The sequence below is a fragment of the Diplotaxodon limnothrissa genome, linkage group LG1 (assembly GCF_057381915.1).
Source record: "Diplotaxodon limnothrissa isolate DT_005_m linkage group LG1, D_limnothrissa_male_GT1.1, whole genome shotgun sequence".
NCBI classification, from domain to species: domain Eukaryota; kingdom Metazoa; phylum Chordata; class Actinopteri; order Cichliformes; family Cichlidae; genus Diplotaxodon; species Diplotaxodon limnothrissa.
The window spans coordinates 17,509,156-17,653,334 of NC_140596.1; the positions used below are offsets into that span (position 1 = coordinate 17,509,156).

The 144,179-nt window shown below is 38.5% G+C and overlaps 4 protein-coding genes across 7 annotated transcripts; 3 read left to right on the forward strand and 1 right to left on the reverse strand.

Moving 5' to 3' along the window:
• The first annotated feature begins 4,298 nt into the window (after positions 1-4,298).
• On the forward strand, positions 4,299-60,156 carry spon1a (spondin 1a). Its single transcript, XM_085354021.1, has 16 exons — positions 4,299-4,530; positions 5,485-5,591; positions 9,902-10,035; positions 19,633-19,706; positions 20,092-20,214; positions 23,829-23,977; positions 42,045-42,109; positions 49,285-49,486; positions 51,535-51,675; positions 52,609-52,684; positions 52,790-52,972; positions 54,409-54,579; positions 54,691-54,858; positions 58,851-59,015; positions 59,642-59,908; positions 59,993-60,156. Exons 1-16 carry the CDS (start codon positions 4,299-4,301, stop codon positions 60,154-60,156), a joined length of 2,421 nt encoding a protein of 806 aa, XP_085210147.1.
• Positions 60,157-72,077: 11,921 nt separating this feature from the next.
• Positions 72,078-73,532, reverse strand: LOC146639621 (uncharacterized). Its single transcript, XM_085354032.1, has 5 exons — positions 73,340-73,532; positions 72,722-72,783; positions 72,583-72,645; positions 72,439-72,498; positions 72,078-72,356 (listed from the first exon to the last, which is right to left on the reverse strand). The coding sequence occupies exons 1-5, from the start codon at positions 73,530-73,532 to the stop codon at positions 72,129-72,131; spliced, it is 606 nt and encodes a 201-aa protein (XP_085210158.1). The 3' UTR covers positions 72,078-72,128.
• Positions 73,533-88,685: 15,153 nt separating this feature from the next.
• On the forward strand, positions 88,686-108,113 carry syt9a (synaptotagmin IXa). Its single transcript, XM_085354044.1, has 7 exons — positions 88,686-88,833; positions 96,724-97,219; positions 97,847-98,402; positions 103,219-103,339; positions 103,437-103,608; positions 103,860-103,989; positions 108,045-108,113. Exons 1-7 carry the CDS (start codon positions 88,686-88,688, stop codon positions 108,111-108,113), a joined length of 1,692 nt encoding a protein of 563 aa, XP_085210170.1.
• A 14,033-nt stretch (positions 108,114-122,146) lies between these two features.
• Positions 122,147-135,233, forward strand: ppfibp2a (PPFIA binding protein 2a). 4 transcript variants are annotated; one of them, XM_085372423.1, is made up of 21 exons: positions 122,147-122,249; positions 123,117-123,248; positions 124,832-125,128; positions 125,417-125,509; positions 126,706-126,817; positions 127,011-127,043; positions 128,416-128,477; positions 129,111-129,189; positions 129,341-129,465; positions 129,591-129,658; positions 129,741-129,801; positions 130,033-130,171; positions 131,086-131,209; positions 132,297-132,425; positions 132,702-132,852; positions 133,049-133,160; positions 133,430-133,518; positions 133,693-133,815; positions 134,257-134,382; positions 134,495-134,683; positions 134,771-135,233. In XM_085372423.1, exons 1-21 carry the CDS (start codon positions 122,241-122,243, stop codon positions 134,990-134,992), a joined length of 2,475 nt encoding a protein of 824 aa, XP_085228549.1. In that variant the 5' UTR covers positions 122,147-122,240; the 3' UTR covers positions 134,993-135,233. The 4 variants fall into 4 exon arrangements, with proteins under 4 accessions (XP_085228549.1, XP_085228708.1, XP_085228627.1 ...); XM_085372501.1 differs by lacking the exon at positions 122,147-122,249 and adding an exon at positions 122,976-123,037 and having other exon boundaries at positions 123,131-123,248; XM_085372660.1 differs by lacking the exon at positions 122,147-122,249 and adding an exon at positions 122,981-123,037.
• The last annotated feature ends 8,946 nt before the right edge of the window (positions 135,234-144,179 follow it).

Genomic DNA, 144,179 nt, shown 5'->3' on the forward strand with positions numbered 1-144,179 from the left:
CGATGAAAGTGTTTACTGATGCCATAGTGGAAATGAGTGGTAGACTTGTTTTCCTATGGACTTGAAAAATGACAAATGCCTTACATATTGCCCAAGTAAAAAAATTTCTTGTATGTCAAAAAAAAAAGGAAAAAAATAGATAAGCCAAAATGGCAGCTTTAAATGACAGCCAGAAAAGATAGGATCTGTTTTTTTCAGACCAGCTGTTAGAAAACTGTCCTAAGATTTGATGCCTTAGATGTGGCAGTTGATGAAACCACTTCACAAGCAACCAGCAGACCATGGCGTCACTTTAGAGGAAACCACGCAGTGGGTGTCTAGACCAACAGCAACACTCTTGTGTGCTGATAACACCACATCCACACGCCACATGTGTTCTGTTCAACAGATCGAATGATTTTAACTTGAAGTCATGAATCCTTAAAAACTATCCCCTTTCTTCTTTGCCCATATTAGGCCTTTCCAATAAATCATGTGCACAACTGTGATCAGTCAAAATTATTTGTTTTTTTACATTTCTCTTCACATAGTTCTGTCCATCCAACATGTAGACTAGACAAATGTTGTGTTATTTCATTTACTTTTGTGCCATCCAACTGAACACAAATTTAGTAATACAAGAAAAAGTAATGACATCTGTTCTTGTCCAAAAATTGTTACCAAGAACAAAGGCCGTTTTCAACATTTCTATATTTTGCATCACTAGTTGCACACCGACATACCTGTTAGTAACTTGCTAGTAGCACATTCACAGTTTCCTGCTGTTGCTTTTGAATGACTGGCTCTCTTGAAGCTTTTTGTGGCTAAGTGTCCCACTCAAGGGCAACTAAAGAATAACTGCTGAAGGTCTGACAGTTCATTACTCATTCAATTTCATCACTCGGCTTCTATTAACTCGTGTGGTTATTTAAGGCATAACATCCCTGGTCTGATTAAAAGCTACATGTACTTTATAAAACAAAAACACAAAGAGATTTGCTTTAGAGACTAGAAAAGCCAGACTGCAAACCAAAATAAAAGTCACCTATATAGAAATCCATATTCAACAAGTCCAGACTCTTTGTTGACTCACAATTAGGGGGGTTATGACCCCCCCCCAAATAATCAGACTGACCAATATAACCCCCCCAATAAAATGATGAATTATCTTTCATAAATAGGCTGTTGGTTTTCTTTACTCATTTCAGGTATTACCAGCAAAATAGCTGCATGTTTAATCATCTGGGAATTTACCCAGATGTATTTATTTACTTAGACAGAGATCTTGACCCCCCCCCCCCCAATGTTCAGCACAAAGTTCCGCCGATGTCTGGCCCTTCAGTTGATCCATCTACTGTCCATTGAAGCCACATTGGAAATGGTCTCAGTGGAAGAGTGGCTGTCAATACCCCATTCTTAAGGAAAGCAAGCAGGGAGAAAAGGCAGAGATATTACACAAGAAGTAAATATCTGTGAAAAGGGGTTATACAGAGTAATGAATCCAAAAAATTGTGTTTACAGCCATCTGTAAAACACAGTAGAGGCTTAGTCATGGCTTGGGGTGATTCACCTTGTCTTTGGGGATCTTGTCAAACTTGATAGAATCATAAACATAGTAAAGTATCTCATGTGATATCATGCAATACCATCTATAAAGCATCTGATTGGTAACTGCTTTATTTTTCAGCATGACAGTGATCCCAAACATACTGCAGAAAAAGTACTGAACAGAAAAACACACAATAGAACACTGTCAGTCATGGGCTGGTCTCCCCAAAGCCCGCATCTAAATATTACTGAAGCATCATAGGATCATATAGGATAGGATTATCTTGACAGAGAGCAGAATAAAAGCCAGCCAACATCCAAAGAAGAGCTTTGAATGTCCTTCAAGAATTCCGACAAACTATTTCTGAAGACTACTTAAATATAATAAAAGAACCCTTGCCTAAGAGAGTTCAAGATATGTTGAAGAACAAAGGTGGTCATACAAAATATTGTTTTTCAAGCTCACTGGAATTGTAAAAACAATGTCTTTGCCTTATATACTATATTTTTATGTATGTTTGCAGATGTTTACCTATTTTCAATATTCTTAGCAAAATATAAAGAAATTAGGGGCGACTCAAGACCTTTGCAAACTACTGTACAGTTGTGTGCCAAGTGCAAAGATTTGAATTGCATGAACAGATGGGATGTAATGATTGTGCAAATCGTGTTCTCATCCACATTAAATTTTGTAAAAGGCAGTGAATAACCTTGGCTCTGAAAGTAAGGAAGAGATTCTGCTCAGCAGGGCAACGAGACAAAATGCTTTCATCACACCTGCTGGTTTACTGTTCTGCTATCTAAACTCTGTTCCTTTCCTTCCCCATCATCCATCCATCAACACAGCAGTAAATGCACAGAGCATAGCCACTCTCCATTTGTCAGTGCCTATCAGAAACGGTTGCATGCCCATTACATGCCTGCTGACCCCTCTGAAGTCTAAAATAAACTCTGGGGTGTTGCAAGAAAAATGTCACAAATGATAAAATATAGCCTATACCACCCGAGAAAGATTAAGAAGCAAAGAAACAGAGGGATTACATCAAGTCTTCACTTTTTATCATCCAGTGGTGTCATTGTCATGTTTTTATTTCAAAGCCTGAGAACTGCCTGAAACAGATATGCTTTGGATGAAAAAAAGGCACAGGAGCAAAAAGGGCAGAAAAGAAGGTGAAGAAGATAACAAGAGACGGAGGCAGTAAGTTATCAGAAGAAAATATTTTATTTCTCAGCCTGTTATTGAGACACATGAGGTCAAAATACAACAAACCAGAAGATGGATTAAAAAATTATAAGCTATGTGTCTATGTTTTTCAGACTAGCACTCATTTCAGTGTTTCTTTTTTTCTGTTTTTCTTCAGGAAATGGCAGAGAAAACCCAGAACTAAAGCAGTGAAGCGCTTCTGCGGTTGAGGATTTGTTTTCGGAGGTATTAAATGCTTAACCAATAAATCAATAGAAGAATACCTGTAAATGATTACCATAGCAGTTCTGCACTGACTTTAAGCTTATTCATTTGAACTAAAAGTGTAAAAAGTGAGCAGGAGTATGGATATAGCAAGTAAAAATAAAAGAATACAGACAAAAGAAACAGCTGAGTTTCAATCAGAATTAACAAATCAGTCTGGTATTCAATACAAACCTGTAGTCCAATGTACTTTATCCTAAGAATTGCAAGAAAACTGGATATGTAGAGCACTACAATTTTGTGTAGGAACATTTTGCTGTTGTGTAATTAATTAAAAATATTGTTGTGGTGGGTTTGAGCAAAACACTAAATGACTGTAGTCTGTACCAAATGGTGGCCAAACTAAATGACCAACTGCCATCTCAACAGACAGCTCCATGGGTTTTACATATTTATGTATCTATGTAGTAAGTATAGGGTCACTCTGTCCTGCTATCAAAAATTAATCGTTGTCTATGTGGAGCTAACAGGTTACGGCACTACAGCTGGGTTGCTTCTGCTTGGTGAATGTTTTTCAGATGTTACTGGGGGATCAATAGAGAGAAGTGCTGAAAAGATCTATATCTATTCTTGTTTTGCTTATAATGACAGTGTGGGGTTTTGTCCCAAGCATTAAAAAAGGCAAACGTACAAACATTATAATTTTTTATCATTTAACTTTTGTGTTGCAAGAAAATAGAGAGCAATGCAATTACAGAGAAGCTATTTGTGACTAAAGTTTTTCTTTCTTTCTTTCCAAATTAGTCACCTTGACAACCGTGAAGCATGCTTTGTTATTTCCTTTGTCTGTGTCACGGTGCACATGTCTTTCTTAAGACACTTAAGTGATGCCACACGCACACACGCAGTCGTCGCACGAGAGTTCAGTCCAACTATGTTAAATGCGTTTCCTCTGCGTAAACGTTCAATGACAAGAATTAGTTTTTTTTTTGGTTTTTTTTCTCTTGTTTTGCGTTCATCACTCACTCGGTTTGTAAATAGCTGTGCCCCTGGAGACAGCTACACAGCGCTCATTCTGCGCTTGGCTTTCCCCCCGGACCCCTGCTACCCTGTTCACTTTAACCAGCTTCACGCGGTGTGCCGTTCTTGTAGAGCGAGCGCAGAGCACATCCCAGTCAGTCTTCACTTCTCCTCTCTCCCGTTCACTCCGGGATGGAGCTGTCCTCCTAGCGCAGCAGAAGTGTACTTCAGCAGTTGGCAACTTGGTTTGACGTTAAGGAGAAGCTGAAGCAAACGTCAGTTCTTCTTCTGACAAGATTTCTTTCACCTCCGCGCATTAACTTGGCTGTCGCAAATCTGCAAAATGACAGCAACCGGACTACATCCACGCTTTGTGCTCCTGCTTTGCTTCATCTCTACCGCGGCGTGCAATACGTTTGCATTCACCGAGGAGCCTTCTGACAGAGGCGGGAGGGCGGACGGGTATTGTAGTCGGGTATTACGGGCTCAGAGCAATAGGAAAGAGGGCAACAGCGAGTTTCGGCTCCGGGTAGAAGGAGACCCGGAGAGCTATCACCCAGGGAGCACATACAGAGGTTGGTGTTAGCGATATACGCGTAGTACGCTGCTTTCCATTGTGCCTGTGCATTGCCTCTAAGCCACAGTCAGCAGACTATGCAAACTTAAGATAAGTTTCTGCACAATCTACTTTTGATGCGGGGCGAGCGCTAAGATGATTACGCACAATCGCAATAAGCAGACGTGTATTTTAACTACTAAAAGATTAACGAGAGATCATTTTAAATCTGATTTGAACATCTGTGAGCAAATAGAGTGCCTAAAATAGTTTTGTATGATCAAAATTTTAAGAAGGCTTTTTTCTGAGAAAGCTAAATCCCTCTATGAACTCTTGCGTGCTTTTGGTGTTGTGTTCCATACTTAACAAGTTTCTTGAAAGCCAGCCCCGGATTTCTCTCTCTCTCTCTTTTCCTAAAAGGAAAGTTTTTGGGTGCAGTAAATGGGCATGTGCCATCTGCTCTGTGATTTCTAGTCTCCTGCCCTTCTGGTTCCGACAATGTGTTGCGCTGCAGTTGGATCATTGCTGCCTGCTTTAATTCCAACTACTTTTTGTTTAGCAATCAAAATGACAACTGCATTATTTTAAATGTTTGAATGATTTAGCTTCAGTTTAAATCAGTATTTGTTAATATCTAAAGACACCAATTAAGTTGCCGAGTACAGCAACTACAGTTTTCTGCAGTAACTCAACGTTCTTTAATGTTGTGACTGATTGTAAAAATGGGCAGAAATTCCATCCTAAACATAATCTGGCTAATTTGACAATCTGAGAAAGGCAATGTGCAAATTACATTAACTTTAGCTTGTCCTTTATATATTTGAGCTTAAAATATATAGTATTATTTATACATACAACACTACTCAAGCAGGTATTTTAACCCACTTTAATCAGGTATTTGGAAGAAGAACTGTAGTTAAGCTGCTCCCTGTCAGGTGATGTTGTCTTCTAATATTTTTTTGTTTCCATGTAGTGACTGTGACTGCAGCCAGCCCCTCCTACTTCAGAGGGTTCACCCTTATTGCCATGAAGGATGGTGCAGAAGGTGACAAAGACGAGGACTATGCTGGGAATTTTCAGGTATGGTAACAGCCAACACATATGGCTGTGTGTTATGGATTAGAAATTTCTCACTGATTAATAACCCATCCCCTTATTTGTCTAACATGTTTATTTTTTAAATTGGGACACAGCAAATTTTAAATTAATACTAGCCAGCATATTTCGCCACGCCTGCACTCTTCATACCATCCTTCATCTAGCATAACAACTGTGCATGACATGAGTGGAGAGACAGATATTTTCCTTAGACAGCCCTCCTGTCTTCACATGTGTCAAAGTGTGATTATTCTCACCTCACCTCCTCTAAAAGGCTTGATATAGCATGTGAAAGGAGCCTACTCTCAGCACATCTTCCCTTGAGCTATGCTTTGCTTTGACTGCTGGAAGGTGTGTGTAGAGTTTGAGAAGCCATCTATTCAAAAAGTAGGCATGTATGTATGTACTGTACAACAAAGTAGATGAGAGGGTAATTAACCTTTTATACAAGAAGGTCCAGCTGGAGTACTGTAGGGAGGAGGAAGAGAACAGAGAGGGGCCAAGAGTGTGAAAGACAAAAAGAGAAGGCAAGGCAACTGGTGCTGCTATGCACATGTGATAATGGCCAAATAATTGTAATGCAGCGTGATCAGACAAGTGGTAGGGAAAAGACATGATAGTTAATGAAATTTCATGTGTATTTCCAATAATTTGTATGCAGTCTGTGTTACTACTATACAAAGGAACTACACTATAAGGTGATAAAATTTATCCATCCATCCATTCTATTCTGTTTATCCTTATCAGGTTTGTGTGTGTGTGTGTGTATGTTTGTGTGTGTGTGTGTGTGTGTATGTTTGTGTGTGTGTGTGTACAGTTAGGATGGCAGTTTAAAAAATGTCTAGGATTTAAAGATTGCATAAGATGACACAAAGGATTTGGAAAGAACTCAGCAAGAAAATAACTGATTTTAGCTTCATAAATATTTCATAAAAATCCTAGATTATAGTTAATAAGGCGTATAATAAAGCCATTATATCACATTAATATACTATAATAATAAAGAAAAACCCATTTCAGTCTTAGTCATAGCCAAATCCATATTCCTGTTGAGAACTTTTAACAGCATGTCTGGCTTTCTCCTGTTTAGCCTCCTGCAAATGTGTTCATTTTAACTGTTTCTTACATAAAAATCCACTATTTTACTAAACCTTTACGGTTCAAAGAGAGGTTCACACAGCAGTGCACAGGCTGCTCTGATCACAGTTACTGCAATGCTGTGGCACTCTTTGTGAACCTAAGCCTTGATTATGACAGGACATAAAGACAGGAACACATTGTTTTTGTCCTGTCTGCACCTCACAACTCATTACCCAGCATCAACACCACCAAGGTTCTTTTTTCTCTCGTATTTGTTGTTGCAGTTGATTTCATGACGTTTTTCTTTAATGCCAGCCTCGAGTGCGTCCCTCAGACATATGCCGGAGTGTGGCTTGGAGTGACGGGGCGCTAAACGTCAGGAGTTAATATAGGAGAGACTGCATCATTTAAATGACACTCACATCCCTCAGCACATGAATGGGTGCTGAGTGGACAGAGAATAATAGATAAAATGGATAGATGTTTGATCATTGCCTTTTAGATGTTCGCTTTAGAAGTAAAAAGAGCAGATGTGTCAGTACTGTGACCTGCTGCTTTTGATTGGACTCCTGCCGGGTTTTTTAGAAGTTTAAGGTCTCTTTCACGGCTGCAGATGATCACCTGTCTTTCCAAGCAGTCTGTGACAGAGCAGTAAAAATAAACTGCTGTCTAAAGAGATATGTCTCTATCATCACCTGCTCAGTCAGTCTTTCATACTTTATGTCTCTTATGTCAGAAACCTATATACACATACGCGCGCACAGACACACTATTGCTCCTTTGTGAAAGAGCTCTGGGTGGACCAGCCCCAAGGAATTGAAGGAAAAGAAAGAAAAAAAGGAAGCTGCAACAGAGGCTTTAGGCTTTATTTAACATACAGCTCATTTGAAATCTGCTGGTGTGCCCCATCTCAGCCGTCTTAGGACAGCTCCCGACTTGATGAAAAGCACTTTTATTGAGCTCTCTGGGGAGGTCAGCTGCCACTGTGTGTCTGTGTGTGTTTTTTTGGCAAGAGTGTACACCAGCAGGGAATGCTGGCGATGTCTGATGAGACATTACTTCTCAGCAGGGTGAGATAATAGGACAAGAAAAGGCAAATTGTCATGTGGCTGTGTGGCTATATGTGGGCTGGAATTGTCAGGATGTGTTTTGAAATTTCTGTGGCGGTTGTGCCATTTGCAGCTACTTTTCTGCAGCCCCTATGTTATTTTAGATTGTTGCTGAATGATGTTTGGCTCTGACCAGGGCATAGCATAGAACCAAGCACTTTCTTTGACACAAAACTCTTGCATAAACTCAGAAAACGCAACTCGAGTCTTCCAGTGGAATGTCCCGTTTTGTTAGTTTTCCTAACAGCCATTGTCAAGCTATTGGCAGAAGATCTGAAAACGAGGGAGTAAAAAAACAGGATCATAGGTTGTCTTGCAGCAAATTAGTCGCTTCTTTTTGCAGATGGTGTTCAATGCAGTCCCATGTGACTTCTCTGCTTTTAACATGTGGTGTAGTCCATTCAGGGCAGCCCAGAATGCCTGTTAGAAACCATGGGAACATGGAGGGGAGGGGGTGTGTAATCTTTCAGATCACGATCGGCTGCATACACATGGATGGCATGCACACACACAAAGCTCCCGGACTCCCCTTCTGACTCTCCGTCTAACTCTTAACACACTCTCTCACACACAATTTCAAAGGGAACTCATTCATAACGTGGAATGACAAAGGAAATTCTCCGCTGACAGCTTTATGGAGTGAGAAAGTTCCCTGCCTTTACTGCCCGGATGTCACTTCCTATCAAACAGATCCTTGGTCTCAGCGGTTGTGCTCTCTCATGCAGCCAACTCAACTAATTTTCTGTCCCACAGTTAAAATCATTCAGGTGCTTAATATCTCAGGTGTGGAGCTGAGTAAAGAGGGGAGCACGGATTTGGACTCTTCAGCCTAATTCAAGTCTGGGGACTTTTTTTAAATGACCTGAAGACATCAGAAGCGAAAGCTAAAGTGACTGCATCCCGCCTGTGCCCCACGTCATGCAGTGCCTCTGCTTCGGCCAAGAAACCTCACCTGGTGTGCATAGCTTTTATGAGCTCGGTTGGCTTACCCACAGGGATGTTCACACTGTGCTTTGATGCCAGAAAAAATTCTAGAATCAAGGTTGAGACTTGCAGTGGCCAACATTTGCCTGCTAGTCGTACAGCCAGGCGAGCCAACATGAGCTTGGCTGACATGATAGATAGTGACCCCCCTCTATTCAGGGAGGAGAAGCCCCCCCGGTGGTGGAGCCTTCAATAGCTTATTACTTTAACCAAAACTGCTGATTCGTTTCAACTGTCACAAGCATCTCTCCGCTCAGTAAAATAGATTGTTCTACTGCTTCTGTTTACCAGAAAATATATAAATATGCAGCACAGTCGGTAGGTTTGGCATCCTGATGCCACTTTATTATAAACAGCACCTGCTCACAACATCTTCTATAAATAGCTCTTGCATAGTTTGTAGCCACGATTTGTCCTGTTGTAAGAGAACAAAAATTGTTTAGGCACATCAGACATGTATATCAAGCCATTAAGCTCCCACATTACCACCCTTGGGAGATAGCTTTGAGCATGTCTATGTTTTTTAAGTGTTCCTTTTCTCTTTAATCCAAACACGTCAGCCTTAGAGCATTTTTCCATGATATCTGTAGCTTTTCCTTAAATATCTTTTAATATCTTCTCTGTGGAAGAAGGTTTTGCTCCTTTTTTGTGTTTTGACGCTATCATGGAACCCACAAAGGCTATCTATGTATCTATCTAAAAATGCAGTCCCCAAGATTAAAAACCTATTTTTAAGAGAGTCTTGGGCCAACATCTAGCACAGGTTTAAACCACGGACCCTCAACAACAGTAACCACTCAGCCAACATGCTGTTAAACTCATTACAGTAACTATTAAAGCTGGAAATGTGTTCTCTAATAACTAAAGCGTGTTTAAAGACCAGATAACTGATGGTGTAAGACTAACACGATTCACTGAATTGACTCATGTTTACAAAAAAAGTGTGTTTAATCTCAGTTCAGCTGTTAATTATGTTTGTGAGATCATGATACGACAAAATGTATCTGTGCGATCCAGCATCAAGAGAAGAAAATTACCTGCAAGTGTTTCCAATTCTTGTCTGATGCATTTATACTCATTACTGATCTCTTTGTGTGTTTGTGTGTCGATGCTTTACAGATAATTGATGAAGAGGAAACACAGTTTATGACCAACTGCCCCCCTGCAGTGACAGAGAGCACTCCTCGCAGAAGGACCAGTATCCAGGTGTTTTGGACTGCACCCCCTAGTGGCTCCGGTTGTGTTTTTCTCAAGTATGTATACAGCAACGGCTGGTCAGCCTGCTTAGCAGAGTCAAGCCCTCAGCTCAAACAATGAAAACAATATTCAAATTTAGTCTACATATCCAGCCTTCTGTCAAAAATACGGGTAATTGCAGGTTATCCTCCAGATGTATTACTCATGTGAAACTGATTCATGTAAGCTGAAGCTAGGCTGATCACGTTTAGGCTGCAAAGCAGAATTGGTCCCAACTACAGTTTAAATATGTACCTGGAACAAGAAACTCACCGTTGAGGCAGGCAGACATAATGCTTCGTTATTGTATTGTCACAAGGAACTTTGCAATAATTAAAAAAATGCAGAGCAGCACCTTTATAAACAGCACAGTGTGTGCTTTCTCTCCTGTGTGTACACACTTACACTCACACCCCCACAACACCGCAACCATCGCAAACAGAATCCAAATCTGACACTCTGTAACTGTCTGTACTTACTGTGCTTTGCCTGACTTAATATAGCTTTATAAATATCTTCAGATATTTAAATAAGATATTTTTTACCAACACTCTTGCTCTCTCTTAATTTCAAGTCCACATCTAATGAATTAATATTTATACAAGTATACTAAGTGAAATGTAGCCTCAAGTCTCAAGTAAGCAGCTTTTCGATTTTAAATAGATTATTTAGAACTAGGATTTTTAAAAGAGATTGATTTAGTGCAATGACTTTAGTTTAATTTTTTAACTAAATCCTTTCATTTGGCTTGATAAACTAAATATTACCTTCAGTAGTTTTATACCTGATATGCACCACTCATTTCTTGCTGTTGTAAGTGCTCTGGGCTTACTTGAACACAGAAGACTAGTCATGTTAAGCTGAGGACACATCATGACAGAAATCCATTTATTAATCCTGTACTTCACTGCGGGGAAATAATGAGAGTGCATGAAGTGGAAAGGCACTGAGGGTCTGTGCGGTTCACGAAGGCTTCTGATAAATGCATTATTTAACAGTTTGTATGTTCTTTCTCTGGTGTGTGATCTACATCTATCATTGTTTATTTACAAGGGAGATAATGGTTGAATTGTATTTGGTACTTAATAGATAAAGGAAACAGTTTAAAGTGTGACAGAGTGCACAGCCTTGAAAGAGATACTTAAAAGTGCAGAGATGTCGCTGCACTATCAGCACATAGACAATGCGGAAAGGAGAGAGTAAGAAGCTTACTGTTCAGAACACATGTCTGTGAAAATCATAATTACAGGCTGGCAGTGGGTATTTGTCTCTGCTCTTCACCCTGACTGCAGTAATGATGACAAGGTTTTTGCATATGCCACTCTGCTCGAATGCAGCAACTGTCCTAGTACAGTCTTATTGATATAAAAAGTGAAACTCTGTAAAAATTTTATGTGAAAGTCCCTGCACAAAAACCTCTTAGAGGGAGATACATTGCTGTTCACTGGTGGTTATTATATTGCACAACTTCCAGTAAAACGTTTGTGCATAAACAGGCACATACGGCATAATCACTGAACAGCAGAAAACAACATAACAATGTGAGATACCTTCCTATCTTAGATTAGCTTAGAGTAGACAAGTTTCATTACCAATGCAGGTATAGGGTAAATATTTGTTTTTCATTTTCTCCATATCAGGGAAGGTAGCTGCCTTTCAATAATGCTGTTGGTAAAATGTCATCTTTAAAAAAACAAACAAACAAGCAGACAAATAAAAAACATCTGGTCATGAACCTACAAGTGTGTGCACAAGTCTGTCTCATAGAAACTGACTCACATGTACCAGGAAATCCTGCTCCTCGTGAGTGGTTTGCTACAGTATAATTGATGGTCAGTTGCTGTCTTTTAGATGGAAAGTCTGAGCTTGGTGGTTTGGGTTTCTCAAAGGTTGATCCGTGATGATAGGGTTAGGCAAGGATGCTCATTTACCTCCTGAACTCAGAGCATTCATTTAAAAAATCTTACCATTTATTTTTAGCCTTCTCATAAGCTCAAATCAAAACCAAACTTTCCTTTGCTGGGTTTCTGTTGGTGTCTCACTCTTGTTTAACTAAAAATGATAGTATACAGAAGCGATGCAAAGATATATAGGCCTTGCAGAGTGCTATGAGCCTATTAGCAAATATAATGACCGTTATTAATGAAAGTGGCTGCTTAAAATAAGAAGCTGCTATATACGTGTTACAGTGTTCAAGAGAGAAATAATCATTTAATACGTTTTTTATTTATTTATTCCCTTGAGCTTAAGGGAATAATTGCTACTAGCCATCGTAATTCAAACCTAGTTAGACACCAAAAAGGTTTTAAAAAATGTCAGAATCTGAGAAAGAGTTGATTTTCTTCTCAGTCCTCTATTATTACTTTGGTGTATTATTATTCCTTGATTGGAAATAGAACATAAGAGACTACAAAGGGCTCGATAAATATAAACCTGTAAAAACCCATACCCATAAGTATCTAGTGACACAAAGTACTCTAGTCACAGTGGTATTATCAGACTGTAGTTCCACACAACCTGATTGGGTTCCACGGAAGCTATAACTAAATTCACTCCATATGTTGCTGTCACCACTGAATTTGCTACTATCTTGTCTCTTTCCATTTGTTGGTGCGAGATGTTTTATTTGTAATTTCCCTCTGGCATGCTATATGGATAGTAGTGTGGTATGTTTTGATGAGCTGTCTGAGTATATCAGTGATCTGGTGAATGTCACAACCACATGCAGCTGTCAGAGTGTGTTTAGCTCCATCAGTTAGATGACGCAGCAGATAAAGGATGCTTTGAGAACACTGGAAGCAGTCCTACAGAAATTAAATGTAAATACATTTGTCTTGGAGTGGATTTATGTTTAGGCATCTTGTGAGTTCTTCTTGCAACTGAGAATATGGATCTTCATTAATTTCATCTTTTTGTTGTAGCAGGAGCTGGTTGTAGCCCTAAAACAGTAGTCTCTGCTGCCCCCCCCCCCCCCCCCCTTTTTTTTTTTTTTTTTTACCTTTGCTTCTCTCTTTCTCACTGTCTTTCCTTTTTCTTTTTGTTAATCTCTCAGACTTACACTACCCGGAGACAGACACTCGTACACACACACACATTCAAATCAGTGCACTTTTGTGGTGATTGGGATCGGCGGTGGTGTGGATCCAGCAAAGTAAGATAGAATTTAAATTGGATGTTAAATAAGCATTACTCGGCCTGATTGTCTAGCCAGTCCAGGAAAGTGGGTGAGCAGTGAGGCAGAGTTTGCTCGTCTGTCTCTTGGAGATATGTGGAATTGGGGTGAGATTGAATTAAAGTGTGAACAATTAGAGAAGTGCTGGTGGTGTCACTTACCTTGAATCAGTTCATCTGTGTTATATGAGAGGCTATTTTGGCAGTAAAATCATACCTTCTTTCAAATACCATTTTAATCTTACATCAAGCAGGGATGTGAGGGAAGTGAGTACTCTCATGTGTAATATGATCTTATTGTCAGAGGTTCCCAAATTGTCTAACTTCTCAGTATTTGCCAAATTTTTAAGTTAGCAAACAGGATATTTTGATTAGAAATAAAAAAAGAAAGTACAAACTCAGTGCAACAAGAGTTAAGGGACCTGTGATCGCTGACGCAAGCTAGAAGACCTTTGATCATCGGAACAGAATCACAGACATGATTTCTAATGAACCTAACTACTGGAAACGAGAAAGGACAGGGGGAAAGATCGATGGCTAACTAAATAAAGGTTTTGGAAAACATTTCCAGCAATAATCTGGAGATATAGATTGAACCACTGTAACATTATTTGAAGTTGCAGGATGTCCTCAAAGACGTGCTTCAGAGTTAGTAAAAAGGTAATCAGCGGAAATTTAGGTTTCTGTGACAACCTGGACAATGTGAAGGAGACTGCATCCAGTCAGCCCCTATGGATTATGTCCAAGAAAAAAAATCCTTTTTCTCTTCTCTTGTTCTCTTCAGCACAGCACTGAAAGATTGGTGGAATTTGGTCAGGATTACTACTGTGAATGCATAGCCCTGATGGCTGGATGAAAGCGCTAAGCCAGTGTGGGTTTGTGGATGCAAGAGTGTTGAGGACACAACATTTATAGAGAGCACAATGCATGTCTGTGGAAATAACAAAACACTGGCTGACAAGATGCCTCCCAGCCCCTAGAAGCCTGGCAAAAGAGGAATATCCCAGCATGATAACAATATGAAGCTTCTTCTTATTCTTTTGGCTGCTTCCTTTAGGGGTTGCCACAGCTGGTTGCCTGCCTCCATCTCCCCCTATCCCTTCTGTCACACAAACACACTTCATGTCCTCTTTCACTACATCCATGGATATTTTCTTTGGTCTTCTTTTTTTTCTTCTGCCTAGAAGCTTCATCTTCAACAACCTTTGCCAGTATATTCACTATCCTTACACATATCTCTACCAAACCATCTCAGCCTTGCCTCTAACCTTTTCTCCAAACATTTCAACCTTAGCTGTTCCTCTGATTTCGATTTCTTATTTCCCTGCCACCTCCAGTTCTGCTTCATGGCTTTCTGTTACTACCATCATCTCCAAACATCATCACATCATCGCAGGTGTCAGTATAATCACGTAAATCTTCACTTTCACTCTTGCTGCTATCCTTTGGTCACAGATTACCCCTGATACTCATTCCCACCTACTCCACCCTGCCTGCAATGCTTTAGTTCACATCTCTTAGCCACTGTCTGTTGCTTAGGATGGTTTGATCCTATCTACCTTCAGTACCTCTACTCCTTGCAGCTTCATGGTTATACCTTTCTCGCTCTCTTTCACACAAATTCTGTCTTGCATCTACTGACTTTCATCCCACTTCTTTCCAGAACATGTACCCAACTCCAGGCGCTCTAGATGCCTCCTGCTCTTTACTCTAACTATAGATCACAGTGTCATCTGAGAATACCATAGTTCATTGCTGCTTGACCTCACCTGTCAGCTTGTCCATTACCACTGCAAACAAGAAGGGGCCTAGAGCAGATCCCTGATGTAATCTATCCCCATCTTTAATTTATCTGACGCGCCAACCACTCCTACCTTGCTGTTTTCATATATGTCTGGCACCACCCTTGTATACTTGCTTGCTGATCCTGACTTCCTCATTCAATACTATATAGAGTTCCTCTCTTGACACCCTATTATATGCTTTCTCTAGATCCACAAAAGCACCATGTAGGTCTTTCTTACTTTCTCTGTTCTTCTCCATCAACACTCTGCTCTTTTTTGACATAAACCCATACTTCTGCTCACTGATCATCACCTCTCTTTTTAATCATGCTTCAATAACTCTTTCCCGTATCTTCATGGTATGGCTCATCAGCTTTATTCCTCTGTAGTTAAAATAGCTCCACACATCACCCTTGTTCTTGAAAACGAGCAAAGTCCTTTCAGTTTTTCAGGCATCCTCTCACTCTCCAAGACACCAATTTCCCCAAACTGCAGAGGAATGAATTTTGCTCCATCAAAGAAAACAATGGCGGCTGTGATTTTGATATAGTGGATCTAAACTGTTTTCATTTATACAAGTGTAAGTAGCTTACTGTAAAACTTGCAATAATGTAATTACTGTATAATATCGAAACATTTGGCATTTAGATGATAGAAGCATACAGTAATGTCAGTTGCATATTGTACACAGTGACACTCCGGGCAGGATGTCCACCAGGACGAACAGGCGACTAAATCTACCCATTTACACTCCAGAGGTTTATTATATCCCATATAACGTCTCCCCCCCATTCTGTAGAGGGGCACCGTTGCGAGCAGCGGCAGTGTCCACAAGGACCAGAGTTACTTGACTTCACTGTCGAACACCTTGTCCGGCGCTCAGACTGTTCCTGCAGCTGTGGCTTCCGCTGGGCCACTATCCAGGCTAGCGACTCAACTGGCAGGGCTGGTCGTGGTTCTGCCGTGCCACGGCTCAGGTTTCAGCACCACTGTGACAGAAATAGAGGACCCACACACACAGCCTTACACGTTGTCAGGTGTTTTATGTCTAACTGATCCTGACACACTTTGCTGCAGCTTTTCAGCTGCCTTCTCCGGCTTCACACACCACACAGCTCCATTCAGGTCCTGGCAATCTACTTAGGAAAGGCATAACCAGGTAATGAAGAACAGCTGTGGGGGTCAGCCTACCCTCACACCACACCCTGAACCCACTGCTTCACCCCTCCTGTGCAGCTGAGCCACAAACCACACCCTGCCACAATAGGCTTTATGTCAGCGAGATTAGATGGCATACAGCATGTGGAATCATCTAATTGCGTGATGTCAAAAATGAGAATTTTCTGCCTAATTGACATTTCACGTGGTGGAGAATGGTAGCCTGTTGGAAGCCTTAATTCAAAAGTATTTCAACTACAGTCAGGCTTCTATGGCTCACCAACTCTTGAAATAAAAGACTGGATCTACTCAGTGGCACTGTTCATAATATGTTGAAAAGATAAATGGGGGGGAATCCCAAAATTCACCATGTTTTGTTAACATTAAGGAGCAGATACACTTTTTTTAATCAATAACAGCTGTAAGCCTTCCAGACACTGAAGTTGATTTTTTGTTTGTTTTTTTTTTTTTTGGCAGGTAGTTAAAATGGGTGGAATTGGTGGAAAGGTATTTTTTGTTACTTGCAAACGGTCTTATCCAGAGGTGTGGACTCGAGTCACATGACTTGGACTCGAGTCAGACTCGAGTCATTAATTTTATGACTTTAGACTTGACTTGAAAAAATGTTCTAAGACTTGTGACTTGACTTGGACTTTTACACCAATGACTTGGGACTTGAATTGGACTTGAACCGGTTTACTTGAAAAGACTTGATATTTTACCCCAAATACAAAATTTAACATGCATATTATATAGAGATTGAAAATGTGACGTCATTCACGGGTAGAACCGCAAAGGATTCTGGGAACTCGTGGCAAGCGGTACTAGCGCACGCAGGCTTTCAATTAAAATCAGTTATACAGCGATAAAAAGAAACACAAGAAGCCGTTGTATTATTAACTGCAATAGCCGGTCGCATGACAGCCACGGGAAGCCGACGGGTAAAGAGATCGGTTGTTATCGGATTACCTCGTTGAAGAGAAATTGTTCGAGCCATGTTTCCGAAGTAACAAAGAGGCGACGGGTGGCCTGGATTGCAGCCATTCAAAGGTCAAATATAACGTCCCAGAACCCTCCAGCTCACAGGTTAGTCTGCTCCAAGCATTTACACAAAGGTCAGTGTTTTTTAGTAGTTAATACGTCACTTTCATAACATAACTGGTGATATAGGTTACAAGCATGTCTGGCGCTGAACAGAAATTGTCGCGCTATGCTCCTTTATTTATTGTGCATAAATAGTAAATTGTCCTGACACAATATTGCGTTTCGCCTCTGTTATTATGGTACATTGACAAAAACATATACTTTTATTCACAGGATAAAACAGGTTTTTTGTATCACTAATTGCCCAGTACGATTACAGCATACAGTATTATTGTCACTGCTACATTTCTGTGATGCTACCAGAAATTATTTCCACTACTAATTAATTACCGTTGAGCTCAAAGGTCCTATTAATAAACGGTTAACGAATGTGTATTTATGACGACGATTTGTGAGACTGGTAAACTTATGATACGTACGATGGTCTTTACTTTCTACACGGTGCATTTCAAGGTCCTGCACCCATCCATCGGTAAACTGTACCTGGGCTTGTTGCAGTGACCGGAAGTTACTAAACTTCATGAGTGTATGCACTCACTCCAAGAACCGTATAATTATAAATATGCATATAAATATGCTACGATGAGATAGCTGACTTCATCTAACTAGCAAATGTTGTCCAGGCTACGTTGGTGATACAGTTTTTTTAATGTGTATGATATTTTTGTCATGCGATTTTAAAGCTGGTCCTACAACCGCATCCAAGAATAACATGCAGCTTATCTCAGAACTGTCGGTGAAAATTATTCTTGGAGCTAAGTTTAATTGAGCTGCATTTTAAAGAGGTGCAATTTCACAATTTGTGTATATTTTCTAAGTTCACTATTTTGTCATGTGTTGAGAAAAACACAGATTTTAAAATGACATGGTCTAACATTTACATTTAGCATAACTGCAACATTATTTTTTCGTTGTTTTTTTTTTAAAGACTCGAAAGGACTTGAAATTCAAAGTTTCAGACTTGTGACTTGACTCGGACTTTTACACCAGTGACTTGAGACTCGACTCTGACTTGCCTGACATTACTTGAGACTTGACTTGAGACTTGAGGATAAAGACTTGAGACTTACTTGAGACTTGCAAAACAATGACTTGGTCCCACCTCTGGTCTTATCCTTCAAACTATACAGTATTCTCAGTCACTTACAGAATGTCATTATTGTACACACAGAGATAACTGGATGTGTTAAAGTCCCAGCATTTATCAAATTCTTGATCTTCCACCTAATCTGCAGGATTACCTGCATTGAACATCTTGGTTTTAAATGGATATTCACAGTGATCATCTCTTTGTTTCTCCAGTTTTGTAGAAAACTAATATTTGGCTATTTAACAATATAAATATAGACTTTGGAATTTATTGTATATTGCTGTTATCCACTGATATAGACTTTGCATTTGCCATTGAAGTGGTCATTCATGCTTTTTTTAAATTTATGTGAGAGGTGCATGTGGACATATCAGCAGTGAGATGTGCAGCTCTGTGTAAAAACACAATAAATATATAAGATTTCACACCCTGTAGGCTAATGCACATTTCCTGTTGTTTTTGGGATTAGCTCAGCTCAATAGAGGATGCTGCTGCTCAGCGTAGCATAGCATCCAAACTGTCCAGCTGGAAGGGGCCCACCTGGATCAGATGTTACCCCTGGACTTGCATCCAGTATCTCATTGTTGGGGTTTATCCCCGTGGAAACCTTCCTGCAACCATGGCTGGTGTAAATGGCTGGTGTTTGTGAGGAAGTTAGGTCCCCGTTGGCTTGTTTTCTGTTGTTGCTTCTCAAGTCTGTTGGCATCTGAAAAGGTCTCTTTGTGGCTAATTTACATGTCAAGGCCCCACATAGACATATGCTTCTTCACTACTGAATGAAATAAGCCTCTGAAACAGCTCAATCTAGAAAAACCTCCCCATTGCAGACCTCACATTTGGTGGGCATTACTTTTGGCCTGTCATTCATTCTTTATTGACATAGTGCATAGCCAGCTGTACTGTACCAGGCATTTTGGTGAACTACCTTAGGAACTTTTGTCGAACTTTAACCTTTATTACTGAGGCACACTTTTTGGTTTATTGTAGTTTAATGCATTAAATAACTTGAAAAACATTCTTTTAATTTCCTGAGTTCTAATAACTGCTTTCAGGAAGATACTGAAAAACAGAGAAATAGGTCTATGAATAACTCTACAACTATTTGCTCTGCCATGACAAACAGCTCAGACTAGTATTGTTATTAAAAAATACATAAATAAATAACATTTCCTCATTTTGTCCTGTCTTGGTATTTTCTTTTTGTAATTTGCACTCTTACTTTTTCCTCACTTTACACTTGCACGTTGTGTTCCCCTCAACAAACTTTGCTTCTCACAGTTCCCCTCTTTTCTTGTTAATCTATTTAGGGCTAGCATTGTGCAGAAAAGGATAATCTATTTCCAGGATGAAGGCTTACTCACCAAGAAACTGTGTGAGAAAGGTAGGTTCCTTATAACGCTTTGGATAAAAAGTATTACTATCAAAATGATGCTTTATTTTTGCTCCCAATTGACAACCTTTTATTTTTTTCTATCCTTTTACTCAATTTTTTCGTTCGCAATTTTTACATTTCACTTTGTCATGCACTGATGCGAATGATTGTGAGTACGACGCCCCGGGGGTTGCATGGCAATGGATGCCACACTGAGTGGCGAATCAAAAGAACAGTGCTGTACACCTTTTCTCCCTGTTCTTCCTTTTGGCTCACCGCTTTCTTAACCATCACTCTCTTATATGACAGGCACCCATCTCTTCTGCTCCTTATTCTAATCAGTAATCTTACTCTGTGTGATCTTTTTTTTTTTTCTCCCATCACTTCTGTACAGAATCCCTGTATGGAGATACTACTGATAAACCATTGCTTGACTGTTGTGCCTGTGGAACGGCAAAGTACAGAGTCACCTTCTATGGGAACTGGTCAGAGAAGATTCACCCCAAAGACTATCCCCGTAAGCACAATTTTTCAGTTCTTCATGTCATCTCATGTCTTATACATACTGCATGAATTAAGGAATTGTCACTAAAGAAACTAAACCTGTAGTAATGTGATTTTGCTAACACGCATTGTGGGCATAGCCATAATTTTAATTTAAATTAGCATTGATTCTTCTGTGGTTATAAATTCTTACTATGAACATTTAATTCTGCTTTGATAACATCAAACGTAAAACCACAGTGCCTTCTTACAAAACAGGTGTTTGTCTTCTGATTTGTTGAAAGACTGTTCTAAAATAATGGATTGGAACTAAGAGTCACATAAAAGGTTGGATATCAGTGGGAAAATAGACTGTATGAAAAAATTATGTAGGGACGTAGGACATAGCCAGTTCTGGCTACCTACTACCTTGAGCACCATGAAGGCAACTGTCGTTGTGATTTGATGCCAAATAAATTAAACAGAATTTATCCGAATTGCTAATAAACTACTAGGATTTAATTAAACAAAAGTGAAGTAAGAAAGAAATTGTTATGGAGGATTGAACAACATGCAGAAAGCATTCTGGAAGTTTGAGAATTGTAACACTGGAGTAGGGATTGACTTCTTTTTGGTGCCTGCCTCAGTAGGCAGTTTTTGGTACTTCTGCAAACCACCAAAATATACACAATTTAGTGCTTGTTGTGGTTTACCCAGGGAAAGGATGGCTGCATGATTCACTGTGACAGTGGTTGTTTAACTGTGGAGCAACCAGATGACCAGGGTAAAAAAATATGGAATGAATCTAAGGCTACGTCCACACGTACCCGGGTGTTTTTGAAAACGCAAATTTTTCTATGCGTTTGCACCTTTCGACCACACGTAAACGCCGTTTTTGGTCACTGAAAAGATTTTTAAAAACTCCAGCCAGGGTGGATATTTTTGAAAACTCTGTTTTTGCATTTACGTGTGGACGAGAAAAACAGACAAAACGCAGCGTCAGAGGTGTGTGCATTTTTTGACTCACACTGTGTGCCACGTTATTGTTTCGGTGCAATGAATTTCTACAATACTGTTACTGTTAATTGTACTCTCTGCAGTGTTTAAATGCTTACATATACACACAGTTACTGTCCCTCCACACGTACGACTCGGTTCTGCTTCTATGCCCCAGCTTTGTTTACTTTTTCCCACCGAGGCTTCTAGACTTCTGATTGGCCAACATTTCTGCACAGTTAGGAATATATCGCCACCTGTTGCTTTGGCATGTTCCTAGCAGAGTTTTCCTTCATTTCTGCCTTTACGTGTGGACGGGATTATTTTTTAAAACGAAAACGGAAAATCTTTGTTTTCAAAAATACCCGTGTACGTGTGGACGTAGCCTAAGTTGAATAGGAGTTGTGTATGGGAAAAGGATAAACAAGAATTTGTTGATACTCTTATTGGGAAAAATGTGTTTCCCTGACCAGTTAGTGAGTGGTTGCAAGTGGTTGCTTCCAAAGTTTGCATAGAAGATGCACATTGCCTGTAAACAGTTGCCAACTTCATTTAAATGCTTTCTAGCTTTTAATGTAGGACATGCCAAAAACAATGTGAAAACCACTGCATACCCCTTAATGGCAACACCATTCCCTGGTCATTTGGCTGTATAACAAACACACTAAAAAAATGTTCAGGAATGGTTTGTGTAAGATAATGAAGCATTTAAGATAAAACTTAAATAACTAGCCCAAATAAACACCCTAAACTTATAAAGAATAGCTAACTCACTCTCACATTTGACCAAAACAGCAACTCTACAGTGTGGATGATTTAGCTCTGTGGTTTAGGCGCTGGTTATAGGCCTGAGTAATGATGTGAGTATTGAGCTATTTTACTGTGGTTGGGTGCACTGCATATAACCTTGAGACTCACAATCAGGATGTGAATGGACTTTAAGATTACACTGGCTCTCTTGTTTAAATCAGGCTCTTGCCATTCAGATCAATATGCCGATTAGAGTGGAATAAGATAAACCCTGAGATCGAAAAGCGAGCTAATTCACTGTTTTATAGAAGGAGTAGCTATATGAGAGTCACTGTCACACAAATTTATGAAGACACACACAAACACATACACATACACGCACACACCTCACAGATAGATCAATTGTTAAAAGGATAGGGCAAGCTGTGTGGCTTCTATTTCTTTCCCTTGCTACAGATTGATTCGTCCTTGCACAAAGTTATTTCCTTGGTAAGTAGTTGAAATATCTCTGCACATATTGTACTACACAATATTATTCACTGACTACACCACAGAAAGGATATAGTATGATTTTGCTCTTCTGTAGTAGAAATACATTTTTTGCTACTCGAGATCTGCTTTTGAGCCACATTTCACTCTCCTATTCTTAACTATGTTTCCTTTAACTGGAGAAGCCATACACTGCTGTTCTGACTGAATTTTAGTGTAAAACAGGCCAACAGGAGATTTTTTTTAACTACGTGACATGATAACCTTGACAGTTCTATTTTCTTTTTCCCCCTTTGTCCCCATTATATGTCATACAGACAAGTGCAGCTATTTAGTTCAAGTGATGGCAGTTCCCTTGGACACAGAGCGTAGACACCTGCCCTAGAAAGATTGATAGAATTAATATATAAGATATTAAGATAAAAGAATAAAAAAGAACAGCATTCCTCCATCAAACTTAAACAAAATATATTAAACAATTATGTCTTTCATTTTTTATCTTGTTTGTCTTCTTTTCCCTTGGACTAAATATTAATTTTCTTTGTAAGATTTCACAAGCCTGTGCATTCACAGCGACAAAAATTGTTTCTTTTTACATTAGATAAAGTAAAGTTTTTCAACACCACAACTACACTGTCCTAAATTCATCTTCTATGAATCCAAACATCCAGACTAATTTAACTGCCTTATAGTATGTCCCAGATAAATATACGACTTGCCACTTGACTGCTATTGAACTATTTTCCATCATATGTGGGTGAGAATATCATGTTTAAAATGAACAAAAACTTTACAAAAACCTCTGGCATTAACTCATTTTTTTTGCAGCATTGTATTTTCATTTGCAATTTAACTTTGAAAAAAATAATAATTATATATATATATATATATATATATATATATATATATATATATATATATATATATATATATTGTATGTATAATAAGGGTATAATAAGGCTTTTAGTCACAAGCTCATGGTGCTTTATAGGTTTAACCAGGGGTATACAAACATTATTATACTTTCTGATTGGTAGAGCAGAGTGTCCTTTCAATACTGGTTCATAATAAGATCCTAGTAGGCAAGGTGATAATAAGATAGGATGGGGGATAATATAAGAATGTGAAAACATGAAACACCAAGAGCTTGAGTTAGATTATTGTGATCCCACAGTAAGATAGTAAGGACAAAAAATGACCTGTAGTCACGAGGAGCCTATCGATCCTAGATAAACTACAGTATTCTATATATTGTTATGCTTTACATAATAGTGGAGGTTGAGGTGTGATGTCTACTGCTGCATTCTTGGTTTGATTGCCGGTGTGGGATCAGTAATGGAATGATGCAGAGGGCATTTTAGGAAAAAGGGTGAGATGGCCAATTAAAATAAGTTTTATTGTTTGGCTTTACAGGTCGTGCCAATCATTGGTCAGCAATAATTGGTGCCTCCCACTCTAAGAACTATGTCCTGTGGGAATATGGGGGCTTTGCCAGTGAAGGTGTCAAACAAGTGGCTGAGCTGGGTTCACCAGTTAAAATGGAGGAGGAGATCAGGCAGAAGGTAAGATACTCCAGTTGAGATGACTGTATTATACATGTGGTAAAAAGCATTTAAATTTGTATTAATAAGATATGCAGTCGGGATATTTACCAAGTAAATGGGTCGATTGTGGCTCAAGAGTTGGGAGTTCGTCTTGTAATCGGAAGGTTGCCGGTTCGAGCCCCGGCTCAGACAGTCTCGGTCGTTGTGTCCTTGGGCAAGACACTTCACCTACCGCCTACTGGTGTTGGCCAGAGGGGCCGATGGCGCAATATGGCAGCCTCGCTTCTGTCAGTCTGCCCCAGGGCAGCTGTGGCTACAACTGTAGCTTGCCTTCACCAGTGTATGAATGTGAGAGTGAATGAATAGTGTTATTGTAAAGTGCTTTGATGGGTCCCGAAAAACGCTATATAAATGCAATCCATTATTATTATTATAAGTAAATGAACTTATTTCTAAGAATGTTTTTCCTTGACGAAAACTGGTAAAAAAAAAAGGGGGGGGAGGAAAAATGAATTGTGCAACACCACAGGAACCTTAGTGGATGTTCCAGGGAAGGCACACCTGAGTGCGGTATACGATGAATTGCTTTGACATTGTTGTCCAGATCATTTAGTGCTTTCAGGCATCTTTGCTATTCTTAGCCTGCCTCTACTACCACATTTAACCAGTACACAGCATCAGGAGCAGTACCGCTGCTGGGAACCGGTTTAGACGTTAGAAGCTTAGAAGATATTTTCCCAGGTGTTTCATGAAATTTGGATCAATTATACCTCTAAAAAGTGCAGCCGCATCAGTTAATCTTTGATCACAACATGGGGTTTGAGACAACTCAGGAAGTGCTTTGAAGGCAAAAGGAGGAACCTGTTGTTTTTCATCAAGACAGTTAATTAGTAGCTGATTTCAGTTAGGTTGGACTATGTCTCTCTATGTGTATCCGAAGGATGTTTCTTTTATTTTAACTTTATAACTGTCTTTTACAGCATCTGATTTTCTTTCCAATGAAGTCTGAACTTTTTATACAGTCTTTGTACTTGTCATGTTCTTCCTGCTTCCTTGGACTATAATCTCTGGTACTTCCACAAATAGCATGTTATAACTTTTTTTTTTCTACCTCCGCGTTGCTGTCTCTCTGTCTCAAAATTACCCATGCAGGCGTCTTACCAGGCATATGGTCCCGTTGAGCGCTTCCTGCTAGCTAATTTTGAAGACCTGGTGTTGCAGCAGATAATGAGGGCATAGTTTGAGTAAGGGGGTCTCCATGTCATTTCTACCTTCCCACAGCTATTGCAACACACTCTATTATTCTTTTCTCTCTGCCTGGATCATTAGACAAGTTTCTTCCATGGTTAGAGGTGAAAGTGAAATTGGGTTTGGATTTGACTGACAAATAGAAAATGTTTTCTAGAAAATACAAATTTGATTTAATTTAAACTGGCTTTCCTCGTATTATGTCTGGAGAACATGAAACAGAAATTCTTCACAAATGTAATCAAACTGTGAAAGAGAACCCCCTTTTCTTTAGATGATTTACATTGCTGGACTGGACGCTATATTTTTTTCAGCAAACAATAATATGTGGCAGAGCACGCAAAAACCTGGCGAACAACATTTTAATTTTTTTTTTTTGCTTTGTAATGTTTCTTTAGGTTTTGAAACTTAAAGATTAACATTTGCAAATGTAAATGATTAAACTTCTGATTTAAAAAAAACAAAACAAAGCAAAAAATCCCCCCTCCAACAGACTTAGAAGAATCCAGTGATAAATCACAATCCACGCATTATTGCCAATGGCTATACATGGAACAGTTGCCAACATCACTAAAGGGGGAGACTTTCTCTCGTGCCTTGCCTGGTCAACCCTCCCTTAGCAGTTTGGCTGTCTGACCCTGGGTTTCCCACTCGCAGCCGAGAAGTTTTTTTGCATTTTATTCAGCAAGCTACATTTTTGGGACACGGTTTTGAGAGATTTTGCAGACAGTGAAGTTAAGATAACAAACACTGGGAATATTGCAAAGTCTAGTTGTTCTTGATGGTGTCTTGCTTGGTTGTTTTTGTGAGCACCCAGGACTGCAGCGAATGATTGTACTGTAGTAAATGAGGTACTTTTTCTCACCAATAACAATCATATCATCACCGAGTGTGGCTTGGCTTGTGCAGTTTATTTTATCTCAAGAAGGTATTGAGAGCTACCCCTTGTTTACAATTATGTTGCCTAACAGCTGCATAATGACTCAGTAGTAAAGTGGAATTGGCACATGATTGCAGGATGATGGTTACACTGGCAATCAGTATAAACCTGATTGGTCTCATACTAGTGAGATGCATGCTGTTATTCATTGCCCGACATGATGGAAAAGTAGTGAATAATCAACCTTTTTCAGTCATCTGTACATGGCTTAATTAGCATCATTTACAGAATTGTGTAGGTAGGTATGATGGTTCTGTAAATAGGTCATTTTCCCTCACGAGGCTCATGCGTTATCCCCGTTTGTTGAAAACGGGTTTAGTCTGATGAACAGAAACTAAAAAACATGTTTTGTGCAATCACCTCACATGTCCACCGTATCCAGTTTTCTACAAATAATAAAACACAGAAAGTCAGTCGATGCCTTTTAAGTACGGAGGCTCGGTGAAGGAGACTCCCTCTTTTGAGCAGTGTAACGCGGCTTGGTAAACGCTGACGCAAACAGAAAGCTGATTCGCTTTTGTGTCAGGTGAGGCGTCAAGGGGGAGCAGCTAGCGATGAATGCAAAATTGATATTCATAGTCAGGCTTCACTCCAGCCAAGGGATGCACTGATCTGAGTGTTCATAGAAAGTTTCATTTGCAGAGCCAAGCAGTTATGCAGACCACGCGAACACACACACACACACACACACACACACACACACACACACACACACACACACACACACACAGAAAACCCCCCAAAAAACATTTCTACAGACAGTCTTTTTTTATCTTGCCTCTGTCAGTTCAGACTATGATGACTTTATTTTATATTCAACTTTGCCACCCTTTCAGACCTACAACAAGGGTTTGCTCTACAATGTGTCTTGCTGCTCCTGCTCCTCAGATAGGTGGCGAAAAATATTTGACATCTCATATCCTCTGGGATTAGCTACATCTTTAAAATTGGAATTTCAGTATAGTACACCTCTACCGATAACGGCACCAATGTTTAGTATTGGATTTTCTTTTTAGAAGAAGAATGATAAAATATATTGATGTGACATGCACAGGTGGCTATATTTACCTTATCCATCTCCACTAGCTTTCTGCTTGTCTTGCATAATTAACAAGCAGTTCCATATAAAACTGTCTTTAAAAAGTCTGCCAGAGACTTTTTAAATGAACCCTTCAGCCTCATATCATCTATGTAGCTTGTGCCATACAACTAAACGAATTAAACTAAAATGACAAAGGTTACTGTAATTACTCATTTAAGGATTTATATATTGAAATAATTGCCATAAACTTACATTTTTCAGTGGTTTAAAAGGTCTTTTGGTCCAATGTCAAATAAAAGGACACATGTCTTAAGACATATGTAAAGTAGCTTTAGTAGGTGAGATGCAGATTGTAAAGCAGGACCGAACACTTTTTTTCTTTTATAAAAAAAGGCTTTCGGACAGTAAACAGATGTGCATACTGTTCCATATGTCATATACAAATGCGATTATCAGAGGACTTGGCAGCACCGGGATGCAGCCAGAGTTCATTGTTGTTGTCCCTCCTTTCATGTTTGAGGTGATTTGTATATGCATTCAATCATTATAGACGCGCAGTGTGTCACTAATGAGAAGTTTAATGAGACTCTCTCCAGGACAAGCGGCCAGGGCCAAGGCCTTAGACGGATTATGAAATCTTCTATTTCCTTTCACAGCATGGGGTGTTTTTCATTATTGCACAGTACAGACGCTTACGGAATTCTCTATTATCGTGAGCTCTGCAGCTGTGTCATAGAGTGGCGATAACACCACTCGGGCTAGAGCCAGAAAGAGACATTACAGATTAATGACAGGAAATGCAGATCTGTATAAACAGATGCACCTGTTGCCCTTAAAATATTGCCTTTTTTTTTTTTTTTGCACTTTTATTTTTTTTAATTTTGTTTGTAAAAGTGACTGAGATCCCCTCTAAATTCCATTTTGAATGTCAGAGCTTAATGTATGAAATTTCTCAGCTGGATTCATTCAGTTGGTAAAGCTGTTACCCTGATTGCTGCTTGCATTTTATTACTGTCAAATTGTCTTGCTGATGGAAGCTAAAGGTAGGATTAGAGCTGACTAGGAGAACAACAGGTATTATGGGAAAAAAAATGTTAGCTTGTTTTTAATGTTTTCCTCCTTCTGATCCCCCTTTGTGTGCTCCTAACAAGAATTCAAATGATAATTCTTCAGTTAAGTTGTTGTCAGAACAGTAAGGTCTGCCATCTGTAAGTGGGAGGCCTGTAGTTAGGAGCGTGGGAAGAGAATAATAGATATGCAGGTTTCTTTGGGTCCTTGACTCAGTCTGAATGAGCAGGTGTGTATGTGTGTTTCTGCTTGTATACAGAGAATTACCTCAAAACCACTCTTCAGTGCATTGAAATCTTTATTCCCTGTGGTTTTTGCTATACTTTAATTACCTGTCTTGGTAGTATTGACCAAACACAAACCCCACTGGTTAAAAAAAAAAAAAAAAACAAAGCAAAAAAAAAAAAAAAAAAAGAAGAACGACCGAAAAGAAAAAACAAAAAACAAAAACAAAATCAAGCACTGATTTGAAGTACCATTTTTAGAATTTATTAATGAAAGGTATCATAAGAATTGGTTCTGGTGACATTCCTACTTTTCATCTAGTCTTTGATGAGAAGAATAAAGTAATGTTCTGTTATCTTCGATTTCTATTAGTGTTTTTTCTTTATGAGGAATCGATGCTGTTTTGTTGTTTTCATTTTTCGTTTTATATAGCTGGATTTTGTTTTCTTTAACCAACAACTCCACTAATGCAATAATTTGCACAGGAACAGCTACAGAAACCTGAAAAGTATCTGGACAAATGTGTGCACGGCTGAGCGTGAAATACACATCAGGAGCACATCATGAAACCAGAATTACAAAAGCATACAAATTTGTATTCACATTTTCATCATGAGTGGATGCATTTATTTTTTTTACTTATTTTCTTATACTGAAGGTTTTCTGATGTAATTAAAGAGTCATGTAATTGAGTATTAGTGTTTTACTGGGTGTAAAAGGAAAACCTGCAAACACTTACATTACTTAAAAAATATTTGACCACCTGTATAGATGCATCAATGAAATTTTATTTATTTTTATTGTGTGTTCCATGACATCGTGTACTTCACAATTGCTGAAAACACACACTCTTTGTTTTAATGACTGTTGACATGATTGCATGTGTGGAAATGTGTTTATGAGATTCATACAGTAGGCACTCTCCTTGTATATTTTATGAAGTCAATGACACAGAAAGACAAGTGGCTTACTAAAAGGGGTCAAGTTGTGCAGGTGCTGGGGGTTTTAAATTCTGTTTGAATTCACGGTGGTTCAGATTTTTACACTCGAGTGCTTCTGAGCTAAATCTTTCTCAACCATGTTATAATATAATGAAGCACTGAAAGGGGAAACTCACTGTCTTAAAGGAGGCCATGTCCTAGACTGTTGCCAGATGAGGATCTTCCAATTTTTTGGTTGGATAAACAATTTCATACATGTCTAAATAGCTATGTATTATCTTAAGTACTGTTGTATTAATATATTAGTACACTACAATTGCCACAAGTTGCATGCTTGTTTTTCCCCCTCCCGTTTTGTGGCTTTAATGATTGTACTAAACTCCAGTATACCGTTTTTGTACTTCTTGTGTGTCTGTGCTTGCATGCTGGTGCACGAGTTCAGGTTTGCCACAACGGGATAGCAATTAGCTCTAAAGGGGCCTCCAACAGAGTGAAGTCTTGACCCTAACTCTGTATCCAGCCTTGCCAAGCCGTGTTGGACGGTGCCAAACCTCAGTGGGTGAAAGAGCATGCAGAAATTCCTAACACTTCACTACCCACTACCACAGTACCAACCCCCTTGGCTTTTTCTTCACATTTTGTCTTCTGGGTAGTATATATATATATATATATATATATATATATATATATATATGAACAAAAACAAACAAACGAATAAAAAAACCCTCGACTTTAGGAATGAATTATTCTTTAATTTCAGCTGGCATTTTTTTCTTGGCCTGTCAAGCCCAGCAGAGATATTCCTGTTTGAGAAAACAAAGCTCTCAAAAATCTTAATGCGGGCTTTGGCTCCCAGAACTGTTATTATGATTCCCACAATCGAACAGTACAGCCAGAGGCAGGCACATTTTAAAATTTGGTGGGGTAAAAGTAAGCCAGTGTGTGCTTTGTGTATGTGTCTCTCTGTGTGCATTTGACTGCACACAGAAATGCATTTTTATATTAACAGGTTATAACAGCGAGACGTATTCATACAGATATGTTTTTATATGTCCTCCATTTGTGTGTGTGTGTGTGTGTGTGTGTGTGTGTGTGTGTGTGTGTGTGTGTGTGGCCCTAATGTTGAGTTAACTGGCATTGGGTGTAACTGGCTGACTCACATTTCAGGGCTGCCTACACAAGGATAAGAGGTGGATTATTCTGGAATCTCACACATCTTGGCCAGAGGCAGCTTTGATAAAGCCATCCCAATACCAAGTCCCATAGAGAGGACTAGGCAGAGCTGTAGTCCCTCATGTGAATGTTTCAAGGCATTCAAAGACTGCTTATTTTCCCTGTGTGTCTTGTTTGGATGTGCCAGAACTTTCCTGTGAATGTTTGTCAGTTCCTCGGAGTGCGAGATGACACAGTTTAGGGAAGTTAAAATTAAAATTTATGCTAAACATTGAGATGCTTTGACTTAGTGCTCAGTTTGTTGTCTCTAAGGGTTAGCGTTCTCCCTTTTATCAGGGAGAAACATAATCAAAGCTATTAATACCTCCCTTGTGTTTCATGTGTTTATCTGTTTATATGCATGTGTGCTTTTGAGCTTGTTTGTTTGTGAAGTCAACTTCAGATTTCCTAGTTGACGTGGCACTGCCTGTGTGTGAGTAGTCTGCTGTTAAGTGTCCAGACTGCTACATCTTGCAGATCTAGAACAAAGTATAAGGAATTGGCAAAGCGGCATAGAGGGATTGGGAAATGGTTTGAGAAAGTATGTTTAAATTAAGCATGCACTCAGTAACAGAATAGTGTACATGGTTAATGAGACATATGCATGGGACTATATGCCTTTCACATGCTCACACACATGCTTACTCAACTGCAAAAGGCTGTATTACTCAGTGTAGTTTTCCTTCCCATCTGCTGGGAACTGAAGCTATTCTAATTTACTGTACATGGTAACATTTGATGTAACAAATTAAACAAAAAATACTGGTAAAAATAGTTTTTTTTGCTGGTTAATCATGGTAACATATTGTGAAGTTACAGTACAACCTGCATGCAGTATTTTCCATTACAAAGTCTGAACTTACCTTTGAATTATAGAATGGAAGCGTCTCTAATTTTTTTAAAGATGGTCATGAGATGAAGGCCAACTAAATAAATAAATCATCTTTAGAAATTTGTGTAATCGTTTATTCATGAGGTGCCGCGATAAATCTGTTTTCAGTAATAGCTCTTACCTGTTATGTTGTCCCCGTGAAAATGAGACCATGGGTCTGAGGCCCACTATTCACCTCAATCTCCATATCATTTGGCAGATTGGGGACTACGGGTATGTCTTCACAGGCATGGGTTAAACAGATCAAACAGAGAAATACTGACTGACAGCTAAGGACCTAGCAAACCATTAAGACACTACCATGAAGCCTCTGTTGCAGAGTACGTTGTGATTGTACGCCACTAAATTCATCCATAGAAAGATTTAGCTGGCGAGGTTATTGCATTATTACATTGCTGGTAAAACAAACAGCTGCTGTGGGCATTAGTGAAATATAATGAAAGGAAAAACTGTGTCTAAACATGAAGAGGCACAGAGAGTCACAGTTACATTCTAGCTGATGTGTGGCAGCAGCCATTCAGCTGCTATCAGCTAATTTCAGAACACATGAGATAAATCCACGCATTTTTAGGCAACAAATGAACCTGTAAGCTGCATTATTTGTTTTCAAATCTTAAAAAAAAAAACACTAAAAATGTGGGACGTTTACAAATTACACCTCCAACGGATGCTTCTGTCCTGCAACATTCAGTGATAGAAGCTGCGTTCGGTAATAATAGAGCACACTGTGTGAGTATATTTATAATGGTTTAGTACCAGGTTTCGAGATAAAAATCGAACCGTGTGAGAGGGAAAAGAGGAATAGATAGCTTTATCTTTCATCATCACTATCATTAGTCTACAGTTGCTTCGTATGAAAGTCAGGGAGACAGCCATGATTTATTGTCTAGAAACACTGTTTTTGTACCACTAGAGCTTTTTTTTTAAAAAATCCTGGGTTTATTGTTTATTCATTTACTTTTAATGCAGTGTCTTTCATTTATAATGTATTATTTCCTCAAATGCATTAAAAAGCTCATTACTCTCTGTGTGTGTGCGTGGGTGTGTGTGTGTGTGTGTGTCTGTGTGTGTGTTTCACACGAACAAAACACTCTTATGATTCTTCACTGCCTTTAGAGAGAACTAACAAACACATGATATTAATTTTATCTGCTTGGGTCAGCTTCTTCTTGCATTGAAGATTTTAGAGGCAGTAAAACTGTCTGGTCATTGTATCAGAACTGGTAAATGTTTAATTTCATGTATGTGTGTTAAAGCTGCCTTATAATAACTTTCTTGCATGTAAAGATTAACGGGGACAGTGGTGTCCGCATAGATAGTTGTGTTCTTTGTTTGTGCACTGCAGCTGAGCTCAGTTGCCGCACATGTTGTAAAATAGCTATGCAATGTTATACAATATATGCAGCACAGAGATATAGCTCTGACAGTATTTATGCTAAGTTATGTTTTGCCTTTAGCATGTGTGTCCCCCTTGCTTAGTTAATGTCTCTTGTGAGTTCCAGACTGAATTATGCATTCTGATTCATAGCTGTTTGTAGAGTCAGTAATGATTTAAAGGTATCTAATTTTGTATGGATGGCGATGCATGGCTGGATTATATCTGGTTTTAATATTACTAACATTTGGTAGTTTTATGATTATCACATACTCTGCAGTGCAGTACATCTAACCACAGTGGCCACTGACCTCCTTAGAGAGCACGAATTCTGAAAGTAAGAATGAAAGTTAGTAAAATGGAAGAAAAAGCATAGAGAGCAGAGACACCCTAAACTGGGTCATCAAAGGCAGTTACCTCAATTCATCTCTAATAATATACCCTAGCCCTGGGCCCAGGTTTGCTGGAGTAGCCTGTATGATGGCTCAGGTTGCTTGATGAATGAGTGTGCCAGGCAGCACTATAGCCTTCCAGACTGTGCTGCAAGGCTCAGAGATTGCCACTGAGGACAACCATGGTCAGCAAATCAATTCATAGCTCTCTAGAGAAGTAGTGAGTGCTTGCAAACCCATCTGCCTTTAGCATGGATGATTCACTTGTCACCACATTTTCCCCATAGCCTGTGGGATGTTCTCCTGTCCTGTTTTGAGCAAGATTGGTGTGACTGAAGTGACTTCACCTATGCAATATCTGAGCTGCAGCCTATTCTGCAGGGCAGGATATGGGAATGTCAGTGGAGATTTAATTAACACCTAAAGGCTGCGTAAGCCTTTACGCTATGCGCTGATAACAGCCAGCTTGCATCCCATTGGAATTTCGAAGCAATTTTTTTATGTCTATTAATAGTTTGGAGTACGTGCTGGGACAGACAGATCAGAGATTCCTGAGCAGAACTTTGATTACAACATCAGACATGCTCGTATCTCACCCGGGGAAAAGACTGCTTTAGACCAAGTGGGGCTTTGGCTCAGAGGCAGAAAACAGCTCTTAATTCTACATAATTGTACTGTCCTAGGGAATAGTTTGGCCATTTTAAATACAGAAGGGATATTCTGGCATCTCTTCATTAAGAATAATCCTTCTGACCCACATCTTATTACCAAGAGCATTATGCAATAATCAAACAATGTTGGAAGTTCTGTATAATAATAATAATAATAATAATAATAATAATAATAATAATAATTCATTGAAAGTATATTGAAGTACATCTGAAATTGCAGGCGTGTAGACAAATTATAAGTTAACACAATAGTTATTTAGAGTCTTCAATGTCAGGTCAGGTTAGCGGTGGCAAAGCATATGAATGACTAATCTGCATAATTCTGCACACACAGGAAATATGTTTTTTTCTTATGGTAATAATATTGAGGTGCATGGTAATTAGCACTAATGATGTTTTTAGCATGGTGATTATATGAGCGTCTGCTGAGGCTGAGCTTCCTGAGGGATCTGAAAAGAAGCTTTATTGTCACAGCTTTGTCTTCCTGCTATTGCATTGAGTGAGAAATTGGTTCCCTCCCTTGTGTTAGCATAGCCACTAGGAAGTGGCATTAGCCATTAGTACAACACCAACTCCAAAAATGTGAGTAAAATGATTTGCAGATCTCATAAAACCATGTTTTATTCATAATTAAGCATATAAAAAATATCAGATGTTTAAAATGAGAAAATGTGACAGTTAATTTTTTTTAAAAAAGAATTTGATGAATTTGATTGCATCAGGATTCCAGCTGCTCAACAGTCCTCTGTCGTCCTTGTCATATTTTTCATTTCATGATGTACCAAATGTTTTCAGCTGGTCAAAGGTCTCAATAACAGGCAGTTCAGCACCCAGGCAGTCTTGCTGTTAAAACAGAGGAAGTATAAGGTTGAGCATAGTCTCCCTGAAATATGGAAGGTGAGAGCATGTGTTTTAAAACCTATATATACCTTCCACCACCGATAGTGCTTTTACAGATGTGCAACCTGCCAATTCAATAGGCACTAATGTAGCCCCATACTATCAGAGGTGAAGGCTATCTCTGAACTGAGTGTTCCTCACCTCTTTGATCCACCTGTTACACAGTGGCCATGTTTTCTAAAAGAATTTCAAGTTTTGTTTGTCTGACTAAAGAACAGTTTCAAACATTGCCTTAGTCCACTTTAAATGTTCACTGTTTCTGGATCATGTTCCCATGTTCACTTGTTTGCATGATACAGCTTTAACCTGCAATTGCCGATGGCACGGTGAACTGTGTTCCCGTCTTGATTGCGTGATTTAAAATCTATGGATATGTACAGAGGCAAAATTACAAAAGTGGTGTTATTGTCCAAGAAATTTTGTATCTTATGGTACAGACATACAAAAACATGCAGAGAAAGTAACAGAACAATTGCTCTGGTCTTGTTTCTGGTGCAGATTTTGCCAACACAATGGACTATTTCATTTCATTTTTGTGACCAGATCATGAAAAAAAAATAGTGAATCAGTATGTCCTAGGGGCACTGGTCATCATACAATACCATATAATCCACCTTTCTTTGAAGGTTTACTTCCAGCTAGACAGAAACCCCCCAAAAAGATCCAGAACTCAGTGGAGGAATTACATATCGCAGCTAGCCTGGCAATGCCTTTGGCTACCCTGGGAGGAAATGGAGAACATTGCTGTAAAGCCTTCTTAACCTAAATGAAGTAAACAGTCTTTCTCTAACTGTGACAAATACATTCTTGTATACGTAACTAAACCAAATACAAATATGTACATTGCCTTATGTGTTTCCAGTTGTTGGAGATGTTTTCTGATTTGGTCTCTTCACCATAATCCACATATTAAGTTGTCATTCCGTTTATATATCTAACATTAAATAACTATTTCTGTTTTACCATCCATGTACAACACAGCTGTGTGTGAAGGTTAACTTAATGTGAAACAAATGTGAAGTCATTTTGAAATTAACCTGAGCATATTTTTGTGTTGTATATTCAGTAAAAAAGGAACAAACAAAAAACCCCAAAACAAACAATAACAACATCATAATATCCTAAAGTTGCGTAACTTTTTTTTCCTCAGATTTAGTCTTTTATGTGTTTTTGTTACTCTCTGTAAATGTTGAGTGTTTGAGTTACATTATCATCACTATCATGACTGAAAAAGCGATGCAGATTTAGGACAGGTTTGCGATTGTTCATTTTGCTGCATTAAAGCGTGTAAACAAATGTATGTTTGCCATTCCAGCCACATTCATATGAAACCATTACAAATGTCAGTAGGGCATGCAGCCAATATTAAACCATATTAACACTGTGACTCTGTTGCTAACCATTTCTTATTTGCAATGATGCCATTTTAAATGTCGTTTCTTGCCTAACAGGGAATTACAAATGCTAAATCAAGCAGCACAAATGAATGTTCACTGCGCTTGTCAGGGCTGGATGGAAATCATTCATGCAATATGAATCTTTTCCCTCCAAGATGAGAGAGTATGTCATCTGCACTGCATGATGTGTCTTCTCTAATGGATACAAATACTACTCTGTTATGAAAAGGACTTCAGAGGGTTTTTTTTTGTTTTGTTTTTTTTACAGTATTACAGTATTTGAATGCAAACAATATTTAAAATAACATGTTTATGCTAGCGTAGAATGCAACAGCTGCAGGTCTGTTTGAGTGTCTTTCTCCTTCTCTTCCTTTCTTTGTGTGTCAATGTTATATATTTGAAATATTAAACAGTAATATCTGTTAATTATATTAGTAAACAAAACAAATATGACAATACTATAAATAATCTATTGGTGTTGATTGTGTGTTAGCAGATGCTTTCTCTTTTCCCGACTCACCATAATGACTCTTTTAGCATCTTCATCTGAAACCCTCCATGTTTTCATGTTCATGGTGCCTGAATGACATACTTCTTTATGAGCTCTTATTCTTAATTAGAACTTTTATTGCTTTTTGGGGGGCAATAAACCATATTTAAGCTTTAAAATTAGGCCACTCAAATTTGTGTATGGTGCCAATTTGTAAGGCACCTAATAATTTGTATTACCCATATAAAACCATGTGAAGAACTGCCCCGTGTCTGCTGCCTTGTGTGACTGTTGGAGAAGGAGCAGTGTGACCTTAAAGGTGAAAAATTTTACAGGAGAAAATTACTGAGAGTCAGATCAGAGAATCAAAGATTGTACACAACTAGTAAATTCATCTTTGTGAATAAAAACATTGCCTAACCTGAAGAACAGCTGAAGAAAAGCCACCCTGCACAGTTGTCTTGGTAATGAAGTTAAAGGAAAGATCCGATGGTTGCCCTTTTGTCCAATAGGGAACCATGCACAACTTGGATATTACCTCGCTGAGGCAGCACTTAAAGACTATACCTTCAGCTCGCTGTGAGCCAATTTCATGGCTGATCTCCTCAGTGTGAGGGAGTGCGACAGGTCAGTTCTATCCCAGCAGGAAAGGCTTGACCCAGTGGCTTTCGACGACTCTGTCAATGGGATCCATTCCAGTGATGATTCTTTTTAACAGGGTCAAGAGAAAAATCCAATGCAAATGAAAGATTTATTATTTATTCATGCATGTCCTTGCTATTGCACATTTTTGATTTCCCGAAATAATTACAATGTTTTTGACCAAAAGACTGCACGTTCACCTCAAGTATGACCTCTATCCGGGTTTAATCGAGGAATAATTCATGAGATTTTGAATACAGTTGTGTTTTTAATTTGACTGAATTTTTGTTAGTAGGTTGTGAAACAATCAACAAAATACCAAACTATTACATTTTCAAGCCTAATCTCACATTCTGTCACTTTTCTGTCAGAAAAAACAGTTTTTATATCAGAAGAGTCTGATCATCAGCAGTAATAAGTCAATCTGCTACACTCATGCGTAACCGTAACATAATTAGAAAAAAAGACACTCTAGACTTGATAAACATGAGCAAAAAAATCATTATCTGAACTATTTTCAAATGCTTAAGACCATGAAAGAAATGTTTACATTTATATAAGAAATATAAAACACTTCTTTTTCCTTTTTCATATTTCCAAATCCCATTTGACAAAGTCACATGATTAGGTAATTATTTGTATTAATTATATATGATATAATCAATATTTATTAAATTAATATTTAATTTAATAAAAAGAACTAAAGATAAAATTAATTAAATGGTTACTGACAGTAATTACTAGCTCTACATTGACAAATGTGCCCTTGTTTCGTATTGAAATGTTTGTTTATTGTATAGAATATTTTAATTTTTAATGTCACTTTGTACTTGGGTTTGTTTGTCCTGTTGGACAGAAGCATCTGACTGCTATCGCAACATGATGAGTCATTAATGGAATTAACTATATTGTATGACATGATGTGTTAGTGTAATGGGGTTCATTTATATAGATTTCACTGATTCTGATTCTAATAAGAAAAAAAATCATATTTCCTAAATGAACAGCTGAAGACATTTCTATACAGACAAGCCTTTAATTAATTTGTTGTTTTATGTTGTCGTTTTATTGTGTTACATTATGTTTTTTTAATTTCTGGTTTCATTGTGAAGCACTTTGTGATTTTTATCTGTGAAAGGTGCTGTATAAATACATTTACTTACTCAATAGCAAAGATTGATGAAAAATGAAATTCTGCATGTTTGTCCGGATGGACATTTTTATAACTTGAGGAAACACTCGAATTGGACATGTGACATGTGAGAGCAGGAAAGAGCTGTGGATTTATTAGTAACTGCTTTTTTTCTGTTCTAAAGCATATAAATTGAAAAGACACTTTCTGAGTCCATTCTAATGACTTCCTGAGAAGTTGTTCCTCAGCTGCCACCCTGTGAAATGCAAAAGATTTATAGGTTTGCTTTTGCTCAGTATTTAATTAGTTGAGGGAAATGACAGGTTCTCTGAAAAGCTAACTACTGTATGTGTTTGCAGGGGAAGCAAAGAACAAGTTACATTGGTAATAGGGCTCAGCTTTAGACTTCCCTGTCATTACTGGATTTATAGTCAATTTAGGCAGTAGGAGGTCTACTTACACCGAATCTTTGAAATTCTATCCCTCTATGGCTGCCTCTGACATACACATGAGGAAAAGCAAAAAATTTGAAATAATTCTTCCATTGAGAACCCTTTAATTAGTGGTGTAGGCTGACCAATAACATTCAGTATTCTAAGCAGGAAAACTGCAACATAAAACATTAAAACAACTTATATTTATATATTATAAAGAAACAAACAAAGTAACAGAAAAAAGATGACAGTAATGAAATCAAAGCATCTCTTAATAAATTCTATGAAGAGCCATCTGGGAAGCAGAAACATGATGGCATGATATTCTATGTCTTTCGAGGCACTGCCATAAAGTGATGCTGCAGTAACCAGTTGCTTAGGCGATAAAGATTTTCTTATAGCAGCACGACAATCTATGGTAGATGCACTCGATAAGAAAACATAGAAAAAAAATATCTGTGCAACGTTATACATGTTAATTAAAAAATTAATTCAGACTCTTGGAATTTTGTGCCAAGATAATGATCTGTTGCAGATTTTTTTCATTAGGCCAATAAATGTGTGTTCTCTGTTCTGCTCGATAAAGCTAGCAACAAAGTTGTATGGAGTGTTTGTTTTCATGGGTGCTTCTAATACATTAAAATATTTATACACAACAGAAGATGGATGATCTCTCTGTAATTCAGAAGTAATAATTTTGCAATTACAAAATAAAACATTTTTATTTCCTTTTTTAGAGTAAAATATAGACACATAAACCTCTTTGATAGTCAAACAGTTCTTTAAGCTACAGTAGCTTGGCTCAGATGTTAGCAGTTCTCCTTTACCTTTCTTTTTTTTCTTTCCTTTCCGATTTTGCATTGACAGATGGTTCCTTTCTTCTTGAACGGGAATAAAAACATTGTTTTTCCTTTTTTTTCTTTTTTACAAAAAGAGCAATTCATATCAATTTCAAACATAGTCAATAAGGGTCTAAGGTTGTTTTGCTAGGAGTTGTGCTGTAGGTGCTTTAGACTATTTGCTTGTGTGATGCTCTTGCTTTACATATTTTTCATGTGACTAACATTAAAACTCAAACATTATTCATGTATTTTTTTAACAGTTGCAAAGAAACTGTATATTGTGGATATTGTGAACTTTCACTTATTGCCAACTTAGAAACTGTAAGAAACTGTCTGTGTTTGTCTATGTGTGTATTAACAACTGCAACTCTTCACCATGTTGTGTAACTTCTGAGTGAGAAAACTGGAACATTTTAGCATAAAATAAAATTCACTAGAAGATAAGGTCAGTGGTGATGTCAATTATAGGTAAATTAAAAATTAATAGTACCGAGGGCAGGGGCAGATGTGCCTGAGGCTGCTTCATAGCTTGCGGACAAGATACTGACATGTCTCCTATTAATTATGACACTTATCCATTCCATTAAAATGTCTAGAGAGCTACTAAGTGATGGGTATCTGGCAATTACTGAGTAATGATGGGAAATATTAGATGACATCCTCTTTACTGCTCCTGAAAAGACTTTCAACAGACGGCCACTATCTAAGATACGGCCGGGGGACTACCACTGAGATTCTACTCTGTCCTTTTTTTTTACTCTTTGCAGAAATTTATTAACCCTGATACTTTATATTTACTAGTTTATTTTCAAGTGCTCTTATATTTTCCCAACCACAGGTACACATTGTGCCCATTTAAAGTCTAATGGTTTAGATTTTGGCATCAATTACATCTAATCATCTCCTGTCATTCTCTTTTAAAGAAGGTCCTTTCACAATAAAAGAAAAAAAGATGCTCATATTAGGAAAGGTGCAGCATGTTACCTTTTACATGCAGCTCTCCACTGTGACATTTCATTAACACTTTGATATGAAAAAAAAAACATCCCTTTTCACTTTTTTTTTATTCAGTGCAGTATATGGCTCAATTACAAACAAATAAGTGGAAGGCTAAGTTGACTAAGGTGGTTCAAAAGAACTTTTCCCAAGAATCATGCCCTCTGAGTACATGTTACCATTCAAGTGTAGTTATTGTAAAAATATATGGTTCTATTGTTTCTGGGTTTGCAGGTAAAGAAGCTGAAACGTATCCTTCCAGCTTCCAAAAAGGCTAGAATGTCAGAAAAGGGTTCATTTTTGCCTTGTGCAGTTGTGATCCTTGTTACTGTGGTAGTCTTGAATATTGCTTGTTGTGTTATTGGCTTTTCTATTGGTCGTAGAGCAATATTTGCTAGCTCTTTTCTCATTAGTTTACAAACTGGTAAACAAACTCTTGTTCTAACCTACTGCCAGGAAAGTTAGATGGCCAAAACATTTCTCCTCAGTCACCTTTGCAGGTCGAGATAAAAACAAATACACCAAAGTTGTAGTAATGTGAGATGCTGCATTATTATCTGACATTTCTTTTAAATACAAAAACACCTGAGAAAATAAAAATGTTTCCTTTTGCATAAATACAAACCAAAACCTTTTTTAATATGTGAACTAACCTACGAATTCAAAAGTGATAACTCGACTTCATATTCATATTCACACTTCGCTTTAAATTTGCAAGTGTGGCGTTAACTTATGTTTTAAAACTGACTGACTGAGGATTTTACGCAAAGGTTATAAACCTTCTTAATATGATACAGCATCACAGATGGAATTAAGATTGGATACCATATTTTTGACATAGAGAATATATTTTAGAAGAAAACCGAACACAAAGAGATGACAACAAAATGCATGTATGTGTAATTTCTTGTTGTTGTCATTGAGAGTGGAGAGTTCCAACTGGAACAGAGCCAATAGCAGTTCTTGTAACTGCCAGATTAAAAGCTCTACAAACTGTCTTATCAAATATGATGCTTTTACAATTTCCATAAAATTCAATTACTAATAATTTCATTACATTTTATATAGTTTTATATAGGATAGATTCTATCTATGGATACGTTGCTTTCAGCTATTTAACCACACATATCACATGTATCCAAGTCATAGAGTGTGGAAAGTCTTTCACTGGTCTTTTTGAAGTGAGATGTTAGATAATTTCAGCAGACTAACACTAAATCTTTGTGCATTTATCTTTCTCCTGTAGGGTGATGAAGTCCTGACCGTCATCAAAATGAAAGCACAGTGGCCCGCCTGGCAGCCGCTTAACGTGTAAGTGATATGTCTTTAATTATGATGATGCCTATTTGTGGTTTTGGAAGGTTTATAAGAAATGTAACAGCACATTATTTTATGCTTTATACCAGGACGTTTCAGTTATCGTAATATAAATAAATAAATTAGGTAATTATCATGTCATGCATTCAAATATTTCTGAGGTTGTGAAATAAAACTCTTTTAGACAATAATACATAAAAAAACATTTTTCACTTATAAATCGATAAACAAAATTCATAAATTGCCTGAAAACCCTAATTGATTGTATAAAATGAATAATACAAATAGTTAAACTTGCTTTTTAATACTGTTTAGGACTTAGATGTGTAAAGATGCATAAAGGCTTGTGAGCAAAAATAAACTGTCAAGGCCCGCGGTACTCATTTGTATCTTGGATCTGCAGTGTATCAATGACAGACCAAAAACAAATAAATCATAAATTTATCAAACCCAATCCTGGCAATGTGATAATGTGATATGGGGCTATAATGTGTCAGAGCTGCTACACAGGAACAAGTTTAATCTAAATTGACTAGGATCACTTCTGGAATTTGATGATTTTTGTTTGAAATCAATATATCTCAGATATAGTATTTTATTTTATTTTATTCTATTCTGTACAGTTGTGTACTGTATTTATTCTTATTGTATTCTAATTTTTGCCTCATAACTTTTGCACTGTCCACTTCCTGCTGTGACAAAACAAATTTCCCACGTGTGGGACTAATAAAGGTTATCTTATCTTATCTTATCTTATATACTAGTGTATCTCAAAAAAAAATTAGTTTTGATGATTATGGCTTATAGGTCATGAAAATAGAAATGCAGTATTTCAGATTATTAAAATTTTTAATTTTAAGTTACAGTGAATTATTTTTCAAACATTATGAATATGGTCTAATCAGTCTATTCTAGTACACACAGTCATCAACACCCTCCGCAAGGAGCTACAGACGGTCATTACTGAAAAAGGACTGGCTGGCAGAGTGCTTTATCGTAGTCTTGAGCCTCATTTCTTCATATTTTGCTTCCAAGGAGAAAGACTTTCTTGTAAGGCAACAACCAGGCTGGACCCAAGTTGCAGGCTGTGCAAACATGCCCCAGAGACTCTCGAGCACATAGCTGTAATATAAAAAAATTCAATATGGGACACTATACAGTGAGAGGCACAACCAAGTTACTGGGATATCATAGAGGAATATTCATGCCACATGGAAGTTCCCAGCTCCTGATGGGAGATACTGCCAAAGGTGGTTAAGAACCCCAAAGCTAAGGTCCTGTGGGACTTCAAGGTCCTGTGGGACTTCAAGGTCCAGACAGTCAAGCAGCTGCTGGCCAACAAATCAGACATTCAGATGGTTGACAAGGAGCAGAAGACCACAGTTATGATTGATGTGGCAATCCCCTGGGACAGCAACATCAGAAAGAAAGAGCACAGAAAAAAACGGAGAAGTACCGAAGGCTGAAGGGATAACTTGAACAGATGTGGAATGGTGAAGTCCAAAGTGGTCCCAGTGGTAATAGGAGCGTTATGTGCTACAACCCCCAAGCTGAAAGAGTAGGTCCAGCAGCTTCTAGATACAACATCAGAGGTCTCTGTCCAGAAGAGTGCAGTCTTAGAAACAGCTAACATATTGCACAGAACTCTCAACCTCCCAGGCGTGGACCTGAGGTTAAGGAACAAACACATACTCACTATCTCTAATTGATGAAATTTCAAAATCTTAATCATCTTAGGTTCTTTAAATGCATCATTGATTGCAGTGCAGTACTGATTTCCTACCAATATTTCAGGGATTTGTTGAGCCATTTCAAGCAAGAAGCCTTATCAGTAGAGTTTGTTCAGTACTGTGAAAAAATGACTCAGTTTTTCACCCAAGTTCACTAACACTAATTGGTAGTGCACTAGAGGCAGTGGAGCTGTTTTGTAAGGCATTGGGGAATGTGCAAATTGAGTCTATATTTGAACTTTAAAGTAAAAAGTCACGTTTATATTTTGTTTTTTTTAAATCTTACAAATATTTTAACTGCATTAAGACATAAAGAAATGGGATTACCTTGAAGTAAAAAGATGGGAGGCAAGAAAAAGAGTCTATATTATTATCAGTTACAACTGCTTTTGCTTTATCATCTGGCTTGAATGATACAGTGAGTTTTTGAAAGATTTTGCATGACTAAATCATCGTGTGAAGTTTTTAAGATGAAGTTATCATTTTAAAGTCAGAGCTCGCTGATCAGGGAAAACCACCAGCGACACTAACTTACTGTTTGCTTATTTATTTACCCCTATATTCATATGAGTCATTTGCTTTCTCATTCATGTCAACAACAAGAACCTGTTTTAATCCGTTAGTATAGAAAAATGTCCCGTGTGTTGTTGTGTGTGTGTTGTTTCTTCAACCACAGAGCTAGAATAAGGGCAATGGGATTAATATCTGAATGGAAGAACACAGCCAGAAATAGAAGCAATGATATCCACAAGGGCTAATTAGCCTACCCTGCTCTGTATATGCAACCAATTAACTGTTTCACACAGTGATTATGAACAGCACATGCGAGAGTGTGTTGGATCAATTATGTTGGTTGGAAGAGGAAAAAGGAAAGGACATTTTATGTAAATAATTACAGAGAATTGCCCTCACCATGGTCACTGTGCGTCAAAAGAGTTAAGTACACATTTCAGTCATGAAATTAGAAAATGCACCATGTAGTTTTTAAAAGAGTCTTATTAGGTTCGCATATGAAATTACATACAGTGTATGGATATTTATGGAAGCAAAACATAAGGTTTGCTGGTACCTTTGTGTGTTAAAGGTACCAGCAAACCAGAGCAAATGTCTAAGGTGGTGTGTCTCAATGTTTGTGCTTCTTTAGGTGTATGAATGACTTTTCTGTGCAAAGTCTAAGTACAACCCCTAGACTAAACACAGAATAGAGATGGGCCTTTATCCCGAAGTTAAAGTGTCCATAATAATATGCTTTTATTATAGATTCCTGCCAAAATAGGTTTATGTGCTTTAATGCTAAAAAACAAATTGTCTTAAACTGAGCATTACTGAAACACCTCTTTTCAATCTGTCTAAGAAATGCTAGACCGATTGTCTAAGAATCGCTTCCCCAGATGTTCAGTTTGCTCTTTTGACTAGCTAGCATGATGAAAGTTCAGTTCTCTGAGTATTCCCCAAAGTCTAACAAAGCTATTTTGTCAGCTGGATACGCCAGATCCTCTTCTGAAAATACCCAGCTAAGAGTATTTGAAAGCAGGTGCAGGATTTTTTTGACTGAGATGCTTTGTCTCCAATATTTGGAAGTAATGTGTTGCATTACTTTGATAGCAATATTGTTGTAGTACAGACATGAATACTCAGAGACCAATATTTGTGCATCCCATCTCCATTGGGATGGTTGATGAGGTGTTGATGTAGTGTTTCTCAACACCTCTTTTGGATGAAACATGACAACCACAAGAAGCACTGTTTTTTACCCAAAGTTCAAAATTTTCAACTCTTGACTGAGTAAATAAATAAATAAACCAACAAACTACTCAGCGCTCAAAGTGAAGAAGCAGCTCTGTGCCTCAGTATGCTGCAGGTGTTTCTTCGAGTCAACACTCTGTTTACAAACATCTGAAAAATTATCTTTCTTAGGTTTCTCATTCTTATCTCCATAGTCCTTACACTGTCATATCATTTTGCAGTCAGTACAGACTGGTACTTTTCTTGTTTAAAAGACAATATTTTAAACCTGAACTCTCACCTAGTACAAATAACGCTGGCAATTGTATTAAAAGTAACTGATCCTGAAATAGTCCAGGTAAATGTCATGATCTATCTCAGCTTCCTGACTGTGAGAGTCTGAGGCAGTCTTAGTTACTGTCTCTCTATAAAATATTACAGAAATAGCGCTGTTGGTTTCAGTAATAAGAAATTTAACATGTAATTAAAAGAACTATCATTTCAATATTGTTTTCCACTGAAGAAGAAAACTCTTATTTTCCTAAATATTGCAAAGCCTACTGTAACACCAGCATCAGTATGGATAGAGGTTTTGTGTTAAGATGCGCTAAAACAAACAGATCGTTTTTCTTCGAAAATGCAATAAATCAGTTTTAGTGCACAAAGTGTTGCTTCTTACAATCTCAGTTTGAGCCTTTTCTAAAGGTTAGAAGAAGGTTACAACTTTATTTTCACAAACTACTAAAGACCACTTCTCAAACATAACTTCATTGACAGCGTTTGCTTATAAACTGAAACACACACATTTTCAGTCCCAAATAGATGTCAGTAAACCATTTCAACACCAGTTTTCCAGTAGATTTTGTTGTGGGCGTTAACATAATAGATATTCCTGAAGGCTTCACACAGATTCTGACGAGTCTACGCTTTATTCTCTGACTCACTCCTAAATCACATTTTTCACTACAATGTTGCGCTTTCAGTTTCTAACTAAACATCTTTTTATTAGTTTCACTGTTTCTATCTTTGGTCTGTAAAAGATAAATAAATAAATGGCAGCTTGACAGCTCCATGACACTCACACTGGCTTCTTATTGCCTCCTCGCTCCCGCTAACCAGGACTATGGTGTTATTCTGTGAGTTTTATGTGAATAGCAGCTAAAAGCTTTAAGTACTTTATTATACAGTCCTGTGCAATGACTTGCTTCTAATTTTTAAAGTGCTCTTGAGCAATAGTTTTCCAGGCTTTCTGAAGGTCTTTCAGAATTTTACTTTGGACACTGGCTGCTTTTTCGCTCATATTCATTCCATTACCTGCCCATTTTAAAAGGATTTTTAGGTCATGCATACGAAAGGGGACATAACTCAAGCGATGAACCAGTGTTGTGTCTCACAACAGACAAGCTGTCAAAAAGCCCATTTTAAATTGGCACTTTAGGCACTTTATTCCGAGCAGCCTGTCACAAAAACACATCATTTGTTCCCATTTCTTGAATTGGATCGACAATAAATGCCAGTGATAAAACAATTTGACAGGCATAAAATAGTATTATACCAAAGAGCTTATAGCCAGAAACCTTGGCATATCTCAGTATGGTGTACAGTGTGCCCTTAAAAAAATTAGGAAACCAAACAAGTGGAGGATGGAAAAAAAAAGTGGGAGGCATAAAATAAAATAATAATAACATAAAAAACAATTTGCAACAAAACAGCATCTGAAAGTCATGTCCCTAAGAAAACAGGAAAAAGCCCAACAAGACCTGAGAGATGGAGCTCACCCTTCAGCTGAACTATAAATGATCACATTGAAATAGTGACTGTTAAGAAATCATTCGTAAGGAAGGGAAACGGAGAGAAAAAACTGAAAATCAGTAGCAACAAGTCTCGTGAAGTGATAAAAATTCTAAAATTTCCTTTCATCAATATGTACCGAGGGGGTCAGGAAAGAAGTACAACAGTACAGCAATCTGTAAAACACAGGTGAGGCTCTCATTGTTTTAGGCTGCATTTCAGCCAGTGGTGTTGGGGATCTTGTCAAAATTTTATAAACCCAGAAAAATATGATCAAATTTTAATTCACCATGGATAAAAAAATAAAAAAAAAACCATCGGTAATGGATTGGCCTCTTTAGAGTTTGAGCCTAAACATTATGGAAGCAGTGTGAGAGCATCAGCCCATTTTATGTTGTGTGCACAAAACATGCACGTGATATGAAACAATAGCTTTATGTCGTATAATAGAATATAAAACAATTGCTAGCAATGCAATAAGAAGCAGTGGAAATCGATCAAAAGTAACTTTGTCAAGAAAAAACTTTGTTTTTCATTTGTTTGATTTGCATGCAGGAAACATTTCCTTTTATCTTAAGTAAGTAGTCTATGTCTCCTTTACCAAGCATAACGAACGCACCGATTAACCGCCCACACAAGTCATTTTTGAAACTGTCATATTCACGGGAGTGACTGAATATATCCCTGTACCAACATTTTGACACCTACTAAAATTTATATCAACTCTCTTCTCCAAAAACACGCCTGCGCGTATTTATAAACCAAAACATTTTGGAATTAGTAAAACATTTCACTGGGGTTATCTAGGGTGATTAATCCCCTGCCTTATTTGCAACCAGCCGTGTTCTGTCTCTTCTTTTCTGTCAATTACACCTGACTTTTTTGTGGAACCCAGGTGGCACTCTGAGATAAAGCGGAGACTTGCAGTACTCTCTGAACGGAGACCCGGGGGAGTTGAGTCAAGTTGTGTGTTCTCAGGGGATAACAGTTATTTCAGCTCCTCAGAGGCATCATTAGCAGAATGTGCAAGTGCAGGACAGAGTTGGCTGAAGTCATAGGTTTATGTAGCCATGATGACAGGTGAAGAGGAATCACTGGCTAATTGTATCTCTTAGAAGAAGCTTCTTGCTCCTAATTATTCTTCTGTTATCTGGAAAAATTCTTGCAATTAGTTTTGCTGTTAATCATTGGTCAAGTAAGATGGTGCAAGTGTGTGAGTCTCCAGTGTTAGAACAGAGTAAATGTAGTGTGGAGATAGATGTGGTCTGACAATCTGAATCTATAAAAAATGTCAAAGAAATTTTTATCAGTTACTATGACTTTTAAGCTGTATATTTATCTTCTTATATGCTGCCTGTAAAATTCCACAATATTCCAATATTAGATAAGCTTTCCTTCTAGCTGAGCATAATATTGAGAGTGTTGTTTTTCTTATTTCTGCTTCAATTTATATTAACCTTTGTGAAACTATAATAATCTTGGACCAAGTTGCATGGCAAAATCCAATGTGCCAGGAACCAGAAGTACAAAATATTTATTTTCACATCACAGCTTGAATGTGCACACAACATTAAAGACACCTGATTCGGTTCAGCTAACTCTGGATATCTCTTTTGTGATTGATGGACTGATTAAACATTCCACAACCTCAGAAATCTCAGTAACCTGCAAACTGTTTCATTCATTTCTGGGACACTTGAGGGCAAAATTGAAAATGCATGGCCCCACAAACACATGAGGATACAGCAAATGCATTACTGGATTACGTTTTGTCCAGAACAGGTGCAGCTTACCCTAAGGTGTTATGAAGGACACATCCATTGTGTGCCACAGCCTTTGGAGATTCCCACTTGTCAGTTGGGCTCTCCCTTACTCACAAAGTGGTTTGATGCACTCAGAACTCATACTCACGCTCTTCCTCAGGCGGGCTGCCCCCTCAGCAGAATTTTCAGTAGACCGGACACGTCACCTCATGTCCTTCCTGACGATGTTGGGGCCCAGTCCAGACTGGAATGTAGGTCTGTCTGCTGAGGACTTGTGTACAAAGGAGTGTGGTTGGGTCCAAAAGGTGGTCCAGGACCTAATCCCCTGGGATGCAGGCACTGATAGTGGGGTGTCATATGAGGTGGGTACAAATTTTATAAAATTAAATGTAATATGTTATTAATTTACCCTCAAACAATGGCACAGTAAAGTGTTTTTTTTTTCTGTTTTTGCTCTAAGCGTGCTTGTGCTATGTAAAATGTTTTTAAATTTGTTGTGACATCAGCCGTTCCTAAAGTGAAACATGAGGAACTACCATTAATCTAATATATGGTGAGGAAAGCACTTATACCAGTGTTTCTATGTTTGTTAAAATGTAAGATTGTACAATTTACTACTGAGATGTTACTAAACATTGTATGTGAATATCAAAACTTGTTAACATAATAGCTTATTAATTTAATTAGTTAAGTTGTCTTAATGCATGCTCAATAAGCAGTTAAGGTTTGACTTAACTAATTTTAACTAAAACCTTCTGAAAATGATGCAACAACAACATTAGTGTCCCCCACTCAAATAAGGTTACAACCCCACATTCCCTGGGCAATCGCAGCCTTTTGCAAGCTGTTGTTCGCTCTGCCTTTTACCCCCTGGATAACCTTCCTCGCTCTCATCACCAGCTGAGACTTCCCTTCACACTCACATTTTGACCTTGTCATTATACCAACCTCTTCATCTGCCTGTCTGCCCACATTCACAATCACTCCCTCTCTCACATCAAACCGCCAGGCTGCAACAATTCAAGTGTCATCGCCCATCCAATTCTCCTCTAAAAGCCTTGAGCAATGTCCCTCCTTCAGCCCTCACTCTCAGGTGCTGCATGCTCAATATCTCCTGTCAGCACCAAGAGATTAGGCTTACAGTTCGACCAAATTTTGTGACTAAACATGTATGAAACTTTTGGCTGATGTATTAGAGCTCATACAGTTCACCCACTGAACTGTAGCCTCTTGTTTATTTTGGCCAGCCTATCGGTTAATTTAACCTTTTCTCTTCCTCTGTTTTTTACTGTACAAATATACAAAATTGTATTCAGCAGTGGATTTTAAAATATGTGAATTTACCACTTGTGAGAGGAACACCTTGTTCCTCTCACAAGTGGACCTAGAAGAACCGAAAGAAGTATGTAGGCTAAGAAATATAAAAGGCAATTGTGGCAATGAGCCTCAACAATTGTTCTTCTTTAATGCTGGTTGAGGGAAGTCTGAATCCACAGTTTTTGGCTTTTGTTTGACATGCATTTTAACATAATGTAATGACTGCAGATCTCTGCCTCAAATAAATGTCAGTAAATTGCATGTGAATAACACAAAAAAAAAGTTCCTTCTTGGAACTGTATGTATTGGAGCAATGTTAACACAAATGTTCATTTTGTCTTTAGGATCTAAGTAATGCAGTGCACTCTTACGTTTACTCTATCCAAATGCAACATTTTCAGCGCAATGAAAAGGCTCCACTGTTCTAATCTCCATTATTTAAATATTGCCAAAATAAAATAAAATAAGTATTGAGATATAAAACTATTTGTTGTTGAGAATAAAGAATGACCATATCAGTAGTGCAAAAGCTTTTTAAGAAGTCTGTTGTTGCTATTCTGGAAGGATGAGACGTTGCGTCTTTGTTACAAAGTTGTTAAACGCACAGGTCTGTAACAGAGTATCAAGTCTCAACCATTGTACTTTTACAGTAACGGTTGATTAATGACCACTCTTCACCTTTTTGCTTATCCTTACCTCTCTGACAAACAAAAACAGCTCTGCTCTTTCTCTATTTTTCTTTTGGGTGGCCTCAGTGGGGGTTGAAGGATGAGCTGGTCTTCTGCCTCCAGACTGCCTCTGGCGGTGGTGCTTCTATCAGCCCCCTGCTGGCAGACCTTTACTGTTGACTGAAAGTAGCTCCCATAAAAACTACACTGCTCGTCCACAGCTGCTCTCTGACTTTGAAACTTGTCCTTTGTTCAACTTGCATTTTGTGTAACTTTTGTGACTTTGCGCTCACTGTCCTTAACGTGAAAATGTATTTTTCAAAGAAGTCTTGTCAGAGTGTTATTTTTAAAATCCTAAAGCTCCACTTTCTTGTGGCTCATGTATTTTTTCCCCCTTTTCCCTTCTTTGTCTGTGCTTCTTTTAGTCTCCTAACAAGCCTAGTGTGCCCCAGGAAAAAATTCGTCCCTTAACCAGTCTGGATCATCCACAAAGCCCTTTTTATGATCCTGAGGGGGGTGCTATTACCCCTGTGGCGAGGGTGATGGTGGAACGCATTGCCAGAAAGGTTTGTCTGTTTTCCTAACAGTCAAGTCTTGGTTGTGTCTTTGATGGAATAGTGATATAATGCACCCAATTTCATTATGACAGACATACACCGACCTCTAAAGGTAAACATTTAGTCATTATACAGTGTTTACAGTTGATCATTCTTTTTTTTTTACCACACTTTGTATTTTAGTTGTGAAAAGTGTTTCAGTGCAATCAGTTTGGTGATCTGAAGAAAGCTCCATTACAGCACACTAAAACTCATCAATCCAGTGATTCCTTTATGAAGGGGAGAGATAGGGGTTTCCTCCCCAAACATGAAGAAAAAAGCTTAGGGAGCATTTTTTATTCACTTCCTGCATTCTGTTAGGGCAGTACGGTGAAAAAAATGTGTATATTTAAACCACTTATGAACAAATTAGTGGTTTATTTAAAAAATTGTAATTTTTTGTCATATAATGATATCAGTAGTAGCAATATGTGCAGCACTAGTATTGTGATGTTCAGTACAGCTTGTGAAGGAAGTGCAGCATAAACATTTAGTTAATTAAACCATTTAATGCAGGTATTTAAATTAGTTTTCTACAAGATATTAAGCTTTTTCAATTATGAGGAGTGATGAAACATTATCACTGCAAGAGGGCTCAAAGGTTAGCAGTCCTTCAGTGGCATCTAGAGGCAGCTGTGGGTATTTTTTATGCATGATTCTGTGTTGACATCCACAAATTATGAAATGCATTCCTGTACTCTATAGTCATTATCTATATTGTGTGCCTACCACAACTAGGATCATTTTAAATGTATGGTGACCTTTTGCTTACCTGTGTGCTTCTGCTAGCCCTAGGAGGTGAATAGAAGGACTGAACAAGAATAAACAGAAACCCAGAGCAATAAACCACTTCCACAGCGGTGGACTATTGTAGCAATATAAATGTCTGTCTTGTGTTCACAGGGTGAACAGTGCAACATTGTCCCAGACAATGTGGATGACATTGTAGCAGATATTGCCCAGGAGGAGAAAGAGGAAGGTCTGCATCCTGTTCCATTTTCTCTTTTTCACACACCCAAGATTAAAAGCACACTTAACAATGGTAGGCTATTATAGAACGCCTATTCCCCTTTCTATCCTGCAGATGATACTCCTGAGACATGTATCTACTCAAACTGGTCTCCATGGTCTGCCTGCAGCTCGGCCACTTGTGAAAAGGGCAAACGAATGAGGCAGAGGATGCTGAAGGCACAGTTGGACCTCAGTGTTCCCTGCCCACACACTCAGGATTTTGAGCCTTGCATGGGGCCTGGATGTAGTGATGAGGGTGGGTATTTATCTAAAAACAAAAACTAATCGCACTGGGTTGGCCAGAAAAAAATAGAAGTCTGCTTTGAAGATGGAGAAACAGTATAATTAATTAAGATTCCTCCACAGATTCCCCATCCACTGAGCACCTTTATGAGCATTTTTAATATCTGTGATAATTATCGTACCCATTAATGTCTTGAAAAAGTTATGGCATGTTTTGAAATGCTTCTTTTGTTTGTTATTCATAAAATACCCGAGGTAGCACTCTACAGCAGCAGGAACGTTAGAGTAGAAAGACAGGCGAAGAGAACACTTTGTTTCGAAGAGGCCATTAAGCATATTTATTTATAAGAGACATTTGGCTGTAAATTGTACTCTGTGTTCCGGAGCACTGCCTCAGGGCTGGGTTAGACTTGTTTTATGTTTTCAGACTTCACCTAGCCATTAGTTTGTCATTTATTACACTTGGAGAAAGGTGTTGGTGCTCTGTATTTTGAGATGACTCGTGACACGTATGAATAAATAATGTGAGGAATTCAGCTGTCCATTAAGACTGCGCCCACATTTAAAACAGGCATGATGCCTACATTCAAGCCATTTTTGATTTTCCTGTTCTCTGTTAAATCCTTCACTTTTAACAACAAATGACTACGAACAAAAAAAAACGGTAAAAAGGCCAATTTTGTTATTTATATGTGGCACGGGCATTATCAGTGAGTCTGCACTAACATCATTCTTACTTTTTTGTATTTGTGTTTCTGGTACAATCAAACTTATGATGATAAAAAGAAAGTAAGAATGATTAGAGCATTCGTATTAATAATAATAGTAATATCACTTAACATCGTGAACGATACAATAGTGTTATTCCACTTTGAAATTTATTTTTAATAATTACCATAAATTTGAAAGCAACTTTTTTTCCATAGTCATATTGGCTTTGTCAAAGTTGCTAATGAGATCAAGATCTGTAGATATTATATAAAGAAACTCAGCTATTCCCTTATGAGCAACCACTTGGCAACAGGGGGGAGAAAAAAAATCCCTTTTAACTATAACAGACCTCCAGGAGAACCAGACTCAGGGATACAGGCCATCTGCCTCAACAGACAGCAGAGAGATAAAAGATTAACAGTATGGAACAACAAACAATATTATAGTTAACATAGGAATTATATATGAAAACAGAAATACAGAAAAGCAAATCACAACTGCGTCATTCAGGGAGATTTGATTATAAGCCAAATCATTCTGTGTAAATAATTTGCAAGGGCACCACACTTATACTGTCCAACAATATTTAACACAATTAACATTTTATATGCAGTTTCATTAAATACAATGCAATTTGTGATTATGTACAGTCAAAATTCATAATTCTTTCTGTTGCCAAAATCATCCGGCCTTTGTTGGACTCATTGGCTGCTTCATCTTTCTCCTTTGACTCTCAAGATGCTTCCACTTGTATGATGTCAGAGTGGATAACCTGGTCTCCATGCAGTGTGTCCTGCGGTGCAGGGACACGTTCCAGGGAGCGTTATGTTAAACAGTTCCCCGATGATGGCTCAATCTGCACTTTGCCCACAGAGGAGACTGAAAACTGTGTGGTAAATGAGGAATGCTGTGAGTTTTTGCTTTCATTTTCCGTTTATCAAACTTTCATATCAACACATTACTTCTCAACTGTAAGTAACACTGAATTTTCTGTACCGTGCACTTTCCTCTTGGTCTTAGCTCCCAGTAGTTGCCTAGTTACAGAATGGGGTGAATGGGATGTCTGCAGTGCCACTTGTGGTCTTGGCATGAAGAGGAGAGAGCGAATGGTGAAGATGCCGCCTGCAGATGGCTCCATTTGTGGGGCAGAGGTTCTAGAAGTGGAGAAGTGTATGATGCCAGAATGTCGTGAGTAGCATCATTTTCAGTCCACAACTATCCTAAAACCTCCTACGGTGAAAATCTGGTGAAAATTGCCCCATTAACACTATCTACACCAATCACAATATATTTCAGCAGTCAGTGTTTTCACATTATGTAAAGTGTTAAAACTATTTTTTGATATAACCAAATGGATTTCCTGTAGTTATTGCCTGAACTTCTGTCATTTGAAATTATTTTTTTCCCCTTGTTCCCTCATGACAAACTTTCTAGTGCCTTCATTCCAAGTTTCAATTATACGTTTTGATTGCATTTTAAATAAAACATTTGTTACAACTTTCCAAAAAAGTCAGGATGCTGTATAAAAATGTAAATAACATCTGAATACAATAATGATACAATAATTAATACACTGTATTTACTTGCTGCAATATTTTTAAGTGTCAAATGTTAAAACTAAGAAATTTGAACATTTTTTGTAAAATAAATACATAGATTATACAGTGCGTAACAAGTTCTTTAGACCATCACCCAATGGTTTATGCCATAGCTGTGCTAAATTAACAGTATTCGTACTTTTTATGTCTCTGTAATAGCTACTCCACCAGGTGTTTAACTACAAAGTATTTAATAAAAATAAAGCAGAAATAAAGCAGAAAAAAATAGTAAAACATTATTATATTTTTTGTAACCTTTGTTGATATCAGCTTGAGCATATCATCACCTGTGTTGAATTATATAATTAAATCATTCAGAGGATCCAACGAGATATCAGAATAAAATGTACACGGCTAAAAATGAAAACAGCTATGACATTAAGAACTTTGGCAGCACGACATTTAAAAGACAATTCTGTAGTGCAAATCACTATATCACAGCATGGAGTCAAGTATACTTGTCAAGATGCTGGTTTAGTTCATTACAGATAAGGTCAAAACCCATAAAAAATGGTGCTAAACTGGGCTGTCTACAGTCCAGGCCGTCCACTTTTACAAAAAAATAGCCTATGGCAGATAGAGAGAGAGTGAGGAAGAACAGAACAGGATTACAGCTATGAGTTTCCTTACTTCCCAAATTCAATACAGTGTTATTAAAAGAAGTGGTAATACACACAGTGCTGGAATAAAATTCAAACATGTGTGTATATATATATATATATATATATATATATATATATATATATATATATATATATATATATATATATATACATACATACAGTGGGGCAAAAAAGTATTTAGTCAGCCACCGATTGTGCAAGTTCCCCCACCTAAAATGATGACAGAGGTCAGTAATTTGCACCAGAGGTACACTTCAACTGTGAGAGACAGAATGTGAAAAAAAAATCCATGAATTCACATGGTAGGATTTGTAAAGAATTTATTCGTAAATCAGGGTGGAAAATAAGTATTTGGTCAATAACAAAAATACAACTCAATACTTTGTAACATAACCTTTGTTGGCAATAACAGAGGTCAAACGTTTACTATAGGTCTTTACCAGGTTTGCACACACAGTAGCTGGTATTTTGGCCCATTCCTCCATGCAGATCTTCTCGAGAGCAGTGATGTTTTGGGGCTGTCGCCGAGCAACACGGACTTTCAACTCCCGCCACAGATTTTCTATGGGGTTGAGGTCTGGAGACTGGCTAGGCCACTCCAGGACTTTCAAATGCTTCTTACGGAGCCACTCCTTTGTTGCCCGGGCGGTGTGTTTTGGATCATTGTCATGTTGGAAGACCCAGCCTCGTTTCATCTTCAAAGTTCTCACTGATGGAAGGAGGTTTTGGCTCAAAATCTCACGATACATGGCCCCATTCATTCTGTCCTTAACACGGATCAGTCGTCCTGTCCCCTTGGCAGAAAAACAGCCCCATAGCATGATGTTTCCACCCCCATGCTTCACAGTAGGTATGGTGTTCTTGGGATGCAACTCAGTATTCTTCTTCCTCCAAACACGACGAGTTGAGTTTATACCAAAAAGTTCTACTTCGGTTTCATCTGACCACATGACATTCTCCCAATCCTCTGCTGTATCATCCATGTGCTCTCTGGCAAACTTCAGACGGGCCTGGACATGCACTGGCTTCAGCAGCGGAACACATCTGGCACTGCGGGATTTGATTCCCTGCCGTTGTAGTGTGTTACTGATGGTGACCTTTGTCACTTTGGTCCCAGCTCTCTGCAGGTCATTCACCAGGTCCCCCCGTGTGGTTCTGGGATCTTTGCTCACCGTTCTCATGATCATTTTGACCCCACGGGATGAGATCTTGCGTGGAGTCCCAGATCGAGGGAGATTATCAGTGGTCTTGTACGTCTTCCATTTTCTGATGATTGCTCCCACAGTTGATTTTTTCACACCAAGCTGCTTGCCTATTGTAGATTCACTCTTCCCAGTCTGGTGCAGGTCTACAATACTTTTCCTGGTGTCCTTCGAAAGCTCTTTGGTCTTGGCCATGGCGGAGTTTGGAGTCTGACTGTTTGAGGCTGTGGACAGGTGTCTTTTATACAGATGATGAGTTCAAACAGGTGCCATTCATACAGGTAACGAGTGGGGGACAGAAAAGCTTCTTACAGAAGACGTTACAGGTCTGTGAGAGCCAGAGATTTTCCTTGTTTGAGGTGACCAAATACTTATTTTCCACCCTGATTTACGAATAAATTCTTTACAAATCCTACCATGTGAATTCATGGATTTTTTTTTCACATTCTGTCTCTCACAGTTGAAGTGTACCTCTGGTGCAAATTACTGACCTCTGTCATCATTTTAAGTGGGGGAACTTGCACAATCGGTGGCTGACTAAATACTTTTTTGCCCCACTGTATATATATAAACACCCAGCACGCCCACGCGGGCGGTTTATCCTTCAAGCTCGGGTCCTCTACCAGAGGCCTGGGAGCTTGAGGGTCCTGCGCAGTATCTTAGCTGTTCCCAGGACTGCGCTCTTCTGGACAGAGATCTCCGATGTTGTTCCCGGGATCTGCTGGAGCCTCTCGCCTAGCTTGGGAGTCACCGCACCTAGTGCTCCGATTACCACGGGGACCACCGTTACCTTCACCCTCCACATCCTCTCGAGCTCTTCTCTGAGCCCTTGGTATTTCTCCAGCTTCTCGTGTTCCTTCTTCCTGATATTGCTGTCATTCGGAACCGCTACATCGATCACTACGGCCGTCTTCTTCTGTTTGTCTACCACCACTATGTCCGGTTGGTTAGCCACCACCATTTTGTCCGTCTGTATCTGGAAGTCCCACAGGATCTTAGCTCGGTCATTCTCCACCACCCTTGGGGGCATCTCCCATTTTGACCTCGGGACTTCCAGGTTGTACTCGGCACAGATGTTCCTGTACACTATGCCGGCCACTTGGTTATGGCGTTCCATGTATGCCTTGCCTGCTAGCATCTTGCACCCTGCTGTTATGTGCTGGATTGTCTCTGGGGCATCTTTACACAGCCTGCACCTGGGGTCTTGCCTGGTGTGATAGACCCCAGCCTCTATGGATCTTGTGCTCAGAGCTTGTTCTTGTGCTGCCATGATTAGTGCCTCTGTGCTGTCTTTCAGTCCAGCTTTGTCCAGCCACTGGTAGGATTTCTGGATATCAGCCACCTCCTCTATCTGCCGGTGGTACATACCGTGCAGGGGCCTGTCCTTCCATGATGGTTCCTCGTCTCCTCCTCTTTCTTGGGTTTCTTCATCATCATCAACCCAAGAAAGATATATATATATATATATATATATATATATATATATATATATATATATATATATATATATATATATATGTGTGTGTGTGTGTGTGTGTGTGTGTGTTTGAATAAGACAAATTTCTCAGTCTTAACATTTCATAAGTTGACTTGGTATTATTTCACTTTGTACTATTCTGCATTGCTTTATTATTATTATTTTTTGATTTACACTTTACACAATGCACCAATTCATTTGGAAACCAGGTTGTAGAATATGTTTGATATTGCATTCATCTAAGCAAATGAGAAAAAGTATGTGTTTTTCTTTGGCTTAGATACAATTCCCTGCTTACTGACTCCGTGGTCTGACTGGAGTGATTGCAGTGTAACTTGTGGGAAGGGTTTGAGGACACGGCAGCGTATGCTCAAGTCGCCTGTGGAACTGGGAGAGTGTACAGAAGAATTAGAACAGGTTGAGAAGTGCATGCTACCAGAGTGTCGTAAGTAATGAAATTAACCAAGCACTGAACATGTTCATCTCTAATTTATTAATTTATGTCATTTATCATCTAATACTTGTTATGAAAACTTGAGTCTTCATGTGAACATTTACATTCATAAGGGGACTTCTGTCACAGTAAGAAAGGGCAGATAAACAGAGTTGGTCTTTATCTTGTGTATTCTAAGTTTCTTGTTTATTCTCATTGCGTTGATGTATATTGATATAGATGTGAGTAGCAACATGCCTAACCCTTCCTGAACCTGTCTGAACATGAAAAAAGCAAAAAGTCTGCTTGTCACACTTTTGAGAGTTCTTGAGATCTGTTTCAACAAATGAAATAAGATTAGACTGAACTTCCTGCATGAATGGACCACTGAAATGTCTGTTTTGTTATATGGTAATTATCATGGATTCTCTTACATAATGACTCAGAGTATTGGATTTTGTCAAGGCATATCTTGAATCTTCACAGGGATAGAACGTTTTCTCCAAGACAGTGATCCAAATGTTAACTAAAATTTGATGCAGAAATTAAAACTAATGTCCTTCATTACTTTTGTGTCATCGTGTGATTTATTGTACGGTTACTCATTATTAAGGCTTTTTTTTCATATTTCTTCTTAGCCATAGACTGTGTCATGACAGAGTGGAGCGAGTGGTCAGAGTGTAATAAGTCCTGTGGGAAAGGTCATACAATCCGAACACGCATGGTGATGCTTGAGCCTCAGTTTGGCGGAGATCCTTGTCCCGAAGCGATCCAGCGGAAAAAGTGCAAAATCAGGAAGTGCAACCGAGGACAAGGCAACAGTGATGAGAAGAAACGTCGCAAGGAACAGCGTGAAAAGAGGAGGAGCAAACAGGGCAGAGCTGAAGGCAACTCCGAGCATCCAGGTTGGTATCCACCATCCTTTTTGCTGATTCAGGACTACAACACTTACAATGTACCTCTTTTTTTCTCATTTTTCTTACTCTTAGGGTGTAGAATGAGACCATGGTCAAGTTGGACAGAATGTACAAAGATTTGCGGCGGAGGAATTCAAGAACGCCTCATGACAGTAAAGCAGAAAATTAAGACTGCCCAGCTGTCCAGCTGCAAGGACAGGAAGGAGATCAGAGCTTGTAATGTTCACCCCTGCTAGGAAGGAGTAGGGGAGCAGTGGGTGGTGGGGATGGGAGGATGGGTGGACTGGGAAGAGTACAGGGCACACTGTTGCACAATGATCCAATGCACTCTGTTTAGGGCTGAAATGACACATTCTTGAATCCGTATAGGTTAAATCCAGACATCAGGTCAGCTGTCGTTAACAGAAGAAAAAAAGTCAAACATTTCTCTGTAAGTCTGGATTTAAACTTTAAAGCTGATTCTTTTGTGCTTTCAAACTAGCTCTGACATGACTCTTTTGCAACATTACTGTAAACTTGTTGTGGTATATTATATCTTGAAAAATATAATTATGAACTATAAATTGTTTTCATAAAAAGAAGAACTGTTATATCTTGTGGTATCCTTAAGTAGTACAGTATATTCCAGACTTTAAAGCACAGGTGCCCAGCCATTCCAGTGTTTTATATGCCTTCAGTTGTTCAGTTGTTTCTAGGGAACAAAAAGCCCAGTTGACTTTATACCCGGCTATGTCGTTGTACATGTAGATGCACCACAGCTGACATCTATATGGTTTGGAGCATTATTAGAAAATGTATTATTTTTTTGCAGTGGAATTTTTTGATAAGAATGTGTCCCAAGATTCTTACCAAAGTCTTGTGTAGATGTTTTCTAGATGTATTTCCCTCATTTTGTTTATCTCTGTTCCTCTAACATATTAATATTTTGGAATAATATCACCTTTACAATAAAAGTAAATGTGACAGCTTGTCAAATTGATCTGTGTTTTTATTCTGGGGATTAACAGGCACAGTAACATGGACGGTTATATACCCTTGTGCTACCACTAGATGGGGACAACAAGCCTAAAACCTTTAGGTCATTTCTGAGGCTGGTGCTTTATCTGCCTGTTGTGCCTCGCTCGCTCTATAGAATAGCCACAAGGGGGCAATGTAATGAAGATAATTTCATACTAAGAGACGGATATTTTATTCATTTCTGAATGTTGATTTGGTTTGCAAATAATACTTGAAATTTCCTGAAACTGATTGGGATAATTTGCTGCTTATTATCATTCATAGAGCAGCAAACGGTACGACCTCTATTCAAAAGCCTCCTATCAACAAAATCGTTTTACAGGAGTGTTCTGATAGACAGAAACTGGGGAGCATTCAGGAGCATTTGTTAGCTACACAGAGGGTCTGCTCTCACTTTAAAAGATCATAGCAGTTGGAGAGCGCTGAGTTTTTATGGACGTGCTTGCTGAGATCTTAAAAGAATCTGCCCCTCTATCATGTAATAGGTGGGGGGAGGGGATGGTGTTAGGCCTTCCTCACTGTGTGGAACTCTGGGGACAAGGGTGAAAAATTCAATACACACACATCATAATGTCATTCCTGTTTCCATGCCAACACAACCACACATGAGGGAAGCCTACACACTGCACAGGCGATGGAAACATGGTGGGGGAATTATTACAGGCGTGACTGAGATGTTAAAACAATAAATGCTTTGGAAGCTATAATGAGAAGTGCATGGGATTTTAAAAAGATGCATTTGCAAGGAATGTGTGTTTATATTTGTTTGTAATCTGAACCCCTAGAAACCCTTGTAGACATTATCTACTTTCTAGTTCTAGTGGAGAGCCAGCTGCTGATTTTTTTTAAGCCCACCTTAAACTCTTATAACAGACTGAAAATTATCTCAAAGATGCAAGTGAACTTTACACGTCTCTGATATTGTAATGAGTGTCCTCTGTCTATGGACAAATTTATAAATATTTATATTGACGGGACAGTGCCCACTACTAAAATAATATCTTAACTCTCAGCCCTCTTCCTCATTTTGTATGCTTCTGATTCCAACTGAGAAAAGAAATTAGGTCCAGCTGTTGTTGGGATAGACACACATATCTGCCATGTGGGTTAGGCTGACATCATCTTAAGTGATACAAGCTTTTTTAGCCTCAAATATTCATGTATGTTAGCCTGCTGCAAAAACAGTCCTACTTTTAGAAGTTCTGCATGCATGGAATGGCATGGAATTTTTTGCATGGCGTGCAAAAATGACACAGTATAAATTCCATTGTAGTTAAGTTATTTAAGTTTTGGTGTCATAAATTACCCAGAAAAGCACTCTTTTTACCACTAAACATCAGTTTCTCCATTTTTAAAAATGGTGTTCCCTACAAATCTTCCATAAATTCTTAAGATACCTGTAAGAAGCACAGATACTTTGATAAAGAAATAATTCAGTTTTGGATGTGAATATACGTCTGGTCATAGAACTGAAACGCTTCTACAGCCATGTTAATGCGCTGTGAAACCGTTCTTAGGCAAGGTTATTTCTTTGAGGTGAGTGCTAACTGTAACATGTTAATATAAAGCCCAGGCTAACGTCTGTGTAACATGTTGTATTTAGCACACACAGCATGTTGGCAGGACATTATCTGTTAACACTAAGCAGGATCTACTGCTGAGGCTTCTGGAAGCATTTATTTCCTCATAATAATGGTATTGGAACTGTAGTGAGAAGAACTGTTGAGGATTACCAAAGTCATAATTATCTATATAATATTTATAGACATTTATCCAGGCTTCTGAAATAATGGCCCATCCTAGTTTAGAGAACCCCACATTACATTAAGCAGCTAGTTAGAAACCAGTATAATATGATCTTCTAATATTTCTGACTGGTTTCTGAACATTTTTGTTGGTATAGAAAAAAAGCTCTTGGCTATTAAATTTTTCTAAAAAAGGTACAAGGTTTGAGTTCCTTTTATATTGTCCTCTTAAGCAATTCCTCAGTCTGGAGAGGAAGACAGAGGAAATACAGGATTTCATAAACTAATAAGCCTCAGAGGGAAAATCAATAAGGTTGTGAGCCCTGCAAAGGATGGTTTCCTCAAATTTATAGACTAGGACAACAATCAGTGTCCTGCGCTGCGAAAGCTCAGTTTATATTAGAAAATGTTTAGCATATTTAATTAAATCAACAGTTATAGTGAGTGAGTGAGGCAGTGAGGCAGAGCTTTGTGAAGTCTGAAGCCTCAGGCTGCAGCTATTTCCTCAAGGGTATGAATGCATATTTATTTCAAAGCATAAATGGCAGTTCTGCTTATTGTTCTGCTTTTCTCCCACTATAATTTGCAGTCACACCTTTGTAATGTTGGTAGCAACTAGAAGGGCCTTTTACACTAATATCAAAATTTGATTTCACTGTCATGTTAATTTCCTGTTGCTGGGGAAACATGTTTTTCTGGGCTTCACAACCTAAAATTTAGTGGCACCCCAAAACAAGACTATAAAAGCTTCAAATTGTCTCTGTTGTTGTGTTTTTGTTTTATTTTTAGCTTTGAAGAGTGATAACACATGAATACCAGGGCAGTAAAATAATGTTGCACATACTAAATAGGTATTATAATGCCTATTACATAGTAATAGTAGGCCTTTTTTGAAAAATTTTATTTTGCTTGACATAATCTCTGTTAGCCTGAGGTGAACTGCATGACTTCCCTTTTTCTTGGATTATTAGGACTCCTGTACTTAGTGAGTATTGCCCATTACAAATCGCTATGTGTATACATATAATGAGCTGAAACTACAAAGCTTGTTTTTGTGTTGATGAATAAAAAGTGTCGGCAAGTTGGCCTTTTTAAAAATATTTTTAAGAAATTCAACCCTATGACCTTAAATTAGATATGTGAGTAAAACAACCCAAAAGCATTGGACTGCTAGAATTCAGAATCTTGGAGTGTAGGAGGAACACTTAAATTATCATATGTTCTTTAAAGGGACAAGTTACTCATTTCTTAACACTTTTCATGCCATTAAAGTGATATTTCACCAGCAATGAGAAAGACAACTGCAAACTATAAGCAAAATTCTATCTGTCACTAAAGAATTTATATAAGTTCAGCATGTTGACTGGAAATGGGTAGCTGTTTAGTAAATAGTTTAACATTTACAGTACTACGCATCCATCACTTCTTTATATTTTGCCAAGAAAATGGTAAATATGTGGAGTGATTTGCTGAAATGTGCAAAAGCACTTTTGCACATTTCAGACAGACTGAATATTTCCAGATGAATGGTGCATAAAAACTTCAAGGCCCTTTTCTGTATTCACAATTTCATCAGATTTGACAAGATCCCCCAAACCTCTAGCCGAAATGCTCCTCCAAACCATGAGAGATCTTTCATCATGTTTTACAGATGACTGCAGACACCAGAAATGTTAAATTTGGATTCATTGCTGATATGGCATGTTTTTGGATAATGCTTGAGAATTTTACTTTCAAGCATTTGGACCTTACTCCCAAACTCATTTTTAAGGTTTTAAATTTATTTACTTGACCAAAGAGTTTGCATTATTAAAATAGGAATGCCGAATTTAGGCTGGAAATACAAGACTGCCATCGTTCTGCCATCGTTTTTATTACTGCCACTTTTGTCTTTCAAAATAAAAGTATCAAACATTTAACCCTGGAGAAGCCATGGGGTCAGAGCCGACCCCATTGGTTTTCTAGGGAAACCATGGGGTCAAATTTGACCCCATGGTTTCTCCAGGGTTAAACCTTAAATGAAAAATTAACCAAACCAACAACATGCTTGTTACTACATTATTACCCCCGGGTTCTGATCTGTTATTAACCAGTTACATAAATTTTAATATAAAATATCACTGAGCTTTGGATATTATTTTGGAAATTAAGCTTTGATAACTTGCTATTACCTTCTCGTTTCCACCCTACCCCGCTAACAGCACATTAATACTTGGCTGAAATAGAAAGTGCTACCCTTTTTCCTTTGTTGTTTGTGAGTTAGTTCTTTAATCCACAATAGTTTATAATTAAACACCCCTCGTGTTTTACCCTCACAACTGCTTTTGAATAGAAAATACGTTGTTATTTGTCGATGTGTCTATATGTGGGTGTGTACACAATATGTTTCTTTGGCTACATCCTGAGAGAGCTTAAACCTCCTTCTCTCAGCATGGCTGTTGATTCCTTCACTCCAAACCGATTGGCCTGGGTCACAGTGAATCAGAAGACAACAGAGAGAAAGCCAGAATCACACATCCATCTGTTCTCACGTCTTTGCTTATCGTTGTCAGACAACTTATTAGAACATCAGGTAAATGGATAAAACGGAAGAAAAAAAAGTGAGCAAAAAGTGCTGCAAATGCAAGAGTTTGCTCCTATTGGAAACATACCCTTAGGATTTGCATTTGTCTGTATCTCGGTTAGTTTGATGGCTGAAAACAGTTTTGATAGTCACGGCTAAATGGGGTAATTGTCTCAGGAAAGAAATCCCAAATCTAGATCGCCACCAAAACTGAATCAATTATTCAACTGCCTGAGGATTGTCTGTCTAACGAATTTCATGGAAATCTGTACGTTTTTTTTTTTCTTTTTTAGTAGCATTGCAGACTATCAGACACAATAAATGACCCCCTTCTGCAGAGTTAATTATTTTAGTGGGTGCTTGTTATGGATATAAAAGGATTTTGTGAAGCTGTAAAGTTGACTGTAGGCAAATTTAGTCAACTATCTCTGGCAGTTCTCACTCAGTGTTGTTAACAAGACTTGGCAAAAGCTTTGAGATATTGATGTTTTTATATAAAGCCTAGTTTCTCCACTCTATAGTTTGGCAATATTCCCATAAGGACTGCATAAATAGAAAGTGTGTTAAACATGACAGATTTTTTTAAAGGTAACACAAAGGTTATTTTGTGTGGTGACAAATCTTTCTTCCCCAAACAACTCTGTCATTTTCATTGAGTAAAGCGCTTAACTCATTCACTGCCAGCCATTGGCAGTGAATGAGTTAAACCCATTGACTCATTCACTGCCATTGACGGCTATAGACGTCAATGGCAGTGAATGAGTTAACATTCCAATGGGAACAACTTTTTGCTGATTTATTGATCACAATAGGTGACCCTCGGGACACCTCCAAAATAACCAAATGCTAAAATGTTAAAATTCAGGGTTTCCCCTTTATCTATGGAGGAAAAGCCTAGAGGGCTATACAAATGAGGCTTTATAGTAGTTGTATATGCATATAACAAAAATAACAACGAAAATCAAATATTTTCTATTTTTCTCACAGTGGACATGGATTATTTTTCATTACTATCAAATCATTCTTCAGACTCTTGTATATAAATGTTATGTGTACTTTTTGATACATGTAATGTACTTAGATAATCTCTGTAAGCACGTGGCAAGTTGTCCTACTTAGCATAGCGATGGTGATGAGTGAAAAACTATTGTGACCTGTATCCACCACACACTGGAAAAACCACAGTATGAAATTCATCTGTTTCTTTCTGCATGTAATATTTCTTTCCATGTAATATTTATTATTACCACTCTAATTGTTAGCGCTGATGATCTGAAGCAGTTTTTAGTGGGTCAGCACCCATTAGACTGTTTAAATCTGTCTGGGTTTAGCATGCCTAGTTTTTTGTTTAGTAAAGCTACTGAAAAATCAGTCTAAGCATTAGTAGTGCCTGGTGTGCAATCTACATATGAGATGTGCACCAATGCATATGTACCAATATGTCAACATAGTTGCATAACTATTTCAAGTCAATTGGCTTGTGTTACTGGCATCAAGTTAAAAAAAAACAAATAAAAACATTTCCCAGTTTAACATTTAAAACATTTGATGGTCCATCAAATATTTGATGGACTGTGAAAACACAATGTTAACACTTGTTGACATTGTGTGTGTGTTTTTTTTTACCTTGCTTAAATGTTATTAATTTTAAAAGAACTCTACATAAATGTTGTTGAAGGATTTCTGTTATATTAAAAAATATATCTAAAAATGCAAAGGCCTCTTGCGCTTCAAATTTATACAACCCCCCCCCCCCCCCCCCCCCCCCCCCCCCCGCCCGAAACAAAACACATCAACAGTTTTGCTCAGCAACACATCAAAATGGAGAAAAACATGTGTATGTAGAATAGAATAGAATAGAATTCAACTTTATTGTCATTGCACATGCACAGGTACAGTGCAACGAAATGCAGTTTGCATCCATCCAGAAGTGCTTTAGTGATATAGATACAGTGGGGCAAAAAAGTATTTAGTCAGCCACCGATTGTGCAAGTTCCCCCACTTAAAATGATGACAGAGGTCAGTAATTTGCACCAGAGGTACACTTCAACTGTGAGAGACAGAATGTGAAAAAAAAATCCATGAATTCACATGGTAGGATTTGTAAAGAATTTATTCGTAAATTAGGGTGGAAAATAAGTATTTGGTCACCTCAAACAAGGAAAATCTCTGGCTCTCACAGACCTGTAACGTCTTCTGTAAGAAGCTTTTCTGTCCCCCACTCGTTACCTGTATGAATGGCACCTGTTTGAACTCATCATCTGTATAAAAGACACCTGTCCACAGCCTCAAACAGTCAGACTCCAAACTCCGCCATGGCCAAGACCAAAGAGCTTTCGAAGGACACCAGGAAAAGTATTGTAGACCTGCACCAGACTGGGAAGAGTGAATCTACAATAGGCAAGCAGCTTGGTGTGAAAAAATCAACTGTGGGAGCAATCATCAGAAAATGGAAGACATACAAGACCACTGATAATCTCCCTCGATCTGGGGCTCCACACAAGATCTCATCCCGTGGGGTCAAAATGATCATGAGAACGGTGAGCAAAGATCCCAGAACCACACGGGGGGACCTGGTGAATGACCTGCAGAGAGCTGGGACCAAAGTAACAAAGGTCACCATCAGTAACACACTACAACGGCAGGGAATCAAATCCCGCAGTGCCAGACGTGTTCCGCTGCTGAAGCCAGTGCATGTCCAGGCCCGTCTGAAGTTTGCCAGAGAGCACATGGATGATACAGCAGAGGATTGGGAGAATGTCATGTGGTCAGATGAAACCAAAGTAGAACTTTTTGGTATAGACTCAACTCGTCGTGTTTGGAGGAAGAAGAATACTGAGTTGCATCCCAAGAACACCATACCTACTGTGAAGCATGGGGGTGGAAACATCATGCTATGGGGCTGTTTTTCTGCCAAGGGGACAGGACGACTGATCCGTGTTAAGGACAGAATGAATGGGGCCATGTATCGTGAGATTGTGAGCCAAAACCTCCTTCCATCAGTGAGAACTTTGAAGATGAAACGAGGCTGGGTCTTCCAACATGACAATGATCCAAAACACACCGCCCGGGCAACAAAGGAGTGGCTCCGTAAGAAGCATTTGAAAGTCCTGGAGTGGCCTAGCCAGTCTCCAGACCTCAACCCCATAGAAAATCTGTGGCGGGAGTTGAAAGTCCGTGTTGCTCGGCGACAGCCCCAAAACATCACTGCTCTCGAGAAGATCTGCATGGAGGAATGGGCCAAAATACCAGCTACTGTGTGTGCAAACCTGGTAAAGACCTATAGTAAACGTTTGACCTCTGTTATTGCCAACAAAGGTTATGTTACAAAGTATTGAGTTGTATTTTTGTTATTGACCAAATACTTATTTTCCACCCTGATTTACGAATAAATTCTTTACAAATCCTACCATGTGGATTCATGGATTTGTTTTTCACATTCTGTCTCTCACAGTTGAAGTGTACCTCTGGTGCAAATTACTGACCTCTGTCATCATTTTAAGTGGGGGAACTTGCACAATCGGTGGCTGACTAAATACTTTTTTGCCCCACTGTATATTAGCAATAATATAGATATGTGAGTATACTACAGAAATGGGTCTATTATGGTATGTTATAATGTACACGGTATGAAGTATGTTGTGAATATTCTATAACTATAAGTATGTACAGGCTGTAGTGAGTACAAGCTATGTACAGGCTATGAACAGGATATAAATATGAAAAACTATACAGAATATGAAATAAATAACTTTACAGAATCTGAGATATACAGCTATACAGAAATGGGAACTATGCAAGTTGTAAACAGTTGTAGGATTAAAGATTATCGAATGTACAGAATGATTATTTACACAGAGCTATACAGTAGTGCAGTTAAGATAAGTGAGGGTGTAGATAGTTTCTACAGAGGCTATATAAAGTGCTAGTGGTTGTGAGTGGTGGTTCAGTCCATGTTATTATTGTGTGTTTGAGGGTACAGTTGTAGAGATGGAGACCACTTTACAACTAGAAGTCTTTCAGCATACACTCTGTGTCTTGTATTATGCTGCTTTACAACATCAACTCATCTCCCAGAGTGCATTTCTGCCTAGAGGGTGTAAAGGGACATGGCCTTAGAACAAATGCCTCAGTGTAAACATAAAGGCTCCAACAAGCTTATATGAACTGTTCTTTAAGTCTCTGTGGATTCATGTGAGACTGGCAGTTAAAAACGTGGCTTCTGGCACATTGTCATGTGGATGATTGCAAAAAGAGATTGTACACCTAGTAGTTGTTTATGGCATGGAGTAGTTTATCAAAGAACCTTTTTTTAAAAAAAAAAAACATGAAACAGATATACATACTACTAGTACAGATGGTACAGCATGCATAAATTTAAACACACCATAATATCTACCTTAATTGAAGCCACTAAATCATCTGATAGACCTTGTAGGTCAGCCTCAAAATCTTTGGTTGCCACAACATTTGTGCTGAACTGGCTGTGCTCATTTAGTTAAAGGAGGAGCAAAGGTAGATCAATGAGTACAGCTCAGTAAAGGAATGACCTGTTTATGCAAGCTAATGGCTCCCAGAGCAGTGTCAGTGCATGTAATAGGTCCCAGTAATGTCTTCCTTATACCATTTAATTTCTCTCTCTCTCTTCTTCCACCTCTCCCAAAGGAAATCTTTATCACAGGCAATATAACTCTGGCTTCTTCAGTCGCTTCAGACAACTTTACTTTGACATTATAGGCCAGCATGATGACCTAATATGTATTAATATGTATACTAGCATAGACAATCTACAGGAAATGTATATATTCAGTATTAGCCTAGGTCTTTACAGAAATATGATAAAAATAGAAATTTTTTTTCCTGTTTTAACACAGAAGTCAAATAAGAAAAATTTAAAATTAAGTTAAATGAAATTATATTTTATTCACATAGCATGAAATCACAACAACAGTTACCTCAATGAGCGTTATATTGTAAGGTAAAGACTCTACAATAATAAAGAGAGAACCCCATAAAAATCAAAAGTCCCCGAAGCACTTGGCGACAGTGGGAAGGAAAAACTTCCTTTTAACAGGAAGAGACCTCTGGCAGAACCAGGCTCAGGGAGCCATCTGCCACAACCGGTAGGGAGCGAAAGGAGAAAGACACACTATGGAAGAGAGCCAGAGATTAATAATAACTGATGATTAAGAGTTGTGTATAAACACATAGTGTGTGAAAAAAGTGAGTGAGTGAAAAGAAACACTCGCGGGAATCCCACAGCAGTCTAGGCCTAAGCGAGGCAGGATAACTAAGCGAGGATTTAGTCACCTGGGCCCTGTTTCAGGAAGCCGGTTTAGTGGAAAAACTGAGTAAGTATACCCTGAGTTAACGAAAACTCTGGGTTTTCGGTTTCACAAAGCGAGTTCAGCTGAAGCCTCAGTGAGTCACTATGACGACACACGCTGTGAAGCTAACCTGCCCCCTAGCAGGTTTACTACAACTAACCCTGACTGACCCCGCCTCTTTGTCGGAAACCTGACAGCAGGAAGTGTCAGACATGGCGTGTCCCTTCCTTGAAGAGCCAGTAGATCTTGAAGCCCAAATTCTCCGCAGAGCACTCCGCCGGGAGAGAGTGATCAGAGCGCGTATGGACATCTTATCATTACCTGATGATTTCCTGTGCGAACGTTACCGTTTCTCAGCACAATCAATAAGTTATTTGGATAACATCCTCAGGCCATATATTGCGCATGTGACACATCGCGGACATGCGCTCAGTCCATTACATATTCTTTGTACCGCACTCCGTTTCTTTGCAAACGGGAGCTTTCTGTACAATATCGGTGACGCTGAGCACGTTTCCAAGGCTACCGTCTGTCGGGCAGTCAGGAATGTTACAGTAGCACTGAAACGTCTCCTGCACTCGTTTGTGGTGTTCCCCGGTCACAGACCCACAAGATTCATCAAAGAGGGATTCCACAAAATTGCAGGTATCAGGATGAACAAAACTCAATGCATGATGTGGTGATACGTGAACTACCACTCAAATGGTTCATAAATTTCCAGGGTTCCCAGGCGTGATTGGCTGTATAGATGGCACCCACATCCCAATCATTGCACCCTCAGCAAATGAAGGAGACTATGTGAACAGGAAGTCCGTCCACAGCATCAATGTACAGGTACATAATTCCCTGTAGCATTTCACACCAACAAGTGATGGCATCATGGTAATGGATGCTAATATGTGTTCTCTGCACTGGGTAGATCATATGTGATGCTGCCAACATCATCACAAATGTGGAAGCCAAGTGGCCAGGCTCTGTACATGACTCACGAATCTTCCGGGAATGTACACTGAGCACCAAATTTGGACATGGTGGGTCGAAGTAACTGTGAAATATACAGAGACCAATTGCCACAGGGACGTTTGCACTGACATGTATTCTTCTGTCCTAGGAGAGTTCACTGGCCACCTGCTTGGTGATAGGGGGTACCCATGTCTACCCTATTTGCTCACCCCTTACCCTGACCCTGAACCGGGCCCACAGCAGCGTTATAATCTGGCCCATTGCAGGACACGGGCCAGAGTTGAAATGACCATCGGAATGCTCAAGGCCCGGTTCCAGTGCCTTCGTGGACTCAGGGTCACCCCAGAAAGGGCATGTGACATCATTGTGGCATGTGTGATCCTACACAACATTGCCACGATTAGAGGTGAACAGTGTCCAGCTGAACCAGACAACAGCAGTGATCCACACGATGAACATCCTGACCCACCCACGAACGTACAGGATGGAAGAGCAGTCAGAGACACCATATGCCACAACCATTTCCTGTGACCCGTCAACCCAACATGTTACAAGACAAATACACAGATACTGTGGTCAACTGCCTTTATTGGTCACCCTGTATGTCCTGTACACAAAGAATAAATGCGTATATTAGTATGTTGTACAAACACTGACATGATTCGTCCATCTATGATCACTCCACCCACCCTTAACTGTTGTTCCAGCAGTACAATCTCCAGCTTCGACTTTTGGATCTGCAGCTGGAGGTGCACCATTTCCATGTCGCACTTTCTTATCTTCCTGGCCAGATATGTCTTATACAGCTGCTTCACAGGGAGCTATTGCAACAAGGGACATAGCATTGGCATCCATAGTACATGCCTACTTAGGTTGGTTGTAAATCAGTGCTGAACAACCCACTGTGGAAAGGTTCGTTGTAGGAGTGGCTGGACCCTCTTCCTCTTCATTTCCAGCATCACTCTGCCGGGGACATAGTAAGTCCATGGTGTCATCATAGTACCACATTGTCGTCAGTTGTTATATTTTCCACTGTACACTGTATACCTCATAGTGTGGCTCTGTTGCGGCCTCCTCTGTAGCAGCTGTCACTGTTTCGTCATCATGTGCCTGTGGTGGAGACATTTAACAACATTGCTGTTCTACTGTTGACACATGTAGTCTGTGGAGTATTACGAGTACTCACAACTGCATGTCGGTCTGGCTCAACAGGGGGCTGCACCAGATGCAGTACACCATCACCGTCAACTGGAAGAATATGGGGTTCATACAGGTCACTCATGACTTATGTGGGCGCAAATGGCAATTACCAGACATACCAATCACCATACACCTCATTGTCAGTATGCTCTCAGAGACAACCGACACTGAGAGAAGGCAAAATCAGTAGGTGTCAGGGTGGAAACGCTTTTATGAGCTTTATGTTGCATTGAGGTATATGTTCATATGTTACACTTATTGGGAAAGGTACGGAATGTACTACTCGCTCTGTCTCTGGGAACAGGGAGCTCACCCTGTGGGAGGTTAACACACACACACGCATGTATGCAAAATTAAAGGACACTGCTATGCTCATAATAAAGACGTACCACTGCAGCTCGGTGTGTGTGAGTCTCTCCCTGGGCCCTCACCCGTGCAGCACGTTAACAGTTTCCAAGTGTCTCAGTGTTGTTTATTCACCTAACTGTTTGATGACTGTCATTCTCTGTCAGTAGGACAGTAACTTCACTACGACATAGTTCATTTTGGTCAAGGTGACTGTGCAGAATGGATGTATGCACGCCATGTATTGTTTTGGATTTACCCCTTATGTAGGCACTTGTGTCTTGTGGGGTTGTTGCCACAGAGGATGTCCCCGCAGAGATGCCTTCAGCCACAGGGCGCCCACTGTTTTGGCTGAGGGCCAACTGCTCAGCCTCTGTGAGTGGTGGTGGTGGAGGACCCCCACCTGTTTTTCGGGCCTCCGCTTTTTTTCTGTTGGCTGTGACGGCACACATTTGGGCATACAGAGTAGGCAAATGTGTACTTGTGATGTGCTCAGATAATTTCAATATGTGCTTACAGGTGGTATATTACTGTAGCCTCTAACTGCAATTGATTTACATAGGACACACAGACCAAGCACTATGGCTCATAATACAATTACACCTTACCTGTTTGGACTATATTTTTATACTTCATTTTTACTTGCTGCCAGGAACGTTTGGGGCCTGTTGGGTTGCACCTGCGCTCACATCACATCACAAAATAAAATGTATAACATAATAAATAGAATGACATATGATAAAATAACGTGTTATATGGGTGGAAATCCCTAGATCAATGTTTAAATTAACACTCACGCATTGACTCTGTCGGCTATGTTTTGCCATGCATGCTCCCTTTCCTTTGCAGCTGCGGCTGTGTTACTTTTTTTCTGCATTATGTGCATGCTGTCGACATATGCTGCCATCAGAATTTCCGCCTCGAGCGCTGTGAAATACGTCGACCGCGCCTTCTTTCCCTCCGTCTCCATGGTGACTCGCTTAATCTGTGCTCCACTGATCGGGGCTTTATGTATCCTCGTGCGCGTGCTTAACTTGGGGTTGTAGCAACTCCGCGTTGATTGAACTAATTGTTATCAGCCTTTCTGAAACGGAATATTCCGAGTTGGACAGTTCGGGGTTACTCAACCGTGAGTGTCGTTTTTCACTCTGAGTTTTCTAAACGGGCTTCCTGAAACAGGGCCCTGATCCAGCCCTGACTATATGCTTTGTCGAGAAGGATAGTTTTAAGCCTAATCTTAAATGCAGAGGGTATTTGTTTCCCAAATGTAAACTTGGAGCTGGTTCCACAGAAGGTCTGAAAGAAAAAAGGAAGCTTGATTAGACCTTACTGTCACTCCTAAAATGATGTTAGAATATTAATCGGTTTCAGGGAGTAATAATTTAATAATATGTGTTAAATGTTCCAGAAGTCAATCCTTGAAGAAGTGCATTTATCTTAAGTGTCTCGAAAATTACAATACTTTGTAGAGGACAGTAACTGCAATTATGTGATGGACAGGTGACCTGCTCAGGGCGTAATCTGCCTCTCACTCAGTGACAGAGGGATAGGCACCAGCACCACCGAAGCCCTAAATCGGATAAGGGGTACTACATGTTATTGTTGCAGATATTCTTTGAGTGCAAAACAAAACCATACATAATGTTATTGGTGTCTATAGGATAACCATAGTCAAAGAAAACCAACCAGGTGTTTCAGGCCTATTAGCACACAAACATTTTTTTAAAATTTTATGTTCTCTGAAAATATTTCATGATGAAAATAAAAGATAGCAGATGTAAATGAAGCACAAGAGGAACCTAATGGAACTTCAGATGATGATGTCACATCCAGAAGATTTCATCAGACTTAGAGAAATAAATTATTTAGATACAGAGCATCTCCTGAGCATGCTAGAAGTAACTGTGTAGGAGTTTCTTTCTGTTGTCTTATGAGAAAATCTTTGGTGATTTTTTTGTTTGTTTGTTTGTTTGTTTTGTAGATTAAACAAATCGTAAGTGCTTTCTCCACAACAAAAATACCTGCATAAATCAAAAATTGCAGACAGAAACATTCCATGTTAAAGTCTACAGTAATAAAAGAGAAAGAATAGAGTAAAATAATACTGTAGCTGATGTAGTTAATTGTGAATTAATACAGCTGAGCAGTCCTGATATGCTGCCACACGTCAAAATAATATGTTGTTGCAGGTTTTGTTAAGAGACAAAGTTGTGTGTATTGTCATGGTTATTTGCATCTTAACAGGTTCCACCACCCTTGTGACTAACACTGTTATCATGTGATAACATTGTGGTTCACAGCCATACCCCAAACACATAATTTCTTAATTAGTTTCTTCAGTGTTGCTAAGCAATTTCAACTGTACCAGCAGATACAGGAGCCAGAAAGAAACCGTTTTAATCAACACTTACTCCATCATGCTCAGGTTAGGTTCAGAGAGACACCAGTTTTTCTACATCATCAACGTGTGATGTCAAGAGGTTGCAACTATTTTCTGCGTATTAATGTAAAATGTGTTTAAATATTTAGATTGCAAGTTAATGAGGATTTTTACAAGTTTGTAGTGATACTGGTCACAAATACATTAGGTTGGCTGTTTCCACCTGTGGTGGATGGAACAAATTTCATCTCTCCTAGGTTCCATCAGATTTTCCCTCTTATGTGATTTCTCATGTAAGAAGCAGGTAGTCAGTCTCAGCTGGGTCCATCCTCAGATGTTCTGCCCCAGTGCCACCCTGATTCGATGATTGGTGAGCAGAATAGTGATCAATCCCTGCACCTAAAAATGGAAACGGACAACCATAACCACAGATATAAGAGCTATAGAGGTACTCGTTGCTCTGTTACCATGGCAACACTGGGTGGGGGTGGGGTGGGCATCATCATCAGCTCTCTGAGATTGGCTGTTGGTGCTATGGTGCAATGGTTCAGCTCAGTTGGTTGTTCTGCCCTCTGACTGGCACGGATAATGGTTCATTCTACCTTGATCTGGTGGACAAATGGGAAAGGCTGTATAATTGACACATTAAAGCCTAATCACATGAAGCATGAAAAGAATAATTCCTGATTCAGTTATGTAAAAGCCATGTCAGACTTTGCCATTAAGGAAGCATCCTTTGTCTGTGCATCTCTGTGTGAGTGCGCGCATGTGTGTGTGTGAATCACATATGGTCACATGTTTCTCACCATTTAGTCTCAAATACAAATTAGGCATAAATACATTCATTAGAACTTTATAAATAAAAGAAAAAATAATATAAACTTTATATATTGTGCTTGAAGTAAATTTTCCTTTATCATACAAAAATTACACTTCTGTAATTCTGTAAACTATGATAGTTGTTCCTACAACTCACAGACAGACATGCAGTATACACATCACAAAACCTAGCTGATGAATTATTACTGACATGGTAACACTGTCACCAAAACAAGTGAATTCCCTACCATATGCACGCACTAACGCAAACACATGAATGCTTCCACACACACACACACACACACACACACACACACACACACACACACACACACACACACACACACACACACAACACTGTGAACCTTCGTGTTGTCTTGCTCCCCTGGGTCTACTTACAAAGCTCTTTCCCAGCAGTGCAGTAAGACTGTTGATGCTCTGGGAAAGTGTCAGAATAACAGAAGAGATAGTTACTACATTGCTCAGACTGCCCTCAGGGTAAGGATATCTCTCAAACAAATAAAACTCATCAGCGTTATTATATGTGAGTCACACGTGTGGTTTCATGCACACTAATGAGAAGGTCCAGGCATCCTCTGACTGTTTGTAAAGACTCAACTCCTTTGCGCTAATTTATATGTTGGCTTCTTCACATATAATAGATGTTTTATTGTGCATTTTGGACAAAAAGACAACTGTAAACAATACAAAATCTGGTTCCTCAAGAAACAACAACTCAAAGGGCTTTTTTTTTTTCAACAAACTGTGTCAGCTTCTCAACTATATCATTTTTCTTTCTCTTTTCCCCCTCTCTTGCTAAGATGCACTACAGCCAAATCAACTGGGCAGCCTACACATTTTACCTATAGGAGCTGCTCAGCCATGGAAACTCGTGACATGAAGTTCCTGGCGCACAGTTTTTGTGCTGATTTTAATGCCTAGGAGATTTTAGAGCTCTGCAGTTACTGAGTCAGCAGAGCGTTGGTGACTTTTGCACACTGTGTGCGTCAGCACTCAGCAACCCTGCTCTGGAACTTTATGCGGTCTGCCACTTCATAGCAGAACTGCTGTGGTTCCTAAATGCTTCCATTGACCGTGGAATATTTATGAGGAAACAAATTGCACAAATTGACTTGTTGCAGTGGTTACAATGCCACACTCAAATTCAGTGAGCTCTTTAGAGTGACCCATTCTTTCACAAATCTTTAAAAACTCTATGCACCTCAGCTAGTGGTTGTGAAAACACCTGGATTCTAAGACTAAGTGGTGTGGCTCAGTCGTCTTCTTTTTCTTTTGGCAGGTCCGTTTAGAGGTCACCACAACAGATTATCTTCTTTGATTTCACACTATCCCTAGCGTCTTCTTCTATCACATCAACCCTCTGCATGCCCTGCTTCACTACCTCCATGAAAATTTCTGTGGTCTTCATTTTTATCTGCTGCCTGGCAGCTTGATATTCAGCTTCCCTTGACCTATATATATCCACTATCCATCCTCTGCACATGTCCAACCCATCTCAGTCTTGCCTTTCTAACTTTGTCTCCAAACTGCTCAACCTGAGCTGTCCCTCATATATACCACTTCATCCAGGGTACCCTAGAATTCCTCTTTCAGTTCTAATTGACATCCAACTTGTGGGGAATAAGCCCTGGCAATATTCAACACCACCTCTTCAGTTTTAGCGACAAACACGTGACCCTATCTGACTCTCTCTTCACTTTCATAATACTCCCTAAATATAAAATCCTCACTGTCATGCTGCTTCCTAACACACCTTACCCCTCTCCTCTTCCGTTTCCTTTGGGAAAGAGTGGCAAAGTTTCCAACCTGTTGGCCCATGACCTTCTTGATTCAACACTACTCATTTATCGGGGCTTGGGACTGGCAATAGAAGCATGCTGCCTTAGTGTGGCTCAATACTTTTGTCCATATAGTATACTGGAGTTCACTAAATATTTTCTGACTACTAGCAATTTTACATTTTCTAAGTAATTCAGACTGTAATGTTTCCTAGTGCCCATGGCAAATTGTAATGCAAAGCATCTAAACATTCAAAAACGGTGCCATCGCTTTCATATGTAAATTTAAATTTATTGTGTGCAAATAACAGACTTTTTATGACTGTGAAGAATAATCCATATAAATAATTTATTTGTTACATAAAGTGCTAATATAAATGCAAAAGAAGATGGATATTTGATGTAATCATGCACTTAACAGGTTCTCAGGTGCCGATTTTATAATGCATTGGCGTGCAGCATACAGTGGTTGCAATAGCAGTAATGAATTTCAGACTTAGGACAATCTAAAAAAAAAGTGCACGCTGACAGGCATCAAGTCCATGTTTGTTTGTTTGTTTGTTTGTTTTTTATTTCTAAAAATCACATAGACATTGAGAAAAACTTGCCCAAACAGGTCTGCACGTGTGCTGGTTCCTAGCTGCTAATACCTGTTTAATATGCATTTAACCAGAAAGCACATGTGCGTGCATGCTTGTGTGCATGTGTCCATGAGTGCTTCTCTGTTTATCTTTCTCTCCCTCAACTAAATTCTTTTTATAGGAGCATCCTCCCACGGGCCTCAGCAGGTTTAGCAGGTGTTAACCTCTCTCTGGGAGGCTCCCTCTTGAGGCAACACACCATCTAGCAGAGCAACACATCTCATTCCCAGAGTAGCCTGCAGTCTGCCAGTCATGCGGGCAGAGATGATGGACAGGCAGATAACTCTCCATCAGCTTCAAAATAATATAATGCTCCCTGCTCCCTGTGGAGAAAATAACATGTTAACTTTATTAAAGTTCACGTGGTAGGTAGTTAATTTCAAGTCCCAAGATTTCTGATTTTGATTCTTATATGGCGACTTCTATAGAAGATTGACCCCAGATTTGTGATCATTTTCTGGGTCACCAAATCAAACATCGGCTCTGAGCACGACCTTTTTTCAGGTAGAGGGTTGATTCGTGCTCATGTTCTCTCATTCTCTTCTTCTCTCTCTTTTCGTTTTACTGTTAAATAACTGTTAAATGTTACTGTTAAATAATAATAATTTATTGTTGTATTTAATATATATTGTACACTGTACACTGTACAATGTACACTTTTATGATACTAAAGTTAGAGCACATTTATCTTGTGTCATGACACTGGTTATGTGAGAAAAGATCTAACCCCAGGTTAAATAATAAAGATAATTAAATGCTACACATTGTATGTGTAATGTGCGTGTACTATTGGGCCTGGGGTAGTGAGCTTTCGTAAGACCAGAATTATACATATAACCACTGTTTTGGGATTGTTGGACACCCGCTTTTCAATTTTCAGGAAGTAGTTTAAAAGTTGATCCATTGTCATATGCAATTGTCTGATGTGTTTAGAAATGCCATGCATGTCACATTTTAAGCGCATCTCGTGGCACTCTTGTGTTACTTTAGTGCAATAAAACACATACCACAATGCAGCTGTGGTGAATCGGTGAGGTCTATAATTATGGTCACGCTGGATGTTAGAGAAAAGGTCAGACTTAAACCAAGGGATGTTACACTGTTCCTGGGACTTTTTCTTTCTTTCTTTATGTGTTCTGTGTTGATACAGTCAGGCATTTATATGTCTAAAATAGCAGCTCTGTTTTCTCCTGAAGACACAACTGTCAATAAAACACACAGACTGATATAGAGAAGCATGTAAATTTTATTAAAACAAAACGTAGTAGACCACCTTATTGAGGTTTATAATGTAAACATATATAGTTTTAACTAATGAGTATCAGCCCACAGTTACATTACAAGATACAAATCTAAGAGTTCATAGACTTTGTACATTACTATCAGTTAATGGAATTCAAAAATCAAGATAGAGAAGATAGAGAGAGAGAATATCTAATTTCATATTCTATCTAATCCATTTCTCTCGGGTAACAGAGAATAGCATGTGCCTCTGTGGCTATTTTTAGCTTCATTCACACACTGTTTTGCATTCAAGCATGCAGAGAGGTTTGTGGCATTAAAGCTGAACTTTTCAAAGCTAGTGCTTTCATGGCTGAACATAACTGTCTAATTAACAAATGTTTTCCACTACTTTTTCTAAACCTATACAACCTCTTATCCACAGATCAGTTGAGTAGGGGGAAAAAACTTCTTTAGGGTCACCACTATAGATCATCTGCTGTTCACTACATTCATGAATCTTCTGTGTGGTCTTCCTGTTCTCCTCCAGCCTGTCAACTCTGTATTCAATATACCTTTTTCAGTATATCATTTATCCCTCTTGTGGACATGTCCAGAGCATCTCAGTCTGGACTCTTAACTTGTTCTCTTCACCACTCAACCTGAACTGTCCTTCTAATACACTCATTTTTAATCCTGTCCATCCACATGACTCCAGATCTTAGCATCTTCAACTCTGCCACCTTCAGCTGTGCCTCCTGTAAAAAGGCAATTTATTTCATGCTCGAGAGCCCATAGATCTGACAGTTTTATCCATAATAGCAAATAGGCATGGGATTAGTGCAAACTGATTCAGCTGTGTGGTGTACTATCAGCTATGATAACTGTACCTGTATACATTACTATTGTCACACTGTTCTGGCTGCATTATTAGTGTACATCTGTAAATCATAATGAGGGAATATGATATAAAAATTAAAATAAAATAGACCATTGGCTTTGGTGTACATTTCAAATTAAAAGTGATCTTTATATATATATTACTAAATCCATTATTATTTGTTAATTAAACACATTGTAACTTGGAAATATATGTGTACAAATGCCTCAATTTATTTACCCCAGGTGGCTTCGTCCCCCAGGAATCCCTTACTTTTGATGTTTTCACTGGCATGATGTGGCACCTCACACTGCCTTTGGCATGGTTTTCCCACTTAATTCTAAGAGAGAACTTTATGGTTTTGTGCCTTTGAATATGCAAGTAAGTGGGATAATTCACAGCTAACGGTAGCTTACTCACTGGAAGAAGCTGAGCTCAGCTTCATGTTTCTTTTTTCTTTCTCTGCAGGAGAGCAAAGCCCTAAACTACAGTAAGAGAGGAACAGAGACTTTTAGTCTTAGCTCAGCAACAAAGGGATAGTAAGCTGATACCTGGGGCTAAGTGCAAGAGTGATCATATTGAATAATAGCAGACAGTGAGTGGTTATGTTGTTAAGGATGCAGTAAAACTATTATTGTTACAGTATATCATAGTAAAACAGCCAGTCATATAAAGCCCTGATCTCCAACATTTTCACACCCTTTTACAAATCTCCAAGCTTATTGGTCATGCTGTACATTTTTATGCTGAGAAGGAATTTAACAGTTTAATTCTTGCTTTACATTATGGAAGCGTTTTTGTGTGTTTGTTAATTAGGTCAAAAGCTGTCAAACAGATTTATTACAGTCACTATAGAGAAGTATAAGTAAAGGTATAGTGCTCCAAGAGTGCAAACCCCCACCGAAGAAGCTCACTCTTTTCTTTTAATTTAAGTGGATAGAGATAGTGTTGTTTCAATGTTTAGTAAAAAATGTCAAAAAAATCAAAATCAATCAAAAAAAATTTCATCACACATTTATTTGCCCCCCCCCCCCCCCCCAAAAAAAACAAACAAACAAAAAAACAAAAAACAAAAAGAAAAACCCCGAGTTATTTCTGGATATGGTATTAAAATTGTTATGTATTAGTATGTTTATGACCTGTTACCATACTGTACATAACAAAGTCCTAATAAGTTAATGTGACATTTAGAATCCCCATATATCATTCACATTCAATTTAGTTTAACTTTCAGGTTTTTTTTTGTCACGTTTCAATTAACACAGGGTCAACAAGAATGAAAAAAGAGATAAATAATAAGTAATATATAACATAAAGTAAGTACATAAGTAATAAAAAACATGGGGATGGGGATGGTATGACAGCTGCAAGTAGCAGTCAAGTGTCAGGTGTTGCATTTGGGTAATCTGAAGGCTTGACTAAAAACTGCTCTATAATCTCGCGATCTGTGCAGCCACATCCCTGTGCCATCTGCCGTAAAAAGGAGATAGCTGGTGTGGTGGATGGCTGTGATCAGTCATAGTATTTTGGGCCTTGCAGGAGCTGCTGGAGGTAGAAGTCCTTAATGGCAGGAAGGCTGTTGCCAGTAATGTTCTCTGCTACCTCCATCAGTCTCTGTAGTGATTTCTGGTTGTTGGCAGAACAACTCTCATACCAAACTCTGATGCAGCCCATCAGCAGGCTCTCATTTGTGCTCCTGTTGAAGGTTAAGGAGATGTTGGCGTGCATGCCAAACCTCCTAAGCCTCCTTAGGAAATGACGCTGATGAGACTTTCTGATCACAATGTTCGTATGAGGACTCCAGGAGAGATCCTAAGTAATGATATGTGCCTTTATGTTTTGAGTAAAAAACAATGGCAGTAAGAAAACTAGTTTTAAAAAACTTTCCATACTGTTATTATCCCTTTGACCTTTAGCTATTGACCTTAAAGGAGAGGTCAGAAGTCAGATGTCACATGATTTATATTGAATATATACAACACACTTGAAAGAATCATAGTTCCTAAGTTATAAGACCTTTTGGCAATTTTTAATCAATAAATTATTAAGTTGACCTTGGTGGTACCTCGGAGTTCACATCACGCAGGACCTGTCATGGTCCTGTCACATCAACACCGTGGTGAAAAAGGCCCGTCAGCGTCTCTACCACCTCAGATGCTTGAGAGACTTCCAACTGCCCTCCAAGGTGCTCAGGAACTTTTACTCGTGCACCATAGAGAGCATCCTGGCGGGAAACATCTTAACCTGGTTCGGGAACAGCACCATGCAGGACAGACGAGCTCTACAGAGGGTTGTGCGGTCAGTTGAGCGCACCATCCGCTCCGAGCTCCCTGACCTGCACTCAATCTACAGCAGGCGGTGCTGGACCAAGGCCAGGAAGATCGTGAAGGACCTCAGCCATCCCAACAACAGACTGTTCTCTCTGTTGAGGTCAGGAAAGCGATTCCGCTCCCTGAAGACCAACACAGAGAGACTGAGGAGGAGCTTCTTCCCGCAGGCGATACGGTCTCTCAATCACACCACCACACAGTACTGACCCACACATATGGTTCTTACACACACACTGGACTTTCTGGACATTGTTTTCACTTCATCACTTAATCACTTTAAGCATATTTGCACTGCACAAGACATAATGTGGATTGCACAACACTGGACATTATATTTCTTTATTTCCAGTTAATACTTGTACAGCTGCTGTTATTGTATATATATTTATTTATATTTATTCATACATTCTTATATAGTTCTATATTGTGTATTTTGTTGCACAGTTATTTTATTTTCAACTTTAATTTATATATTTTATCTTATTCTTTCCCAGTTAAATTTACCCTTCATTCTAATTTGTGTTGTACAGTTATTTCATTTTTAACCTTAATTTATATTTTATTCCTTCCTAGTTAAATTTACCCTTTTTAATTTTTCATATTTATTTCCCATCTTATTCATAGCCTTTTCCTTTTTTGTTTTCTTTAGGTCACGAGCAGTTGTCCAAGCATTTCACTACATATCGTACTGTGTATGACTGTGTACGTGACAAATAAAATTTGAATTTGAATTTGAATTTGGATGTAAGCCAGATTTTAATGAATTGTTAACACGACCCCATTCTACACCTCTACAAAGTTTTCTCAGAATTTATTCAACATTTTTCAAGCTATCATGTTTACACACATAATGAGATGTGACACACATGCCCACACGCATTCACGCAAAAGCTACCAAAAACAAAACCTCCTTTTCTGAGGTAACAACTTCTTGGTTTATACACCTCCTGATCAACAGCAACTGTTAACCCACACGGAAAGTACTTTATATCAAACAGTCTTCTTTTTAATTCTTGAAGTTCTCATTGCAGTAATTGAAAATCAGTAATCAGTGATTTCATCAGTGATGAAGTCGCCGGTTCACTAACAAAGAGAATGGCTTGAAGCATTAATATGAGCTGAGCTGAATTAATGTTCCACTTTTTACAGAACAAGGCTTAACTGCAGACACACCAACAGTAATATGGAACAAAAATCCTTGTGAGGTTATAATGGTCCAGTTTTACCTTGTTTGATGGAAAAGCTATTGTCCATCAAATTGTACAAAGGATAATTACAAAAGATGAGGATATAAAAGCCAGTTTTGTTGCTTATTTCTATGATAAAGTTCTAAGTTTTGAAAATTGAGATTCCCATCCAATTTTAAGACTGCTTTTACAATTTGTTAGAATTAAAAAATCAAAAATATGCTACTCCACATAGACTGAATATGTTTTCTTTTTCTTGTGTCATCTGCAAATCTGTGTTGTTGACTGTATCTTACCTGCCCACATGTATTCTCTCCCCTGTGACCTTTTACTTACCTGCATCGAGTCCCTCAAAGCCTCATTATGTTTCCTGTAACTGCATGTACCTCGCTTGAGTGTTCTGGCCTTTCTAATTAGCTTTCATGTTTCATCTGCTTATATGATTGCATGCTGTCCATATAACTACAGATACAGTTGAGTGATGTGTAGCTGATACTACCCAAGACATTATAAGGAAGAGAAATAACACATATTGTCAAAAAAAAGACATATCTCATTATTTTTTAGCATTTTTGTCTTTGCTGATGCAAACCTATGTATGTATTCCTGATTTGCCTTTGTGTATTTTTTTCTCTCCTTAACAGCTTTTCCTTCTCATTTCTTCCCTCACACACTCACACCCAGCATTATTCTGTTATTCAAATACACAGCATGATTTAACTCTTAACCACGCTGTCTCTCTCACACAGAAACCAAAATATCTTGAATTGGCTTTGCCTTTGAGCCTTTGCCTTTTCGGTTTTTTTTCTTCTTGAGACCAGTTGCTCAAACCCTTAAGGCCTCACTGTTAGCTGTACAGAAAAATAGAGATGGAGCAATTGAGATGAGAAAAAATTCCAGCCCATCCTCCTCCTCCTCTCTGCACAGCTCCTCTAAGAAAACACTTTGTTTGTTTCAAAGGATGCTGAGAAGCTTGGGCAGCAGATGTGAGATTTTGTGGAAAATGACAAGTAATGAATCTCTTCCACAGTTTTCTAGTCACATAGTATATGATGTTCTGCTGCCTCTTATGCGGCTGATTAATCCATGTGCCATGGATGCTTCCTGTTCTCCCTCTTAAGTCTGTACATAAAAAGAACATTTAGAAAACTCGTGTGTGATTCAAATCATGAGGCAAGTTGTGATTAATTGTGTACACTATTATGTGAACACTATGACTCAATCATTGGATTGAGTCATAATGGTAATTCAGAAAAGACCATTTTATACCTTCTTGGAACCATCATCCTCTTCTTGCTGATAAAGAGCAATTTTGCAGTTGTACTGGTTGAGCCAACTACAGGGATTTACCATGGCAAAATAAGAAATGTGGTGCTTGCAAAGGTGAACTAGTTTACAACAAAAGAAAAGAGCAAGTAGACAAGCAGAAAACAACATTGGGGGAGGTCTGAGAAAAACAGAGAATTAATGGATGGCATGGAGGGGAGAGACAAACGAAATAAGCTGAGGGAAGAAATGGGTGAAGTGTGCCTTCTTTCTTTTACAGTTGCCATGGACACCAAGAAAGCTGAGTTACTGCTGTGTGAACCTTTTACAATGAAAAACACATATGCACAATAAAAGGCCATCATAATTGTCATCACCTATGTCTCTCCACTCCTAAAACTCCCACCTTCTTGAGTTAAAGAAGAAAAAGAAAGGATTTCACATAAATGCCTGTTATCACAAGGCATTTGGGGCAGGTCAAGTGAATTCAGCATACATCTGCTGAGTTGGGTCCTCAATTCAAATGAGGTAAAACTAACGACACAAACACCACAAAAAAATCACTGAGAGGGAAAAAAGGGATGAGCGCAGCACATCATTTGCAAGACAGCAGTGCAACAGGATAAATGCACTCGTTAAAAAGTTGTGTTTATCTTTGATGAGAGCTGACTGCTGGGCTCTTTATTCTTGGTGGAACAAGCAAGAAAATCATCAACACAGCAAGCCCATTTATCTGTCATTTCTCTCACCCTGTCATCCTTTTCCTTCAGAATTTCTTTTTCCTTTGTCCCTTTTAAAATTATAGCTATCAGCGTGTTTGAGATCTCGACGCTGTAATATATAAATAAAAAACTATGTATATAAGAAAACACTATTTCCTAACTACTATCCCCTCACCTCCACACTCCCATTTAGGAGTTCTCCCCATACATCATTTCATATCATAGAGGAGATTACTTTTCATTAAATGTCATTAGCATATATGTTTTCTGTGGCTTTGTGTCAGGTTCATTACTTTATCTACTCAAGTGTAATGATGTGAATTGTATAACCACAAGGATTATATTCCATAATAAGTCAGCTTGTCTTTTGTAGAAATAAACTCAGCAAAGGTGAAACTAACACCATATCACAAAAGAGTGTAGTTAATGAAATACATGAGTGACAGCACATCACAGGTTATCCAAAGAGAACTACACTCCAAACTTATAAAAGTGTCAGTTGTTTAATAATTTTTGTTGTTTGTTTTACATTTTGCTTATCCTATGCAAGCTGACAGCTAGGAGAGAAACACTGTTGTGAAACAGATGTTCTTTTTTGGTTTGTGGATAATCAATATTGACATTAGCTGTCCCATGAGAAATATATTATGTTTTGCTGTTGATTGTAATTTAAAATTAAGCAACACGGAAAGGATTAAAAATAATATCAAATAAAGACAGGGCGATACATAAACACATCCTACTTGAATGTGTGGGCACCCATACTGTTCCTGTCTTATAGTCTGTGGTAGGCTCTCTGTGGTAATGGGTTTTAGAGTTTCTTTTCCACTATTTGTTTTTTTTGTTTTCTGAATACGAGAAGTACGTAGTTTTCACTTTGGAGTTTCAAACATTTTTTTTTCTAAAACTTTATGTAGTGCTTGGGCTCCTGACAAATCCCCAACGGTCACAACAACACAGCTTCCGTTCAACTCACTGTTACGTGCAAAAAGAAAAAAAATCTTGCTTCTAGCCTGAGCAGTACCCCAAAGAGTTGTATGTGAGGATCAAACGGTTTTTACCCCAGCTCCCTAATCATTGTACTATACGATCCATCCCATGTGTTAATAGCTCTGGCAGCTGTCCAGAGAATTCGCAGGAATGAGTGAGCATAATGCATCCTGCCTCCTGCATGCTGCTCGACCACTGAACAAAACCGCACTATGTGTTTCCAGTACTTACACCTGACCTGGAGAATCTACTGAGCGACGTGTGAGAAACTTCAGAAAATGCCTAGACCGGATCGGGGAGTTCGACGAGTGCAGAAATGGGCAATAGATATAAGGTGGAAAAACCTTTATTTATTTATTTTACAGAATCTGTCACAGCCAACTGAAATCGCCATGAAATCCATAAATCGGGTAATTCGAACTTACATTAACAGCTGTTTCACGTTATTCAGAGGTTGCAATAACTAGTCGTAAAAATGAGGGCCAATAACCCAGCTTTTAAAGTGGTCATTCAAGTTGGCATGGCAACGAAACTGCTTGGTCCCCTGTATTTCCGAATTCTACGTCCAGTCTTTGACAAAACAAATCGTAGATGTCATTGTAGCAGTTATCTTGACAAAGATAAGATGGCACCAGGGGGAAAAGGTATTTTAAATTACCTGCAGCAGGAACTCCAAGTGAATGGTGCGTTTCTTGAGTTGATTTACCAAACTTGTAGGCTTTTTAAAACATTTAAAATGTAAAAGGGTAAAGTGATTTCACAAAGTGGAGGGGAAAAAAGCAAAAAAAACCATGTCATTCTCTGATTGGCCATGTGCGGGCACGTAAAACCACACCAGCCTCATCGGAGCAAAGAATAGAGGCATGCTATCGGTATTAGTGCTGGCGAATCCAGCTATTTCTCACTGTAGTGAAGTGCTGCTCAACTTTCCCGGCGATCGATACTGTTCGAAACCTTAAAGATAACGGATTACGGCCAACAGGACCGCCTTGTGCAAAGACACTCCGTGCACACATTTTCAGCACGTTGGACAGCGCACGGCGCCGCAGAGGCGGTGCGCGGATTCAACCGGTGGCTTTCAACGAGCAGAGTGAGGACCAGAGTGGACCGTTTGACTAAATGCTGTACAAAAACTCTTTTTACGTCACATGTCTGATAGGATTTTTCTGCTTTCTGCACTTGGACTAGTGTTTTTCTCGTTCTTCCTAATACACGGTGTCTTTGTCGATTCCATCGTGTGGGAAGGCGTGCCGAGAGTGGCTGACTCTTGAAGCTGTGTGCTGAGTAGCGTGGAATAGGTGACTGTCAGGCGGGAGGAGTGGTGTGGTGGTGCCTAAGAAACCTTCCCTTTATAAGGATGCTGGTGGGAAATGCCTGGAGACAGAGATGACGAGATTTGTCAAAAGGCGCTCGAACTCTTGTCAGATCTTTGTTCTAAGGGGGAAGTGCAGAATGAAAACTGTCGGGATTTTATCTACTATTTCCGAGATCTCGCCAGACCACGCTACACGGATTCAGGTGAGGCATCATTTGCAAGCTTGATTCAATGGTTGCACTAAATTCAATGTAAGTGAAGTCGCATATGACTTCTTTCACTGAACATCGCACGCATAAAGCACACTATAGGTGGTCCAAGCTTGGCTCGACTACTTCACGACGAAGATTAGTCTATAATATCAAAGAAAAATTAGACTTGTACATTATTTTTTCACATTAGTTAGCTCACCGATCCGGTTAAACTATGCATTTTTCGAGGAAGTCCATTTTTTCTTCCATTTTTTTCCCATTTCTATCACACGAGGTTGGCGTGACATCGTGTAGGCTAGTCTGTGAACACTCATCAGATATGTTTCACTGGATGAGTTGCCCTGCATCGTGTATTTACTGACATGTCACAAACATTGAGTCATACTACTTTGAAACTTTGCCTCTTTTTTTTTTAATTCTTACCTAAAAGCATTTGCTTTTTATAATTAGATTTAGAATTAGCCACTCTCGCTTCATAATTATCAACACTTAGGGTAAACACATTCGCCTAAATGGCATGCATAAATTAGTGTCAGTGTGCATGTGTGCGGAGGAGAGAAGGAGCGAGCGAGAAAGCGTTATTTGGAGGCGCGAGAAAGCGTAATTCCTGCACATTTCCACTGCATTCATTCTGCTTCCATAGTTTGCATCAATGATTATTCATCACGTGACAGGACTTTGTGAATTGTCAGTCTCCTCCAACCCCCAAGCTCTCCCTTCTGTTCCTTTCCACTTTACTTCAACTATCCCCCAAAGTCCCAGCTCTCTTCTTGCTTCCTCATTCATCATATAGGCCGATCTTCTCTTGTCTTTTACACTGACACTTTCAAAAGTGAAATTATGTGGGTAGCCCGTGGGGCTAGCTATCAAGAGGGCTTACGGGTTTAATTTCTGTTCCAGCTGGCATATATCACTCAGCGTGATGGAAGAAAGCCATAAGAGAATAACAAAGGAAATAAGTACAAGGCAGAGGACAGCTACTCTTTCAGCTAGAGTTGAAGCTGTGGGTGTACCGGTCATATATATATATATCTTTTTGTTTTTTTTTTTTACAAATATGCTAAACATAAAACATCATTTTGACTTCAGATTTGATTTAAATCAATTACGTAAACATATTTACAACTATTTTCTCAAAAGATCATAAAATATCAAGGATCAATGAAATAAAAACTGGAACATGAAAGAAAAATAAAGATGTGTAACATGTCTTTTAATGGATTAGTCACCCACTTGGAAAGATACCTTTCTTGACACTCTTACAGAGAGTATGTTGAGAAGTTTAATATCAATCCCAATGACTGTGGTCAATCAATCAATGCCTGTCTTGCTGAAGCCAAATGCCAATTAGTTTAGCTTTTGCAGGAACAGAAAAATGTGTCTTCCACTGTTCAGAGCACATATCACAGCTTCTAATTTTTACACTTTAAAACTAGCATGATTATTTAACAGACTGTGGCAATTAATCAGCTTTAGAGATACGGTAGGAGGATTAAGTTACCTTGGAACAGAGTCAGGTTTCAGAGTTTATGAGGGAAGCTTTATATTTAACAGATATGTATACGAGTGGATTTAGTCTTTTCATCTGTCAATAAGCAAGTAAAAAAAACAAAAACATATTTGCAGAAATGCAAATGCAATCGAATGCATCATCCTTTACAACATTGGGGACAACAAGTTGGAACCACCTACTGTACATGTGTAACATATTACATTTCCAATAGTTTTTACTTACAGAGAGGTATTCTTAGGGAAAATAACATCCCAGAAGTAGACATTACATATATTGCCTTTTCAGCACTTGCTTGCCTCCTACACTTTTGCACCTTTGAAGGTCCTGTGCACTAAAATTGGTCCACCCTCTTTGTTCCAATGTAGTCTTTAAATCCCTCCAGATGTCTATAGCTTCTTCTCCACCAGGCAGCATTTGGGCGGCCTGCCAAACCGACTGTGGGCTCAGCATCCTCAGATGGCAAGTCCCTCAATTTCTCCACATTATTCTCTCAAATCACACATACTCTGGTATTCACAGAATTTCACAGTGCAGAAAGGACAGTTGGTCTGTGTTCCTGTGCAAGGTCTTATGACAGCTCCCACACACAGAGCCAGTCCTAATTGCAGGACTGTGGGATTTGGAGGATGGGTTACCTTACCAACAGCATATAGTGAAAAGTGCAAAAACCTTTATTGCCAAATAAGTACACTTTTGGCTGTTTGGACTAAAACAGTCATGCAATTGATGTGTAGTCTCATTAACTTTTATCTAATACTCTTACCATGACAAAAAGTCAGCCTCAGACTCTTAATTACAAGTGTGATCTTTACATTAGATGTGTCAGGTGTGATTCAGCTCATCACGAGTCCTCTCATATTTTTAAAAGCAGCTCTTCTTTGTAGTATCAGTCAGACCAAACACTCAAGACAGACTGAAATCAGCTCTAAATCTGTGCCCAGCTCTGTAAGTGGGAGCAGAAGTTTATATGCAAAAATTCTAAAGTTCATGATTATTAATCTCACTCATTAAAAACAAAAGAAGAAACAAAGTGGATCTTGACAGGTACGGTGTTCTGTTGCTATAGCGTGCAACTAAAAAGAAACAAAATGAGAGGATTGAATGTGATGAGTTCAGGAAATAGTTTGCTTCAACTAAACGTAACATGATATCTGTCAGCTACAATTCGGATTAGTGTACAGCTTTAACATTTCTAATATAAGCTACTTTCATCCAAAATAAAATAATGCATTCAGTCCAACTGTGTAACAGCAAATGCTACATCTAATCAAATGCCTTGTGTTGCAATGAAATTTAAACTTATTGTAGAGCCATTAATGATAAATAAATTATATTGATAATCCTGTATCTCATTAATCCACTCTCTGTTTCATTTAATTGTGCATTAGTTGTACATTTGTTGCTTGTGTCTAAGCAGATTATCTGTTCGGGTATTCATGAGGAGAAAGTCTCCTTGATGTGATACACATCATGATTATTACCCTTTTGTTAAATGTATCAACATACCAATCACTTGATTTCCTGGAGCTTTTATAGGCTAATAAAATAACATGCTCTGCTTAACAGTAATAGGTTAATCAGGAAAACAATCATTGCTTTTTCTAAAAACTTCACTCATTGTTATGACTAATGTACTTAATACAGATTACACCAATATTACACTTTTGAGTTTTTTTCTTTTGAAAATTTTATTCCAGTCTTCACAAGCCTGATTTGTCTTCGCATACATGAAGGGACAAAGGATATGTCTGCTATAATACTATGGGCAAATAATAGCCTGTTGCATAGTCAGCACATAAACTGGGAATAATCTGTATCGCTGCCCTCGCATAGCCAAAAATAGATACAGTCAGGTGGATACAGCAGACTGGTTCTATTCAAAACACTGTGCAAGAGCTTGGGCTTTTCAATAAGCAAAATTACCTCAAAGATGAAAGACCGTTACATTAAATTAATAGAAATCATGTGTTAAAGAGAGATGATGGGGAACTGGTTAGAAGAGGGATTTGGGAGTCAGTTTAGCTGGTATCAAAGCTTAGAGGAAGCAGCAGACAGTGGCAGAGCAGGAAAGCTCAGGTGGACACCCTGGGGACTTAAAGGGTAGAAACAAGAGACCTCTGCTGGTGGGCCAGAACAGAAGAGGTCAGGCAGATGGACTGAGCAATGGAGACTGACGTTGCAGAAGAGTTCAGATGGTTCTGGCTGTCGGCTAAGGTGCTAGACAGGATGGTTGCTGGAAACCAGAGTCATCTTTAGTTAAGGGAAACCAGAAGAATCCTTAGTCCTGGCCAATGAGAGGATGGCATTTGGAAAGGGGTGCAAGACAGGTGACTGCGGTGCTGGGAGCTCAGTGAAGCGTGGCAGTGTAGAAAACCATATGGAATAAAAATACGAAAACTGCATCTAATTACCCATTATCTCTATTGGTTAAATCAAACATACAGCACATATTTTATAAGGTCATGTGTATAAGGACATGATATACTTATATAAGTGGCCACTTCCATTTTTAACATATGATATAATGCTTTGCCAATTCTTATGTAATTCTTATAATCACAGGCCATGAGATGGTTGTGAAAGCAGACACTTAAATTAGTCGATAATAGTATGAGATGCAGCATTAATAGCAGGTTTTCTGCAACTAATAGGGAAAAAAAGGACTTCAAAACTATATGTCTTGTAAGACATGCATAACCTGAATGATTGTGATCAAGATTTTCGAATTCTTATTTAATGTGATTTTTGAAACTATGGTGACAGGGGTGCATAGCTGGTCAAAATCGTCACATACAAGAGATGAAGAAATAACTGAATGATGAGTCTCGGTAGCCCTGATAATACAAAATATAAGAGTAAAAGGGAAAAAAAGACTGATGACCATTAATGATGCACTGGAGACGGTTGTTAACAATGCAGTGGTAAAGCACCATGTCAGTATGTGTAGTATTTTTTCAGTACTTATTCAGTGCATTTGGCCACGTTATGAACAGCATTTATTTCTTCTGTTATCTTGATGATGAACAATTAAAGTAATTACCACTTAATCATTTTTTGCCTCACAGAAGCTCAAGGATGGATAAGAGCTTAGGGAATGAGGGAATTCAGCATATAGAAAGTGTAAGCCTTTGATATTTCCATAATTACACATGCATAACAGCTTTAAAATCTATACAATCCCAGATGCGTACTCCATCCTTATTTTATTTTGACCTTGTCATTGCCCCTGGGATTGGTTAGTTTTGAAGGTTTGGATTCTTGTTAAATATTAAATAATGCTGGTTTCTTTTCTGCTTTCACTGCTGCTGTTTTTAAATGTTTGTGTTTTTGGTTCCTACTTTGGGTTTAATATACTTGTGATTTATTTCAGTTATGAGATATTATTGCCTTTTTAGTTTCTGTCTGGAGCTGATTATCATTTTTGTTTCCTCACTGTTTTCTTGTGTCCGTGTTGAGTAGGTGTTCTGGATTGTTTCCTGTTTTACTTTGATAGTTTTCATTGGTTGTTTTAATTTGGGTTTTTTTGTTTGTCTTTTTTTAAAATTTGTGTCTAATTCTCAGCCAGTCCAGCATCTGGATCCTCGTCACCGCTTCCTTCATGACAGACCCATCCCAACTTAATATCTACTACTAAGACATTAGCCGACATAAGGAGTTTATAAGATTGTTCTGGTCTGCTTCAGTGACATTACATCATCAAATAACGGTGCATAAAAACACACTGTTCAAATTCAGATATCAAACAGTAACTCAAAAACATGACATGGGATTTTCAAAGCAAAATTGTGTGCATATCTGTAACACCAATTAGGATGCAAACCATCTCAAGCCTGTTTTAACAACTTTAAACTTTAATTAAAGCCTCAATTAATTTTTATGAAAATTACACATGCTGTGTTTGAACTTGTGACATTTAAAGTTCCCTACAGAGCCACATTTCTTCAGTTTGGTATCTCAGAGACTCCAGCTGTAAAACATGGTTAAATGTAACCTTTTTTCATATCTTCCATGGTCTTGATTGACATTAACAGCACTTTTTAAAAAGGCACAACATTATTACATGTTTTTAAATATCAGTAGAATTAACAAATTTCTGGGGTTAATACATCTAATATATGTGAATACATACATACCCTTACCTCAATTTGAGGCAAATGGTTAATACTCCATGGGGTCCTTATGATCCAAAACAAGACTTCAGTTAATTTTATTTGCTTATAACAACAGTTGTCTTATGGTGCTTTATATTGTATGGGGTAGAAGACCTTAACAATATTAGAGAGAAGGAAACAAGCAAGCACTTGGTGAAGGTGGAGAGAAAGAACCTCTCTTTACTGTAACAGCCAGAAAGAGGCTCGGGGACATTTGCAGCTTCTGGAAAGAGGGAAAGTAGAACAGTGAAAACAGAAAAGTAAAGATCATTTAAGAAAAGACAGGTAATAGTAATGTAACTTAGTATATTATCACTGTTTGGATGAAAATTCCTTTTACTTGCAATAAAGTTGCAAAGTTCATGTAATTATTTCAGAGTCATTGTAGCAGTTTCTATTTTTTTTTTAGTGCTTTTGCTTCTTGAGAGCAGAGATGATTCAGATGCCCTTGATGACTCTGTTGCTTCACACCTCATCTCCCTTTCCATGGTGACTTGCACACCCTGGGCTGGTGTAAACAAATGCAATGCACTGAAGAATTATTCAGTGTCATGCTTTGAAACTATGAACTTGATAGATGAAGACCTGGATTGATATGCTGGTAAAACTTTTTATACTCCCACGGCCATTACTCCTGGTGTTGCCCACAAGTACTGCTTATATATAATCACACAGTTTATGATGCACATGTGTGAACAGCAACCGAGTAGTAACTTTAATTTTGCAAAGCTGTTATCTTTAGAGTGACATCTTCAGTTTGTTTATACGTGTTTTGTGGATCCACAGATTTAACAGGAGAGCTAGAGTAGCTGTTAGGAGCCCTTTAAACTCCTACATGTACCAGTGTAGAGCAGCTTCATGAGTGATCTTGTCCTTGAATTTTGGGATTCGATAGTATTTCTCTTATAAACTCATCTGTTTTCAGAATGTTTTTTTTTTCTGTTTTGTATAAATTGCGACTTTCACACCTTCCCTCCCCATTTGTCAAATTGTTTTTTTTAACCACAGACCATATATAACAGCCTGTAAATGTTTTTCTTGCAAGCTGTTTTTATACCCTCTCATTTATTTACATGATAATATGCATTAACCACACAGGCAGCATGAAGCGCCTTGGGTTTAGCACTTTATCAAACTACTGGGAACATTTTAAATTCTTGCAATTAATGTACCTCACTGACAGTTTCACATTATAAATTATACTCATGGAAGAGTTAGTTCTGCTTTCTTGTGGCTGTAGCTCAGGTGGCAGAGCAGGTCAGCCACTAATCAGAAGGTCGGTGGTTTGATCCCAGGCCAAATATCCTTGGGCAAGATACTAACCCCATGTTTGCCAACTGGTGGTGGTCAGAGGGCCCGGCAGCCTCGCCTCTGTCAGTGCGCCCCAGGGCAGCTGTGGCTACAATGTAGCTTGCCATTGTAAATGGGTGAATGACTGAATGTAGTGTAAAGCGCTTTGGGGTCCTTGGGGACTGAGTAAAGCGCTATACAAATGCAGGCCATTTACCATTTCTTTTCAAAGTTCTTCATTGGTTATTCCTATGGAAGCCAGGAGAGCTCACCAGACTCAAATAAACATCTGCAAACAGACAAATCCAAGCAAGTTCAAAAAAGTAATCTTCATCTGTATGACAATAGCTGCTTTGCAAATACACACAAGAAAAACCACAAAGCAAAAGTCAAATGCCATGTGCATGCTTGAAAAGAATTTCTGAATTGTCATGTTAAAACAAAAATATTTTAACTTATTTTCTGAAAACAACAACAAACCAAGAACTGTGGTCATCTGTGGTTGTAATGCTGCATTTCTATATTTGGTTTTGTTGTATTTGCACCTCTTTTGTGGAAAAATCATTTTTAAAGTTTCATTTTTTCACCATAATTATCAGCAAAGGAAATGAAATCGAAACATGGGGGGCACACTACCCTTAGAGTGCAGATATGAGCCTCCATTGGATAGTTAAATACTGCTACTACTACTGTACATAATTTTGATTTTATTGAGCATTCTTTATGAGAATCTGTTAGAAAAGAAAAAAATAAATCCAACAGGACCTATAGCTGTGTACCTGACATGTCCATCATGCAGTATTTTTAAAACATTTACTGAGTAACTTAATCATGAAATGGTTATATATGATGGTGATATCAAAAATCAGAGTGCAACAAAGCAAAGAGAAGACTTATTCACTGTCAGATCTTGTTCTCTCTTTCCAGACATATCTGTGAGTCTGCTGTCATTGGTAGTGACTGCCTGTGGCTTGGCCCTCTTTGGGGTCTCCCTCTTTGTTTCATGGAAGCTCTGCTGGATACCATGGAGGGAGCGTGGGCTTTCCCCCACCACCAAGGAAGCCCATGGGCACCTCAACCCGACTATGAGCCCTCTGCCATCACAGTCTGCACCCAGGCAGCCAGTTTACACAGCTGTGGACCCCCCGATGCACAACCGCCGTGAATCATCACATTGTTCCATGGCCAGAGAGCCTACTCCCGTGGCATCTGTTGTTTCAGTGGAGGCTCCGGTGACTCCTGTATCACCACCACCTGTGGTCATGGCCACACCAGAGGCAGCTATGAAGATCAGCCACACATCTCCAGATATACCACTGGATGCCCAGAGTAAAAGCAGGGAAAATGGAGTTCACACTAACCCCCGAATGCAGAGACAGACCACTGAACCCCCACCTTCTGGATGCTCAATGTCTGAAATAGGGTCAGTATGAGGTATTTGTTGATTTATGTGCTCCCATAAGATATGCTGGCCTTATTTTCTAAAAATCCCCTAACAATTATGATCTCTGTTAAAAACGCTAACATTCAAACTACTAATTGTTTCTGCTACTTTTCCCAATAGAACAAGAGAGATGAAAGACAAAATGACTTGGACTTGACTTTAGTTATGACTCCTGCCAACATGTTTCACATTTTTACTTTCTATTTGTGCATCAACTATAATACATTTAAGGATTTTGGTAAAGGAAAACAACTTACACCTTATTTATGATTAGGGTTAGGTAGTTCAGAGGCTTGGGTGTCTGAAACATGACTAAATGTCATGTGCAGATGTGAGTATAAAAAACAGACACATTATAAGGCAATAATGAAACCAAAACAACAATTTCTGTCTGCTAGACTATAAAATGTATAATACAGCACACTATGTGTACACTATGTTCTTGAAGTGAAAAGCAGCATTGGCACTAGATATAAATTATGATATGCAGAACAATTCATTATGCAGGTTGCTTCAAAAAATATGCAGCTGATGTTTTAACATTCCTTCTTTTCATTGTGTTAATGTTGTATGATTTTGTTTTCTGTTGATTTCCTCTGTGCACAGTCAAGGGTCCATTCGTAGACACATGAACCTCTCTAACCCAGACTTCAACGTGGCCCAGTTCCAAAGGCAGGACTCCCTCACCGGAATGGGCCTGGGCCTGGGCCGCCTCAAACCCGAGCTCTACAAACAGCGCTCCCTTGAGGGGGACGAAGGAAGTCGAAGAGACGGAGGTTGTGGGCGCCTCCATTTTATCCTCAAATATGACTGTGATCTAGAACAGTTAATAGTTAAGATCCACAAAGCAGAGGACCTCCCGGCCAAGGACTTCTCCGGTACCTCTGACCCTTATGTTAAGATCTACCTGTTGCCCGATCGAAAGACCAAGCACCAGACAAAGGTGCACCGCAAGACACTCAACCCTGTGTTTGATGAGGTCTTCCTGTTTCCTGTGGCATACTCTGAGCTTCCTACACGAAAGCTACACTTCAGTGTCTATGACTTCGACCGCTTTTCACGGCATGACATTATTGGTCAAGTGGTGGTGGACAACTTCCTGGATCTGGCAGATTTCCCCAGGGAGACAAAACTCTGTCGAGACATCCAGTATGTCTCCTCGGTGAGTTTGAACGTTCACTCAAAACTATGTCATATTTACTTAGAGCTGCCAGGTTATATTTAACTTTCCCCCCACAAAGGCTGTGTGTGACAGCTGTGTGGAGAGTTCGAAATTTGTCCCTCTGTCTCCCACTGGCAGTACAAAGTACTGAATTTTTTTCCTTTTATCACTTGTCATGTCTGAAAAAACAGGACAAAAATTAGTTAAGGTGATCAGGCCTGTGTTTGAAAACTGATGTTTTCTTTTACTTTGCTGTCTCTCTCTGCTGTCGAGATGAAAAGACTTTAAAAAAGCATCTGTTTAATAACAGATGTAGTGACCCCGAGCGCAAAATTTTACTACACAAGACATCTATGGCATCTGTGTTGATATTATATGCTTTTTAAAATTGCCTTTACATGCCCGGAGAATGATTAGCAATAGATTTTTCATTAAATATGGTTTTTGGAAGGAATACTAATTTAAAAAATATGCACATGCACATATTACAAATAGATGACACAAGTGAAGGACTGAGGCATTTTATTAGCAATTACTTTTACTGCATCTGCTCCCACCTATCTAAATTCAGTTTGCTCTGCTGGAACGACCTGTTTACCATGAGTAAATTAAATCCTTTGAGACTTTTTAAGGTCAACAGGATTACAGGCCTCTTGCCATGTTACCTTACTGACTGCGTGCTAGTAAATCTCATTTTGTTAGGACCAGTTTCTGTTAGACCTATAAAGTGAGCATACAGTTGCACAGAGAGTGTCTGTCAGTGTATGTACGTCCTTATAAGACCAAATGTGTGTGAGAGAGAAAGAAACGGAGAACAGGAGAAAAAAATATTTTAAAAAAAAACTGAGAAAACTGGTTTGGGAACAAGACATACGCACCATTTTTCTTTCTTTCTTTCTTACATTATTAGCTATTTAAGATCTTTATAATGTTTTTCACTGTTCCTGCTCATCTCCTTTAGAGGTGAAAGATCTCAGACACCACAATACAGCACTGGTATTTATATGTTGGCCTGTTTTATTTACAGGCATTTCATTTATTGAGCTTGAACAGCTGTAACATGCAACTGATCCCTATATTCTGTTTGCAGTTGATTGCAGGAAACAGTTTAGGCAACAGAACTCAATAAAACAAGATCAATAAAGCACAGCTGTGTAAAGGAAAACTATTGGTTGAATTTAGATGAGATCAATTCCCAGTCACTATGTTAGTTATGATTTTACTTGTGTAAGGGCATAAATCTTAGTTAAAACATTGCAACATTGCTTAATAAGCAATAAGACAGTCCAACAGGAACAGCCGTGGTGAGTCAGTCTGGAAACTGTAATAAATGTTTACTGTGGAACATAGTTAACCTTCTCAGCAAAAAGATTTTAATAAGATGTGGAGTGTCTTTGCAACTGGGCTTACTTTAGCAGTGCTGCAGCTTTCTGAAATCTTTCAGAAAGCACAGTGTTGCTATAACCGAATGTACTGCGCTTTTCGTTAAAACAATATTTTGACCACTGCCGACCTTTAAGAATGAACTGTTTTACAGACTCATCTCATCTCAGTCAATTCTTCTCATCTTAAGAATTGACTTTTGAGCAAAACATGCAGCCAGTTCAACAGCAGACAAAAAAAAGCATGGGAGTATTTGACTGAGCAGCTGTATGTCTATGTTGTGCATATGTCTGTCTCTTGTTTATCTAATAAGCGAATCATCATCTGCCTCTGTTGGCGTCCAGGCTTGTCTGCTACATCGCTACGTCTTTTGCAAATGTCTGCACTGCAGCCATATCATTTTTAATAAGGAGAGCACATTAGTTAGCAGAGTTTGTGTGCCTGATGCACTGGCCATTAGTAATGGAAAACAAATTGTTATGCTTTCATCTCTAGTATAAGCAGCTCCATCACTGAATTTAGATTTTCATTTCACAATTATACTTTCATTCAGATTAAGAACAGTAATACAGATGGGAGAGAATCAATTAAATATTAAATCTAACACCACGCACTTGTTGTGGTTGTTTTTATTTGTTTGTTTTTAATGCTCATTCTTTGTTAGAACTTCATTACATGCAACTTAAGATTGCATTATCACACATATTTATTGTTTATTCACAACAGCAATATGTAATTAAGTGAGTATTACTGCATATATACTTATAATCTCTGGTATTATTTCAAAAAAGTGATTAAATGTATTTTATAATGTTCACTTTTCTGTATGGCTAGCATGCTTTTATATTCTTCTCATCAAAGCTGCCACATTTATCCATGCATTTTATTGTCTATGGTAAAGGCACAGTAATCAGTTTTCTTTTGCCTTTTGATCTCGTCTGTTTCACCTCATCGAAATTTAGATATGTGGTGTTATTTTGTGCTTTTTATTGCTGTGTCAGTTTAAATTATCACAACGCAGAGCTCAAATTTGTGGCATAGTCCACGCCTGTCTAATTTGCAGGCTACTGATAGCAGCTAAGGTTTTAGTGCATAAAGTCTCACATACAGTGTGCCAAAGACCATTAACGGCTTCCTACTCATGGCCTCTAAAAATACTGACAGAATCTGTCTCTTCTTTCTGTCTTTACTCTGTCTCTCTCTCTTTATCTATCTCTGCCTGCCTTTTTTTCCCTCAACATGTCTCGGTCTTTCTTCATCACACGCACAAATGCATAAACAGACACGGACACACCTGTTTTAACCCAGCTGTGACGAAGTCATCAGCTGTGTCCAACTTTTAGTACGCAAACAAATTGTTTAAAGTAAAACAAAAAAGAAGTAGCTTACTCAGAAAAAGTAATTAGATGTGAATGCATATTATACGCATTCTGAATGTAGCGCTAATGGGTTCTATAGAGTGCTCAGAATGGCTGAGATATTCACAGACAGTAAAATAACAGCTTTTGAGGCAGAAGATACTGGAAAACATAAAAGTGAGAAATGAAGAGGGGGGAGGAGATGCCGAGAAAACAGCATGACGATACACGAGCATGCCAGATAGAGCCTTCGGGGGAAAATGCTCACAAAAAGTATTGGGATTGTTTTGATCCATCAACATATGGATGTTTACTGGATCAGTGCACCTTTGCCCTGTTTAACTGATTGCTAATCAATGTTGCCTGGTTGGAACAGAATGGTGTGTGACGTCTGGTTGATGGGAACCAGTGATTAACAGAATCTGGAATTCTCACATTTTCACACTGTTCAGTTTTTGTCAGTTTCACAGCACTCAGCTAATGCACACAAACAGAAAAAAAGGAAAAAAAACCCCACAGAGTACACACAGACTCTTACACTTGTACAAATGCTTGTTCTCAGAGATTGACACAGATGCCCCACACATATATCCTCATAAATGAGCTAATTATCTTTGGACACCAGTACATAGACATGATATTCTGTAACCAGTGCACAGAGCTTATTTGATAGAAAATAAAGAATTATCATTAAGTCTTGATTTCCAGTGGGACAGGCCATATTGATGTGTCATTGCCAGATTTTAGCTTGTTTAGCTCTGCAATAGAAGCAGATTGTAGATTAATGAAGAACATGTGTTATTTTTACTGGATTTAAGAATGACAGTCTCAGTATGAACAAAAGCTGTATAATACATTTGATGGTTTGAGCTTTTAAATACAGAATATACTTGTGGCATACCAGCCTGATTATCAGAAACGCTGAGCATGACATTCAACCTGCAGATGTTACATGCTATTTGATGCCTAAGAAGTTTTGCGGAGCACGTAAAACACAGTGCTAATCTGTTTCCCACCTGTATCACAATTATTAGACCATGAAGCATGTAAAACAGATAGTTCTGGGATGTGGGATGCATTTTCTGGAGGGTATTTTGAGTTAATTCATCCTTCACATTTAAAAGCCTTGATGAGTAATTGATCATGATTGCAGCAAAATATACAAGTGCAATTCATGGGTGATCTCTCTCTCTCAGAAAAAAACAAAAAACAACACAGAAATACACACTCACAAAATGCCAAATCAGTTTCTCTAGCTTAACCAAAAAAAAAAATAATAATAACTCAATAGTGTCCAAGTGTGTGTGACATTCCTAAGACATGCTATAGAAATTGTTGCCAATTGTATGGATGTCCCTCTTGATAGATTTCTGCATCTCCCTTTTCACAGATACTTCTAAAACTAGCACTTAACATATATTATACTTTGGATACCAAATTAGTTATTTTGAATATCTTAATTTAAAAGGCATCTTAGCATACATAAGAGTTGTTTTGAGTTGTTTTTTTCATTGACCTGCTGCTGCAAAAAACATTCCTACTTGGTCTTTGTTACTTTTAGTATGAGAGTTTCATAACAATATGGGGCAAATCTCAGTCTTAGATTTCTCAGTGCAGTTGAGTAATATGATGTCATTATCACAATTACTGGAGCAGCAAAGTCAGTTGATCCTAAGTTTTCAGTGTTGTTGTTTTTGCACTTCAGTTGAATTTACTGAGCTTACCTTTGTAAATGACCAGATGATGATGATGAGTTGATGACACGTGCTTTGAAATACCAGCACAATCTCACCAACATAGCAGCAGATCAGCAAGAGATTCTACCGTAGGTGTCTTTACCACACATATTTGTGTGCTTTCCTGGTTCACACTTCTTTTGTGGAGTTATTTTAAGCACTAGCGATAAGTGAGCAGCAGCTGAACTGAAGCCTCTGTGCCGGGTGAAATATGGGAGGCTTTAATTGGAGCAATATGACAGAAAATATTATTTGTAGAAAAGTTGTACACTGTAAATAAATGACCAGAATAATACACAATCAAACTCATTTTAGAGTAAATATTTTTGTGTCTTTTAGGATAATGTGGACCTTGGGGATCTGATGTTTTCACTTTGTTACTTGCCTACTGCGGGCAGACTGACCATTACCATGATAAAGGCTCGCAACCTCAAGGCCATGGATATCACTGGTGCATCTGGTAATTAAAATCTGATACTGACTGTAACTGCAGCACCCCACTGGTATCCCAAATGTAAATCAAGTTAATTTTTCTTGTTTGTGTCATTTTTTTATAGATCCATATGTGAAAGTTTCACTGATGTGTGACGGTCGCAGATTGAAGAAGAGGAAGACATCAACAAAGAGGAACACTCTGAATCCAGTCTATAATGAGGCCATTGTGTTTGATGTCCCTCCAGAAAACATAGAGCAGATCAGCCTTTTGATTGCTGTGATGGATTATGACCGGTTCGAGAGTTTCTATAGAGTAGTTTCTACATCTTTTGCATGGGTCAATGTTTAATTTATACTTGCTGCATGGCAAAAGCGGATAAAATATATTCCAAGAACATTTGCAAATATTTCCTCAAACTCTTTGTCTCTGTAACATATTGTCTTGGGTGGTTTTCACACACAATATGTAAGACATTATTATTTTTGGAAAGCATGGGAGGACTTATAATATTTTTTCTTTCTCCCTTATCCTCCTGGGTCTACAGAGTAGGCCATAATGAGGTCATTGGTGTGTGTCGAGTCGGCAATGATGCTGACAGCCTCGGTCGAGATCACTGGAGTGAAATGCTTACATATCCCCGAAAACCTGTCGCCCACTGGCATCCTCTCGTTGAGGTGAGATGGCATGTGTTGACACACACACACACACACACACACACATATTAGGGGTGCAACGATACACAAAATTTACGGTTCAGTTTGGTTTGATACTTTGGTGTCACGGTTCGATATTTTTTTGAGAAAAAAAATGTTCATGCCTTTTTAATTTGTCATTTATTAAAATTATAAATATATATTTTAACTCAAAAGTACAGTTTTTAAATTTAATGTTGCTGAAACAACAAAATAATAAAAATAAATAAATCTATCTGATCGAGGAATCACTCATCTTTGGAAAAGAGAGTTTTTTACAGAGAAATGTCTCTTTCCAAAATAAAAGCTATACTATACGCTTCTTCTGGGCTGTATTCTCAGCAGCATATTAAACATATCAGGTGCCCATAAAGAGAATCATGTGCTAACGGCTGTCTAAATGACTCGGGTAAAGTTTGTAGCATGTGTGCTTGTTGTTTTTGTCTGCTTCCACTTGTCTTTGCACTAGGATAATGTCGGCGTAAACATGCAGTCATATTCATTGTGTTCCCACTAGTGCTGTCAGCCTTAATCTCGTTAAAATGACATTAACGCCATAACGCGGCAAATCTCCGTTAACAAGTTACCGCGGATTGCCCCGTACCAGAGCGTTCTCACTCCCGAGGCGTAACATGTCGACGTTTTGTCACGTCCCGCGGCGTTCCTGAGGAACGCGAAAGGAGACCTTCGGCGTTCTTATGGTACGCGGCGGGTTATGGCTGGAATCCAGTGCAATGACGCTCCCGCGGTAGTAGACGTTCCAGCCCTGTATTCCAGCCCTAAACCTAACCTTATCCCTAGCCCTGACCATAACCTTATTCCTGACCTTAACCAGGACTTTAATGATGTTAAATAGCGTGTTTCTAAGCGATTTGAAGAAAAAGAGCGAACATGTGTAGGTTCAGTCCAGACGGTTCTCATATTTCCTCTTTTTCCGAGGTCGTCATTTAGGAACGTGGTGGGTAGCCGAAAACGTAATATGGTGACGATTTGTCACCTAGCGTAAAATGTTACGCTTTGGGAGTGAGAACGGGTTGCCCGTACATGGGGCTGGGTGGCGTCAACACGTTAACGAGCTAACTGCGCTAACACACTAGTTCCCACCAATTGAACATTGTGTGGCACATCTGACATACTGTTTTACTTTTGTCCATGACGCGCTTACCATCAGGGTCATACTTCACATGAAGACCAAGATAGTTCCAAACGCCAGATCTGAATGAGGGTGGGGGAGGTTCAATTTCAGGTAGCGTTGAGGCAGTTGCCATGTTGCAATGAGCTTAGCTTCTGCCTTGCTAGCTTGCGCTGCACTCAGTGGATCTGTGCTCGACAGTGCAGCCTAGGCGGAGAAGTCCACTGAGCGCTCAACACAGACAGCATTGTCAGAAGAAAAGTTGATAAAATAGATAAAAAATTTTGTATTGTTCGATACATATGCCTACCGAAAGCACTGCATCGAACGGTTCAATATCGATACATGTATTGTTTCACCCCTAATGTATGTATGTATGTATGTATGTATGTATGTATGTATGTATGGATAGATGGATAGATAGATAGATAAAATTCCCCTCTCTCCCCTGAGGGGGGTCTATGCTTCACGCTCGGGTCCTGTACCAGAGGCCCGGGAGCTTGAGGGTCCTGCGCAGTATCTTAGCTGTTCCTAGGACTGCCCTCTTCTGGACAGAGATCCTACTTGGGACTCACTGCACCTAGTGTTCCGATTACCACTGGGACCACTGTTACCTTCACCCTCTTCTCTGAGCCCTTGATACTTCTCCATCTTGCACCCTGCTGTTATGTGCTGGATTGTTTGAGGGGCATCTTTACACAGCCTGCACCTGGGGTCTTGCCTGGTGTGGTAGACCCCAGCCTCTATGGATCTTGTGCTTAAAGACTGTTCCTGTGCTGCCATGATTACTGCCTCTGTGCTGTCTTTCAGTGCAGCTTTGTCTGGCCATTGGTAGGATTTCTGGATGTCAGCCACTTCATCTATGTGCCAGTGGTACATACCATTCAGGGGCCTGTCCTTCATTGATGCTTCCTCCTCTTTCTTGGGTTTCTGGTGCTTGAGGTATTCAGGTCGGTTGGGCCATCTTCCTGAAGTTTAAGCAGTATAAAATATTTATAACATAAACATAATGATAAAAAAACATTTATCATTAATTGAGGTTAGAGTTGACAGATGAAAGAAAAAGAAAGTGCAAGTGGGTAGGAAGCTTATCACTGTCCAGTTATTAAGGCACACTGAGCTCATTACTATTCACTGATACTGAAGTGTGTTGTTAGAATGCGGCTGTGAAAAGATTTTTGGTCAGTGGTAAAGGGAATATGGTTGTAAGCTATAACAAAGCAAAAAAAAGAGAGGATGTCTGCCATTTCATGGAAATCACTTTATTGCCAGAATTGACAAGAAGCCTAGAAAGCTCAAAAACATTATATATCTGATTTAATCATTTTCAGTGAAAAAGAAAGTGGCTCTCTCCAAAAAGTCCACAGATGGTGATGCTATTTTATGTGAAATTGCATATCTGTGTGTGATGGCTAAAATATAACCTGTTCCACCAGAGATCAAATTGGCTGCCAAAGTTTCCATAGCAATGTAGCGCCTTCTGTAAAATCGTTTATTTAATAATAATAATTAATAATTAACAGACGTGACCATTTTAACCCATGGAAGTTAAGTGTATTTACACAGTGTAATAGTGACTAGAATTTACTATACATTTTAGGTATTCCTCTACATCTACAGAATTATTGGGATGACCTATGAATTTTCAAGTTCCAATAGCAGCCTAAGTTTAGTCACAGGCTTTTCAGTGACATTAGTCATCATCTGTGGATGCACTCAACATACAAGTCCTTTACTTGGAAAGTCTCCAAGCCTCTTGAAAATGTGCAGGAGCCATTGTGGGGAAGTAGGTTCAATTTTGACAAAAATATCTCCAGGCTTTATATTTTTCCTTCTTCGTTTCACTTTTGCCTCTTCTGCAGCAAAGGTAAGTATTCATGTACCCATCACTTTCTGCACACTGAACCTTCTCTCTATGGATACACATTATTTCTTGAATAGCCCAGTGGTAAGACCTGTTTACCTTTCATAAACTGAATATGATGTAGTTGTTGAGGTTATCTGACAATATTTTCTCAGATAGTAATACTGCTTTGACAAAACTGTGTTTTACAGGTTACAAATACATACCTGAACTGAGAATCTTTGGCCAACCTCCATGCAAATGATACTCTGTGCCCTCTCCACAGGAGATAGACATTGTAGCTGAGATCAAAGGGTTATAAAAAGTTAATAAACAGCATTTAAATGTCTGATTTGCAGCATTCCCTTAGTTGGTAACAGCAAGGGGAGTAAGATTGGTTTTCCCAAGGGATGAAACTCCCCAAGTGCCAATAAGCAGATTTCTGAAATATGGTGTCTGGCAAAAATTCTATTTTTTGCTTTCGATGTAACATTTATTGCTCTTAGTTAATGATCGGTCTTCAGTTTGTTCATTTACAATGATGGTCAACCTAATGAGTATCTTTGCCAAATTCACTGAATGCTAAAGAAACCATAGTTATCCTGCCCAATTTTGAGTCAGTTTATTCTCATGCTACTCACAAAACAGTACTGTACTTTTATGCTGTGAGGTTTCAAATGCAGGTCTGTTCATGTGTTTCTATGCCAAATGAACCACTTTATCTATAAAAGCTTTTATCCTTTCACTTGGACTTGGCAAGAAAAAGGTGCCATAGAAAAAACGTCTATGCTAATAAAATTTAGTGAATGCATAAATAAACTGACCTCCCAAAAATCAAAAAAATGAAATGGCAGACATACAGTGTTTGTTTCACTGCCCAATTCATCGCTCTGTAGGTGGTGAGTACATTTGTTCCGAGATAAAAAGGTAGGATTGGCTCTAGATTTATTTGATATCATCGTACATCTGTTTATATGACTAATAGAGATGGAGGTTTTTTTTGTTTGTTTGTTTCTTTTACACTAACTATCATTGCAATCTTTCTGCTTTATTCTCTTGCAGTACCAGGGGACCACAGGTAGTAGCCAGGGAGGATCCTGTAATTCTCTGAAGACACCTCCTTCTCCGTAGCCATGAGCAACAATTCAAATAAGCCGAAGGCTGTGCTATATGTACCTTTGGGCAGATGTGATACAGAATTTTGCTCATATATGGTCCTAGCATAAAAAAATAAACACATGCATTAATACCTATGGAAAAGAAAGACACAAACTGTCTTGAGCTCTGCTCTTTTGGATCAGTTGCATGTTGAATGACTGCAAAGATGGATGTTTTTTTTCTATGATGTTCCATAAGAAAAAGAACCAGCACAGGCAGATATTTTAGGTCTGAGCTGTTCCTGAGTTTTTAAACTCATTGCTCTTTTTTTAATAGTCTTGTTACTTGTTTTAATGAGATGAGTCTCTGTAATTGCACAATGTACTTACAACCAGTTGAACTGCCATACTGTTCTCTTGTTTTTGGTTGTGAATTGGTGCATGAGGTCATGTTTTGATGGGATATCTTCTACTTGTTTGTTGGTTTTTGTTTCTATTTTTTGAATAGGATGTATTGTTCTGTCAGTTGATGTGCAGTGACAGTTCATTTTTAGGCAAAATACCTGTAAGTAAAAGTATGTTAAATGTTACGAATAAAAATTATTCCATAGAAAAATGTTCATCAGTTTCAATTCAGTTAATTTGAATGTGAATTAGAATTTCATAATATGCTAGATTTCTATCACTTTAGCAACTATAGTACACAACACTAGCTCTTCAAGATAAAGTAAGTAAGTAAGTAAAGAGCAAAACTGTGTTAAACAGTATACAGTAAAATATATTATCTGTAGAATATCTTTTTTATTACTGTTTAAGATTAGTGTTTTAGAGCACTAAATATAAGACAAAAAGCTAATGCAAACACATTAAAGTTTTGCATATTATTTTATTTCTAAGGTTTTACATGTCAGGACATAATAAAAATTTATCTAGTCCTCATCGGGTCTTAATAGTAGATAAAGGCAACCAAACAATCAATTAGATTGTTTATTATCATTCATCATTTATAAAAAAAAAAAATGAAGCCAAAATGAAGATGCAGCACATAAAAAACATAGTTCACTCCATGAATTAGAAGCATATGGAACCACATTTAACAGCAATAACTTGTAGTAAGTAATCATTTTCTATATTTTCAGATTTTTTATGTTCGGCTTAATTAATGTTTTAATGTTGGCCATGTTTTGGTTTTCAGAGTGATGACCTGACATTTGCTGTATAATGCTATCGTATACATAGGAGTTCATGGTCAAGTTAATGACAGAAGGTTCCAAAGATACGGTGGCCATACTAGCCAACCTTGAGACCTCAGAATTAGGGAGACATTCGAGGGGGGGGGGATACATGTACATGTACATAAACATATACAAAAAACTAGAATTTTACAGTGTTTATCTATTAGTAGCTAGGCTAACACACTTACCTCTCATATAAAGCTACCATGCTAATGGAGTGATGTAGCTCTTAAGATCACTACTGATTTCACCCATGATGATGACTAGAAAGCTGTCAAAACTATATAGAGGTGCACCTGACTTCTACTTTTTTTCTTAATTCCTATGGAAGCACAAAGCATGTATTTAGTTTTTCACACACTGCTTCTGCATTTTGTCTTATTTCTTATTAAATAAATAATGACATGTTTTGTAGTTAATCTTTGCCAGATTTCTAGCTACTATGAATCTACTGAAATCTACTGAAAATATTTTTTTCACAAAGCACATCTGATGTTGTTCCCTTTGTAGTGAAAAGCTGATTTAATTTTACAATATTCACCGGATGTGTTGTCACAATTTAGTACCATAACTTATCGGTGAGAAGTAAACAACAGTAAACTGCATCCAGGAAGTTGCCTGACTCACTCGGTGAGCTGGAACTTGAAAATCAAAGGAAACATAATTACCAGTTTCCAGACAGTCCCCTTAAGCTCCTTTCTCATTTCATTTGCTTAAATAGCTTATGACTGGCACTGTATCCAAAGTGCTTCAGTTATTTTCTTTACTTCACGCACTGGTAAAAGGTTAGCTCTGCCAGTCAACAGAAATTACAAGAAATATTTCTAAGAGCAAATAAACAATCTTTTATTGTCTTTTATTATTATGTATCCTTATTATTACATGCACTGAATATATTCTTCAGGCTGTATAGAGCAAAACACAGTTTTAATAGAGAAATCAAAGTGGTAGGCATAATCCTCAAAGCATTTTTAATTTCAAAACAGCCAGAAGGAAAGGACATTAGTATTTTATCAAAATATTACAGCCACATGAGAAAGAAAAAAAAAAAAAAAAGGGGGGGGGGGGGGGGTGATTTTTGGTAAGTAGGTTGGTAGGTAGATGTGAGAGTGAGAGAGTGAGCATGTTTTTCTTTTTTCTCCTTTAATGAAATTCCTCTTTAAGGCCATCTTTGAAATTGTGTGTCACCTGAAGGAGGTGAAGATGACAGTGTTTTTGTGTATTTACTATTAGCTGACAATCATGAGTGGTTTTTTGAAAAGAGTTTCTCAAACTATTCCCTTAGGAGAAGCAGTAATAAAATACTACAAAACATGCAAAACTGTATTCATGGAAAATTGTGCATCGAGTATTAATAATAATAATGTTTCCCATCCGGATTAAATGGATGGTTTGTAGCGCCCCTGAGAACAGTATCTCAAAAACAAAAATAGACAGTCATACATCACAGACCAAGACAGGCCATCAAAGACTTGCGTGTGGCATGGTAAACTGTCAATAACCATATCAACAGGGCAGATTCAAAATATTTCAACAAGATATTTTTCATAAATGTTAATCCAAAGGTTCTGGCTGCACCTGGTCAACTGAAGCTGTCATATTAGACATATATTGTTATAGTTTCTTTTTCAAGATGCGAGGACAGCAAATTAAAAACAAAATTCAAAATTAAACTTCAGCTGATTTTTGGCTTATTTAAATATACATTTAAATTACTGCAGTTCGACTCTTCAAAGCCTTCATATTCTAATCCACAAATATTCAAAAGATTGTTACATACAATCACAGCCTTTTTTCCCATCTTTATTCTATAGCTAGGCAGCTTAGCTCAGTACCGCTTGTGTCCAGTGGCAGCCTTTGATAACATTTTATGCAGTCTCTGAGCATGAAAGGGAAAGAATGTAGTACTGTGCAGCTCATTCATCCACAGTTCATGTCATGCTATGGTAGAGAATCGTGATACAGAATGAAGCAATCACAAATGACTAAAAAATTTTAACACAAAAAAAAAAAAAATACAGCCACAGAAAAGTAACAGATGATCTCTCAAGTGATTAAAACACTCTAAACACAAAAATGACAACACATACAGACACTTTCTGAACAGAATTTATTAAGAGCGAAATGGAAGCCTTGAGTGTGTGCACTTTTCTTGTGTGACCCTGAATCGTATTCTGGCTCCCTAAACTGGTACTCAGACATCAAAATCTTGAGAAACTCCTGATTTTATGTGAATTTACAAGAACAAAAGTAAATTCAAACATTTAAACTGTGTATTTTGTTTGAGGACAAAGGAAACACATTAATCCTTTAATAAAAACCTGTGTTACCATAAGATCTCAAGGTGAAGATAGAAATGCATTCAGAATATGGATACACTGTATTTTTGAGTACAGAAAGACAGATACATTTATTTGTCCCCAGTAGGGAATTTGGCTTGCAAGAGAAGTCACCTGACATTCATACAACCACATAAAAACAAGCACATCAACATAAAAAGACAGGCACACAATGTGCAGAGACTTTCACTCTCCTTGGATCTTAGGGAGGATTTTCACCAATTTGGCAACGTATGTGTCACTCACGTTCAGAAATTTGATGGCTTGTGGAATAAAAGGTCATTTGAACTTGTTTTGTGAACATAGTTGAATAACAATGCTGTGCGTGTGTGTGTGTGTGTGTGGTAATAGTTTAGAGGAGGCAAGCAGATGTTTCACATCACTGACAGTATGGGTAAGGGATCTAAAGCTTTGAGGCAAAGATAAGGCATAAATAAAAACCCATGTTTTATAAAAGGCAACAAAGTTATTACACATTTTTTAGTTTCTAATTGTTGCAGTTTCTTTTAGAAATTTTACTTTAAAATATATGAAAAAGTTATGATTTTTCTATACATAGGAAATAACATACGATAGGAAAAAAGAGATTTGAAGTCAAATTATATAATTTACAAAACTTTAAATTACCAGCCTTTTGTCACATTTTAAGAAATTTTAAGTGTATTGTCATAGTTGTGGGAAATCTGGACCCAAAATTCAGACTCCAGGACAGGATTTAATAGACTTGAACAAACCTATATTATATAAGGCCACAAATTCAGTTGACTGAAAAAAGCAGGGTTCAAAAGTAATCTAAGCAGTTAATACACAAGATAAACACTTAGGCACACACAACACACACAGAACAAGAGACTATCAAAATAAGACAGGAAACTAGCACTGAGACAGAGGCTACGATACATGAGCTTGGTAGGCCAAAGTAAACACAAAGACAAAACTAACTAAATGCAGGAGACATCACAGAAACACAGACTAAACATGGTGAATATAGGAAGACAAGAAAAACTTAACAACTAACAAGATCAGAATGATAACTTTTTTGACAACTTTTTTTTCAAGTGCATGTTGTTAATGACATTTACACACTTTTCCACCAGTTTAAATGTACAACTTTTCAGTGCCCTTTATACTTGAAGCTTTTAAATAGGACCCGAGTGCTTATTCTACCACTGCAACTGATACAATATCAGTTTCATGACATTACTTTAAAAATAACTAAAAAATGGATTATGGATAGATAACTAGTTATTTGAAACTTTTAAACCTACCAGTCCCTTAAGAAGACAGAACAGTCCATCTATTCTCCAGCTGTTCTCCTTGACATTTCTTATCTGGTGCTTCCTGACTCATCTTTCCTCCCCTCTTTCTTACACACTGCTGAATTTGCACAGATTTGTCACCAGGTTTGGAAACCTCTTCCTCAGAGTCACACCACAGCTGATTTGGAGCAGCAGGTTTCTCAGTCTGTCCTGATTCTGGATGCTTGGAGTCCAGGATTAATGGTAGGATTAAAACTTCATTTTAATTTGAAATCACATGTACATAATTTGTATTTTTAAATCACTGAGAAAAAATAAGAAAGAGACAGGACAGACAAAATACTGCAGAAATATTGGGATTGATAACAAAAGTGGGGTAAAACATTATAAAATAGCACAGCCATATGTGCAACCTACATCTAGTAAGTTATCATAGTTTCTGCTCCTTAATCCTTTTTGATCACAACTGCATTGCTGGTAAGTAATTAACATAAAGGGAGAAATATGGAACAACTGAACAGAGAGATGATAAAACAATAAACCTGAAAGATAGAAGTTTGGGTTACTGAGAGAAAATGTCATGATCTTGCCCTCAGGAAACATTTTTAGTTTTGTGTTCTGTTTGTGTTTTAAGACTGGGATGGATACGTATAAACAAAGCTCTAGTACAAGCTTTTATTCTGTGAATTTCCCATCTTCCTCAGTGCAATAATTGTGCTCATCTCCTGGGTTAAGACCTGCTCAATGAAACCCCACAAGCTGACTACGGCTTTGTAGTTGATCTTTAAGGCAATCAATTCTCTGCGCTGTGAAAGAGAAACTGAAACCTGACTGGTGTTTTTCACTTGGTTAAGTGAGTCCACAGCACAAATTCAGTGCTGCAGCTCCTTTGTTATTGTCTAATAACTGGCAAATTAAGCATAAAATTTGGACTCAAGTCAAATTTCTGTGAAGCAATTATTGAAAACCCATTCCAGTGTTCTTGTTACCAAAGCTGGGAATAAACAATCGGTATATTCCAGGGTTTCTTATACAACTGACCTGTTAAGGCACATAGAAACCAATAATCGTTTATCATCAATGAAATCTGAAATTAATTGTTTTTAAATCTACACAGAAAATACAAAATGATCTATCATTTGTAGAAATGCATTGTAGAAAATGGACACAATTTCATACCTTAGCTATAGCTTTACATTCTGTTTGCATACCCTACAAAAAAGTTAAGATGCAGAAAACTAGAAGGTTTAGACATGAGAAATTTAATTTGCTGTGAAATTACATGATAATACTTCAAAGCTCAGCAAGTGATTACTTTGTCCTCCAAAAGAAAGCTTTCTATTATTTGGCAAGGTCTTGATGCCCATTCGAAATCATGAAACAAATTACTTTTAGGTCTTTGCCTTCATAACAGATTCATAAGAAATAACAGTGTGATTGTAGAAATCATTAAGATCTGTGTGAAAAAATAAAATAACTTAAATTTCAATTTGTTCCTTATTTCTGTATTTCTTTGTGGACTTGGATGGTGTTTTTGACCAGGGGCATTAACATGGTTTGTTAGGTTTTGCAACCTAAGGCAAGTTTTTCAAATCTCCAAGCATCTAATATCTACCTGAGGTCTGGGAACTTAGAAACTATGTAGTCCTACAATGTGAATAAAATTACTAAAGAGTTTAGTAAAACTGAAACAAAGGAACATTATTTTAAAATATGAAATTGGGTCACATGCACATGCAATAGCATTCCTGCACAAAGTCATGTTTTCTTTGGGTGTGAGATGGTCATTACCCCAGTAAAACCTGCCACTTCATCATAATATATGTGGTTATGAGCACATATTTTTAACAGGCTTGTGCTGTTGATGCTGGTTTGCTAGATGAGAGCGGCAATAAATCATAATATTAAATGTCAGATATCCCATGGGACTGTCAAAACTCTCTGACATCAAATAGTTAAATGAAATATAACCAAAACTGAAACTCCAAATGGTGCAATTGCTCACTCAGCTGCTGCTTTTTCCAGATTCACTGGCTTCATTGGGCCATGTGTGTAATTCTGAATCATATCGTCTGTTATTAATGTCAATCAAAACTAGTCACTATGATCCAAATTGCTGATGTGCTCAGCTGTGGCTAAAAAAAAACAAAAAAAAACAAACTGTTTGAATTTGAACTTATTCAAATATTGGTGATTTTATAGTTTTTATAGCACAATTTAAATAATTCACAGATATCTTTTGTAGAGCAAAAATATACACAAACAAACACTGAAAACAGAGCAACAAACTATTCTAAATATGAGCTCTGCCTTTTTCTGGATAACAGAACTGACAATGGGTAAGGCTCTGGTCACAAAATGAGAGGAAAGTTTAAACCCAAAAGCCACATTCAGGAGGTTATTTACTTGGAAGTCACTCAGCTGTTTGCTGTAAAAAGATTTAAGTGCAACAAGGAAGAGGAGTAGTCTGCAGCATTCTGCCATACTGCTGATCATCTCTCACCCTCAGTCATTCCAGTCATACCAGTGAGTGAGGATCTCCTGCTTCTTTATAAGACGGCGTGTTGCCATGGCATCGAATGCCAGCCATATGTTGGAGGCTGCCCTGGAGCAAATGGATGACATTATTGCTGGTAAGAGGTCCCTGCTCATGTTATCTGAAATTCAAAAGACTTCCCAGTTTGTAATTGCAGGCTTGCGTAAAACCAGATATATTCACATGATTTGAGTGTGAGTTCTTCACATCTTTGCATAGTAAGAAGAAAAACAAGTTAAAGATAAAGATAAAAGAGTTTTAAAGCATTTGTAGAGCATGAGAGACAAGTCTAGAGAAAGTGAAAACAGTTCTAGTTTTTATGAGATAACAGCTTTGCCTCTTTTTGCAATTGTCTTCCTAATTCTTTCTCATACTTATGCAATTTTGATATTTCTCATCGGTTTGAAAATCTCACAGCATACTAAATTCAAACACCACGACTTACATTTTGGCTTCTTCCCAACTGTGTTTTCTAGCAGAGGTGATACATTTGAGTCGCTGCTCTTTGTCACAGCCATAGTGGTGCTGTTGCAAAGGGTCAAAAAACAAGGCTCTATTAATAGAGGTGGCGGCTCGATCATTATCATGCTTCAGCGAAAAACCATTTCACGTGCAATAACTAATGATCACACTCTGTCAGCAGAAACCAATATTTACAAAGTTACCATCTGGCCATGTCCGCCATATGTCCTGATGTATTATTGCCCTTTAATTTAACTTCAGATATTATATGTGGAAAGCAACTTTCTGCAGTTTAGACATGGTGATTACACTAACTGCTACTACATGCTGAACCTCTAATTTGTGGACTTAAGAAGCCACAGTCAAAGTATGATGCTATTTACATTCAGCAAGCTGCATGAGAGCATATTAGTGCCCTCAAGAGGTCATTTCTGGAACTATTCTTACTTGCACTTCCTAGAAACTTTGACTTAATCAGTTGTGTACTAAGACAAATACCCAAGAAGTTAGTAGGATGGTTAAATAATTAAGGTGTGTGAATGTTACAGTATTGATTTCATGTGTCCCTAGGGAAAATGGGGGAAGGCCTGTTCATTGCTCGTATGCAGTTAGATGTCAAAGATTATCAGTCTCCAGAATGCAGTCAACAGTTGACCCTTCCCCCACCCTTGGATCCTGTCCTCAAGGCTCTTCAGCTGACTGAGGCCCTCAGGGCAGTGCTGGAGGGGCAGGGGAATGAGGAAGGACAGGATGCTCTCAGGAAACAAGTATCTGATGATACTGCAGATATTATATTAAAATGGTTGGGAAGAGGTGGGGTGAGTACTGATTCCCAGGTTTGTCACCCATCTATAACAGTTATAGAACACCTCACCTAGCATGCAAATCCATAGCTCAGTATGAAATATTTACAAGCTAATGTCTAAGAGAACTGAATTGATAAATATACTAATATTTTGACATGGACTAGCGCTACAAAGAACATGGATTTTATTAGCTGCATGATTTGGCTGTCTTTGATCCTGGCCATCAGTACCTGGAGGGCTTTTTCCTGTCTGTGAAGAAGTAGTGAGCTGGAAGCAGGATCTTTAGCAAATGGCACTGTTAATGAGATCCAGAGCTACTGGTTAAAGCACAAGCAGCTGCTCACTGTTTTTTGGTTGTTGTTTTCTTTTTTAATTCTCCCTTATCTCCTTCATTTCTTTTTCTGCAGTAGTTGTCTGAGTTGTCCTTCAACAGTTTTTTCCCTCTTTTACTATGCTTCTGCTCAAGTTCGATATTGTAAACTTTATGCTCTTGTTCCCCTTCAGTGTCCTATAGTGCCCCCCTCCCCTTCTGCTTTGCCTGTACTGACTTCTTTCTCTCCACCACATCTGACAAGCATGTGTGGCAAAAAGTTTCCTCTCCCCTGTTCCCCTTTAGGAAGCCCCACAAAATTAGCTAGGCTGGAAGGTACTTAAGACAGTGCAAGAGAATACTGGAGACAAGCAGAGAGAAGTCCAGAGAAAGGAAGTCAGGGCAGAAAAAGATGAATGATCATACATGAGATGCAGAAGAAATGCTGAGTTGTGGTAAACACTGTAGCAGTTTGAGTACATGTGTTAGAGAAACAGGAGAAAGAAAGAGGGGCAGTTAAAAAGAAGTACAAAAAGGGAAAAGAAGAAAGAAAGGGAGTACAGCCAACTGGCATAGTTTGACTTATTCAGTCTCAGGCAGCCCAGACTCCAAACCACACGGACCTAGATCCTCTCTGCACACTCTGCAACTGCAATGTGGAGGCTCTATAAAAGTAGGAGATAGAGAGTGCAGCACAGTAAAGAGCCATTCTTTCAAAACGCTATGGATTTTGTGTTCTGGTTTCTACCAGGGGCTGAATTCTTTCAGTTTTTAACATTAAAAGTCAGACCTGCAGTGTAATGGGCCTGCAGAATGGAGTATGATATTGATTTCTACAAACATTTTGCCTGGCTCAGAAAGGTAAGATGTTTTCCACTTGCATGTCCACTCTTCTTACTTTCATACTGAACCAAAATTGCAGGGTCTTGTTTGTTTATTTTCTTGCAGTGTTGTTGCTTTTACAGTATAATTGCCGTTGCCATGGTAGATAATTTGAGGGAAGATGTGTTTAGTTTTTGAACTAAGGAGGTGTGCTGCAGAACACATGCCGTCTTAAACACACAGGTCCCTTGTGGAGCAGAAAAGGGGGCAATGACTATGAAGCATTAAAAATACCAAATGTCTTTATCTGGTATGTGATTAGAAAAATGTTTTCCATTTAGTTTAAGTGTGACTGTTAGAAAATCTTCCAATTTTTCAATGTTCCGTTTAAAAAAAGTTGGTTGCAAAAAGTGTTTTTAAGAAGCTAAAAAACACTTTTACAGAATCTTTAACAGTGAAGCAAACTGAGGTTGACTAGTGAGCTTACTTCTGTGTCATATGTTAAACTATTTGAGAATAATAAATGGATAAACAGGGTGAGATCATTTCCTGACTCTTTAACCTATAGAGTCTTTGGATAGCACATACCATCTTGCTTCCATTAAAGTCATTACTTATCACTGCCCCCATTTGGTGAATTCTTACTGAATTCTTATAGGAATCCTTTTCATGCCAATCCTACAAGCTAATCATATGTTTGGTATTTTTTAAGAATCTGCAAGGGGAAAATTGGTGATCTAAAAATGTTTGTATAGATATTACTAACGTTCATAATACTGTGTGAAAATGCAATGTTACTTTCAGCTTGTTTTTGCATAAAAAACAACATAACATAACATTTGTATCAAAACTATGAAAACACAAAGATTCAAAAACTAGAAATGACTGCTCACTTTTGAACACTGTTAAAAGAAATTATTCTTCCAGTTACTCCCAAGATAGCCTCAAAAAGTCTTTTTTTCTGAATGTATCAACTATAATCCTGATTTGAAGCTTCAGATAGCTTCAGTAATGCTATTTTTAAAGAACATATATGGACTTTTAACACCTGGAGATAAGTTTCAACGCTGTGTATAGATCTAAACAACATGGAGACCATTCATATCATTATCATGGCATTATTTGTGTCATGTTGAGGCTGTGTGCAGGCAGTAGTGATGGCAAGGAGGATCCAATGCGCAGACACTCAGAGGAAGAAAGCAAACTCAAACTCAGATTTATTGCTAGATGGTAAACAGAGAACTGCCAAAACTGAGAATACAAACACTAAACTGAAAATAACAATAACCTGAACTGGCAGACAGATGACTAGAACAAACAGCATGAAATGTGGGTAGATCACAACACTGACACAGAGAAACACAAGGCTTAAATACACAGAGGGAGCAATCAGGGAATGGGAAACAGGAGGGAAACACAGCTGGGGCAAATCAGGGCTGACGAGACCAAGGAAGCAAAACCTGATACAATAACACGAGACGCAGACTTTCAAAGTAAAACAGGAAAAATAACACAGAGATGCAGACTTGACACGGGGATACAGCAGAAGGGGAGACAGCAACTATGGATCACAGAGAGAAAACCAGAATACTAAAACTCTAACAATACCCACACAGAGAACCTAAACTAAAAATAATCCTATAACCCATAAGACAAAGCTAGAATAGAATGAAATAAACAAAATCAAAGAACCAAAAACACAAAACACTGGGTTGACGACCCAGGCACCCTAACAATTTGTTCCTGTCCCAACACATATTTTAGGAGAATGACCTGAATGTCAGGGTTGTATTGTTTTAACTTAACACAATTAATCAGGCCAGGAAGCAAGAAGACTGTAAGCAACATGTTATTTTGATATATTATCCTTGCAGGTAAAAAAAAAAGAAGTCTGTAAATACATTTAAATACATTCAAATATTATACTGCTAAAAATATGATGCGTGGACTATTTGAAAGACTATACTTTTTAAAAAAAATAAATTATCACAAACTGCTTGAGTTTATTTGTACAGACTTTTTAAACTGGAGTATATAATGTCCCTATGAGTATTGTTGAAAGGCTTGATCTTTGAGTTCATTTGTTTGCTCTTTACCGCGCTTGTACACTAAAGGTTCTGAATTATCCCTGACTAAACAGAACTCAGACGTCAGCCAACACTTCCCCCCAGTAATCAGCTGGTAAAAAATGTTCTACACAAATGTTAATGCTAGATAAGAACTTTTAAACCTATTACAGTCTTTGCACACATTACACACATTAGACACAATACAAAGTGTGTGTGTACGTGTGTGTGTGTGTGTTGTGTGCTGGAAGACAGATTTGACCCACTGTGCTGCTACTCTCACTTAGCAGTGTAACCAGTGAGCCTAACTGCTGCCCTGTATTCTGAAGGTAAACCTCCATTCAAACGCTAACAGTGAGTCTTACCAGGAGCGTTTGTCCCGTCTGGAAGGAGACAAAGAATCACTAATTCTACAGGTACAGAAATTTCTCTGGATGCTTTTCACTTGTTTCATGCATCTTGAACACATCTCCATTGGGTTCTGTTTATAAAATGTATATGACCTATGAAAAGGTTGTTGCACTGGCAACATATTTAACAATAAAGTTGAATCACTTCCACACTGTATGATTCTGCATAAAAAAAGAAAAGAAAATGGGCACATGATACCGCACATTCAGTAGGAAGTAAATCTAATCAGTGCTCGTATCAGATAGCAGTGTTAGAGAATAGAGGTGAGAGAAGGAAGGTGAAAGGACAAAGGTAGGTCTCAGTATTGTGTTGGAAATGTTGCGTAATTGTGTTTTTGTTCAACTTGTGGGTGAAGTAACAGTTTCAAAGTGGGTTTGGTGCTGTTACAACACTTGAATGTCTTGTTCTGTGTGATCTGTTTGCCAGTGAATGTGTAGGTGTAGGTGTGTTTAGCACTCAAGACTGCTCGGCAAGTGTGTCTTAGACAGGTTGAGGCTAGCACCTTTGTGTGCTGTAGCTGTGTGTGAGAGAAGTCAGATGCCCTGTTTGTTTCTTCAGCCCGCGCATGAAACATTTCTTTGGAAAATCCGTTCTAGTTGGCTGGTTGGGCCAGCTTTTTGGCATATGATTAGCTATTATGTGGCCTTAATAGTTTCTCTGCAGATTTAAATTTAACCTGGTTTCTGCTGAAATTGCTGGAGTCACTGAAGTGTGGCAAGCACAAAAAAAACCTTCATTTCTTTGAAAAGGAAATGTTTACACAGTTTGATCTGGCACAGATGTGGAAATGTCAACAAAAATGAGCAGCAGTCATTAACTGAGAAAAGCTGATATTAATAAATAGTGCACTGTGAGAAACTTTGTAGTAAAAGAGAAAATGTGAATCCTGAAGAATGCTAGGCCCAGGCTGTATTTGTGTGATAAAGTTCACATCTAAGCGATGTTAAAACCATTTTATTCTCCAGCCTTTGCTTAGAAAACACATCCTCATGTCCAATATCTTTCCATCCACCTTCACAAAAACACACAGGTGAGTGTGCTGACAGACCAGGTGGAAGCGCAGGGGGTGAAGATCAGCGATTTAGAGAGTTCTTTGATGGAGCATCGGCACAAACTCAACTCCACAGAGGAAATGTTACAGCAGGTATTCAACTGGCCTTAAATCATGCTCATTTTTGTCAAATCCTTCTCTGTACTAAATACTTGACTTTTATTGCTGGAACAAAATAAGGTATGAAAAGTTATTATTTCAATACTGTTACCCCTATATAATTAACTGGGACAGGGCCTCAGACTGTCCCTCTATCGTTTAATAAATTTTTTCTCATAAACTTCAGAATGTTATTTGGGATGAGTTCAGCATCATGGAAAGAAATTCCTTACTCAGATTCCAGTGCATCTGGCTGCAGATTACCCCAGCAACCAAAATATTTAGGACGCTCAGACTCATTCCAGGACAGCGTCTCAGAATGTCTGTCTGGTTCCTGCAGGGCCAGACTAGTCGGGCTGGGCAGGTGATCATAGCATGAGTAGCCACACCCCTAATCTATAACCACCAGAACTGCTTGCAAACAGGCATTAAAAGAGTAAGAAACAAAGGGAGAGGAGACGAGAGAGAGAGAGAGAAAGAGAGAGAGAGAGAGAAAACAACAGAGGGAGGGTGGAAGGGACGAAGAAAGGAACAAATGAGGAAGGAGGAACAGCTGAAAAAGGTGGAGAGATGGGCTGGAGAAAAAAGAAAATGAGGTGGTGCTCCTTTAAGAGTTACAAGTGTACAAGTGTGTATACTTTCAAGGACTTTGTTAAACAGTGGCGAGAACACTGAATGGAATAGACGTATGAAAATTTACTGAAACCACAGCATCCATGAAAGGAATACACTTTGGTTTCCTTTACTTCATGCAGACATTGGAAAATGAACAAGGTAGTATGTTTTATTCTTATATTGCAGTGCAAGCTCCATTCTACTGTTTCAGTCAGTTCTGACAAATTTCAAGAGTGCCAGAAGTGTTTCTTAGCTACCTGATTAGCTGTGAATTTGATTTGCAATGTCTACTTGTCTGTGCCATGCTGCCCGAGTGTGCAGAGTATCAAAGGGCAGCCGGGAATGGTTTCTTGGAGACATGGTCATTATGAGGCTTTGGACCTGAGCCGCAAATCTCTTTCTGGTGACAAAGCTCTAATATTTTCCATGTGCACTCTGGAAGAATTTCAGATACTTTCCAAAGTCAGCCTTTTAAATGGATGTATCCATACGTACAGTTTGCCTGCCTCCGATGATTATTTCTAGGCTTTAAGTGATTTAGCACCTGCTTGACATCAACCAAATTAGTTATACATCTGCCCGCATAGTCTGGCTTGACTCTCAAGCCTGTCAGCCATTCAGCACAGACTTTCGCAGAACCATTTAGTGGCAGCCTCTCTTAGCACTGGGTTTGATAGGCAGCTGTTTACAGGACAAAAGCACCTGTTGAAGATATTAAGTTATTTTGATGTTGTTCAAGGATGTTTGGCATGCTTTTGCCACCTCTCTCTCTCTCACACTCTTTCCACCAGTGCTGTGTGTTTTGAGTGAGCTGTGAAATGGGCATTATAAATAGTGGTCATGGGTTGTGTATATTTAGCCTCTCAAACAGCTTCTAAAACCAGAAGGGACTGTCATTACAGAGCTGGTAGTTCGCTGTGTCTCATGCTTAATGTTGGCTTTGTTCAGTAAGTATTAAGGGGATAATGTATTTGTGTATGTCTGTTTGTGTTGCTTCATGCTCTTGCTGAATGTTGTTGATGACAGGAACTCCTGCATAGGGCGTCACTGGAGAACCAGAAGCTGAGTCTTATGGGGGAGGTGTCCTACCTGAAACTAAAGCTGGCAGACATGGAAGGAAAACAGGGCCATGGGGGTGAAAGGCAGCACAAAGCAGAGGTATGGCTTCTCACTAAATTAAACAGGAAAATTCCTATCACCAGATATTTACACTCCAATTAAATGTACTTTTTAAAGTCAGCAATGTAAAACTTTGTCGTTTTCTCTTGGATAATATATACCCAAAAGCAAAAAGCAGCCATATTAAGCACGACCAAAAGTTGATTCACTTGTTCAATTTAATTGGTAGGCTATCAATCATTTCACCTTGTAAATGGTGGGGACAGGAGTAATTAGATTATCTAAAATCTTCATCAGCTTCTACTTTACTTCAGTCCCTGGAAATTTGAACTCTTCCTGGTATGACGAGGTAAACACAAAAATCTGCTTTGTGTTCTGATGGATCTAGCCTTGAAGTCTGCTGCTGATTTTATGGAAGACCGTAAACACATTCTGGACAGATGAAAGGAAACATTAAACCAAAGCCCAGCTCTGTTGTTCCTGGGAAAGGTCTACAGGAAAAAAAAAGTATCCAAGGAGTTTAATGTTTTTTTGTCAGTCTCAACTGAATCCTGTATTTGCTTAAGGCTACTGTGTTAGGTTACCAATAGACCTCTGAGCATTCAGTGTCGACTTTAGAAAGAGAAAGCAGGGAAAGCAGGAGTGTTACTAGACAGGATACTGTAATGTATGTAGTTACTGTCAAAACACTCCTGGTCAAAGACTCTTTGTGTCCTCAGGTTAGAAGACTTCAGGCATGGTGGATGACAGGCCAAATATGAGTGTGTATAGGCTTCGGCCCAGAGAATTTTATTCTTAGTGGTGTCTACTGGTTGAGTAGGTCCTTCTCCCCATATTGGAAAAAAGATCATTTGAAGACTTTTGAATTTTGTAAAGTTTGTTATTTCTAAGCAGGAAAAAACCCCACAGTAAAGCACTATGTGTTTTAGCAGATTGCAGTTTTTAACTAATTTACAGTTACGTTTTTAATTCTCACTTGCTTTTCTAAATCCAACTTTCCCAGCTGCTTAGAATAAATAGAGTAGAAATAAATGTACTTTAATGGTCTCCCACGTGCTGCCTCTACTACACAAACATGCCCACACATATTCATGCTTCTACACATGCCTCCTTGCTGTAGAGCCAGCAAGCTCACAGTTAAATTTAGCCATCAAGGCGCTCTGGATCATCTGTCATATCCGCTGTACTGGACCTCAAATGAGACTTCCTCTGTCCACAGTCCCAGCATAACTCGGCTGCTTGGCTGCTTTCTGAAGGAACACTGACAGGCATCACCTCTGAATTATTCACCCCTACTGAAATGTATCATTGCAAATAACAATTTTGTTTTTGAAAATGGCGATATAGTTATGATCAACATAAATAGCTGCTTAGCAATGCCCGTTTGAAAAGAGACTGACACTGGGAAACCAACCAATGACGTATGTTTTTCAAAGGTTTAAACATGTATTTATTGAAGACTACATATGTACCTGAAATACATCAAAAAATGTTGAAAAGGTTAATTTCTACTAATATATACTGTATTCACACTCAGACAGACAGATACCTGCCCCACAATTTTTCATCTTTTCTTTCTAAACATTTCTCTCAATCTTTTTCTCTCCCACTACATCTGGCAGACTGTAGTGAATTTCATTAGTGAGCTGCAGGAGCAAATATATCAGTTTCAGAAGGAAATCAATAGCAAGATCCAGGAGAAAAAGGCCCTGGAGATCCCAAATGACAGCAGGCTTCCTGTGGAGTGCCCCGCTGAGTCTTCTGAAAGCCAGGATTCAAACCTGGGAGTGCCATGTGACAAAACCTCGGGGATAGTGAACAAACTGGAGGACACTCCAAACGGGGCCGATGGAAACACAACTACCCTGGAAGAGGGCAGTTCAGATGCAGAGCAAAAGTACTACTGTGGAGGAGAAAGTGTAGGCATAGCTTACTTGCATGACTTCTGTTGTTGCGTACAGCATGCGTTGTCTTACTCTGGTGTGTGGGATCCTTAGGTTTAGATGCAAATGAAACCACTCACCAAACATCCTCAACAGCATTTATGTTGCTATAGAAAAACCAGCAAAACTAATAAGTGCCTGACACGGTTAAGAGCTGCATTTAGTGTGCTGTGTCTTGTGTGAAAAAAAACAAACAAACAAAAAATAAATAAATCCTCTTTTAAAAGTAAAATTTTTTTCATTTTCTCACACATTCTGTTACAGGACTTGCTTAAGGAACTCAGGATTCTCAAGGACAAAGTCGAACACCTGGAGGATCAGAAGTTACAGTACGAGAAGAAACTCAAAGCAACAAAGGTAAAAGAAAGTTCAGCTTTATGTGCTGTGTGGACGTTGCACTACACCATCACTTCCCAAATTCCACCATTAACTGTCCACTCAGCTTTCCTAAAAGCTGTCCAATCTGATGTTCCTGCCAGTTAAGTGAGTCATTCCTTTTTGCACATGTTCTCCCATTCTCAGACACCTATGTTTATTTGGGAACTCTGCAAGCTATTTTACTTTCTAAGTTAAAGCATGATAGAAATATACCTAATAATAGCTCTTTAATCATTATTGTTGTAATTTGGAGTGATTTAATGATATTAACTTTTTAGACTTTTCCCATTTTTACTTGCTCTCACCATTTGTCCTCTATTATGATAAAATCTCTACCACTCCCATTATTTTTACATCTCTCCCTGTGTTTTTTTTTTTTTGCTATGTTTGTGGTACAATAACTATACACGTCTAAATGCTAAATATGCCTTGTTATGGTGTCAACTTGTTTGGTCTCCTTGCAAATCTGGTTTCAAAGGGCACGTCTGCTAATTCCCTTATAGATCTATTCGTTCACAACAGACAAGCTGCTGCAAATGGTAATTGGCAAGCTGTATAGTTACACCTTGACTGGCTTTAGGGTATTTATTTCTCAAGGGAGGCTGACAATAATTATTATAATTTAATATACTCTTATTCAAAAACATATTGCAACCTGCCGAATAGCATAATGAATAAATGCTACATTTTATAGAAACATTTTTCCTTGCAGTTCTCAGGTGGACACTTTGGTTACTAGCATCAGGGCCAAATGTCCTGATCAGTATTTGAGATATGAAGTTTATTTTCCACTGCTCATTTGCTTCCACACGCATGCTGATAGAAAACACAGGCAAACAGATCAGCTTGAGTCAATTTCATTACCATCTGTGTGTTCCTTCTGTAACTTGCTTCAAAACAACCTATAAACTCCAGATAGCAATGACCTAACATTTGGTACTCTAAACATCAGAGAAGTGATATTTACGTGCCTTCTTGTGGGTTTTCATATATAAGCAATGGTGGAAAAAAGTTTTGGGCTTCACTCGAGGACATGTGCTGACACTTAAACTTGAAATGCATACATACATCTTATTTTTATGAATGTGGAAATGTTTTTAGGTGTTAATCTTTAAAGAGCACATGCAGTACACGTCATCTGCTGGCATTTATTTCTCGCTGTGTGTTACCCACAGGCAGAGATCAGCAGCCTTCAGCAGCTCCTGCACAGTAAGAACGCTGAGATTGAGAGCTTGCACTCTCAGCTGCTGGCCAGACCCTCTTTAACCACAGAGAGCACAGAGAGAGGTAAGCAAAGCTGCCAGCCTCAAGCCCTCAGCCGACCTGCCAACAACAGCGTCTCACTCAAAGTTACCCAACTTGATAGGTGACACAGTTAATGACTCTTGTTTGCACTTTCAGTTAAAGTAACAACTATGGAAAAAGCCAGTCTCAGCCCTAAGTAAACTGTCTTATGAGTTTCTGTCTCTCTCTCTCTCAGAGGAGTTGTACAGGAAGAGACTAAACACCAAATGTAAGCCTGAGCAGTACATAATGAAAATTGTTCTAAACCCACTGGCCATGTCTACTTTTGATCTCTCATTTATTTCCCTTCTTCAGACATGCTTCTCTGTTTCATTATCTTTCATTTCCTTCTGCTCTGAGGGGGAGTTTTGACAATCATCAGCTTGTTTCCTCAATAACTTGATGCATCTCTCCTCCCTTTCACTTCTTTGTTGTCTTTATCGATTCCTGAAGAAATAATATTTTTGTCTGTCATAGATAACTGCTTCTCTGGGCTACTTGCTTGGTACAATCATGGTCACTTACTAGCAGTCTTGTGCATATGATTGCAAACGCTGCAGCAAAAGTGCCTGTGTTTGCGTGCCCAGATGTGTCTGTGACTAATAATAACAACAACAGCAACAATAAATATATCAATAACAATTTACTTATTAATGTGCAACATCAAAAATAAGAATAGGAAATAGTGTGATTCCAGTGTAAAAAAAAAAAAAACTTCAAATGCAACATAAAAAAACAGAAGTTGAAAGAATAAGATGCAGCTGACCAATGATTATCAAAAAATATAAACTCTATACTAAGAAGAAGCTACTTTATTTCTCCATTATTCACAAGTGGGTGACACAATGGGGGGCTCTGCAGTTTTTAATTTGGCAGAGTTTTTACACTTGATGCCTTTCTTGAACGGGACCCGAAAGGGATAAAATTTATGAAAAAGCCTTACGCGATAAATGAGTCTTTAGAAGTGATTTAAAAGAAGACACGCTTGATAGTTTTTTGTCTTTGAGCGTGTGGTGGAAACAGGTTCTGCCTGAGGATCCGAGGCTGCGCACCGGTCGGCATGGGAAGAGCAATTTGAGTATAGATTCTGGGGTCAGGCCATGAAGGGCTTTAAAGCTAATAAGTAAAATCTTAAAATCAATACTGGGCAGTAGTGTGGAGTCATTAAGACTTATGCAATATGTTCAGTTTTCTGGGTGCTTGCAAGAGGTGTGGCTGCTGCATTTTGCACTATCTGAAGTCTATTTAATGCTTTCTGACTGAAACCTGTTAAAAGACCAATACAGTGAAAAGATCCAAGAGGAAATAAAAACATGAATGATAGTCTGAATGTCACTAAAACTCAGTATTAATCATATTCTCACAATAGGTGGTCACAGACTCAAACTATGATTGATGGCTAAAAAAGTCTTCGATGAATTTAAAAATAAATGGTTGGGAGAACTCTCGTGATGAATAAATCATTGATTTATGTGTTTGCGCCTTTCCTCGTTTTCTAAATAACTATATGCTACTAAAAAGATCTATTCATATCAAAATTTATATGACACGAGCAGAAGCCTATACAGATTTATAATCAGTGTTGGGGTTTCTCCTTATAGATCAAGAACTGCAGAAGCTTAGGAGTGGTATGAAATCACTGGCAGCTGCCAATGATGAAAAGGTACGTTTCTGGTGACCTGTAAACCTGTCCTTTCCCAGCTGTGATCATAGAGTAAAAGCTACCATCTGTATTGTCATCAGTTTACTGTCCTACAGGCCTGTATATGGATATGCTAACATCACTGCTTCTTCGAAGCTTATAGTGTAACAGTTTTTGGGCTGTGTCATTTGAAGAGGCAACACCCCTTCAACCATTTATAGCACAGAGGGGCTTTTGTATTCTCCCTCCAAGTGTATTTTCGACTTTAAAGACCCACAGACATTGACTTACATGTGGCACACCAGCGAAGACACACACGTACCCACACCCTAAGGCAGGCCATTTCAGGAAAAGCCACACTTAAGCAGGCCTCATTCTGCCAAGCCTAATTTTGGAGTGAGCTACATTAAGAGAACCATAGCAAAACCGGGCATGGGCACCACTTCAAAAAACACACACTCCATGCAGCTGGTTACCACAATCTCTATCCATTACTTTGATCTAAAGGCCATATGGTGGAGGAAAAACATTTGTGCAGTATATCGGTCAGTAACTGGATGAAGCAGGTAGTCCATATGGGTGTTTCCTAACCTTAAATAAACATCTTAATTGTGTTTTATGGACTTTGGACACTTGTTACCTTGTTTTCTGCAGGACCGACGTATTGAAGAGCTCACTCTGCTCCTGAACCAGTGCAGACAGTTCAGAGAGGTCTCTAGTAAAGCAAGGCAAGGTAATCAGCTTACTCAGTGCTTTATCATTCCCTTGCAGTGCTTATATTATGACGCGTCAGTGTGATGAAGCCCATCATGCGTTATTGTTTTAAAGAGAAATGGATTCTACTGCTTGAGTGGAATACAAAATCCTTCTCTTTGTTACTGTAGCACCATCTGCTGTCCGCACATTGTCGAATGGCAGGAGCCTGTCAAGCAGCAGTGAGGAAGAAGAGCAGGGTCTGATGAAGAATGGTGACACCTCGAGTGCAAAATCGGAGGATGTGAAGTCTGAAGTGGGTGCAAAAAAATTAATTAATCTGCTGGTCTCAAAAGAGCTGATTGATTAGTTCCTTAAATATTTCAATATAAGCACAGCCTAATTATTTTAATTGTATATTAAAATGTTTATTAACCGCAGGCTTCGACAAACAGTTCTGCATCCCAGCAGACATCGATTTCATCAGTCCAGAAAGACAGCGATTCCAGGTAGTGCAGCAGCTTTTCATTAAAGGGTCATTCCAATATTTCTTAGGAGGACTGAATTTATCGATTGTGATTGTCTTCACAGATCAGAAGTACAGACTTTATCAAGCAGCATGAATGACATAACAAATGGAAGTGCGCAAAAGGTATATTTCTTAAAATGTGATACAATTCATATGAAGAATGTTTTAGCTCACAATGCTTCCCTGCTTAGTTCTTTTATAGTTTAAGATCTGCTATACTGTTTCTGATGAACGCATAAGAGAATCACAATTAACTATACATTTACAGATGTATTTATATTTATATTCACAGATTTCTTTTATCATTTAGAAAAGTCACTGTCTTTTCTGTTTGTATCTACTCTGTTCATCCAGACTGGCCCGAGTGAAATGAGAAGTCACACGCTGCCTGTGAATTCCTCTCTGTCAGAACAAAATGGGATCGGAGACAGCAGCAGTGAAATACAGAGTCAAAGGTCTCCAGCTGGGAGTGAAGACGGAGACTCAAGCCAAAGTAAATCCCAGCATATTAAATCAAGTTTTCCTGACTCCTGCTTATGGTTATTTATTATATAATGGCTGGTGTTCTGTAATGAACCTTGGTGTACTGCAGAATCCGTTCTCCATTTCTATGGAGAAGGCGATAGCCTTGTAATTCCCATGAGTAAAGGCGGTATTCATATTTGGAGGAAACCACTTTATGTCGACCAGGCTACTTTTGATCATAGCTAATTGCAGAGCCTCCTGACAGAGCAGATGGATCATGGTATAGACTTTCATACTGAGCACGCCCTCTCTCTTGCTCTGATTGACCACATTCATCCCAGCTCCACCCATCCACAGCATGACTGACCAATTTTAACTTGAGCCCCACCCTGATTTCTCTTTGCTGCAGTCTGCAGGAGTGAGATGACTGTCTGTAGCCTCTACCATAAAGATCAGACCTTGTAAAATTTAGCCTCTAATCCCTCTCTTTTTCATGGGGCATTAACTGATGAATTATTTGCTGAACTCAATGGCCTGTATCCTGAGTCTCTCTACTGAATAGAGCACTGTGTAGCAGCCGGCCACCCTGCATGCACCACTTTGCTCTTAATGTCCTCTTTGCTATGAAAATGTAGGAAAAAAACAAAAAGCTTTTTATGGGTTTTTACTCAGTCACCACCATCATCATCAGGAGTTCAACGCTGATCGTGCCAAAATTACAGGAAACAGCTTAATCATCCATAGAGGCAATCAATCAAATGTGACTTATTTGGCAGGACTACAGTGGAGCTTTGTCTGCTTATATTATCAGAATAAACTCAAATTTTCAAATGCATCTTTAATTTTTTTATGGTTTAACTGGCCATGTAGAAGACACTTTGGATCATATTTTTACTTTGTAATTTACATAACATTTACTGTGGTTTTTGTATCCTCCCAAAGGAAAGCCAGAGAAAGGTGATGACAGCACCTCAAGTGACACTTCCCCTGTTCATTCTGGCCAGCGAGCTGTGGGCTCACCAGAATACATGAAGAATAACAGGAGCTTCAAGAGACTCTGGGGAAAGTGAGTTTGGGAGCATACATAAATACATCAAATACACAGTGCATTAACCTAAATGACTGCCAGATAGCTGGAAAAAAACCAACAACTAAGAAATGCAAAAAAGTTTGATTTGGACATTTATGATTGATTGATTAACACATTAAATTATGTGAACATGGCATGTACCCAATGGTTTATAGGATGTATGTCTTAAATGTACATATATATTTATAAAAAATACTTGTATGCACTCTGCCTTATTTCTTTACTTTTAGACTTTTTTTAGCTGTTACTGGAAAAACGTGTTACTGAATTGATTAAATTTACAATATATTCTGTTTTTGCTATTCTGTTTTCTTTTTTGGATTAAAAAAAATACATGATAACTGTTTCCAGTCACATAAAAAAGATTTATCAAACTCTTGCAGTCCTGTGAAACTAAGTACACCCTGTGATTTGGTATATTATTTGAAACAAGAAACAATAACTTCACATTGTTGTTGAGGAATTTTGGCACATTCTTCTTTACAATGTTGCTTTAGTTCATTGAGTCCTGTGGGCACAGCTCTCTAAAGGTCTTACCACAGTATTTTAGTCAGGTTAAGGTCTGCACTTTGGCTGGGCCACTGCAGCAACTTGATTTATTGTTCTTTTTCCAGCCATTTTGTTGGAAATTTGCTGCTGTGGTTGGGTCATTGTCCTGTTGCATGACTCACTTTTGGTTTAGCTTTAGGTCTCAGACAAATGACATTACATTTGTCTGTAGAATACCTACAGTACAGAGGAGTTAAATCATTTTGTGATCAATGCACTTGACTGCTGTAGACCAGCAAACTACCTAAACTTTTCCCTTTTACAGAGGTGCTCACACTTTATTATGAGCAGCTAGTCCAGTCCATTTGATAAACAGCATCTGGCTGTTACTGGCCCTCTGGTTACTGTTACTGGTTTCTATGGAAGCAGTTGAGGTGTACTTACTCTTTCATAGGACTGCATAGAGTACCTTGAAAGCTTTCTTTTCAACATAACTGTATATTTTAAAAACATTACTTTGAGAATTAATAACTGGCAGTGTTTCCAGTCACATAATTTTCTCTTCTCCACACAGACTTAGAAGAACACAGTCTGGAGGCCTTCCCGCTACAGATCCAGATTCTGGGCAATTTAGAAGAGGGGGACTGCGTGCGACTGCTGGTCCCAGACTGACCCGAACCCCTGAATCATTTGACTCAGCACGGTAAAACGCTATCTGATCTTGTAATACAATATTTTAAGGGTTATGTATCTCTGAATTGACCCTTGTAATTTGCTGTTTTAAAATATTCTGCTGTGGTTTTCATGCCACATCCTCTTCATCACCATTTCCCAAATGGCTACAATGAAACACGACTATTGGCTAATTTGTTGTTTAATAAAATTACCATAAATACTTGAAAATATGGCAATTAAAAAAACCTTCTCCTAATAAAATAACAATTTTTAACGTTCATTTTTAAAACTTCTTTCCTATCAGTGATATGAATATTCCATTCAGCCAGTGGACCAAGGAGCAGGTGTGTGGCTGGCTAGAGGACTATGGATTGGGCCAGTACGTTAGTCTCTCCAGACAGTGGGTTGAAAATGGACAAACACTTCTGTCTGCCACACCTCAGGATTTTGAGAAGGTCAGAATATAAACCCCTTACAAGCTATTTACATAAAAAACCAAATCTCAAATTTTGAAATAAGTTACACTCTATATCATAAATTAAAATTCATTTTTATGTCTAAATATTAGACTTCATCAGAATTGCACGTGTAGAGAAAATGAAAATACCTCAGTATTTGTGTGATAAGACAAACTGTTCTTTGTAACCTCAGGAGATGGGTATGAAGAATCCACTGCACAGGAAGAAGTTGCAGCTCGCTCTGCGCGCATTCACCACTAAAGCTATAGAGAAGTCCTCAGAGCTGGACCACATCTGGGTCACCCGTAAGTCTATTTGTGTGGAATTATTTCAAATTCTCAGGCTTATGTGTTCACATGTAAATCAGATCTACAAATGCCATACCAACAAGAATATTAAACCAAAGAAAACAAAAACAACTGTAACTGTAAATGCAATTTTAACCTTCCCTCTAAACTCTTAAATGTCTTCTAACTAAGCAGTTCCAGTGGACATGCTTTAAACATGTGAAGCAACATTAAAGTGAATGAATGAAGTTGACGGATTTTGTTTTGAATTTTACACACCAATTCAGGCTGGCTGGATGATATTGGATTGCCACAGTATAAAGACCAGTTCCATGAAGCTCGAATAGATGGTCGGATGATACAATATCTCACAGTGGTAAGGATTAATCTTACACATACTGCTTTAGATTTTCTGTAATTTGTGGCCTGCAAATGCATTCATCTGGCTTTAAAATATAACTTAAAACCCTAAAAAGTGCATTATAATGAATTGACAGATTTTCTACTGTGCTCATGCTTATATGTCTTTTTTGTTTTCCTGTTCGGACAGAATGATCTCTTGACTCTAAAGGTTACCAGCCAACTCCACCATCTTAGTATTAAGTGCGCAATTCATGTGCTTCATGCCAATAAATTCAACCCAAACTGTCTTCGACGTAGGCCAGTGGAGGAGGTAGGACTTTTGAAAGCTGTGTCCCTCAAATAGAGTTTCCGAGTGCTGTAGAATCAACACATTATGTTGTTTGTTTGTTTGTTTTTTTTACTTTGTCACCTGAGTTTATGTAACAATTACTCTACTTTTTCATGTTATCCAGTATTCTTTGCAAAAAAAATTGTAAATCTTAACAGCTGAAGCTCAGATATAACAAGCTTCTATAGACATTTAGGAGGTGATGCTCTGGCTGATGTAATCGCATCCATTTCACACAAGATGGCGACAATTAGTTGTCAAATATTTGTCAAGATAAAGCATCTAATTTTATATCTGCTTTCAAAAGCCTTCAAGACTATTTGTTTATGTATTTCTTTAATGTGCTTAGAATGAGTTTTACACACGTACATGTATAATAGAAGCTGGGGTTTTTTTTAATTTCTTTTTAAATTTTGCTTTTAGAAACATCCTCCTCCTTCAGAAGTAGTGCAGTGGTCTAACCATTGTGTGATGGAGTGGCTGAGAGCAGTTGACCTAGCTGAGTATGCTCCTAATCTACGGGGCAGCGGTGTTCACGGTGGACTGATTGTAAGTCATGTAAATTTGTGATTCGTTTCTTTGTGATCGTACCAGTTGTATGTGCTTATACTAGATGGGAGCAGAGAGTTCATTATGTTGCCTTTATCTTTGGCAAACATAGATTCTGGAGCCTCGCTTCAGCTCAGAGACTTTGGCCCTGCTTTTAAATATTCCTCCGCAAAAGACTTTGCTCCGTCGTCATCTCGCAACTGCATTTTCTGCTCTGGTCGGGCTTCAGGCCATGCAGGAGAAACGAGAATATGGCAATGCTACGGGCCATGTGCCCCTCACTACAACCGCAAAAGTAAAGGTAAGAGCACTATTTAAATCAGTGAAATACTATGCAGCCTATAATCAACATTATTTGTTAATACATTGGCCTTTTGTGTGTTTTTAGCCGAAGAAGCTGGGCTTCACTCAATTCAGTCACCTCAGAAAGAGGAAGCCTGATGAATCTGCGGACTATATCTGCCCGATAGACAGTGGAGCACTAACAGTAAACGGAGTTTCTCGCCTGCCATCTTCAGTACAAAGGGGCCTCAGCCCCAGGTTGGACAGACAGGCTGAGCGGGAGGAACAAGTGGGTATCAAAGCTCAAACTAATGGCCCCAAACAATAATTAAAATGAAGCACGGAACGCCATGCTGCCCACCCCACATATATCTAAGTGACTTCATAAATCCAGCGGAAATTCTAATGCAGACATTTACCCATGATGCATCTGCTTTGTGATTTGCTGAAAGGGCTGTGATGCAGTATTTAGCAATTGTTAATTGTTGTTAATGTTTATCTAATTAGATAATATTCATCTTAAGAAGGTGATGATTAATGCCAGTGTTTGAATTGTTTTAATAAAGCTACTCTGCATTCCTTATACAGTGGAATTCCAAGGCTTACAATTTTGCTTTTAAGCATTTTATCAACTATTTTGTATGTAGACTTCTTTAGACTTAGTAAGAATAATGATGACCTTTTCTTGTTGCACATGTGGATTTTTGTACAGTGTAATAATGGATCAGCTACCTTCAAAATGTTTAAAGTTACCTTTAAGGCTTCTGTATAAATCTGATTAAACATTTTTTTGCAGCTTGAAATAAGGCTTGTTGGTTTATGGGAACCTAGAACCCAATTTTGTCCTCATTTGCAGTAATTAAAACTTGTATTATATTTAATTTAAAAAAATGATCCATAACACTAGTTTCCAATAATTTGTGATGCCATCTGATACTTAAAGACTTAAAGAGACTAAAGACTGCCCAGTAACAGTCAAACTTTAATAAGAAACAAGGAATTGATATCAGGAGAAAGTCTGAATATTTGTTTTAATGGAGCTGATAATGGTGCAATAGTGCATGTTTTGATTTTGTTGACGATTTAATAAATTCATCAAAGAACTAATGTTCTCTATATTGGAGTAGTTGTATAGTTTTCACACAGTTAAAATATTTTTTCTAAAGCATCCTCTAAAGCATATATAGGGGTAAATATATGCAGTCATTGTGAAGTAACTGTTATCTGCAGAAAAATTTTCTGTGGCTTTATTGTAAAGTCAGAATAAAATAAAATGGAAACTCTGTAAAGTTTCCATGGCAACTATTTCTGACCCGCCCCGATTCACGAACCACCCATCCCAAAACTATTGTAATAATACCTTAGGAAAAGGGAAATCCATTGTCTATTAATCTTGAAGATCAAGATGCTAACAATGTTTGACTTTGATGCAATAAAATTGAATTGAATGCATCTATGGCTATACAACTAAACAACATTTATGCCTTCATCTGTAGGTTCAACCAAACTAAGGCTGTGGTGATATAGCAGCTCACAGGTGATGAGTAACTGCCTAAATTCATCTAATTCTGTCTTTTTTCTAAATGAGACCTAGAAAGTGACAGTGCTGGTCAGAGTTCCAAATAAAGTCTTAATAACTGACTCAGTGTTGGTGTGTTTGCACACGGTTGCAGAGCTAGGGAATTCACTAGGATTCTGCCAGCATTTCTGGAGCTGGCAGTCAGGGCAGCAGTCATTTTCTCTCTTAACCTTCCTGCAGAAGCACACAGCCTCAATTAGACCAAACACAATAATTAGTGAATCTTTTACCTTTGCATATCATTAGTTCTCTAACAGAGAACACCCTGATCAATGATTATAAATGACAGGTTCATAAATAAATTAATCCTGCTGACAAGAGTGTAACACCACTCAATTGATCCATGTTAAATGGAAATTAGAGGGATGCAGGAGTAAGGACTCAGAAAGCAGGTATTACAGATTTAAAGTTAAAGTGATAAAGAAACTTTTTTTTTCATAATGATGCATATTAGGTATCTAATGTTTATGACATAAAGCTTTTTAGCATTCATGCTTAGAAAATGTTGAAATAAAGTTTTTTTTTTAAACCAGCAGATGTCAGTGTTGCCTGTGCATACTGCATTGTGGCAAACTTGGCAGCGCTGAAACTTCACGTTGACTCAGTGAGGTGCAGCACAGAGGATTCAGATAGAAAAAAAAGAATTGTATTCAGTTTTCACATTTTGAGCTATAGGGATTTCTCAAGGTTGATATTGTTTTTATTAATTCAGTGACACTGCCTCAGCTGATAGTTTACTATATGAGCTATAGTATGTCTGTACTTCCCCACACTGGGAATGACACGTAAAGTTGTATGAATTGGAACACTGTTGTTATACCTATCCAAATAACATGAGAGGATATCACATCATCAATCAAATACCGGACCTGGTGTCCTGTGGAATCTCTGAGTTTTTGTCCAATGCTTACGTCAGTCATTTTATGCTATTTTCTCCACAGTATAGTGTGAGTGCATGCGTGTGAGCTTATCTGTAGTATGCATTCATGTGTTAAGAGAGGGTGGCATTGTTTATAATAGAGCATCTTAGGCTAATTTCAGTAATGTGATCCAGCCCGCACTAGCTGACAGTTTAATAGCTATTATTTGTGTCACCCTCCCTCATAATGTGTTAGCAGTAAATTGCCATGTGCAGGAGACTGTGGTATGACTGACATCTTACCTTGCAATATGATATCTATTGTTTTAATTAAGTGAAAGCGTCTGCGACATTTATTGGTTTCCAAGTTACTTGTTAATGGCAGTGCGGGGGGGAAAAAGTGTTAGTAAATTATCATGGTTTACATTACATAAATAATTTGCAAACCCTTTGCTAATGATTACACATTATTCTCCCACTGTGACTGTTAAGTTATCTGAATACATCACAAATATAACACTGCACTGGTGATGGAACTCCTCCTTGGCAATGCCTGAGCCTTCAGTCATCCATCTCAGCTTATTTCTGTGTGTGAGTGGCTCCGAGTAAGGTTTATTTATTCTGTGCCCCTTTTGTGGTAACATTTAACATTGAAATTGGAGAGGCAAACTTTTATTTTGTTGCCAAGTCCCCTGCTTAAAGTAATGCCAGTAGCCAGCGTATTAGTGCTTTAAGTCATCACCCTGTCTGTTTGATCTATGGACTCACTAAGATCTCTTTAGTGGAACATAATCATGTTTTTATGTGATGTCACTGGTCGTTCCTGTCATTAACTTGCCACCAGCTTGCCAGTTTGGGGAACATATTCAATAGTAGGGTGGTGCATGTGTTGTATACTCTCCATCCAGCCACTAAAGCTGTATTTGTCTCCAGCATACCAGTTTGTTCTGACAGGCCTGCCACAATGATGACTACATCATCCAGACGAGGCAGAGCAGCTTGCGAGCCAACCATGACACGCCGTCAAAAGGAGCAGCCAGCCGTCTACATGAGCCTTCTTCTGCCCCATCAAACCTCAGAGCCCATCTCATCCTGTACAGCCAGTCACCATCAACCAGGCTGTTTCTCTCTGTTTGCTTTCCATGCTGAGTACATCCCATGGAAGAGTCCTATGTGGCTTATATTTTGCTTTATAATATTTACTCCCAAATTTCAGTGGCTATAAATCTTCTTGAATTATCTGCAGTCGATCTGAACTTACCACAAAGAAATTATGACAGTAGTGGTCCAAAACAAACATGATGGGATGTGATTTGGGGAGCTGAAGTAGAAGAGCTTGGTTATGATCAGCCCCCTTGGCGCCAAAGGAGCCTTTTTATTGGTAGCCAAGACACCCACTGCCCATTCCTCCCCACCCACCCCACACCCAGCCCCCACAGAACGTCATGCCTAGTTGTTGGACTGTATTTTCATTCCCTGAAAAATATGGCTAGCCCATTGAGAGAAAAAAGAAAGATTAGACAACGATATTAGGCAATTATAAAGATAAGACCTAAGACCAATTAAGCATGGATTATGTTGCACTGTTAGATAAAGTTGAAATCATTTTTATTACATTAATTGATTGTTGTTAACCTAAATACTGCAGATATATGTGACCTGCTGAGTTTCAATCATATCAATTTCTATTGGCCTGAAGATATGGGAGTAAAGGACAAAATATACCAGTTTTGTTAAAACATAACATCAGCAATATAACATTTGTTTTGCAATACACTCTAGAATCATATCATAATGAGTACTCTCATTTATTCCATGTTCTATAAACATTGCACATTGGTACAAATAAACTCCAGAACCTGTGGGACGATGACATGAATGACACAAGGGTCAACATGTAGGTTCAAATAAATGACTGCAGAGAAAAAGAATCGAGCATTTTAGAAATAGTCGCCCCCTTCTCTCTGTCTCTCGCTATCTTTCTCTTTTTCTGTCACTCTCTCTCACACACCCACACACACACACACACACACACACAAAGACAGAGAGAGTGTGAGCAAAAATGAACCAGGTAAATCGGAGGTTAAACAAATGATTTAAAAGAGACCGAAAAGGGAGCGTTTAGAAACCATTCAGTTTCTAAATCTTTGTTCAAAACTGTTATAAAAGTGCTGAAACTCAGAAGACTTCCCATGACAGGGGAACAGACACAGTTTCCTAACCTCCAGCCATCATCATGGGTGATCAAGTCTGACATGCATCACCAGAGGCTTTCATGTCCAATGAGAACACCTGTCTGACTCTTAGGGTGAAACTAGACAGAGGAATGCCATGGCAAATAACCTTTCACATGTACTTCAGACGACATAATGATAATGTGTTCCAAAGCAGGGACAGAGACACAGAAAATAATTCAGGAGAGGATGCTTGTTTGGTGAACAATTAAACAATTACTTGAGACTAAATTGTCACTATAGATGTACAAGACAATCTCTGGATCATATTTTGAAACTCTTAAGGTTAGTTACATCTTTTCATCTGTTGTTCAAAGCTTCTGAAAAAAGCAAACTGGTTCAGAGCAAATGAGCTGTACACAAGCTGGGATTCCCCATTTCAGGGAGCTGTCTTAGAAGTTATGTTAACTGATTTATTCTTGTACATAGTGGCCAATAACAAGGACACAAAGAAAAAAAAAATCCGTCACCGGAGGTTAATGCTGACAATGTGCTGAAAGGAATGACAGTAAACACTCTTGGAAGTGTTGCGAACTGAAAGTGTCATGTCAGTAACAAAGTATGTACGGTATTTATTGTACAATGCTGAGTATGCTCAACTGTGAAATTCAGATTTATGAAACTCAGCAGAAGTTGTTCAAAAATCAAATTTTACATTTTAGTGAGTTGAAGCAACATATAATTCAAATCTAACTGACATGAACACATTTTAATTACAGTGAGTCACCCAGATTCAACAGGGGACATATTAAGGTTTTTTTTTTTTTTTGTAAATGTAAAAATACAATTTAATACAACTTTATGTACATGGCATGTTTTTTTAAACAAAAAAACAAAAAAACAAAACAAAACATGCCACATAGACATATGCAAGCCTGACTGCCTAATTCATGCTGGATGAATTCATGAGGATGTAGTAACTATAGAAACATTTTTTGAATGGGTTTAATGCTCACATTATCAACAACCATGTCGATGGTTGAATAAACCAAACTTCTCAATGCTTTAAGATTTCATCAGCGAACCACTTCTTAAAAAAAAATATTGAGTGGAAGTTTTGACATCCCGCTGGGATGCTTGCAATCTCTATACCAGTTAGCGCTTCACGTAAACTGCTTATCTTGTGACAAGATAATTTCCTTTGTGTAGGAGGGTTTCACATACAACATCATCATCTTTTACTATGAATGTGGTGGTTAGAGCCACAACTGCATTTATTTTCTATTTGTGCACGAGTTTTCATTATGCTTTGAGTTTTTACGTTTAGATCTAGGAACCGTAGCTGTAGGGTTGATATGATTTATGTTATGGTGCAAGCTGTTGAAATTGGAGCGCTGCAGTTTGAGGAAAGTCCCACACTTGCTGCCTACCAGTATCAGTTTTCAGGTGGGGTGGACGTTATCATCAGAATAATCTGATTAAAAAAGAAAATCCGTGTGCCAGCCAGTCACTACATAAAATCCTATACATTAACACATAACAAAAATCATCTACTATCACTTAACATAATAAAATTCTTTTCATTAATTAAAAAAAGAAAAGTCTCTTTGTAATGTAGCCGTGTCATTAGAAATAAGATACATTACATCCTTCCTGTTTACAAACTTCAAAAACAGCAAAGGGGTTGTTAGATAAAATGAGAGAGCCTCATTTGGGCAATATTGTATAAAGATATATGCAGGAAAAAACAAACCCCAACAGCCGAGCTTGATGAAATTACAGACAAAAAATGGTCTCTGATGAATTGGCACTTAATTACTGCTTGATTAGCATAATTATGCATGTTAATAGCATCTCAAATGAATTGCAGTTGTCAAGAGGGAGGAAGCATCTGTAGTGGTGGCAGCCTGATACATATTTTCTCCTACCCATCAGCGTTGTCTAACTCTTCCCCTTAAGTGTTCACCATTAATCACTACACACTCCTCCTTTGGAGCGAAATTTGGCATTTTGGGATAATTGGGCTATTATGATGTGCTTGTCACATCTGTAATAGTAGGCTAACGAGCCCCCTCGTGGGCTAGCATTCAGAGATGATGGCAGAGCATTGGCACTGAGTGGCATGGCAGGTAAAGATGTGGCTCAGTCAAGCTAAGACATAAGATCGAATTGTTTTAGTTATTACCATCCACATTTATATTAGTCTGATGCAGACTGATATAGATGGATGCATGGTTGTGCATGAGTTTATCATCTAAATGATATGAATTACTAAAAATAATGTATGCAAAACTATACAAGGTTTAATGTTGAGCACACACATTGTTAATAAACATTGGTAGCACAAAAACAGTCTCTGGTTAATAATCACACAACAAGTTAACCACTTAAGCCCCACGCCCCCGGTATCGGGGGCAAAAAGGAGGAGATCACGTTAAATCGGTTATAACACGGGATGAAAAATATAAGTCCAGACATGTGTGGTATCCACAGAAACCTCAGAATCTCAGCTAAAATGTCATACAAACCATTTCTACAACCACCAAACACACTGAAAACAAGCCGTGATTAAATGAGCAGTTGCGTAAATGGGCAGAAGTCCGCTAAACAAACAAAACCGAACCAGAAATTCTTCAGACTTCATGTAACCGGTTAAAGATAAGCTAATAAGATAAGCTTCCAGGGCTATCACTGACTCCACACACCAAGTTTCACCACGATTAGACCAAAATTCACTGAATGAGCCGCAAAAGAAGACCACAAAAACACACAGCGGCGCAAATGCGCTAAGACAGAAACTGGCTTACCATCCCGATTTCCTCCCACGTGATTACCAGTAGTTACCATGCCTACCTAGAGCATCAGAGCCGTTTTCCATCAACAACCTCCATTTTAGACCCACCTACAGACACGTGACTGGACAGACGCCACGTGCAGTAAATTTGGGCCCACGTGGGTTTTGGCATTACAACGTCTGATTGGTTGAAGTGATGTGAACGTGGCATCGTTACTTTGAATCTATTGGCTCAAACGATTAAAAAGAGGTGCCAATCACGCAAATGGACCAAAAGAAACCAAAGTTACAGCCCCTCGGAGTTTAAAGGGCCAGAGGCCAATCAAACGCTCTATGCGCACGGCAGAAAAGGGCCATTACCATGTAAATGTGTGGTTAATTCTTCAAAAATATATATTTTTTTAAAAAAGCATTATTAGGCCTGTTAATAAAATTTATTAATTTCTGCTCTTTAATACCTAAAAAAAATCAACTGGCATGGTGTCCAATTGTGTGCCAGAATTGGACATTTTTGTACAATGTCTGGATATTCATGTATTTTACAGGGCTGTAGTTTTTCACTGTTTCACTTTAGAAACATAAATCTTTGCACAGATGATGCTTATATGTTGGTGACTGAATTTCTGGAACCAAATATGATCCGAGGCATATTTTTAAAAGGGTTATATTCTAAAAATTTAAAAAATAAATAAATAAATAGGTGAGGATAAAAATCTACTTACTTTTTCTGTGTTCCAGTCTCAGTAACTTTGACACAGTAATATCTGCTTCAATATTTACACCTCTGATGAAATTTCCCAAGTGTTAGCTTTATTTTGACACCAAGATTGTAAGGACAGAGTTTGTAAATGCAGAGAAATAATCAATTAAATTTGGGCATTACATTTTCGAGCAGGAAGCTCAGAAACCCCCTTGGGGCTTAAGAGGTTAAGGCTTCCAGTGGCAGTTTCCAGTGAAAACAAATGGCTTTTCTTTTTTCCTGCTACTATTGTCCTTGGAGTATGCAATACATTAACCATGTCCTTTACAGTTTAAACTTCTAAAGGTTTAATTTTTTTTGTCTGTTGCCACAGCTTTGAATCCACAAAGACTTTGACAGTATGTCTCTGCAACACTCAATAATATCATGAATTACTTTGATATCAGTGTCTACAGATTCTAAAGTCAAACAACCAACAAGCATGTTTCTAGCCCAGAAAAGGCAAGGCTTTAGGTAGGTATAATCGTTGTGTATAATCAGACCAGCCGCTGGCCACTGGCCTGTGTGGCAGGAAGTGCTATATCGGATATTAACTCACTGACGCCTGGTGGTCTGTCTATCCCACAGACAGCCTCTTAATGCCCTAATGGCTCATTTACATTATTGATGAGGCAACCCTGCGTCACCTCAAACACAGACTATTTAAAGGAAATAATTTTATGCAAACTACATATTGATGCACTAATGATCAATTGGCCCTTGTTCTGTGTGTTAATGATATGCAACTGTTGCAGTGTGATGTACATCTTCAATTAGAGAGTTACCCTAAGTGCTGGCTGACTCAAACAAGTGGTGTGACTGCATCATTTGTTCTGCTGACTGGTTACAGAACTGATGAGGCCACAAGCTATAACTTCTTCAACTTCAATTTCAACTAGAAAGGGATATAACAATGTCCTCCTCAAAACACAGTCCTACATCCATCTAGCCAGCCAGCCAGTGCCCAGAGGACATAGTCTGCACCTGCTTATTTTTAACTTCTTCTATCTAACTTCAATCTTTATACGATCACAGTATAATCTTGTTCTTTATTATGCCAGTATACGGTTAAAGAAGTCAAATGTATTACATAAAGGTTTAGTGGTAACCAGTTTCCTTGTTGGTTTAGGACTTGTGTGATAAGATAAAAGATGTGTCATCCACAATGGCAACGGGTGTTAACTATTGTCCTAATGAAATAATTCACTTGCAATTTCAACATAATCCTTCTTCTTATAAAAAATGACTTGCTATTACTTCAGAGCCATGTCAATTTTCACTCCACCTGCTACTCAGTTCTGCTTTAAAAATGTATATATCTTCAGAAAGGTCAAATAAGATAAATTTAAGGATGCAATTATTCAACTGCC

Coding starts and splice junctions, on each gene's coding strand:
- LOC146639621 (XM_085354032.1), bottom strand. CDS start 73,532: ATGTGTGCCGTCACAGCCAACAGAAAAAAAGCGGAGGCCCGAAAAACA. Junction 72,499..72,582: donor CAACAGAGCCACACTATGAG/GTATACAGTGTA, acceptor TGTCCCCGGCAG/AGTGATGCTGGAAATGAAGA. Junction 72,357..72,438: donor CTACAACGAACCTTTCCACA/GTGGGTTGTTCA, acceptor TTGTTGCAATAG/CTCCCTGTGAAGCAGCTGTA.
- ppfibp2a (XM_085372423.1), top strand. Junction 125,510..126,705: donor AGAAACTCAAAGCAACAAAG/GTAAAAGAAAGT, acceptor TGTTACCCACAG/GCAGAGATCAGCAGCCTTCA. Junction 131,210..132,296: donor TTCAAGAGACTCTGGGGAAA/GTGAGTTTGGGA, acceptor TTCTCCACACAG/ACTTAGAAGAACACAGTCTG.
- syt9a (XM_085354044.1), top strand. CDS start 88,686: ATGCCTGGAGACAGAGATGACGAGATTTGTCAAAAGGCGCTCGAACTC. Junction 103,340..103,436: donor GGATATCACTGGTGCATCTG/GTAATTAAAATC, acceptor ATTTTTTTATAG/ATCCATATGTGAAAGTTTCA. Junction 103,990..108,044: donor ACTGGCATCCTCTCGTTGAG/GTGAGATGGCAT, acceptor ATTCTCTTGCAG/TACCAGGGGACCACAGGTAG.
- spon1a (XM_085354021.1), top strand. CDS start 4,299: ATGACAGCAACCGGACTACATCCACGCTTTGTGCTCCTGCTTTGCTTC. Junction 4,531..5,484: donor CCCAGGGAGCACATACAGAG/GTTGGTGTTAGC, acceptor GTTTCCATGTAG/TGACTGTGACTGCAGCCAGC. Junction 54,580..54,690: donor TGTGGTAAATGAGGAATGCT/GTGAGTTTTTGC, acceptor TCTTGGTCTTAG/CTCCCAGTAGTTGCCTAGTT.